Below are 144,179 nucleotides of genomic sequence, written 5' to 3' on the forward strand. Positions count from 1 at the left end.
TAACTCAGGATCAGTACAAGATAAGTAATGTATGTACACAGTGACTCCACCAGCAGAATAGTGAGTGCAGCTCTGGAGTATAATACAGGATGTAACTCAGGATCAGTACAGGATCAGTAATGTAATGTATGTACACAGTGATTCCACCAGCAGAATAGTGAGTGCAGCTCTGGAGTATAATACAGGATGTAACTCAGGATCAGTACAGGATAAGTAATGTAATGTATGTACACAGTGACTTCACCAGCAGAATAGTGAGTGCAGCTCTGGAGTATAATACAGGATGTAACTCAGGATCAGTACAGGATAAGTAATGTAATGTGTGTACACAGTGACTCCACCAGCAGAATAGTGAGTGCAGCTCTGGAGCACAATACAGGATGTAACTCAGGATCAGTACAGGATAAGTAATGTAATATATGTACACAGTGACTCCACCAGCAGAATAGTGAGTGCAGCTCTGGAGTACAATACAGGATGTAACTCAGGATCAGTACAGGATAAGTAATGTATGCACACAGTGACTCCACCAGCAGAATAGTGAGTGCAGCTCTGGAGTATAATACAGGATGTAACTCAGGATCAGTACAGGATCAGTAATGTAATGTATGTACACAGTGATTCCACCAACAGAATAGTGAGTGCAGCTCTGGAGTATAATACAGGATGTAACTCAGGATCAGTACAGGATAAGTAATGTAATGTATGTACACAGTGACTTCACCAGCAGAATAGTGAGTGCAGCTCTGGAGTATAATACAGGATGTAACTCAGGATCAGTACAGGATAAGTAATGTAATGTGTGTACACAGTGACTCCACCAGCAGAATAGTGAGTGCAGCTCTGGAGCACAATACAGGATGTAACTCAGGATCAGTACAGGATAAGTAATGTAATATATGTACACAGTGACTCCACCAGCAGAATAGTGAGTGCAGCTCTGGAGTACAATACAGGATGTAACTCAGGATCAGTACAGGATAAGTCATGTAATGTATGTACACAGTGACTGCAACAGCAGAATAGTGAGTGCAGCTCTGGAGTATAATACAGGATGTAACTCAGGATCAGTACAGGATAAGTAATGTAATGTATGTACACAGTGACTGCACCAGCAGAATAGTGAGTGCAGCTCTGGAGTATAATACAGGATGTAACTCAGGATCAGTACAGGATAAGTAATGTAATGTATGTACACAGTGACTGCACCAGCAGAATAGTGAGTGCAGCTCTGGAGTATAGTACAGGATGTAACTCAGTATCAGTAGGATAAGTAATGTAATGTATGAACACAGTGACTGCACCAGCAGAATAGTGAGTGCAGCTCTGGAGTATAATACAGGATGTAACTCAGGATCAGTACAGGATAAGTAATGTATGTACACAGTGACTCCACCAGCAGAATAGTGGGTGCAGCTCTGGAGTATAATACAGGATGTAACTCAGGATCAGTACAGGATAAGTAATGTAATGTATGTACACAGTGACTCCACCAGCAGAATAGTGAGTGCAGCTCTGGAGTATAATGCAGGATGCAACTCAGGATCAGTACAGGATAAGTAATGTAATGTATGTACACAGTGACTCCACCAGCAGAATAGTGAGTGCAGATCTGGTGTATAATACAGGATGTAACTCAGGATCAGTACAGGATAAGTAATGTAATGTATGTGCACAGTGACTCCACCAGCAGAACAGTGAGTGCAGCTGTGGAGTATAATACAGGATGTAACTCAGGATCAGTACAGGATAAGTAATGTAATGTGTGTACATAGTGACCCCACCGGCAGAATAGTGAGTGCAGCTCTGGAGTATAATACAGGATGTAACTCAGGATCAGTACAGGATAAGTAATGTAATGTATGTACACAGTGACTGCACCAGCAGAATAGTGAGTGCAGCTCTGGAGTATAGTACAGGATGTAACTCAGGATCAGTAGGATAAGTAATGTAATGTATGTACACAGTGACTGCACCAGCAGAATAGTGAGTGCAGCTCTGGAGTATAGTACAGGATGTAACTCAGGATCAGTAGGATAAGTAATGTAATGTATGTACACAGTGGCTGCACCAGCAGAATAGTGACTGCAGCTCTGGAGTATAATACAGGATGTAACTCAGGATCAGTACAAGATAAGTAATGTATGTACACAGTGACTCCACCAGCAGAATAGTGAGTGCAGCTCTGGAGTATAATACAGGATGTAACTCAGGATCAGTACAGGATCAGTAATGTAATGTATGTACACAGTGATTCCACCAGCAGAATAGTGAGTGCAGCTCTGGAGTATAATACAGGATGTAACTCAGGATCAGTACAGGATAAGTAATGTAATGTATGTACACAGTGACTTCACCAGCAGAATAGTGAGTGCAGCTCTGGAGTATAATACAGGATGTAACTCAGGATCAGTACAGGATAAGTAATGTAATGTGTGTACACAGTGACTCCACCAGCAGAATAGTGAGTGCAGCTCTGGAGCACAATACAGGATGTAACTCAGGATCAGTACTGGATAAGTAATGTAATATATGTACACAGTGACTCCACCAGCAGAATAGTGAGTGCAGCTCTGGAGTACAATACAGGATGTTACTCAGGATCAGTACAGGATAAGTAATGTATGTACACAGTGACTCCACCAGCAGAATAGTGAGTGCAGCTGTGGAGTATAATACAGGATGTAACTCAGGATCAGTACAGGATCAGTAATGTAATGTATGTACACAATGATTCCACCAGCAGAATAGTGAGTGCAGCTCTGGAGTATAATACAGGATGTAACTCAGGATCAGTACAGGATAAGTAATGTAATGTATGTACACAGTGACTTCACCAGCAGAATAGTGAGTGCAGCTCTGGAGTATAATACAGGATGTAACTCAGGATCAGTACAGGATAAGTAATGTAATGTGTGTACACAGTGACTCCACCAGCAGAATAGTGAGTGCAGCTCTGGAGCACAATACAGGATGTAACTCAGGATCAGTACAGGATAAGTAATGAAATATATGTACACAGTGACTCCACCAGCAGAATAGTGAGTGCAGCTCTGGAGTACAATACAGGATGTAACTCAGGATCAGTACAGGATAAGTCATGTAATGTATGTACACAGTGACTGCACCAGCAGAATAGTGAGTGCAGCTCTGGAGTATAATACAGGATGTAACTCAGGATCAGTACAGGATAAGTAATGTAATGTATGTACACAGTGACTCCACCAGCAGAATAGTGAGTGCAGCTCTGGAGTATAATGCAGGATGTAACTCAGGATCAGTACAGGATAAGTAATGTAATGTATGTAGACAGTGACTCCACCAGCAGAATAGTGAGTGCAGCTCTGGAGAATAATACAGGATATAACTCAGGATCAGTACAGGATAAGTAATATAATGTATGTACACAGTGACTGCACCAGCAGAATAATGAGTGCAGCTCTGGAGTATAATACAGGATATAACTCAGGATCAGTACAGGATAAGTAATGCAATGTATATACACAGTGACTGCACCAGCAGAATAGTGAGTGCAGCTCTGGAGTATAATATAGGATGTAACTCAGGATCAGTACAGGATAAGTAATGTAATGTATGTACACAGTGACTCCACCAGCAGAATAGTGAGTGCAGCTCTGGAGCACAATACAGGATGTAACTCAGGATCAGTACAGGATAAGTAATGAAATATATGTACACAGTGACTCCACCAGCAGAATAGTGAGTGCAGCTCTGGAGCACAATACAGGATGTAACTCAGGATCAGTACAGGATAAGTAATGAAATATATGTACACAGTGACTCCACCAGCAGAATAGTGAGTGCAGCTCTGGAGTACAATACAGGATGTAACTCAGGATCAGTACAGGATCAGTAATGTAATGTATGTACACAGTGATTCCACCAACAGAATAGTGAGTGCAGCTCTGGAGTATAATACAGGATGTAACTCAGGATCAGTACAGGATAAGTAATGTAATGTATGTACACAGTGACTTCACCAGCAGAATAGTGAGTGCAGCTCTGGAGTATAATACAGGATGTAACTCAGGATCAGTACAGGATAAGTAATGTAATGTGTGTACACAGTGACTCCACCAGCAGAATAGTGAGTGCAGCTCTGGAGCACAATACAGGATGTAACTCAGGATCAGTACAGGATAAGTAATGTAATATATGTACACAGTGACTCCACCAGCAGAATAGTGAGTGCAGCTCTGGAGTACAATACAGGATGTAACTCAGGATCAGTACAGGATAAGTCATGTAATGTATGTACACAGTGACTGCAACAGCAGAATAGTGAGTGCAGCTCTGGAGTATAATACAGGATGTAACTCAGGATCAGTACAGGATAAGTAATGTAATGTATGTACACAGTGACTGCACCAGCAGAATAGTGAGTGCAGCTCTGGAGTATAATACAGGATGTAACTCAGGATCAGTACAGGATAAGTAATGTAATGTATGTACACAGTGACTGCACCAGCAGAATAGTGAGTGCAGCTCTGGAGTATAGTACAGGATGTAACTCAGTATCAGTAGGATAAGTAATGTAATGTATGAACACAGTGACTGCACCAGCAGAATAGTGAGTGCAGCTCTGGAGTATAATACAGGATGTAACTCAGGATCAGTACAGGATAAGTAATGTATGTACACAGTGACTCCACCAGCAGAATAGTGGGTGCAGCTCTGGAGTATAATACAGGATGTAACTCAGGATCAGTACAGGATAAGTAATGTAATGTATGTACACAGTGACTCCACCAGCAGAATAGTGAGTGCAGCTCTGGAGTATAATGCAGGATGCAACTCAGGATCAGTACAGGATAAGTAATGTAATGTATGTACACAGTGACTCCACCAGCAGAATAGTGAGTGCAGATCTGGTGTATAATACAGGATGTAACTCAGGATCAGTACAGGATAAGTAATGTAATGTATGTGCACAGTGACTCCACCAGCAGAACAGTGAGTGCAGCTGTGGAGTATAATACAGGATGTAACTCAGGATCAGTACAGGATAAGTAATGTAATGTGTGTACATAGTGACCCCACCGGCAGAATAGTGAGTGCAGCTCTGGAGTATAATACAGGATGTAACTCAGGATCAGTACAGGATAAGTAATGTAATGTATGTACACAGTGACTGCACCAGCAGAATAGTGAGTGCAGCTCTGGAGTATAGTACAGGATGTAACTCAGGATCAGTAGGATAAGTAATGTAATGTATGTACACAGTGACTGCACCAGCAGAATAGTGAGTGCAGCTCTGGAGTATAGTACAGGATGTAACTCAGGATCAGTAGGATAAGTAATGTAATGTATGTACACAGTGGCTGCACCAGCAGAATAGTGACTGCAGCTCTGGAGTATAATACAGGATGTAACTCAGGATCAGTACAAGATAAGTAATGTATGTACACAGTGACTCCACCAGCAGAATAGTGAGTGCAGCTCTGGAGTATAATACAGGATGTAACTCAGGATCAGTACAGGATCAGTAATGTAATGTATGTACACAGTGATTCCACCAGCAGAATAGTGAGTGCAGCTCTGGAGTATAATACAGGATGTAACTCAGGATCAGTACAGGATAAGTAATGTAATGTATGTACACAGTGACTTCACCAGCAGAATAGTGAGTGCAGCTCTGGAGTATAATACAGGATGTAACTCAGGATCAGTACAGGATAAGTAATGTAATGTGTGTACACAGTGACTCCACCAGCAGAATAGTGAGTGCAGCTCTGGAGCACAATACAGGATGTAACTCAGGATCAGTACAGGATAAGTAATGTAATATATGTACACAGTGACTCCACCAGCAGAATAGTGAGTGCAGCTCTGGAGTACAATACAGGATGTAACTCAGGATCAGTACAGGATAAGTAATGTATGCACACAGTGACTCCACCAGCAGAATAGTGAGTGCAGCTCTGGAGTATAATACAGGATGTAACTCAGGATCAGTACAGGATCAGTAATGTAATGTATGTACACAGTGATTCCACCAACAGAATAGTGAGTGCAGCTCTGGAGTATAATACAGGATGTAACTCAGGATCAGTACAGGATAAGTAATGTAATGTATGTACACAGTGACTTCACCAGCAGAATAGTGAGTGCAGCTCTGGAGTATAATACAGGATGTAACTCAGGATCAGTACAGGATAAGTAATGTAATGTGTGTACACAGTGACTCCACCAGCAGAATAGTGAGTGCAGCTCTGGAGCACAATACAGGATGTAACTCAGGATCAGTACAGGATAAGTAATGTAATATATGTACACAGTGACTCCACCAGCAGAATAGTGAGTGCAGCTCTGGAGTACAATACAGGATGTAACTCAGGATCAGTACAGGATAAGTCATGTAATGTATGTACACAGTGACTGCAACAGCAGAATAGTGAGTGCAGCTCTGGAGTATAATACAGGATGTAACTCAGGATCAGTACAGGATAAGTAATGTAATGTATGTACACAGTGACTGCACCAGCAGAATAGTGAGTGCAGCTCTGGAGTATAATACAGGATGTAACTCAGGATCAGTACAGGATAAGTAATGTAATGTATGTACACAGTGACTGCACCAGCAGAATAGTGAGTGCAGCTCTGGAGTATAGTACAGGATGTAACTCAGTATCAGTAGGATAAGTAATGTAATGTATGAACACAGTGACTGCACCAGCAGAATAGTGAGTGCAGCTCTGGAGTATAATACAGGATGTAACTCAGGATCAGTACAGGATAAGTAATGTATGTACACAGTGACTCCACCAGCAGAATAGTGGGTGCAGCTCTGGAGTATAATACAGGATGTAACTCAGGATCAGTACAGGATAAGTAATGTAATGTATGTACACAGTGACTCCACCAGCAGAATAGTGAGTGCAGCTCTGGAGTATAATGCAGGATGCAACTCAGGATCAGTACAGGATAAGTAATGTAATGTATGTACACAGTGACTCCACCAGCAGAATAGTGAGTGCAGATCTGGTGTATAATACAGGATGTAACTCAGGATCAGTACAGGATAAGTAATGTAATGTATGTGCACAGTGACTCCACCAGCAGAACAGTGAGTGCAGCTGTGGAGTATAATACAGGATGTAACTCAGGATCAGTACAGGATAAGTAATGTAATGTGTGTACATAGTGACCCCACCGGCAGAATAGTGAGTGCAGCTCTGGAGTATAATACAGGATGTAACTCAGGATCAGTACAGGATAAGTAATGTAATGTATGTACACAGTGACTGCACCAGCAGAATAGTGAGTGCAGCTCTGGAGTATAGTACAGGATGTAACTCAGGATCAGTAGGATAAGTAATGTAATGTATGTACACAGTGACTGCACCAGCAGAATAGTGAGTGCAGCTCTGGAGTATAGTACAGGATGTAACTCAGGATCAGTAGGATAAGTAATGTAATGTATGTACACAGTGGCTGCACCAGCAGAATAGTGACTGCAGCTCTGGAGTATAATACAGGATGTAACTCAGGATCAGTACAAGATAAGTAATGTATGTACACAGTGACTCCACCAGCAGAATAGTGAGTGCAGCTCTGGAGTATAATACAGGATGTAACTCAGGATCAGTACAGGATCAGTAATGTAATGTATGTACACAGTGATTCCACCAGCAGAATAGTGAGTGCAGCTCTGGAGTATAATACAGGATGTAACTCAGGATCAGTACAGGATAAGTAATGTAATGTATGTACACAGTGACTTCACCAGCAGAATAGTGAGTGCAGCTCTGGAGTATAATACAGGATGTAACTCAGGATCAGTACAGGATAAGTAATGTAATGTGTGTACACAGTGACTCCACCAGCAGAATAGTGAGTGCAGCTCTGGAGCACAATACAGGATGTAACTCAGGATCAGTACTGGATAAGTAATGTAATATATGTACACAGTGACTCCACCAGCAGAATAGTGAGTGCAGCTCTGGAGTACAATACAGGATGTTACTCAGGATCAGTACAGGATAAGTAATGTATGTACACAGTGACTCCACCAGCAGAATAGTGAGTGCAGCTGTGGAGTATAATACAGGATGTAACTCAGGATCAGTACAGGATCAGTAATGTAATGTATGTACACAATGATTCCACCAGCAGAATAGTGAGTGCAGCTCTGGAGTATAATACAGGATGTAACTCAGGATCAGTACAGGATAAGTAATGTAATGTATGTACACAGTGACTTCACCAGCAGAATAGTGAGTGCAGCTCTGGAGTATAATACAGGATGTAACTCAGGATCAGTACAGGATAAGTAATGTAATGTGTGTACACAGTGACTCCACCAGCAGAATAGTGAGTGCAGCTCTGGAGCACAATACAGGATGTAACTCAGGATCAGTACAGGATAAGTAATGAAATATATGTACACAGTGACTCCACCAGCAGAATAGTGAGTGCAGCTCTGGAGTACAATACAGGATGTAACTCAGGATCAGTACAGGATAAGTCATGTAATGTATGTACACAGTGACTGCACCAGCAGAATAGTGAGTGCAGCTCTGGAGTATAATACAGGATGTAACTCAGGATCAGTACAGGATAAGTAATGTAATGTATGTACACAGTGACTCCACCAGCAGAATAGTGAGTGCAGCTCTGGAGTATAATGCAGGATGTAACTCAGGATCAGTACAGGATAAGTAATGTAATGTATGTAGACAGTGACTCCACCAGCAGAATAGTGAGTGCAGCTCTGGAGAATAATACAGGATATAACTCAGGATCAGTACAGGATAAGTAATATAATGTATGTACACAGTGACTGCACCAGCAGAATAATGAGTGCAGCTCTGGAGTATAATACAGGATATAACTCAGGATCAGTACAGGATAAGTAATGCAATGTATATACACAGTGACTGCACCAGCAGAATAGTGAGTGCAGCTCTGGAGTATAATATAGGATGTAACTCAGGATCAGTACAGGATAAGTAATGTAATGTATGTACACAGTGACTCCACCAGCAGAATAGTGAGTGCAGCTCTGGAGCACAATACAGGATGTAACTCAGGATCAGTACAGGATAAGTAATGAAATATATGTACACAGTGACTCCACCAGCAGAATAGTGAGTGCAGCTCTGGAGCACAATACAGGATGTAACTCAGGATCAGTACAGGATAAGTAATGAAATATATGTACACAGTGACTCCACCAGCAGAATAGTGAGTGCAGCTCTGGAGTACAATACAGGATGTAACTCAGGATCAGTACAGGATAAGTCATGTAATGTATGTACACAGTGACTGCACCAGCAGAATAGTGAGTGCAGCTCTGGAGTATAATACAGGATGTAACTCAGGATCAGTACAGGATAAGTAATGTAATGTATGTACACAGTGACTCCACCAGCAGAATAGTGAGTGCAGCTCTGGAGTATAATGCAGGATGTAACTCAGGATCAGTACAGGATAAGTAATGTAATGTATGTAGACAGTGACTCCACCAGCAGAATAGTGAGTGCAGCTCTGGAGAATAATACAGGATATAACTCAGGATCAGTACAGGATAAGTAATATAATGTATGTACACAGTGACTGCACCAGCAGAATAATGAGTGCAGCTCTGGAGTATAATACAGGATATAACTCAGGATCAGTACAGGATAAGTAATGCAATGTATATACACAGTGACTGCACCAGCAGAATAGTGAGTGCAGCTCTGGAGTATAATATAGGATGTAACTCAGGATCAGTACAGGATAAGTAATGCAATGTATATACACAGTGACTGCACCAGCAGAATAGTGAGTGCAGCTCTGGAGTATAATACAGGATGTAACTCAGTATCAGTACAGGATAAGTAATGTAATGTATGTAAACAGTGACTCCACCAGCAGAATAGTGAATGCAGCTCAGGAGTATAATACAGGATGTAACTCAGGATCAGTACAAGATAAGTAATGTAATGTATGTACACAGCGAGTGGCGGTTGTCTATCGCCTTCCAGGTCCCCCCCCGTCAATTCCTAGATCACTTTGCTGCCTGGCTTCCAAATTTTCTATCCTGCGACATCCCCACGATAATCATGGGAGATTTTAACATCCCAATTGGCGATCCTCTTTCCCCATCTGCCACGCATCTTTTATCACTAACCTCCTCCTTCGGCCTTTCACAGCTTGCTAATTCTCCTACACATGAAGACGGGAACACATTGGACCTGATCTTCTCCCGGCTTTGCTCAGTACGTGACTTTACTAACTCTCCCCTTCCACTCTCTGACCATAATCTTCTTTAATTCTCTGTCAAGAACTGCGACTCTACTCAAGACACTCCCACCGTCCACACTTATAGAAATGTACGTGCCATTAACACCCAGAAATTTATAAAAAGGTTGCAATCATTGGCCCCAATCTCCTCCCTCTCATGTCCCGACTCTGCATTGAAGCATTATAACAAAATAATGCTATGCGCCCTGGATGAAGCCGCACCTCCTACACAAAGAACAATTCGGCATAGATGGCGACAACCCTGGCACCCGCCTCAAACACGTCTTCTCCAGAGGTACTCCAGGTGCGCTGAACGGCTGTGGAGAAAATCTAATCTGCCCGAAGATTTCCTCCACTATAAATTTATGCTGAAAACATATAACTCTGCCCTTCACCTCTCCAAACAAACCTACTTTAACAACCTCATCATCTCACTTTCCAATAATCCTAAACGACTCTTTGACACGTTTCATTCTCTCCTCAATCAAACAACACAGGCCCCGACCACCGACCTCAGCGCTGACGATCTGGCCAATTATTTCAAAGAAAAAATTGACCATATCCGACAGGAAATTTTCTCCCAATCCCCAAATGTTATGCATGCTCTCCCCCGCCACATTGTATCCTGCTCACTTTCTGACTTCAAACCAGTCACAGAAGATGAAGTGATCAGGCTCCTTGCATCTTCTCGCCCTACCACCTGCACCAGTGACCCTATTCCCTCACATCTCCTTCAGTCCCTTGCTCCAGCTGTCACCACTCACCTAACTAAAATTTTCAACCTTTCCCTCTCATCTGGTATCTTTCCCTCTTCTTTTAAACATGCCAGAATACAACCATTACTTAAAAAAACATCCCTTGACCAGAACTGCACGGCCAACTACAGACCTGTTTCCAATCTTCCCTTTATCTCTAAACTCCTGGAACGTCTGGTCCATTCCCGTCTAATCCGCTATCTCTCAGACAACTCTCTTCTTGACCCTTTACAATCTGGTTTCCGCTCTTTACATTCTACTGAAACTGCCCTCACTAAAGTCTCTAATGATCTACTAACAGCTAAATCTAATGGTCACTACTCCCTGCTGATTCTCCTGGATCTCTCTGCAGCATTCGACACTGTGGATCACCAGCTCCTCCTCACTATGCTCCGCACTATTGGCCTCAAGGACACTGTTCTCTCCTGGTTCTCCTCCTATCTCTCTGACCGCTCCTTCTCTGTGTTTTTTGCCGGCTCCTCCTCCTCTCTCCTTCCCCTTACTGTCGGGGTTCCTCAAGGATCAGTCCTAGGCCCCCTTCTTTTCTCCTTATACACCGCTCCTATTGGACAAACAATCAGTAGATTCGGTTTTCAGTACCATCTCTATGCTGATGACACCCAATTATACACCTCTGCTCCGGACATCACCCCTGCATTACTACAAAAGACCAGTGATTGTCTTTCTGCCGTGTCTAACATTATGTCCTCCCTCTGCCTAAAACTGAATCTGTCAAAAACTGAACTACTCGTCTTTCCTCCCTCCACTAACCTACCTGTGCCTGATATTGCCATTTCTGTTTGTGGCTCAACCATTACTCCCCAGCAACAAGCCCGCTGTCTTGGGGTCATTTTTGATTCAGATCTTTCCTTCACTCCTCACATCAAATCACTCGCTCGTTCATGTCATTTACACCTCAAAAACATCTCAAGAATCAGGACTTTTCTCACCTTTGACTTGGCAAAAACTCTTACTGTAGCTCTTATTCATTCTCGTCTTGACTATTGCAACGCTCTACTAATCGGTCTCCCTCTTACTAAACTCTCAACTCTCCAATCCGTCTTTAACGCAGCAGCCAGGATCATATTCCTCGCCAACCGCTACACCGATGCCTCTTCCCTGTGCCAGTCATTGCATTGGTTACCCATCCAATATAGAGTTCATTTTAAACTTATCACACTTACCCACAAAGCGATCCATGCTTCAGTACCCCCCTACATCTCCTCCCTCGTCTCAGTCTACCACCCTACACGTGCCCTCCGTTCTGCAAATGACTTAAAACTAAAATCCTCCATAATCCGAACTTCCCACTCCCGTCTCCAAGATTTCTCGCGTGCTGCGCCAATTCTTTGGAATGCACTACCCAGGCAGTTAGATTAATTCACAATACCCACAGTTTCAAGCGAACCCTAAAAACACATTTCTTTAGACTGGCGTATCGCCTCAACACACTCTGTCCGTCCCAGTTTTTCCCCATATTAAAATCTTCTTCAACTTCAGGTTCATACCAACCATGCACTTAATAGCCTCTGTCAGGACGGTACACATACTGGCTGGCGACCAGTCCATGTATTATTATTTATCCTATTTAGTATATCAAGGCTGCATTATACAATATATGTACTTTTTACCTTTTGTATCTCCCCCATTTCCTCATAGACTGTAAGCTTGCGAGGAGGGCCCTCACTCCTTTCGATATGAGATATGCTTATTCTGTATTGTCTGTATATGTCCCCCCTAAAATTTGTAAAGTGCTGCGGAATATGTTGGCGCTATAAAAGGAAAAAACTATTATAACTACACAGCGACTGCACCAGCAGAATAGTGAGTGCAGCTCTGGAGTATAATACAGGCTGTAACTCAGGATCAGTACAGGATAAGTAATGTAATGTATGTACACAGTGACTCCACCAGCAGAAGAGTGAGTGCAGTTCTGGAGTATAATACAGGATGTAACTCAGGATCAGTACAGGATAAGTAATGTAATGTATGTACACATTGACTCCACCAGCAGAACAGTGATTGCAGCTCTGGAGTATAATACAGGATGTAACTCAGGATCAGTACAGGATAAGTAATGTAATGTATGTACACAGTGACTCCACCAGCAGAATAGTGAGTGCAGCTCTGGAGTATAATACAGGATGTAACTCAGGATCAGTACAGGATAAGTAATGTAATGTATGTACACATTGACTCCACCAGCAGAACAGTGAGTGCAGCTCTGGAGTATAATACAGGATGTAACTCAGGATCAGTACAGGATAAGTAATGTAATGTATGTACACAGTGACTGCACCAGCAGAATAGTGAGTGCAGGTCTGGAGTATAATGCAGGATATAACTCAGGATCAGTACAGTATAAGTAATGTAATGTATGTACACAGTGACTGCACCAGCAGAATAGTGAGTGCTGCTCTTTAGTATAATACAGGATGTAACTCAGGATCAGCACAGGATAAGTAATGTAATGTAGGTACACAGTGACTGCACAAGCAGAATAGTGAGTGCAGCTCTGGAGTATAATACAGGAAGTAACTCAGGATCAGTACAGGATAAGTAATGTAATGTATGTACACAGTGACTCCACCAGCAGCATACTGGGTGCAACTCTGATCAGCTGCTAGTCAGTGTGCTGATTACGGGTGTGCTGGCTGCAGATCCTGCTGTGAGCTCCTGATCTCTGAGAACCAACACCTCTCCACCTGGGGACCTGCTCTCTCTCTTTCCCGGAGGGAGAGCTGGTTTCTGGGATGAGTGAAGGAGCCAAGTCCCAGGCTTCTGCTTCCCGAACCAGGCCGGCGGGGGGCAGAAGAAACCAGCAACCGGCCTGCACATCAGAGGACTCGGGGGTGAGACGCTGCACCAGGAGTCGCAGCAATGTGGCTCCTACTCCTCCCGGGATTGTGGAGACCCCTAGAAGCCGCAAGGCTTCCAGCATGGAGGTAAAGCCTGACAGCGGCGTGCAAGATGGTGCTCCTTCCGGAGGAAAGCGGAGTGCTCACGGAGGTGAGGCCGACCTCCCTGAGGGGGGTTGGGCGCTGCAGGGACCCCGGGAGTCTGTGTCCACCTATGCCTCCCGGGTCATGATCCGCCTCCGTGAGTATGAAGATGCCAGTAAGCTCATCAGGAGGCTCCGGGAGGAGCTGTGCTACACAAGCGCCAAAGCTGCGGGGGCCTCCAAACAGTGCAAGGCTAAACTCCAGGCCGAGGTAAAGCGACTGACCAGCGAGATTCACCTGCTGGAACTGAGGAAAGCTGACATCAGGGAGCAGAGTGGTCATTTCAAAGAAAAACTAATAAATGAAGACCGCTTTAGAGAAATGGCTGATACCAGAGAGCAAAGGCATATGGGGCTGCAGCCTGAGAGCCAGGTGGATGATGAGAGTGATGATGACCAGCAGGAAGCCCCACCTGGCTGCCTGCAAAGTCACCCGCAGGCCACGTGCAGCGAGCTCCCTGCAGGACAGGCGTCAGTGACATCCGGTCGCAGTTCTGCCGGCTCTGGGGAGGACAGTGACAGCAGCGGCCAGGGAGGGGCGCTAATGGCGGAGATTAAGCTCCTGGAGTCCCCAGTGTGCCTCCAAAACTTCCATCTTGGTGACGATCTACCAGAAGAGGCACCTCGGGGCCACAAAAAGGCAAAGAAGACCAAGCCAAAGCTGCAGGAAGCGGTAAGATACGTATATGCCCCCCTCCCTGTACCCCCTGAGTCGGTGGCAGGCTCAGCTCGCTGTATAAGCCCCGTTGCCCAGCCCAGCCCGGGTTCTGCTGTGGATCCGGTGCAAAGGCGCGGGGAGATTACAGAGCGCGGTAGTGAGGCGCAGAGCTCCGTCTCTGCTTGTAGTAGTGGGGAAGTAGCAGGAGGTGCATCAGCCGAGAGGCTGGACAGTGAGGGCGGCCCGGCGTCGGGCGTTCCATCAGGCCACGATGCTGTGGTGCGCTCCTCAGTGGGAGGGGGGAGCAGCCCGGTGTCGGGGGCAGCTCCGGTAGCCTCGGCGCCTCTGAATGCTGTTGCCGCTGATCACTTAGTTGAGAAGCGACGGCAGTGTGAGGGGGCTGTCGGGGCTGAGCGTTCCGGTCCTCCCACGAAAGTGCTATTTTGTGTTGGCGTCGCTGGTCCGGAAGATCCTGATGCTAAAGATCAGCGGCGCCTAACAGCATCTAAAGATCAGCGGCACATTATTCCGAATGCCAAACAGCGGAAATTACCGACCAATGATGTGGAGGGCACACATAAGACCGGGGGTGAGGTCGCCTCCAGTTCTATGGAGGTGACTGAGCCCCTTGTGCCTGATGCAGAGGTCAAAATGTCATCCGCCATTGTTACTGGTCCAGCAGGAATGAATGTGGTGGTGGGGGTGAATGAGGCTAATTCATTGTCTAGTGGTGTGGTTGCTGGTTTGGTGAAGGGTGAGATGGAGGTGGGTAATGGTGTTGCTGTTCGGGCTGATATGGTCACTGGTCCGGTTGCCCCCCCGGGGGTGGCAACACCTGTCCAGAGTTATGCCAGTGTCACCTCCGGGGCAAATAGGGCATCCTCCTTGTCTCCGGGCTTTGGGGACGGCATGTTGCAACGGCGCCTTCTGGAGGCTCTAAAGAAGGGGGAGAGATCACTAATGGTAGAGGGTCGAGAGGTTGATCTATCCTTCTGGATAGAGAGGCATGGCCTCGGGGCCTTCCGAGAGCAAAAAGGGGGGGATACAGTGTGGTCCCTCCCAACAGCCGGGCCAGGCAGTGTGCGTAGGAATGTGGTCCGTCTTCGGTGGAGGGGCAGTGATGCATGTCCTCCAAGGTCTAAAGTTGTGGAGCTCCTGCTGAGGATGGGCTTCAAGGCGATTGACATCTACGCCTTGATACATCCCTATTCCACGCCTGAGTTTGATATCAGCTTTGTTCGGCCGGAGGGGCTTGAGCTCTTCTGGGCGAATTATGAGCTGGCAAAAAATGAGCCCGGCTGGCGAGACTTTGCCGTTCAGGCAGTGTCTCGCCAAAACCAGATCAAGAAAGTGACCGTGATGACTCGTAACGAGTCGCTTTCTTGCTATGACATCATGACGTGGCTTGGTCGGTATGGAGAGGTGGTGGAGATGCCAAAGAAAAACCGCGACGAGTTTGGTATCTGGTCAGGGGCCTGGACGTTTATGGTAAAACTTAAGCGTTCAGGTGGTACGGTTGCCCACATTCCATCGTCTGCCTTCCTGGGTAGGGATCGTATCCTGGTCTTCTACCAGGGGCAACCGAAGCTCTGTCACAGGTGCGGCGACCCCACACACTTCAGTGCAAACTGCACCGTGCAGAAATGCGCGTTGTGTGGGGGTGTCGGCCATCTTGCCGCCTCTTGTGTGGAGATTAGGTGCCACCTGTGTGGTGAGTTAGGTCACCCATTCAGCCGTTGTCCTCGCTCCTTTGCTAATGCAGTCGAGACCCCGGTGGGAGTAAGCCGTGAGGCCGATTCTGCTGGGGAGGGGACTAGCAGGGGTGGGGGAGCTGAGGGGCCAGGGAAGAAAAGCAATAAAAAGACGCCTGCCCAGCTGAGGCGTCTAGACAAGCGCAGACAGGAGAGGGAGCGGGGCGAGCCCCAGACTACCGGGGCAGCCCCTGTCCTGGATGCCAGTGTTGCTGCTGAGGCCCCGAGGGATGATGAGTTGGATGAGGAGGTCAGGAGGATCCACAGGGAGGAAACTGCCTCTGCTTCAGAATCCTCCCATTATGAAAGTATGGATGAGGATAATAAGCAGTGGCTAGAGAACAAGCGTAAGCTCGGCACCAAAAAGAAGAAAAAGAAGGGAGATAAAACATCTTCTCCCGCTCTGACCAAGGTACCTAAGGAAGGTAAAACTGACTCCCCTCTGGTTGGTCTTTCTAACCGGTTCCAAGCCCTTGATAACATCTCTTCCTCTGAGGAGGAGGCCGAGGGTGAGGTTCCGGCTTCAGCGGAGCTTACAGGGGGCGCCGAGTCTCCTTCTCCTGGGGATGCAGGGTCCTTGGGGGAAGGGACTGGCCCAGAGTCCGGAGACGAGGACGAGAAAAGAAGGAAAAATGTGGGAATGGACACCTCTGTGTCATTAAAGAGGGGGAAGGATTCCTCCTCTGAGGCAGAAGGTAAGGGGAGTGGGAAGAAGAAAGCCATCTAACTCAATCACCAATGATGGCGGTACCCACTCCGTTGACGCTGGCTTCCATTAATGTCGCCAGCATTAAGTCAAATATGGCTAGATTTGCGGCCTTTGATTTTCTCAGCCGGGTTGAAGCTGACATTTTCTTTTTGCAAGAGACCAGGCTGCCAAATATGGCAGAGGTGTTTATAGCTAAGAGGGAGTGGAGACTCGGGCCCTCCTATTGGTTTCTTGCGGCCGAGCCGTATAGCGGAGTGGCGGTCCTTTTTACCACACCAGTAGAATGCCGACGGGTTATTGAGTTAGAAATGGGGAGGTGCCTGATATTAGATGTCCTCATGAAGGGACAAGAGCTCCGGCTCATTAACATCTATGGTCCCCAATCTAAATGGGACCGGAAGTGTCTCTTTACGAGGATCAAGCCCTACCTTTTTACGAGTCGGCAGGTCGTCTTTGGAGGGGACTTCAACACTGTCACGAGGCCCCGGGATAGAGGAGGTTCCAGAGACAAGCTGACTTATGATAGCGTCGCCCTTAATAGTATAGCTAGTGAGGCTCGCCTGGTGGATGTCCACATCCGGCACACCCCAGGCCACGAGGGGTTCACCTATCATAGAGGTAACTGTAGGTCCAGGATAGACAGGTTTTATTTAAAGGAGGAAGCCATCTCTTCAGCAGTATCTGTTGTTGAGGTGGAGTTCTCCGATCACTGTATGATTTTGTTTTCCCTGAATGTTACAGAGACCCCCCGGATGGGAAGAGGCTTTTGGAGGCTCAATTCGTCTCTCTTGGAAGAAGCGGAGATTAGACAGTCCTTTGAGGATTTTCTTCAGAGCCAGGTACCCTTACTGGATCTTTGTAGTAGTAAGTCAGAGTGGTGGGAGATGTTCAAGAAAAGGGTGGCGAGATTCTTCCGCCAGCTCTCGAGCCTCAGGAGCCTGGACAGGTATCGCCTGTATCAGGGCCTGAGGAGGAAACTCGAGCATCTTGTCTCAACTGGAGGTAGCCGCGAGGAGATCTCCAGAGTGAAATCTTTGCTAATGAGGTGTCAGTATGATAGACACGCATCTTTGGTTTTTGAGAGGGATTACGGGAAGTACCGCTCGCCCGACCCTTACAGAAACTGCAAGATGTCAGTGAATAGTAAAGTTGTTACAGGACTGGTTGACACTGCGGGGTCCCTGAAAAGATCTAGATCGGGGATCCTGGAGGTCGTCAGATCCTTCTACTCGCACCTCTTGGGGAAGAGGGATCTGGATTGGGATGAGATGTCGGCTTTTCTGGCTGAAGCCGTCCCCGAACCAGGGGTAGACCCCTCTCTTGGCGTTTTGACAGAGATGATCAGGGAAGAGGAAGTTAAGTTGGCGATTGAAGGGCTTGCCCTGAAGAAATCTCCCGGTCCGGATGGCTTAACATCTGAATTCTATAAGACCTTTAAGGACGCCTTGGTTCCCCTCTTGACTGAGGTATTCAATGAGTGTCTTTCCTCGGGCACTCTGCCAAAGTCAATGAGGAGGTCTGCCCTGATCATCTTGTCAAAGGGTAAGGACCCATCTTGCATTGAGAATTGGCGTCCCATAGCGCTTCTCAATGCAGACAGGAAGGTTTTGGCAAAGGTGCTGTTTAATCGGCTGGTGAAATTTGCACCCCAGCTCCTTTCGGGGGCCCAGCATTGCTCTGTTCCGGGCCGCAGTACAATTAGTGCTGTGCTCTGTGTCCGAGAGGCGGTGGAGCAGGGTAGGGCTGGCCACTGGAAGGGGTACATGCTGTCATTGGACCAGGCAAAAGCGTTTGATCGGGTTAATCATGAGTACCTCTGGTCTGTCCTTCTGAGGTATGGCCTGCCGGGGGGGTTCGTTGATTGGCTTAAGACCTTGTACGCTGGGGCAGAGAGTTTCCCGCTTGTGAACGGTTGGATTGGCAGCTCTTTTGAGGTTGGGTGTGGTGTTCGCCAGGGTTGTCCCTTGAGCCCGCTACTGTACGCGTTTTCGATTGACCCACTTCTTAGGAGGGTGGAGCGTGGACCGTTAGCTGGGATCGGGATGGACCGGGCAGCACCGGAAGCCACTCTGAGAGTGGTGGCGTATGCCGATGACGTCACCGTTTTTGTTTCCTCTGATGGGGAGGCAGAATGGCTGATGTCAGAGGTAAATCGCTACTCGGAGGCATCCGGGTCTAAGATCAACCGGGATAAGTGTGAGAGTCTCTGGCTGGGAGGAGGAGATCCTGGTTTTGATCTCCCGGACACCCTTCCAGAACCCAAAGTCTCTGCAAAAGTTCTTGGCATCGAATTTGGCCAGGGGGATTACCCCAAACAAAATTGGGACAGCAGGCTAGAGATCGCCACTCAGAAGGTGAACCAATGGAAGGGTTGGTCTTTGACCCTAAGGGAAAGGGTAAACCTGATCAAAACTTACCTGCTCCCTTTGCTAATCTATCTGGGCAGTGTGTGCATCTTGCCAGAGCCTCTCTGGACTCGGGTCTACAGTTTGTTCTTTCAACTGTTATGGGGGAATAGACTGAACCTGGTCAAGAGGGAGGTTACTTACCGTACGAGGAGACTAGGAGGGTTGGGTATGGTCAACCCTGTGGTATTCCTTGTGAATACCTTCATTAAGATCAATATTGCAAACCTCTGGAAAGAGAGGGCTCCTCCGTGGGTATTCTCCTGTAAGGGATGGTTTCAGCCTTTCTTCCAGGAATGGGAGACAGGAGGGCAAGTGAAGGATCTCCGCACACCGCATGGACATCTCCCGGCTTACGCTACCGTGGTTCTGAAGGTAATTCGCCGGTGGGGTCTGGGAATGTGGGAGGTCAGGACTCTGCCAAGGAAGCTCCTTGACAAAAGGGTTCTGTTGACCCATTTTCAGAGGCCTCTGGCGCTCAGGGATTGCCCAAGTCGGGATCTTGGGGTGGGTCTGCATCTTTTGAATTCTATCAGTATCCCCTCGAAGGTTTGGGACTTGGCTTGGCGCTGCTTCCATGGGAAACTGTGTGTGAGGGACAATCTGAAGTGTAGGAGCTCTGAGGACAGGAACTGTCCTCGGGAGCATTGTGGTACCATGCTTGAAAGCATGGACCACTTCCTGCTTTGTTGTCCCTTTAACACAGAGGTGTACAACAGGGTGGGCGCCTCCATTGGCTGGCCCCGGCTGGCCGGTCTCTCTTATGCGGAATGGGCCTATGGAGCATTCGGGGACCTGGGTGGTCGGGACCGCTGCACCTTATTTCTAGTTAGCGCAGTGGTTAAGTATCACACGTGGAACGCACGGTGCTTAGTATCGACGCAGCGGAAAATCCTCCCAGTGGACGATGTGTTTAGGACCATACTCGGTGACCTGGTGAAGGTGTGTTCTCTGGAGTATGAGAGACTGGGTACACGGAGGGCCGCTCTCCTCTGGAGGGGCTTTTCTTTTAGTGTGCCCTAGTCTGGTCATCTCCTCTCCTGGTGGTGGGCTGCTGCTGACACCATAGATTTTTGTTTTTGATCAGTAGACAGTGATGTAGGGCTGCAGGTGCCGAACTTGGGCTTTGTCAGTTGTGGTTATTGTATTGTTTGTTTCTGTATATATTGTATATATGGGTTTGGATGGAGGTGTTAGGTTGGGTGGAGGGAAAAGGGGGGAGGTGGGTTCATCTTGTGGGACACTGGTTATTTGGGTGAAAAACTGGCACTGCCTGATCTGGCCTATGGACGTTGGACATGGACTGAGGCATGAGACGCAGGACCAGCTCTCAGGTCAGTGCCGGGGAGGGACTGGTGGGCTCGAGTGTGGGGGGTTTTGTTTTGTCTTGTATATATTTGTATAGTTAGCATTTATTTTATTTATTAAAAAAAAAAAAAAAATGTATATATTAGTTTGTATATAATTTGTCGGTTATTGTTTATTATATTGTTATTTTTTTGTTTGGTAACCGGACCAGATGTCATGGTGTAGGTAGTTATTATTGTGTATATACGTATAATATGTGTGTGAGGAGAGAGGGAGCGGCTGGACCAGTTCATTACATTGTTTATTTTCTGGTTATTAATTTTGTTATGTTTCTGTTATTATTATTGTTATGTTTTTCATTTTTATAAGAAAAGATCTACAGGAAGTAACTCAGGATCAGTATGACGCGCCCCTGGGCTTGTGTCGCGCTGCGTTGCGCACGCGGGAGCTTACCCGGAGCCGGATCTCTTGAGGGTTGTAGTCTCGTGGCGGTGATCCGGTCCGTGCCCAGGGAGTCAGACTAAGTGGCGCTGTATCAGCGGTAGATGATGGACGACTACGCCACCCGTTGAATGCAGCTATGGAGCTGCCGCTGCAGGGCAGACCGCTGAGGCCGGTGGAAGGATGGTGCAGCGTGGATGGTATAACCCCCAACGGGAGGGGTATGGCCTCAGGGCAGCCGACGTGGATGATGGGGGTAGCAGGAACCACTCAGAGACGATGCGGTGTAGTTCAGGGTCTTTACTGGTGACAAAGATAGACCCTCCCGGAGTACTGGCTAGCGATTGGGGCCTGGTCAGTCCTTGAGCAGATGGGATCTCCCCTGGCCAGGCGGAGTTGTAGGCCTCCCAAACTAACTGTACTCTTCTGGCTACCTTGCTAGAGGCGGGTAAAAGTAGCCCACGTCCCTGAGTGTGCCGTGTGGTGCTCACCCGTATGGCCGGTGACTCGGGGCCTTCTAGTAGCTTCCGCTCCACGACGGCGGTGCTGGTCCCATGCGTGTGACCGTGCCTTCGGGTTTCTTGGCCAGAGGACCTGGAATCCCCTGCCTGACGGATTCTGCTGCTGGGTAGGAGTTAGTCCCCACAGCCTCGGACTCCGGGTCCGGTAAGAAATCTTCTCAGTCAGGGCGAGCTCTGCAGCTGCCAGCCCCTGACTCCTTGTAACACTGCTCCCACAGAGCTCCTGATGTTCTGTTCCTATATTTGCTTCTTTTCTCTGTCTCTACTTCTTCTCTACTCACTAACCCTGCCTCAGCCCTAGGTTTATATAGGGGAAGTTCTTCCCCTCCCAGGACTGGGCAGGAGGTGTGGCATGCACAGGATCCCTGACCAAGAGACCTCCCACCTGCTCTCAGACATAACACTGCCGTTACTGTGGAAACCAGACCCCTGGGGTGCCACATTCCCCCCTAGTGAAATTTAGTACTCCGGGACTAAACATATTTTTAGAAAAACATAACAAGGTATAAACAATAATAATACAATAAGAAAAACACATAAAGATGGTTACGGCGTGTCCGCAACCGGGTGCAGTCTTTGAAGAAAAGCAAGGTGTCCATTTCACCAAAACAGGGAGACGTAACCAGGTAGGGGTCTGTCCTGCCCCGAGTCCTTAACAGTCTTTAGTCCATCCTGGGTTACGCTCCAACTATACACAAAGGATTCCCGGTAAATCCACCAAAGACTCCTATAAACAACTAGAAACACATAATTATACACAAGCAACAAGAAAAACAGGTAACCACAAATAAAACAATTTATACACTTCAAATCCTCCAACGTGCGGGTAACTGGCCTCTAGTGGCCCTAGTGGACCTACGGAGCTGACTGTCTGGTCCTGAACTACAGGGTGTAGGAGCTGTCAAGGGTAAACTGGGCAGCTGTCTACGGGCCCTTTGGCTCACTAGGGATATGGCAGGCTCACTGCAAGCAGAGGGTTGATCCTCCTGATCTGCTGGTGTGGGGTCTTCTGCCTCCTGGACCGGCTGTTCTTCCAGCTCTACCTGTTGCTCCGTAGGTGCTTGGGATGTTGGTTGGAGGAAGGTGAGTACGGGTACCACAACTGCACCATTGACTTGAGTCCAAGACCGAGGGAAGTCTCCGAGCACAGTACTAACCATATCTTCCCTTTCCTCTACGGGTCGATGGTCTTCTTGTTCCTCTTCAGGGTTCCGTAGCTGTTCAGGACACTTCTTCACGTGATCCCGGGATACAATGGCTGTGGTCTCCCCTCCGTCTTTACTGATGGTACAGACCTTCGGGTTCTCGTGGCTTGAGGGCAGTACTGTGTACGGGTCCTTCTCCCACTGGTCGTCCAACTTGTGGAGCCGTCTTTTCCTCTTCAAGACCTGCTCTCCGGGCACCAGGGGAACAGCGGGAGCATACTGGTTGTAAGTTTTCTCTTGTCTCTCCCTAGCCTGACAGAGACTTCGCTCCACGCTCTCCTGTACTTTCCGGTACTGCTGCTGCCTCTCTGTGTCCCAGTCTGCTTCTGGTGAAGTGTCCTCGGGTGTCAGGACTCCCATTTCCAGGTCAACAGGTAACTTACCAGGTCTCGCCCTCATTAGGTAAGCCGGGGTACAGTTGGTGGAACCTACCGGGATGTGGTTGTATAGGTCCACCAGATCGGGCAGCTTCTCAGGCCACAGACTGCGTTCTTCCAGGGGCAACGTTTTCAGAAGATCCATTACCACCTGGTTCATTTTCTCACAAAGTCCATTAGTTTGCGGATGATAGGGTGTCGTCCTTATCTTCCGGCAGCCATACAGATTGCAGAATTCCTGGAAGACCTCCGCTTCAAAGGCAGGTCCGTCAGCACTTGGTCCGGGTACCCGTGTGGACGGCAGAAGTGCTGCTGGAAGGCTCTAGCTGCTGTTTGAGCCGTTAAGTCCTTGACGGGGACGACAACCAAGAACCGGGAGTAATGATCCACGATGGTTAACGCGTAGACGTAGCCACTTCTGCTTGGGGTCAGTTTTACATGATCCAAGGCTACCAGTTCCAACGGCTGCCGGGTGACGATGGACTGCAGGGGAGTCTTCTGGCTGGCACGGTCCTTCCTCCTCAGGTTGCACGGGCCACAGTCTCTGCACCACCTCTCGATGGTTCCCCTCATGCCTACCCAATGGAACCGCCCGCGCAGCAGGAACTCCAGCTTCTTCCATCCGAAATGCCCAGCTCCATCGTGGTATGCCTCCATCACCATGGCTGCGTCTCGTCGTGGCACCACTACTTGCCAGATTAGTTCATGCGTCCGGGAGTTAACCATCCTGCGGCACAACTTCCCCTTGTAAAGGAACAGTCTACTCTTTTCTGCCCACAGTTGCTTGGCTTCCTCCGGAGCGTCTGGGTCAAGGCGAGCCTCTGGCCGAGTCAGCATCTCCTTCACCAGCCGGACGGCAGGGTCACTGTCTTGCGTTTCCGCCCAGTTGTAGTGAGGTAAGGGGTTAAGCGTAGCGCCTTGCTTACTCCTTACCCGATGGGAATACTGGATAGTCCCATGACGGTGAAACGCGGGGAGTTCGACTTCTTCCAGTCCCTCTGGATCTTCTCCTACGTCCGGTAGGTTTGGCATCCTGGACAGGGCGTCCGCGTTGGTATTGGAGCGTCCTGCCCGGTATTTGATGGTGAACTCGTAGTTGGACAGGCGGGCCATCCATCTCTGCTCTAGGGCACCGAGTCTTGCCGTGTCCAGGTGTGTCAACGGGTTGTTATCCGTGTACACGACGAACCGGGAAGAAGCGAGGTAGTGCTTAAAGCGTTCGGTGACTGCCCACACCACTGCCAGGAACTCTAGCTTAAATGAGCTGTAATTCTCAGGGTTTCTTTCGGTGGGTCGCAGTTTTCGGCTGGCGTAAGCGATTACTCGCTCTTTCCCCTGCTGGATCTGGGACAGCACGGCTCCTAGCCCGATGTTACTTGCGTCGGTGTAGAGGATAAAGGGCTGGCTGTAATCCGGGTACGCCAGGATTTCATCCCCCGTGAGGGCCATCTTCAGCTGGCGGAAGGACTCTTCTTCCAACTTCTCCCATCTGAAGGGCGGCTTCTGGTTCTTGGCCTTCCGGGACTGGCCTATCAGGAGGTCCTGCATAGGAGCTGCCTTTTTGGTGAAACCGGGGATGAACCTGCGGTAGTAGCCTACCAACCCGAGGAACTGCCGCACTTCCTTTACACTGGAGGGACTTGGCCATTCCTTAATTGCGGTGATCTTATCAGGGTCGGGAGCCACTCCGTCAGCGCTCACCACGTGTCCCAGGTACTGCACCTTTGGTTTCAGGAGGTGACACTTGGAGGGTTTCACCTTTAGGCCGTAGCTTGCCAGAGCTTCGAACACTTCCGCCAGGTGTTTCAGGTGGTCCTCATAAGTCTTAGAATATACGATGACATCGTCCAGGTACAACAGGACCGTCTCGAAGTTTCTGTGGCCCAGACAGCACTCCATTAATCGTTGGAAGGTTCCTGGTGCGTTGCAGAGTCCGAACGGCATACAGGTAAACTCGCTAAGTCCCATCGGGGTGGTGAATGCGGTCTTCTCCCGGTCCGCCTCTGCTACAGGAACCTGCCAGTACCCACTAGTGAGATCCAAGGTAGAGAAGAAGTTAGCAGATCTTAAAGCAGCCAAAGACTCCTCTATCCTTGGTAAGGGGTACGCATCCTTGTGTGTGATACGGTTGATTTTCCGGTAATCTACACACATCCTCATGGTGTTGTCTTTCTTTTTGACTAAGACTAGTGGATCTGCCCAGGGGCTACAGCTATCCCTGATCACCCCAGCCTCCTTCATGTCTCTAAGCATCCCCTTAGCGTGTTGGTAGTGTGCAGGGGGTACGGGTCGATACCTCTCTTTTATGGGAGGATGGTCTCCCGTGGGGATGTGGTGTTCTACCCCCTTGACTCGCCCGAAGTCTAACGGGTGTTTACTAAACACTCTCTCGTACTCTTGAACCACCCGATAGACTCCCTGTTTCTGGTGTGAGGGAGTGGAGTCAGTACCCAAATGTAGTTGCTGACACCAGTCCTCCATTGTTTTCTTAGAGCCGTTACCTTCCTCCGGGTGAGATGGAGGCAAGGGTTCCACAGATTGTATAGCATTTTGGTTAATGGTATATAATTTGGCTAGCGTGGCATACCGGGGCAGGTACACTTCCCTCTTCCCGATATTGATTATGCGAACGGGCACCCTCCCATGGCGTACATTAACCACCCCCCGTGCTGTCAAGATGGTGGGCCTACTGTCTGAGTAAACTGGTTCTACCATTGCCTGGTAATCTCTAACTCTCAGACCAATAGCTGCCCGGCACCAAATCATCATTTCACTTTTTGGGGGCATGGCAATAGGGAAAGGGTCACACATTCTCACGCTGCCAATCTCACCGCCGGAGAGTTCCACCTGTTGCCGTCGCATCAGTGCCCGGATCTCTTTTTGGAGCACTCGCTGCTCGCCGGAGCTGGCGTTCTTGGCAACCTGCTGTAAAAGGAAAATCACCTCTGCAAGACAATTTTCAATTACATTAGTTCCTAGAGTTATCTTTGGGTGACTCTCGTGTTTGTCAATGTCTACAATGATCAGTCCCTGTGCTGCCAGTTCAACTCTACCAATTTTAATGGTCACCTCTTTAAATCCGATCTGTGGCACGGGCTGACCATTGCTGGCGATGATGCTCAAGTCGTCGTCAGGGTAGCGGGTAATATCCGAGTCATTCCAGTACTGCTTGAAGAGCACGTACGGGATGGTGGTGACCTATGACCCGGTGTCCAGTAGGGCACTCATAGGAATGCCATCCAGTACCACAGGCAAGACTGGACGTCCTCCCACATATTTGTCGCGCCAGTTCGATGGGCCTGATGATCTTTTTCCTAGGGGTTGGCCCTCTACCCTAGGTTGTGCCAGTTTAAAGGACAGTACCTTGCCATATGTCCGGGTTGATTACAGCGGCGGCAGATGGGTCGTCCGTCCTCGTTGTATCGGTCGCTGGGTCTTCCTCTGGCCGGTGGGGTCCTCCTTGGTCGACGCCACGGGATGTCCTCCGGTCCGGATGCCAGCTGGATCTTCCCTGGAGTAGAAACCTGTAAAGACTGCACAGTTCGGGTTAGCGCAGCAACGCTTTTAGCTAGCTCTTGGACCTGATGGTGCAGGTCTGGAGCCGGGTCATTGCTCAAAGCCTGCGCATCAGCTCCCACAGGCCCTGCCGACAAGGGCGCCGCCTCCTGGTGGTAAGTAGTAGTGGGGCGTCTGTGGGTCACAACGCCACCTGGTGCCGGTTCTCGGAGCACCCGGATGGCTGTGTCCTTGAACTGTGCAAATCCCAGATGAGGGTCCTGTAAGGCCATTGCCCGCAACTGGGTTCGGTGGGCATTGCAATATAAACCCTCTATAAATTGTTCAGTCAGCAGCCTGTCCTCGTCTCCCACGCCGTCAGGGTCGGTCTGCTTAATGGCTCTCAGGGCTTCTTGTAGGTTTAATGCATAGTCCCTTATACTCTCATGTGCCCGCTGTTTGCACCCGTAGAATCTGAGCTTGATCTCGGCTGAGGTGCGGGTATCAAAGGTGTCCCTCAGCCGGGCCAGTATCCCTGCGACAGTCCTCCCCCCAGGTGGCCAGGACTTTACCTCCCTTTGGGCTGCCCCGGTTAATTGGGCCACCAGGATGCTCACTTTTTGCTCTTCTGTAAGGGGGTACACCTGGAAGAGGCTATCCAGCTTTTCTCTAAAGTCATGCAGGGTATGCGATTCCCCTGAGTACTGGGGTAGCCAGGCTGCCCCCGGGATATAGGGCATGGTGAAAGGCATGACCGCAACAGCGGTGGCGCTGGCGGGGGTTGAAGCGGTGAAGCTCTTCTCCGTATCAGACATCCTTCTCCCCCCTAGTGGACCGTGGCCTACCTTGCGATGATCCTCTTCCGTAGGCCGCGGCTCCGCAGTGGATCGTCAGGGTTGAGGACCTTCCATCGCGCTCCTGTGACGTCGGCGTCTGCTGGGCTCCTTCCAGGACCTTACGCAACGTCCGGACGTGAGGCGGGGCTTCAGTTCTCGCGCGCTTTCGGAGTCCACGCCCCTCTTCTTCCCGCGCGGCGTCCTCAAGATGGCGTCCAATGGCGGGAAACCTCCACGGATGGCGGGAAGAAGGCCGAAGATGGCGCCGGATGGCGGGAAAACTTCACCACTGGTAAGTTTGAACAGTCTTTTTCAGGCACGCAGTACCCGGTGGTTGCGGGCACGAAATCCTGCCGACTACGCCAAAAGTTGACGCGCCCCTGGGCCTGTGTCGCGCTGCGTTGCGCACGCGGGAGCATACCCGGAGCCGGATCTCTTGAGGGTTGTAGTCTCGTGGCGGTGATCCGGTCCGTGCCCAGGGAGTCAGACTAAGTGGCGCTGTATCAGCGGTAGATGATGGACGACTACGCCACCCGTTGAATGCAGCTATGGAGCTGCCGCTGCAGGGCAGACCGCTGAGGCCGGTGGAAGGATGGTGCAGCGTGGATGGTATAACCCCCAACGGGAGGGGTATGGCCTCAGGGCAGCCGACGTGGATGATGAGGGTAGCAGGAACCACTCAGAGACGATGCGGTGTAGTTCAGGGTCTTTACTGGTGACAAAGATAGACCCTCCCGGAGTACTGGCTAGCGATTGGGGCCTGGTCAGTCCTTGAGCAGATGGGATCTCCCCTGGCCAGGCGGAGTTGTAGGCCTCCCAAACTAACTGTACTCTTCTGGCTACCTTGCTAGAGGCGGGTAAAAGTAGCCCACGTCCCTGAGTGTGCCGTGTGGTGCTCACCCGTATGGCCGGTGACTCGGGGCCTTCTAGTAGCTTCCGCTCCACGACGGCAGTGCTGGTCCCATGCGTGTGACCGTGCCTTCGGGTTTCTTGGCCAGAGGACCTGGAATCCCCTGCCTGACGGATTCTGCTGCTGGGTAGGAGTTAGTCCCCACAACCTCGGACTCCGGGTCCGGTAAGAAATCTTCTCAGTCAGGGCGAGCTCTGCAGCTGCCAGCCCCTGACTCCTTGTAACACTGCTCCCACAGAGCTCCTGATGTTCTGTTCCTATATTTGCTTCTTTTCTCTGTCTCTACTTCTTCTCTACTCACTAACCCTGCCTCAGCCCTAGGTTTATATAGGGGAAGTTCTTCCCCTCCCAGGACTGGGCAGGAGGTGTGGCATGCACAGAATCCCTGACCAAGAGACCTCCCACCTGCTCTCAGACATAACACTGCCGTTACTGTGGAAACCAGACCCCTGGGGTGCCACAAGTACAGGATAAGTAATGTAATGTATGTACACAGTGACTCCACCAGCAGAATAGTGAGTGCAGCTCTGGAGTATAATACAGGATGTAACTCAGGATCAGTACAGGAAAAGTAATGTAATGTATGTACACAGTGACTGCACCAGCAGAATAGAGAGTGCAGCTCTGGAGTATAATACAGGATGTAACTCAGGATCAGTACAGGAAAAGTAATGTAATGTATGTACACAGTGACTGCACCAGCAGAATAGAGAGTGCAGCTCTGGAGTATAATACAGGATGTAACTCAGGATCAGTACAGGATAAGTAATGTAATGTATGTACACAGTGACTGCACCAGCAGACTAGTGAGTGCAGCTCTGGAGTATAATACAGGATGTAACTCAGGATCAGTACAGGATGAGTAATGTAATGTATGTACACAGTGACTCCACCAGCAGAATAGTGAGTGCAGCTCTGGAGTATAATATAGGATGTAACTCAGGATCAGTACAGGATAAGTAATGTAATGTATGTACACAGTGACTCCACCAGCAGAATAGTGAGTGCAGCTCTGGAGTATAATACAGGATATAACTCAGGATCAGTGCAGGATAAGTAATGTAATGTATGTACACAGTGACTCCACCAGCAGAATAGTGAGTGCAGCTCTGGAGTATAATACATGCTGTAACTGTGGATCAGTACAGGAAAAGTAATGTAATATATGTACACAGTGACTCCACCAGCAGAATAGTGAGTGCAAATCTGGAGTATAATACAGGATGCAACTCAGGATCAGTACAGGATAAGTAATGTAATGTATGTACACAGTGACTACACCAGCAGAATAGTGAGTGCAGCTCTGGAGTATAATACAGGATATAACTCAGGATCAGTGCAGGATAAGTAATGTAATGTATGTACACAGTGACTCCACCAGCAGAATAGTGAGTGCAGCTCTGCAGTATAATACAGGATGTAACTCAGGATCAGTACAGGGTAAGTAATGTAATGTATGTACACAGTGACTCCACCAGCAGAATAGTGAGTGCAGCTCTGGAGTATAATACAGGATGTAACTCAGGATCAGTACAGGATAAGTAATGTAATGTATGTACACAGTGACTCCACCGGCAGAATAGTGAGTGCAGCTCTGGAGTATAATAGAGGATGTAACTCAGGATCAGTACAGGATAAGTAATGTAATGTATGTACACAGTGACTCCACCAGCAGAATAGTGAGTGCAGCTCTGGAATATAATACAGGATGTAACTCAGGATCAGTACAGGATAAGTAATGTAATGTATGAACACAGTGACTCCACCAGCAGAATAGTGAGTGCAGCTCTGAAATATAATACAGGATGTAACTCAGGATCAGTACAGGATACGTAATGTAATGTATGTACACAGTGACTCCACCAGCAGAATAGTGAGTGCAGCTCTGGAGTATAATACAGGATATAACTCAGGATCAGTGCAGGATAAGTAATGTAATGTATGTACACAGTGACTCCACCAGCAGAATAGTGAGTGCAGCTCTGCAGTATAATACAGGATATAACTCAGGATCAGTGCAGGATAAGTAATGTAATGTATGTACACAGTGACTCCACCAGCAGAATAGTGAGTGCAGCTCTGGAGTATAATACATGCTGTAACTGTGGATCAGTACAGGATAAGTAATGTAATGTATGTACACAGTGACTGCACCAGGAGAATAGTGAGTGCAGCTCTGGAGTATAATACAGGGTGTAACTCAGGATCAGTACAGGATAAGTAATGTAATGTATGTACACAGTGACTGCACCAGCAGAATAGTGAGTGCAGCTCTGGAGTATAATACAGGATGTAACTCAGGATCAGTACAGGATCAGTAATGTAATGTATGTACACAGTGACTGCACTAGCAGAATAGTGAGTGCAGCGCTGGAGTATAATACAGGATGTAACTCAGGATCAGTACAGGATCAGTAATGTAATGTATGTACACAGTGACAGCACCAGCAGAATAGTGAGTGCAGCTCTGGAGTACAATACAGGATGTAACTCAGGATCAGTGCAGGGTAAGTAATGTAATGTATATACACAGTGACTGCACCAGCAGAATAGTGAGTGCAGCACTGGAGTATAATACAGGATATAACTCAGGATCAGTACAGGGTAAGTAATGTAATGTATGTACACAGTGACTGCACCAGCAGAATAGTGAGTGCAGCTCTGGAGTATAATACAGGATGTAACTCAGGATCAGTGCAGGGTAAGTAATGTAATGTATGTACACAGTGACTGCACCAGCAGAATAGTGAGTGCAGCACTGGAGTATAATACAGGATATAACTCAGGATCAGTACAGGGTAAGTAATGTAATGTATGTACACAGTGACTGCACCAGCAGAATAGTGAGTGCAGCTCTGGAGTATAATACAGGATGTAACTCAGGATCAGTGCAGGGTAAGTAATGTAATGTATGTACACAGTGACTCAACCAGCAGAATAGTGAGTGCAGCTCTGGGGTATAATACAGGATGTAACTCAGGATCAGTACAGGATAAGTAGTGTAATGTATGTACACAGTGACTGCACAAGCAGAATAGTGAGTGCAGCTCTGGAGTATAGTACAGGATATAACTCAGGATCAGTACAGGATAAGTAATGTAATGTATGTACATGGTGACTCCACCAGCAGAATAGTGAGTGCTGCTCTGGACTATAATACAGGATGTAACTCATGATCAGTACAGGATAAGTAATGTAATATATGTACACAGTGACTGCACCAGCAGAATAGTGAGTGCAGCTCTGGAGTATAATACATGCTGTAACTGTGGATTAGTACAGGATAAGTAATGTAATGTATGTACACAGTGACTCCACCAGCAGAATAGTGAGGGCAGCTCTGGAGTATAATACAGGATGTAACTCAGGATCAGTACAGGATAAGTAATGTAATGTATGTACACAGTGACTGCACCAGCAGAATAGTGAGTGCAGTTCTGGAGTATAAAACAGGATATAACTCAGGATCAGTATGTAGCACCCTGAGGACTCGGCTGCTACAGGGGTATTACACCTCAAGCCAGAGGTATGGTATTCCACTCCCGGGTAAGGATGGAGTGTGGAACTGAGCTAGTAGGCTGCATGCACTACATACATCCCATTTCCGGGGGACAGAACTACGGTACTCCCACCAGTATATGTGCAGGTACGACAGCGTCTGTCCCTGGCTGGAGTGGGAGGGGGGTGGAACATCCCAGTAGTGTAGGGGCAGATAGGGGGAGTAGTCTGGGTAAATGTAGGAGCTCATTGGGTGCTGGTCACCCGAGCTCACACATAGAGGGAGTATATAAGGTGGGCACCATCTTAGGACAGGGTCAGTCAGTCAGTCAGTGAGTCAGCAGTAACTCCAGGAGAGGAGAAGGAAGAGAGACCCAGAGGCGCAGGACGAGAGGGGACCCCAAGATCCCAGAATAAGGACAAAAGGGTGAAGGGTCGGCAAAAGGGTACCGGATCCCAAGCTGGCGGAGGCCAAAGCAAACCTTAGCCAGGAACCGGAGGTCGTGGGCAAGATTTGCCACGACCCTCACCAAATCCACCAGAATGGCACACCGAGCATAGGGTCAGGGAAGCCAGAGAAGGTTCAACCACCAAGAGACCCGAGGGAGCCGGACATAGGTGGATCCCTGGTGAGAACGGCAGAGAGAGAGAGAAGAAGGGAGCTCAGGACCATACTCAGGAATTGCCCGGGAGTTGACCGAGTCCCGCACCTGGTGGACGCAGCACGGCTTGGGTGGTCACTGCTGTACAGAGTGACCCGAGCAACACCAGTGAGTAAAAACCCTGAAACTGCATTTCATGCCTCTGAGTCTCCTTGCTGCACCTTCACAACCACCATCCTCCACGTCTGACCCCCTGAGGCTATACCCCTCCCGTTGGGGGTTATACTACCACAGCTGCACACACACCACCAGCCTCAGCGGACCATCCTGCAGCGGCGGCCTTTTGACCGCAAATCAACGGGTGGCGTAGTCGACACTAAGAACATCTGCAAGGACTGCCGCACACTGAGTTTGACACCCTGGGCACGGACCGGGTCACAGCCACTCGGAGACTACAACCCCCATCTGATCCGGCTCCGGGTATCCCTAACAACATGGCCCAGGGGGCGCGTCAAGTACAGGATAAGAAATGTAATGTATGTACACAGTGACTCCACCTGCAGAATAGTGAGTGCAGCTCTGGAATATAATAGAGGATATAACTCAGGATCAGTACAGGGTAAGTAATGTAATGTATGTACACAGTGACTCCACCAGCAGAATAGTGAGTGCAGCTCTGGAGTATAATATAGGATGTAACTCAGGATCAGTACAAGATAAGTAATGTAATGTATGTACACAGTGACTCCACGAGCAGAATAGTGATGGCAGCTCTGGAGTATGATATAGGATGTAACTCAGGATCAGTACAAGATAAGGAATGTAATGTATGTACACAGTGACTCCACCTGCAGAATAGTGAGTGCAGCTCTGGAGTATAATACAGGATGTAACTCAGGATCAGTACAGGGTAAGTAATGTAATGTATGTACACAGTGACTCCACCAGCAGAATAGTGAGTGCAGCTCTGGAGTATAATACAGGATGTAACTCAGGATCAGTACAGGGTAAGTAATGTAATGTATGTACACAGTGACTCCACCAGCAGAATAGTGAGTGCAGCTCTGGAATATAATACAGGATGTAACTCAGGATCAGTGCAGGATAAGTAATGTAATATATGTACACAGTGACTCCACCAGCAGAATAGTGAGTGCAGCTCTGGAGTATAATACATGCTGTAACTGTGGATCAGTACAGGATAAGTAATGTAATGTATGTACACAGTGACTGCACCAGGAGAATAGTGAGTGCAGCTCTGGAGTATAATACAGGGTGTAACTCAGGATCAGTACAGGATAAGTAATGTAATGTATGTACACAGTGACTGCACCAGCAGAATAGTGAGTGCAGCTCTGGAGTATAATACAGGATGTAACTCAGGATCAGTACAGGATCAGTAATGTAATGTATGTACACAGTGACTCCACCAGCAGAATAGTGAGTGCAGCTCTGGAGTATAATACAGGATGTAACTCAGGATCAGTACAGGATAAGTAATGTAATGTATGTACACAGTGACTGCCCTAGCAGAATAGTGAGTGCAGCTCTGGAGTACAATACAGGATGTAACTGAGGATCAGTGCAGGGTAAGTAATGTAATGTATGTACACAGTGACTGCACCAGCAGAATAGTGAGTGCAGCACTGGAGTATAATACAGGATATAACTCAGGATCAGTACAGGGTAAGTAATGTAATGTATGTACACAGTGACTGCACCAGCAGAATAGTGAGTGCAGCACTGGAGTATAATACAGGATATAACTCAGGATCAGTACAGGGTAAGTAATGTAATGTCTGTACACAGTGACTCAACCAGCAGAATAGTGAGTGCAGCTCTGGGGTATAATACAGGATGTAACTCAGGATCAGTACAGGATAAGTAATGTAATGTCTGTACACAGTGACTCCACCAGCAGCATACTGGGTGCAGCTCTGATCAGCTGCTAGTCAGTGTGGTGATTGCGGGTGTGGTGGCTGCAGATCCTGCTGTGAGCTCCTGATCTCTGAGAAACCAACACCTCTCCACCTGGGGACCTGCTTTCTCTCTTTCCCAGGGAGGGAGCGGGTTTCTGGGATGAGTGAAGGAGCCAAGTCCCAGGCTTCTGCTTCCCGAACCAGGCCTGCGGGGGGCAGAAGAAACCAGCAACCGGCCTGCACATCAGAGGACTCGGGGGTGAGACTCTCCACCAGGAGTCGTAGCAATGTGGCTCCTACTCCCCCCAGGATTGTGGAGACCCCTAGAAGCCGCAAGGCTTCCAGCATGGAGGAAAAACCTGACAGCGGCGTGCAAGATGGCGCTCCTTCCGGAGGAAAGCTGAGTGCTCACGGAGGTGAGGCCGACCTCCCTGAGGGGGGGTGGGTGCTGCAGGGACCCCGGGAGTCTGTGTCCACCTATGCCTCCCGGGTCATGATCCACCTCCGTGAGTATGAAGATGCCAGTAAGCTCATCAGGAGGCTTCGGGAGGAGCTGCGCTGCACAAGCGCAAAAGCTGCAGGGGCCTCCAAACCAAGAAAGTCCAAGCTCCAAGCCGAGTTAAAGCGACTGACCAGTGAAATTCAACTCCTGGAACTTAGGAAAGCCACCATCTTAGAGCAGAGTGGTCCTTTCAAAGAAAAACTTATAAATGAAGACCGCTTTAGAGAAATGGCTGATACCAGAGAGCAAAGGCAGATAGGGCTGCAGCCTGAGAGCCAGGTGGATGATGAGAGTGATGATGACCAGCAGGAAGCCCCACCTGGCAGCCTGCAAAGTCACCTGCAGGCCACGTGCAGCGAGCTCCCTGCAGGACAGGCGACAGTGACATCCGGTCGCAGTTCTGCTGGCTCTGGGGAGGACTGTGACAGCAGCGGCCAGGGAGGGGCGCTAATGGCAGAGATTAAGCTCCTGGAGTCCCCAGTGTGCCTCCAAAACTTCCATCTTGGTGACGATCTACCAGAAGAGGCACCTGGGGGCCACAAAAAGGCAAAGAAGACCAAGCCAAAGCTGCAGGAAGCGGTGAGATACATATATGCCCCCCTCCCTGTACCCCCTGAGTCGGTGGCAGGCTCAGCTCGCTGTATAAGCCCCCTTGCCCAGCCCAGCCCGGGTTCTGCTGTGGATCCGGTGCAAAGGCGCGGGGAGATTACAGAGCGCGGTAGTGAGGCGCAAAGTTCCGTCTCTGCTTGTAGTAGTGGGGACGTAGCAGGAGGTGCATCAGCCGAGAGGCTGGACAATGTGGGCAGCCCGGCGGCGGGCGTTCCGTCAGGCCACGATGCTGTGGTGCGCTCCTCAGTGGGAGGAGGGAGCAGCCCGGTGTCGGGGGCAGCTCCGGTAGCCTCGGCACCTCTGAATGCTGTTGCCGCTGATCACTTAGTTGAGAAGCGGCGGCAGTGTGAGGGGGCAGTTGGGGCTGAGCGTTCCGGTCCTCCCACGAAAGTGCTATTTTGTGTTGGCGTCACTGGTCCGGAAGATCCTGATGCTAAAGATCAGCGGCGCCTAACAGCATCTAAAGATCAGCGGCACATTATACCAAATGCCAAACAGCGGAAATTACCGACCGATGATGTGGAGGGCACACATAAGACCGGGGGTGAGGTCGACTCCAGTTCCATGGAGGTGACTGAGCCCCTTGTGCCTGATGCGGAGGTCAAAATGTCATCCGCCATTGTTACTGGTCCAGCAAGAATGAATGTGGTGGTGGGGGTGAATGAGGCTAATTCATTGTCTAGTGGTGTGGTTGCTGGTTTGGTGGAGGGTGAGATGGAGGTGGGTAATGGTGATACTGTTGGGGCTGATGTGGTCACTGGTCCGGTTGCCCCCCCGGGGGTGGTAACACCTGTCCAGAGTTATGCCAGTGTCACCTCCGGGGCAAATAGGGCATCCTCCTCGTCTCCGGGCTTTGGGGACGGCATGTTGCAACGGCGCCTTCTGGAAGCTCTAAAGAAGAGGGAGAGATCACTAATGGTAGAGGGTCGAGAGGTTGATCTATCCTTCTGGATAGAGAGGCATGGCCTCGGGGCCTTCCGAGAGCAAAAAGGGGAGGATACAGTGTGGTCCCTCGCAACAGCCGGGCCAGGCAGTGTGCATAGGAATGTGGTCCATCTTCGGTGGAGGGGCAGTGATGCATGTCCGCCTAGGTCTAAAGTTGTGGAGCTCCTGCTGAGGATGGGTTTCAAGGCGATTGACATCTACGCCTTGATACATCCCTATTCCACTCCTCAGTTTGATGTCAGCTTTGTTCGGCCGGAGGGGCTTGAGCTCTTCTGGGCGAATTATGAGTTGGCAAAAAATGAGCCCGGCTGGCGAGACTTTGCCGTTCAGGCAGTGTCTCGCCAAAACCAGATCAAGAAAGTGACCGTGATGACTTGTAACGAGTCGCTTTCTTGCTATGACATCATGACGTGGCTTGGTCGGTATGGAGAGGTGGTGGAGATGCCAAAGAAAAACTGCGACGAGTTTGGTATCTGGTCAGGGGCTTGGACGTTTATGGTAAAACTTAAGCGTTCAGGTGGTACGGTTGCCCACATTCCATCGTCTGCCTTCCTGGGTAGGGATCGTATCCTGGTCTTCTACCAGGGGCAACCGAAGCTCTGTCACAGGTGCGGCGACACCACACACTTCAGTGCAAACTGCACCGTGCAGAAATGCACGTTGTGTGGGGGTGTCGGCCATCTTGCCGCCTCTTGTGTGGAGATTAGGTGCCACCTGTGTGGTGAGTTAGGTCACCCATTCAGCCGTTGTCCTCGCTCCTTTGCTAATGCAGTCGAGACCCCGGTGGGAGTAAGCCGTGAGGCCGATTCTGCTGGGGAGGGGACTAGCAGGGGTGGGGGAGCTGAGGGGCCAGGGAAGAAAAGCAATAAAAAGACGCCTGCCCAGCTGAGGCGTCTAGACCAGGGTTCCCCAACTCCAGTCCTCAAGGCCCACCAACAAGACATGTTTTCAGGATTTCCTTACTGTTACACAGGTGATGGAATTATCGCCTGAGCAATAGTAAGGAAATCCTGAAAACATGGCCTGTTGGTGGGCCTTGAGGACTGGAGTTGGGGTACCCTGGTCTAGACAAGCGCAGATAGGAGAGGGAGCGGGGCGAGCCCCAGACTACCGGGGCAGCCCCTCTGCTGGATGCCAGTCTTGCTGCTGAGGCCCCGAGGGATGATGAGTTGGATGAGGAGGTCAGGAGGATCCACAGGGAGGAAACTGCCTCTGCCTCAGAATCCTCCCATTATGAAAGTATGGATGAGGATAATAAGCGGTGGCTAGAGAACAAGCGTAAGCTTGGCACCAAAAAGAAGAAAAAGAAGGGAGATAAAACATCTTCTCCCGCTCTGACCAAGGTACCTAAGGAAGGTAAAACCGACTCCCCTCTGGTTGGTCTTTCTAACCGGTTCCATGCCCTTGATAACATCTCTTCCTCTGAGGAGGAGGCTGAGGGTGAGGTTCCGGCTTCAGCGGAGCTTACAGGGGGCGCCGAGTCTCCTTCTCCTGGGGATGCAGGGTCCTTGGGGGGAGGGACTGGCCCAGAGTCCGGAGACGAGGACGAAAAAGAAGGAAAAATGTGGGAATGGACACCTCTGTGTCATTAAAGAGGGGGAAGGATTCCTCCTCTGAGGCAGAGGATAAGGGGAGTGGGAAGAAGAAAGCCATCTAACTCAATCACCAATGATGGCGGTACCCACTCCGTTGACGCTGGCGTCCATTAATGTCGCCAGCATTAAGTCAAATATGGCTAGATTTGCGGCCTTTGATTTTCTCAGCCGGGTTGAAGCTGACATTTTCTTTTTGCAAGAGACCAGGCTGCCAAATATGGCAGAGGTGTTTATATCTAAGAGGGAGTGGAGACACGGGCCCTCCTATTGGTCTCTTGTGGCCGAGCCGTATAGCGGAGTGGCGGTCCTTTTTACCGCACCGGTAGAATGCCGACGGGTTATTGAGTTAGAAATGGGGAGGTGCCTGATATTAGATGTCCTCATGAAGGGACAAGAGCTCCGGCTCATTAACATCTATGGTCCCCAATCTAAGTGGGACCGGAAGTGTCTCTTTACGAGGATCAAGCCCTACCTTTTTACGAGTCGGCAGGTCGTCTTTGGAGGGGACTTCAACACTGTCACGAGGCCCCGGGATAGAGGAGGTTCCAGAGACAAGCTGACTTATGATAGCGTCGCCCTTAATAGTATAGCTAGTGAGGCTCGCCTGGTGGATGTCCACATCCGGCACACCCCAGGCCACGAGGGGTTCACCTATCATAGAGGTAACTGTAGGTCCAGGATAGACAGGTTTTATTTAAAGGAGGAAGCCGTCTCTTCAGCAGTATCTGTTGTTGAGGTGGAGTTCTCCGATCACTGTATGATTTTGTTTTCCCTGAATGTTACAGAGACCCCCCGGATGGGAAGAGGCTTTTGGAGGCTCAATTCGTCTCTCTTGGAAGAAGCGGAGATAAGACAGTCCTTTGAGGATTTTCTTCAGAGCCAGGTACCCTTACTGGATCTTTGTAGTAGTAAGTCAGAGTGGTGGGAGATGTTCAAGAAAAGGGTGGCGAGATTCTTCCGCCAGCTCTCGAGCCTCAGGAGCCTGGACAGGTATCGCCTGTATCAGGGCCTGAGGAGGAAACTCGAGCATCTTGTCTCAACTGGAGGAAGCCGCGAGGAGATCTCCAGAGTGAAATCTTTGCTAATGAGGTGTCAGTATGATAGACACGCATCTTTGGTTTTTGAGAGGGATTACGGGAAGTACCGCTCGCCCGACCCTTACAGAAACTGCAAGATGTCAGTGAATAGTAAAGTCGTTACAGGACTGGTTGACAATGCGGGGTCCCTGAAAAGATCCAGATCAGGGATCTTGGAGGTCGTCAGATCCTTCTACTCGCACCTCTTGGGGAAGAGGGATCTGGATTGGGATGAGATGTCGGCTTTTCTGGCTGAAGCCGTCCCCGAACCAGGGGTAGACCCCTCTCTTGGCGTTTTGACAGAGATGATCAGGGAAGAGGAAGTTAAGTTGGCGATTGAAGGGCTTGCCCTGAAGAAATCTCCCGGTCCAGATGGCTTAACATCTGAATTCTATAAGACCTTTAAGGACGCCTTGGTTCCCCTCTTGACTGAGGTATTCAATAAGTGTCTTTCCTCGGGCACTCTGCCAAAGTCAATGAGGAGGTCTGCCCTGCTCATCTTGTCAAAGGGTAAGGACCCATCTTGCATTGAGAATTGGCGTCCCATAGCGCTTCTCAATGCAGACAGGAAGGTTTTGGCAAATGGTGCTGTTTAATCGGCTGGTGAAATTTGCACCCCAGCTCCTTTCGGGGGCCCAGCATTGCTCTGTTCCGGGCCGCAGTACAATTAGTGCTGTACTCTGTGTCCGAGAGGCGGTGGAGCAGGGTAGGGCTGGTCACTGGAAGGGGTACATGCTGTCATTGGACCAGGCAAAAGCGTTTGATCAGGTTAATCATGAGTACCTCTGGTCTGTCCTTCTGAGGTATGGCCTGCCGGGGGGGGTTCGTTGATTGGCTTAAGACATTGTACGCTGGGGCAGAGAGTTTCCCGCTTGTGAACGGTTGGATTGGCAGCTCTTTTGAGGTTGGGTGTGGTGTTCGCCAGGGTTGTCCCTTGAGCCCGCTACTGTACGTGTTTGCGATTGACCCACTTCTTAGGAGGGTGGAGCGTGGACCGTTGGCTGGGATCGGGATGGACCGGGCAGCACCGGAAGCCACTCTGAGAGTGGTGGCGTATGCCGATGACGTCACCGTTTTTGTTTCCTCTGATGGGGAGGCAGAATGGCTGATGTCAGAGGTAAATCGCTACTCGGAGGCATCCGGGTCTAAGATCAACCGGGATAAGTGTGAGAGTCTCTGGCTGGGAGGAGGAGATCCTGGTTTTGATCTCCCGGACACCCTTCCAGAACCCAAAGTCTCTGCAAAAGTTCTTGGCATCGAATTTGGCCAGGGGGATTACCCCAAACAAAATTGGGACAGCAGGCTAGAGATCGCCACTCAGAAGGTGAACCAATGGAAGGGTTGGTCTTTGACCCTAAGGGAAAGGGTAAACCTGATCAAAACTTACCTGCTCCCTTTGCTGATCTATCTGGGCAGTGTGTGCATCTTGCCGGAGCCTCTCTGGACTCGGGTCTACAGTTTGTTCTTCCAACTGTTATGGGGGATTAGACTGAACCTGGTCAAGAGGGAGGTTACTTACCGTACGAGGAGACTAGGAGGGTTGGGTATGGTCAACCCTGTGGTATTCCTTGTGAATACCTTCATTAAGATCAATATTGCAGACCTCTGGAAAGAGAGGGCTCCTCCATGGGTATTCTCCTGTAAGGTATGGTTTCAGCCTTTCTTCCAGGAATGGGAGACAGGAGGGCAAGTGAAGGATCTCCGCACACCGCATGGACATCTCCCGGCTTACGCTACCGTGGTTCTGAAGGTAATTCGCCGGTGGGGTCTGGGAATGTGGGAGGTCAGGAATCTGCCAAGGAAGCTCCTTGACAAAAGGGTTCTGTTGACCCATTTTCAGAGGCCTCTGGCGCTCAGAGATTGCCCAAGTCGGGATCTTGGGGTGGGTCTGCATCTTTTGAATTCTATCAGGATCCCCTCGAAGATTTGGGACTTGTCTTGGCGCTGCTTCCATGGGAAACTGTGTGTGAGGGACAATCTGAAGTGTAGGAGCTCTGAGGACAGGAACTGTCCTCGGGAGCATTGTGGTACCATGCTTGAAAGCATGGACCACTTCCTGCTTCATTGTCCCTTTAACACAGAGGTGTACAACAGGGTGGGCACCTCCATTGGCTGGCCCCGGCTGGCCGGTCTCTCTTATGCGGAATGGGCCTATGGAGCATTCGGGGACCTGGGTGGTCGGGACCGCTGCACCTTATTTCTAGTTAGCGCAGTGGTTAGGTATCACACGTGGAACGCACGGTGCTTAGTATCGACGCAGCGGAAAATCCTCCCAGTGGACGATGTGTTTAGGACCATACTCAGTGACCTGGTGAAGGTGCGTTCTCTGGAGTATGAGAGACTGGGTACACGGAGGGGCTTTTCTTTTAGTGTGCCCTAGTCTGGTCATCTCCTCTCCTGGTGGTGGGCTGCTGCTGACACCATAGATTTTTGTTTTTGATCAGTAGACAGTGATGTAGGGCTGCAGGCACCGAACTTGGGCGTTTTCAGTTGTGGTTATTGTATTGTTTGTTATTCTATTGTTTGTTTCTGTATATATTGTATATATGGATTTGGGTGTAGGTGTTAGGTTGGGTGGAGGGAAAAGGGGGGAGGTGGGTTCATCTTGTGGGACACTGATTATTTGGGTGAAAAACTGGCACTGCCTGATCTGGCCTATGGATGTTGGACATGGACTGAGGCATGAGGCGCAGGACCAGCTCTCAGGTCAGTGCCGGGGAGGGACTGGTGGGCTCGAGTGTGGGGTGTTTTGTTTTGTCTTGTACATATTTGTATAGTTAGTATTTATTTTATTTAAAAAAAAAAAGAATGTATATATTAGTTTGTATATAATTTGTCGGTTATTATTTATTATATTATTATTTGTTTGGTAACCGGACCAGATGTCATGGTGTAGGTAGTTATTATTGTGTATATATGTATAATATGTGTGTGAGGAGAGAGGGAGCGGCTGGACCAGTTCATTACATTGTTTATTTTCTGGTTATTAATTTCCTTATGTTTCTGTTATTATTATTGTTATGTTTTTCATTTTTATAATAAAAGATCTACAGGATGTAACTCAGGATCAGTACAGGATAAGTAATGTAATGTATGTACACAGTGACTGCACCAGCAGAATAGTGAGTGCAGCTCTGGAGTATAATACAGGATGTAACTCAGGATCAGTACAGGATAAGTAATGTAATGTATATACACAGTGACTGCACCAGCAGAATAGTGAGTGCAGCTCTGGAGTATAATACAGGATGTAACTGAGGATCAGTACAGGATAAGTAATGTAATGTATGTACACAGTGACTCCACCAGCAGAATAGTGAGTGCAGCTCTGGAGTATAATACAGGATGTAACTCAGGATCAGTACAGGATAAGTAATGTAATGTATGTACACAGTGACTGCACCAGCAGAATAGTGAGTGCAGCTCTGGAGTATAATACAGGATGTAACTCAGGATCAGTACAGGATAAGTAATGTAATGTATGTACACAGTGACTGCACCAGCAGAATAGTGAGTGCAGCTCTGGAGTATAATACAGGATGTAACTGAGGATCAGTACAGGATAAGTAATGTAATGTATGTACACAGTGACTCCACCAGCAGAATAGTGAGTGCAGCTCTGGAGTATAATACAGGATGTAACTCAGGATCAGTACAGGATAAGTAATGTAATGTATGTACACGGTGACTGCACCAGCAGAATAGTGAGTGCAGCTCTGGAGTATAATACAGGATGTAACTCCGGATCAGTACAGGGTAAGTAATGTAATGTATGTACACGGTGACTCCACCAGCAGAATAGTGAGTGCAGCTCTGGAGTATAATACAGGATGTAACTCAGGATCAGTACAGGATAAGTAATGTAATGTATGTACACAGTGACTCCACCAGCAGAATAGTGAGTGCAGCTCTGGAGTATAATACAGGATGTAACTCAGGATCAGTACAGGATAAGTAATGTAATGTATGTACACAGTGACTCCACCAGCAGAATAGTGAGTGCAGCTCTGGAGTATAATACAGGATGTAACTCAGGATCAGTACAGGATACATTACATTACTTATGTACACAGTGACTCCACCAGCAGAACAGTGAGTGCAGCTCTGGAGTATAATACAGGATGTAACTCAGGATCAGTACAGGATAAGTAATGCAATGTATGTACACGGTGACACAGATTTCCGTATTTGCAATCCTGGTAACTCGGTTGGCTGTGAGTAATTCTGGATGCTGCGGCTCAGGTAGGACAGTTGGGTGCGTCTACCTTATGTCAGATGCTGTGATCAGTCATTGGGTGTATAGGGATGGTCTGGCCTTCTGCATTCCTAATGAGAAAGTCAGGAAGGCGTCCAGGAAAGGGAGGGATTGTTGTCAGCACACAGAATACTGGACTGTAAGGCACTGGACCCTGCTAGCCCATCGTCTGCACAGGAGGCCAGAAGGTAGGCACCTGGGAGAACAAGACTTTTTGGGAAGTGGGATCCAGAATATAAAGTAGAGTACATGGCATTGATCTAGGATACATGATGTGTAACTACTACTGGCTGATGTAGAACTACAAGCCCCATTATGCTCTGTTTGCTTGATGTAATTGCTGAGACTTATAGTACTGAGCGGTCGGCATGTTGCCACATTCTAGTGTGGAAAGGGCATGCTGGTAATTTTACTTCTAAAATCTCGAGCTGCCCGACCTATCCTTGTTTGGCAGGCTGCGACTTCACATTTTGTAAGAACATATGGCGAGACATTCTAGCACTTGTGGTTCTACAGCTGATAAGACAGCGGAACTCGATGCATGTTTGTAGCTGATGTTTAATCCTCTAAATATTTTTACATTATTATGGAAGTCTGAGGCTGAGCTGCGTCTTAGATCTGTAGCTGCCAGCAAAAATGCCATGTCTTATCATTTTCACCCAAGTGCACCATCTGATGGCATGGTGTGCACAGACACTTACAGGACTGCACCCTCTCACTGTCACCTAACTGCACAGCGCACTGTAGCTTTAAGAAGAAACTGCTGAATTCCTCTGTGCTGCCACCTGAGGCTACAGTAATATTCCACAGCCTCCAGCATAGAGGATTGCAGCTCTCCATCCCTGTTGTATGTGCTGCAGATGGGTACAAGGAAGCGTATCACACACCAGGGACTTAGATACTCCAACCCAGCACATATCACACCCGGGGGGCTTTGATACAGTGGCTTGGCAGACAGTATCACACACCAGGGACTTAGATACTCCAACCCAGCACATATCACACCCGGGGGGCTTTGATACAGTGGCTTGGCAGACAGTATCACACACCAGGGACTTAGATACTCCAACCCAGCACATATCACACTCGGGGGGCTTTGATACAGCGGCTCGGCAGACAGTATCACACATGGTAGGCTTAGATACACAACTCAGCAGACAGTATCACACATGGTAGGCTTAGATACACAACTCAGCAGACAGTATCACACATGGTAGGCTTAGATACACAGCTCAGCAGACAGTATCACACTGATAAACTTACATACAGGAGCACAATAAAAAATATCACACATGATAAGCTTCAATACACAAATTAGCAGACAGTATGACACATAATAGGCTTACATGCAGCACAATATCAGATATTAGATACACAACTCAGTAGGCAGTATAATATATTGTCGGATTAGATACAGCAGCTCATCAGGCTGTATCACAGATGATATGCTTAGCTACAGCAGACAATATGATACATAGGCTAAGATACACAGCTAAGCATACAGAATCAGGCATGATGGGCTTAGATACCGCAGCTCCACAGCACAGTATCCCTCATGATAGGCTGAGATAAATACTCAGCAGATAGTATCCCACATGATGGGATTAGATACACAGCTAAGGAAACGTTATCACATGATAGGCTGAGATACTTGGCGTTTCCCACATGATGGGCTTAGATACAGCAGTCCGGCAGACAGACATGATTGTGTGATACAGTGTATCTATCGCTGTCATTAGAATCAATAAGAATCTGAAACATTTTCGTTTGGAAAAGTAGAAATTCTTGGAATGTTCTTGAATATCGAGGACATCAGGCATGTGACTGATGCACACAATGTAATAATGTGGCCGCCGGGAGGGGCTGTTCCATTAACTTCACCCAGTAAAGGCATTATTAATAGAGCAGTGAGGGTAATAAATGTAGGGGTGACAGCGGAAGGGAGGACACTAGGGAGGGCACTGGGGACAGCACCTGGAGGTGCAGGTAGAGCACTGGGGACAGTATTGGGGGTGCAGGGAGAGCACTGGAGACAGCACTCGGGGGTGCAGGGAGGAGACTGGGGATAGCACTGGAGGGGTGCAGGGAGGACACTGGGGATAGCACTGGGGATTGCATGGAGGAGACTAGGGATAGCACTGGGGGGTGCAGGGAGGACGCTGGGGATAGCACTGGGGGGTGCAATGAGGACACTGGAGACAGCACCCGGGGGTGCAGGGAGGACACTGGGAATAGCACTGGGGATTGCATGGAGGAGACTAGGGATAGCACTGGGGGGTGCAGGGAGGACACTGGGGATAGCACTTGGGGGTGCTGGGAGGACACTGGAGACAGCACCCGGGGGTGCAGGGAAGACACTGGGAATAGCACTGGGGATTGCATGGAGGAGACTAGGGATAGCACTGGGGGGTGCAGGGAGGACACTGGGGATAGCACTTGGGGGTGCATTGAGGACACTGGGGATAGCACTGGGGGGTGCAGGGAGGACACTGGAGACAGCACCCGGGGGTGCAGGGAGAGCACTGGAGACAGCACCGGTGCAGGGAGGAGACTGGGGATAGCACTGGGGGGTGCTGGGAGGACACTGGAGACAGCACCCGGGGGTGCAGGGAGGACACTGGGAATAGCACTGGGGATTGCATGGAGGAGACTAGGGATAGCACTGGGGGGTGCAGGGAGGACACTGGGGATAGCACTTGGGGGTGCATTGAGGACACTGGGGATAGCACTGGGGGGTGCAGGGAGGACACTGGAGACAGCACCCGGGGGTGCAGGGAGAGCACTGGAGACAGCACCGGTGCAGGGAGGACACTGGGGATAGCACTGGGCATTGCATGGAGGAGACTAGGGATAGCACTGGGGGGTGCAGGGAGGACACTGGGAATAGCACTGGGGATTGCATGGAGGAGACTAGGGATAGCACTGGGGGGTGCAGGGAGGACACTGGGGATAGCACTTGGGGGTGCTGGGAGGACACTGGAGACAGCACCCGGGGGTGCAGGGAAGACACTGGGAATAGCACTGGGGATTGCATGGAGGAGACTAGGGATAGCACTGGGGGGTGCAGGGAGGACACTGGGGATAGCACTTGGGGGTGCATTGAGGGCACTGGGGATAGCACTGGGGGGTGCAGGGAGGACACTGGAGACAGCACCCGGGGGTGCAGGGAGAGCACTGGAGACAGCACCGGTGCAGGGAGGAGACTGGGGATAGCACTGGGGGGTGCTGGGAGGACACTGGAGACAGCACCCGGGGGTGCAGGGAGGACACTGGGAATAGCACTGGGGATTGCATGGAGGAGACTAGGGATAGCACTGGGGGGTGCAGGGAGGACACTGGGGATAGCACTTGGGGGTGCATTGAGGACACTGGGGATAGCACTGGGGGGTGCAGGGAGGACACTGGAGACAGCACCCGGGGGTGCAGGGAGAGCACTGGAGACAGCACCGGTGCAGGGAGGACACTGGGGATAGCACTGGGCATTGCATGGAGGAGACTAGGGATAGCACTGGGGGGTGCAGGGAGGACACTGGGGATAGCACTTGGGGGTGCATTGAGGACACTGGGGATAGCACTGGGGGGTGCAGGGAGGACACTGGAGACAGCACCCGGGGGTGCAGGGAGAGCACTGGAGACAGCACCGGTGCAGGGAGGAGACTGGGGATAGCACTGGGGGGTGCTGGGAGGACACTGGAGACAGCACCCGGGGGTGCAGGGAGGACACTGGGAATAGCACTGGGGATTGCATGGAGGAGACTAGGGATAGCACTGGGGGGTGCAGGGAGGACACTGGGGATAGCACTTGGGGGTGCATTGAGGACACTGGGGATAGCACTGGGGGGTGCAGGGAGGACACTGGATACAGCACCCGGGGGTGCAGGGAGAGCACTGGAGACAGCACCGGTGCAGGGAGAACACTGGGGATAGCACTGGGCATTGCATGGAGGAGACTAGGGATAGCACTGGGGGATGCAGGGAGGACACTGGGGATAGCACTGGGGGGTGCAATGAGGACACTGGGGATAGCACTGTGGGGTGCAGGGAGGACACTAGGGCTGCAGGGAGGACACTGGGGATAGCACTGGGGGGTGCAGGGAGGACACTGGGGATAGCACTGGGGGGTGCAGGGAGGACACGGGATAGCACTGGGGGGTGCAGGGAGGACACGGGATAGCACTGGGGGGTGCAGGGAGGACACTGGGGGTGCAGAAAGGACACTGGGGATAGCACTGGGGGGTGCAGGGAGGACACTGGGGGTGCAGGGAGGACACTGGGGATAGCACTGGGGGTGCAGGAAGGACACTGGGGGTGCAGGGAGGACACTGGGGATAGCACTGGGGGTGCAGGAAGGACACTGGGGATAGCACTGGGGGTGCAGGGAGGACACTGGGGATAGCACTGGGGGTGCAGGGAGGACACTGGGGGTGCAGGGAGGACACTGGGGATAGCACTGGGGGTGCAGGAAGGACACTGGGGATAGCACTGGGGGTGCAGGGAGGACACTGGGGATAGCATTGGGGGGTGCAGGGAGGACACTGGGGGTGCAGGGAGGACACTGGGGATAGCACTGGGGGGTGCAGGGAGAGCATTGGGGTATTATGACATGTGCTTTCTGCAGGAATGTCCTTTCCTCCTGAGATTCCTTGCTGTGTGCCTGGACTTGCCTGCTGCTGCCTCTTGCACCTGTGATGTCAGTGGGGTGTGATTTCCTCTCCCCCATCTCTGACGGTTAATGATTAAGAGACTGACAATGGAATGTGTTTAAAACCAGTAGGAGCTGCACCCAGCACCAACAGCCGCACCGTGACACCCAATGTCACCACCAAGGGTCCAGGGACCGAGGCTCGCAATGTAGTCACAGACCCCCTGAAACTACAAGAAATACTCAGCGGACCGTGGGCTGAGGTAAGAAAAGCACCTGAACTTGTGTGCTGGGATCTTACAGGCCAGTCCAGTCATAGGCATCTGTGCACATTGTGTAAGTTCTGCAACTTTCTAACATACTTTGCATTTCAATTTGTCACCATTTTCAGGATCTGCTCTTGCGGTCAGTGAATGGGGACTTTTTTGTTTACATTTTGAGGCTAAAAAATGTAAGACCTGTCGCCAGATCAAAAGTGTCCAGTTAATTGTATCTGTTCCCATGAGTATTCTGTCCTTTTCTTTCTTTAAATCCACCATACGGTTCCAGAGATATGGGCCTTTTCATTTAGTGGTCATTTTATAAGGGGGTGTGGTTAATATGGTAATTATGCAACGTGGCCTAAAGACATGCCCCAGAGGATCCTGGAGCCACGCCCTCTTGAATGGGCTGTTTCTCACATCTGAGAGTTTGCTACAAGAGCATCCTGTCTAGACAATCTTTTGTTCAGCCTGGACTACAGACTGATACATTGCAACAGTCAAGACCAGTTACAGTTGTAACAAACCCTCAGCTGTGAGAAGAAGTAGGTCTTGTGATGAAAGCCGGCCGGTGGGTGCAGCTCTCTGGCGCCCCCTTACCTCTCAGGTCAGTCAAGGTACTGCACCTAGAGAAAGTAGTGCCAGGTAGCTGCAACCAGCGCAGGGAACACGGTAGTGTGTTATCCCTTCAACGTCACTACACAGCACAACTCGCTAGCGCCCTCTTAGCCTCAGGTCAGTCAAGGAACTGCACCTAGGATAAGCGGTCGCCAGGGAGACTGTCCTGTAACCTACTGGGTATCGGGGCCCTCTGTAGTGAGGGCGGTATATATATCTTCCTTGGCCGCGCCAGGAATATATATATCTGAACCTCCGACCGTCACTACCAGCCTTCCCCAATCCCCAGTTGGTATGCTGCCACCAGTCCCTATTTTAGATATACGCCCAGTCCGTGAATGGGCCTATATCGGGTCAGGAACCAACCCTGGGTAGCGTTTTGGCTTGAGCCGAGCTCACACGGACGTGCGTTCGTTATGCAGAATAAAAGGCAGGCCCACAATTACTTGAGGTAATTGATTATAATAATACACTAGATACACGATATACAACTAAATATACACAGGTATAAGGTCAGGCTAAACTATACAACAATGGAATACAACACACAGAATCACCACAGCATATCAGTTACCGGTTTCTTGATTTTCTTGTGACGCAGGGAGAGGATTCTGCGATCGCAGGCACGGTTCTTTGTTACAGGCTGAGGCCTACCACCGCATGGTCAAACTGCTCCTCCCCTTGGTGGCCTCAGCTGGTGCTCAGATGTTCAGCACACCACTCTTGGGTCAAGACTGACTTATCTCTTGTCTGTCCTGCTATCTTACCTGCCCTGTCCCGCCCACTGCTGGTGAGGTCAGCTGACTCAGTCTCCACCCTCAGGTCTAACTTCGATCAGAAGCCCAAATTCTAAGGAACCCAATAACTTCTTCTGGGATGGTCTCAGGATACCCACAGGGGTTCCCACGGATTCGGGCCGCCGTAACCGACCTTTTGATATCAATTATGATACCCTACGGTCCTCAGGAATGGCTCCGCGCTATATCTTGGCTTCCAGAGCACGTACAAACGTCTACCGCGGAGGCTTGTGTGCGCAATGGCTCCGGGACGCCGTGATATTTTTTATTGGCCCATCCCATGCAACATGCGTGTACTTTTCATGTTTCTATATCTTATGCCTCCATGCTTGTGACAGACAAAGAAACTAGTCCTATGGGACAAATGGTCAGGTACAGATAGACGAAGCACCCCCCCCCTGCTGGCTGTGTTTCCTCTCGAAGTCTTTGAAGCTCCTAGCATTCAAGTGTTAAGTAGGCTTCTTATCTTACAGGAGCCTGGATGGGGGGAAACTATCTAGTTGACGTTTTAACAGAAGGTCCCAAGGGTGGGGGCTGCTGAAGTGTGGCCATCCCTGGATATGATTTATCATTACCAAGATGGCGGCTACAGGTTCATCACACCTCCCCCTATACGAGGGCGCGAGGGGGTAGCACATTCCTGTGTTCCCCCGTGCGTCCTTCTGCACCCTCCCCTTGCCGGGATAACCCGTCAGCGTTACCGTGGTCACGGCCTCTTCTGTGGCGAATGGAGAAGTGGTACTGCTGGAGAGCGAGGCTCCAGCGTAGCAACCTGCCATTCGACCCAGAGACCGTGTGTAACCAGCTGAGGGGGTTGTGGTCCGTCTCCACGGTGAAATGGCTCCCGTACAAGTAGGGCTGCAGACGCTGCAGGGCCCATACAATTGCCAGGCATTCTTTTTCCACCGTGGAGTAAGCCACCTCCCGGGGCAGTAGCTTCCTGCTCAGGTACAAGACAGGATGTTCCTGGCCTGTCGTGTTGACCTGACTTAGCACAGCACCGAGGCCAAAGTCACTGGCGTCGGTCTGTACCACAAACGGCCGGTCGAAGTCGGCAGCTTGCAGTACAGGGGAGCTACTTAGGGCGGCTTTGAGTGCCCCGAAAGCTGTCTCGCAGGCGACTGTCCAGTCGACTGCGACGGGCAGCTTCTTCTTGGTGAGGTCCGTCAGGGGCTTGGCCAGGGTGCTATAGTGTGGGACGAACCTCCTATAGTACCCGGCGGTCCCCAAGAAGGACATCACCTGCTTTTTGGTCCTAGGAGTGGGCCAGGATGCGATGGCATCCACTTTCCCAGGTTCTGGCTTCAGAACCCCCCCGCCTACCCGGTGACCCAGGTAGAGGACCTCACTCATGCCCAGCTGGCACTTTTCCGGCTTGATGGTCAAGCCTGCCCGGTGGATCCGACCGAGCACCTGCCGCAGGTGCTCTAGGTGATCCTCCCAAGTGGGACTGAAGACTGCAATATCGTCCAAGTACGCAGCCGCGTACCCTTCAAGTCCCTCAAGCAGCGTATTGACCATCCGCTGAAAAGTGGCAGGGGCATTCTTCATGCCGAATGGCATCACTGTGGACTCGTACAGTCCAAAAGGGGTGATAAAGGCAGAGCGTTCCCTTGCCGCGGGGGTCAGAGGAATCTGCCAGTACCCCCGGCTCAGATCCATGATGGTCAGGTACTTAGCCCCGGCCATCCGATCGAGCAGGTCATCGATGCGTGGTATGGGGAACGCATCGGTGGCCGTTACAGCGTTGAGCCCCCGGTAGTCCACGCAGAACCGTGTAGTTCGGTCCTTCTTTGGTACGAGGACTACAGGCGAGGCCCACGCGCTGCTGGATGCCTGGATCACCCCCAGCTTCAGCATCTCGTCTATCTCTTGGCGCATGTTTCCCTGCACCTCGAAAGAGACCCGATATGCTGAACGCCGGATCGGCGGGTGATCGCCAGTGTCCACGTCGTGGACAGCCATCTCAGTCCTTCCGGGCAGGCTGCTGAACAGCCCCCGGAAGGGGTGCAGGGTGGTCCCCAGCTGGGACCGTTGGTCCTCCGTGAGCTGGTGGCCAACCCCCACATCCTCGATGGACCCACCCGCCTTGGCTTGGGTGAGCAGATCCAGGAGGGTTTCTACCTCTCCTTCCTCGGGAAGGTTGCACACTGGGTGGGCAGTCGCTTCCCGCTCATGATGAGCCTTCATCATGTTCACGTGGAAGGCCTTCCTCCTTCCACGGGCGTGATCCAGGGTGACCAGATAGGTGACGGCATTGAGTTTCTGGTGCACGAAGTAGGGACCTTCCCAGGCTGCCTGAAGCTTGTTCTGTGGTACGGGGACCAGTACCCACACCTTTTGACCCACCTGGTAGGTCCTCTCACAAGCATTCTGGTCGTACCACCGCTTCTGGTCGGCCTGGGCCTGGGCCATATTGTCCTGCACCAGCTTTGCCAAGGCCATCATCCTGTCCCGGTGGCGCACGACATACTCGATGACCGACACCTCGGGGGTGGCCAAATCCCCTTCCCATGCTTCCTTCACCAGAGCCAGGGGGCCCCGTACCCGTCGCCCGTACAGGAGCTCAAAGGGGGAGAACCCCGTTGAGGCCTGCGGAACCTCCCGGTAAGCAAATAGGAGGTGTGGGAGGTAACGCTCCCAGTCTCTCCCGTGGGAGTCGACCAACATCTTAAGCATCTGCTTTAAGGTGCCATTGAACCGCTCACACAGGCCATTAGTCTGTGGGTGATACGGGCTGGCCACCAGATGTTGCACCTGCATTTGCTTACAGAGGGACTCCATCAGCCGCGACATGAACTGGGTCCCTCGGTCGGTGAGCATTTCTTGGGGGAAACCCACTCTGGAGAAGATCTCCAGTAAGGCGGTAGCCACCTTGTCGGCCCGAATGGACGACAAAGCTACCGCTTCCGGGTACCGGGTGGCATAGTCCACTACCGTGAGTATGAAGCATTTCCCGGAGTGGCTGGGAGTGGACAGAGGTCCAATAAGATCCACAGCGACCCTCGAGAAAGGCTCTTCGATGATTGGCAGAGTTACCAGTGGGGCTTTGGGGCGCGGCCCCGCCTTCCCCACCCTCTGACAGGTGTCACACGAACGGCAGTAGGCACCCACCGCGGCTCCCATCCCAGGCCAGTAGAAATGCTGAGCTATCCTGGCCTTGGTTTTAGCGATCCCTAGGTGTCCGGCCATCGGAATCTCGTGTGCGATCCGCAACAATTCCGCCCTGAACGGATAGGGTACCACTAACTGTCGGTCCCTGGGCCACGCCTCCGGTGAACCCTGCTGGACCGTTACCCGGTACAGCCGTCCCTGGTCCCAGACCACACGCTCGCAGTCTGACTCCATGGGAGGCTGTGCCGCCTGTTCCTTGAGAGCTTTCAGGCTGTCGTCTGCTTCCAACGCAGCCTGAAATTCCTGACTTGATGTGGCCAGAATCGACGAAACTGCCACATCCTCCGTCAGCCCCTCCGGGCATGTCACCTGGCCGCTGTCTGACCCGGCAGACACTTGGTCAGAAGTGGGGAAGCCGTCGGACCTCTGCAAGGCTCCTTGGGCTCCGGCGCTCCCACTCCTGGTGACAGCGGCTATGACCGCTGTGACCGTGGGTAGTGCCTGCTTCCCCTCTGTTTCTGCCCAAGCCGCCCGATCAGGCAGGCTTCCTAGGCCTTTGGACATCTCGGATGTGGGGAACTCCTGCCCTGGGGTCTTACCTGGCGGCTCCTCTCTTGGGACACCCCCACCTCCCATGGCCTGTTCCTCCCCCTGCAGTGGGCCTATACTCAGCAGCCTGGATACCCCTGGGAGCCCTACACTGCCGGTAGCTGCCCCCCTCTCCATCCCTGAGCTTCCCTCTACAGAATCCTGCCCGCCCCCTCCCTCACCGGAGGACAAGAGGTCACGGCACGCCGGCTGAGCACCTCTGCGGGCATCCCCACACTCCCCACCTGCTTTCACTAACCCTGTTTGTGTTGTGTCTGTGCAGGTGTTACCCTCAGGTTTCACTCCCTCCTCCTCAGCAGGACACACACTACATACAACATGGTTGGCATTAGCAGCAGACAAATCAATACACGCTTGGGGGGCCGAACTTGGGGGTTCAGAGGGTACATACTGCGATACTAGACGCCCCAAGTCGGTCCCTAATAAAACATTTGCGGGAATATTTGGCGTTACTCCCACCTCCCGCATCCCCCTTCCGGCACCCCAGTCCAAATACACCATGGCAACGGGAAGTGCCGGCTCCACGCCTCCAACCCCGGAGACGGAAAGAGTCTTTCCTGGTACCAAGTCCTGGGGGGACACCACCTCAGGCCGTACCAGTGTTCGTTCAGCGCCCGTGTCCCGCAGTCCCATGACCGCAGAACGGCCTATGGTGACGGGTTGGATGTTGTCCAGGGACCTACCACCACCCCCTCCCACACACAAAACATTGGGCGCTCTCTGGGACTGGGATGGGGTCTTTTGGCGCTGGGGACACTCAGCCCTAAAGTGTCCTGGTTTGTTGCATAGATGACAACGTCTTACGTCTGGTCCTTGCCTGGAGAGGGCAACAGGGGGATACACCCCTTGTGTTCTAGGGGCCGGGGAAACAGGGGCATGACTGGGCTTACCCCCTCTCCAGGTGCTGCTGGCAGACTTCTTCAGCTCAGGCGCCCTGTTATTGGCATACTCGTCTGCCAGGGCGGCTGTAGCAGAAGCCCCTGTTGGTTTTCGGTCACGGAGGAACTGTCGGAGGTCCTCTGGGCAGTTCCACAAGACCTGCTCCGTGACGAACAGTTCCTGGACCTCCTGGCGGGTAGTAAGCGCTAGACCCGAGGTCCAGTGCTCTGCGGCTCTCAACAGCGCCCGCATATGATCGGTCCAGGTGTCCTTGGGGCCACGCAGCAGGCTCCGGAACTTCTGGCGGTACGACTCGGGAGTGAGGTTGTACTGCCGGATCAGGGCCCGCTTGATGCAGTCGTAGTTCTGTACCTCCCCGGCAGGTAAGTCCCCCAAGGCATCCAGGGACTTACCCCTCAAACGGGGGGTCAGGTATCTGGCCCACTGATCCCGGGCCAGATGGTGCTGAAGACAGGTCCGTTCAAATGCCACCAGAAAGGAGTCCAGGTCCCCATCCTTCTCCAGTAGAGGGAAGTCCTCAGCTCGGACTTTGGACGACTTGGTCTCCTGATGGGTTGGTTGCTCTAGCGGAAGCCCCCGCTGGGCCAGGTCCAGTTGGTGCTGGCGCTCCGCAGCTCGCTCTGCACGCTCCGCAGCCTCCCGGCGCTCTGCAGCTTCACGCTCCGCAGCCTCCCGGCGCTCTGCAGCTTCGCGCTCCTCCTCCGCTGCCTTCTCTGATGCTGCCAGGAGGGTTTTGTAGACGGCATCGCCATGAGACTGGAGACTTGCCATAGCCGCTTGTAAAAGGGCTTGTGATCTGGACAGGCTGGGCTGGGTAGGTGGTGGGCAGCCCACTGCGGGACCGTATACTGGGGACTGGCTCCCTGAGGTGCCCGGGCTGGACTCCTCCTCGCCATGAGTAACAATGTCCTCCCCTCCTGCCACACGGACCGTAGCATTAGCCTCCTGCAGGGTCTTGCTCCTGGTGCCGTCTGCCATCTTGGTAACCGACACCGCTGCAACCCTGAGTTTGCACACACCTTGTTATACTTTTAGCCTGACCGTCTAATGTTGGGCTGACCTTAAGACTCCAGCAGTGGAAGTTACCACTGGCAGTCTTTAGTGCCTGGGAGTAGGGGTCCCACAACACTATTATTCTGCAATCCCACCGCTCTGCCACCAATGTGATGAAAGCCGGCCGGTGGGTGCAGCTCTCTGGCGCCCCCTTACCTCTCAGGTCAGTCAAGGTACTGCACCTAGAGAAAGTAGTGCCAGGTAGCTGCAACCAGCGCAGGGAACACGGTAGTGTGTTATCCCTTCAACGTCACTACACAGCACAACTCGCTAGCGCCCTCTTAGCCTCAGGTCAGTCAAGGAACTGCACCTAGGATAAGCGGTCGCCAGGGAGACTGTCCTGTAACCTACTGGGTATCGGGGCCCTCTGTAGTGAGGGCGGTATATATATCTTCCTTGGCCGCGCCAGGAATATATATATCTGAACCTCCGACCGTCACTACCAGCCTTCCCCAATCCCCAGTTGGTATGCTGCCACCAGTCCCTATTTTAGATATACGCCCAGTCCGTGAATGGGCCTATATCGGGTCAGGAACCAACCCTGGGTAGCGTTTTGGCTTGAGCCGAGCTCACACGGACGTGCGTTCGTTATGCAGAATAAAAGGCAGGCCCACAATTACTTGAGGTAATTGATTATAATAATACACTAGATACACGATATACAACTAAATATACACAGGTATAAGGTCAGGCTAAACTATACAACAATGGAATACAACACACAGAATCACCACAGCATATCAGTTACCGGTTTCTTGATTTTCTTGTGACGCAGGGAGAGGATTCTGCAATCGCAGGCACGGTTCTTTGTTACAGGCTGAGGCCTACCACCGCATGGTCAAACTGCTCCTCCCCTTGGTGGCCTCAGCTGGTGCTCAGATGTTCAGCACACCACTCTTGGGTCAAGACTGACTTATCTCTTGTCTGTCCTGCTATCTTACCTGCCCTGTCCCGCCCACTGCTGGTGAGGTCAGCTGACTCAGTCTCCACCCTCAGGTCTAACTTCGATCAGAAGCCCAAATTCTAAGGAACCCAATAACTTCTTCTGGGATGGTCTCAGGATACCCACAGGGGTTCCCACGGATTCGGGCCGCCGTAACCGACCTTTTGATATCAATTATGATACCCTACGGTCCTCAGGAATGGCTCCGCGCTATATCTTGGCTTCCAGAGCACGTACAAACGTCTACCGCGGAGGCTTGTGTGCGCAATGGCTCCGGGACGCCGTGATATTTTTTATTGGCCCATCCCATGCAACATGCGTGTACTTTTCATGTTTCTATATCTTATGCCTCCATGCTTGTGACAGACAAAGAAACTAGTCCTATGGGACAAATGGTCAGGTACAGATAGACGAAGCACCCCCCCCTGCTGGCTGTGTTTCCTCTCGAAGTCTTTGAAGCTCCTAGCATTCAAGTGTTAAGTAGGCTTCTTATCTTACAGGAGCCTGGATGGGGGGAAACTATCTAGTTGACGTTTTAACAGAAGGTCCCAAGGGTGGGGGCTGCTGAAGTGTGGCCATCCCTGGATATGATTTATCATTACCAAGATGGCGGCTACAGGTTCATCACAGGTCTAGATTGGGTTTTCAGCTTCCTGTTGTTCAAAAGGGTCCAACCTTCATGACCTCTTTCTGATCAGCAAAATAAGGGTAGATTGAGCTGCCCTATCAGACAGCATGATAATGTATTAGCAATGAACAGGACCCCTCACTCTGCAGATTGATGGGGGCTCTAGCCGTCGGGTCCCCACCAATTCTAATTTTTAGGATGTAGCATGAGTGTTCAAGTTCTAAGAAAACCCTTCCAAGTATGTAAAATATGTCAGGGATTAGATAGTTAAACCTCAGTCTTGCAGATCTGTACAGATTAGATTAGAAAACTGGAATTTCCACATTCCTCCTGCAAGACATAGAGGGAACAAACAAGGATCTATAAGGGAAAGAACCAGAAGGCAGAGGTTAAGAGACCAGATATTAAAGGTCCAAATATTCTGCACAGCCATACTAATAAAATTCTCACTGCCCACAGTCACCACTAGAGGGAGCTTAGTGTATACAGTTTATCTATTAAGATCAATGGAACATGAAACTCCTTAGCTCCCTCTGGTGGTGGCAGTTAAAATTCCATCATATTACCCTGGCTATACAAGGTATTTGGAGCTCCAGATCCGTAAAACTCGACTTCCTCAGTTATATATATTATAGAATTATCGGCGCAGGGTATTGGACGTTAATGGGTTAGTTGTGTCCGTATGTAACCCCCTAACTATCCCAACTCCAAGGAGATAATTCCATTCTTATAAAGAGCCAAAGGGATGGGCTGCACAAAAACAAGGCTTGGTTTTTTGTAAAAACGTGCAAGTAGCCAAATCTATCGAGTCATGCTGTGCTCAGAATAGGGAAAGAACACTGCTGCTTCATTTACTAACGGTATATTGTCTTACAAAGAAAGATGCCGTCTTCAACAGAAGCTTTTAAGAAAGAGCTAGAAGAGGAGCTGAAGCTCAGCAGTGAAGACCTGCGGAGTCATGCCTGGTACCACGGACCTCTCTCCAGACAGGTGAGAACATGGCATCATGCAATAGTGGTATAACTTTGGTTGTAGTTCCAGTGTTTGATATGGACATTGTATTTCATCAGTATCATTTGGCACTACAGGCCAGTATTATAGGATCTTTCATTTTTGGCAATGTATGGCACAATTTAGGCACTGTATGTTGGTAGCATAAGTTGTTGTAATATGGTGCTGTATAGCGGTATTATCGGGCATCATATATCACTACATGGCACTATTAATTGGGAACTGTATTGTTAATAGCTCAAAGTGGGCACCTAGTTCTCACATAGATCTTGCTTTTTTTTTGTCCAAAGAATGGCACGTGCAGTTTGATGAATTTTGCGTAAAATCAAAGATACTTTTTTTGCCTCTTTTTACCTTCTTTGGATATTTTTAGAACAAAAAGACGCCTGATCCTTTAAAATGTCTCACATTATTCTTAAACAGCGCAAACATAAAATTAGATGGATTTTGTACTCCGCTAGGTTACTGGACTGCAGTTGCACAAAGATGTTGCAACATTTGGGAAAAAATTACAAATGATGAATTAAGGTAAAGAAAATCATGCCCAAAATGCCAAATACAATGAAGAAAGACAAAACCAAGTAAAGTTAACTTAAAGGGAATCTGTCAGCATGTTTTTCTATGTAATTTGAGAGCAGCATAATGTAGGGGCAGAGACCCTGATTCTAGCAATGTATAACTTACTAGGCTGTGTTTTGATGTTTCAATACAATCAGTGTTTTATCAGCAGGAGATTATCACTGCAGGACTAGATGTCTCGTGCCTCCTAGTCCAACCCCACCACTGATTAGCAGTCAATAGACAGTGTAATCAAAAAGCAGCCAATCAGAGGTGTGGGCGGGGTTATACACAGCTCAGCATTCCGAGCTCTGCTAGATCTGTAGCGGAGACAACTATGATTCTATCACAACTGTAACTGTAAACTAAGTGATACATCAATGGAATCAGGGGCTCTGCTCCTACATTATGCTGCTGTCAGATTACACCCTGCTGACAGAGTCCTTTTAAAAAGCGCAAATTAAGTAATAAATAAGATGCAAATAAAAAAGTCACTTATATTTTTTTAGGCTCAAAGACAATGATGAATCAGGACACGTAGGGCTTGACTCCTGATTGGCTTTTTTTATTGTTTTGTTTTCATTTAAGTACTTTTCATCTTTGTCTTGTGGTATTCGCTGATATTTTTTGCGCCAAAATATTTAAATGGCTGCACGCGGTAAATGAATTTTGTGTAAAATCTAAAAAAAAATACTCTTAAATACTCTTTAATTATGTCTTGAACCTTTTTTTGGAGGGGATTTTTTGGTTATAGTTGCACAGTTCGCTAAAATTTGCTGAAAAAAAAAACTGGAGTATATTTAGGCAAAAAAGTTATGATTTTTTTTTTAAAGTTGCAATTGATAAGTCAGCCAAAAACATCTGGAAAGCACAAACCCCATACACAATGAAGAACGTAAAAAAACAACAACAGGCGAACATATATAAAATATTATTTTAATTTGCGACTTTTTAAAAGCCTAAGTAACAAATAAAAAAACACAAAAAATTAGACAAAATAAGGTGCAAATGCAATAATGGATCTGGCCCGTAATGTTTTGCCAAGAGGACCTGATCTTGATGAGATCCTGCTTTCAAGTATGCAACAAAAGCAAACCATGTTGTAGTCAGAAACTAAAAACAGGAAAATTGTGAATGCAGCTTTGGATGTGAGTGGAGCATAATTAACTTTGAAGGTGGGGTACTCGTAGATAGTACCTGGTAGAAAGTTTCAACTTGAGATTGTTCCTTTTGCCCACAGGAGGCAGAGAGACTTCTGCAGACAGATGGAGACTTCCTAATCCGTGACTCGCTCTCCTCCCCTGGAGACTATGTACTGAGTTGTGTCAGCTCCAGGCAGGTCCTCCACTTTAAGATCATCGCCGTCACCCTGCGTCCACGCCAGGGCATCTCCCGGGTTCTTTACCAGCTGGAGCAAGACCAATTCAACAACATCCCTGCTCTTGTTCGCTCCTATGTTGGCGATAAGAGGACAGTGTCCGAGTCTTCGAGAGCAGTTATCGAGAACCCCCTCAACAGGACCGTGCCGATCAGTGTGCTGAGGGGGAGGCAAGAGTCCCAGAGGGCAAATAAAGAAAACAGGAGAAGCCTTCATCTGAGCGACAGCAGCTTGCTACGGTAAAAATCTTTATATCATGAAATATGCCCTTCCAACATTCTGTAGTTGTCCTGTTCCACCCTGCAGGATCTCTGAAAATGTTCAGAAACCCCCTCAGGCACCAAAAAAGTCTAAGACAATGAGGAAGGGAGAGGAAGGGGATGCTGCTGCAGTTTCTCACTCTCTTTATGAAATGGGAGGAGCGAAAATGGAAAGCCGTATGATTGGTTCATCTGAACACAGAATTAGCATAACTCCAGGAAGGACCCGCCCTGCTCAGAAGAGAGAAAGAATATGCAGGCCAAAGTATTAAAAAAATTCTTTGCATCTCTATTCACCAGGAATAAAGACAGATTTGGAAGCCAACCTGGGAATCTCGATGTGCTCAAGGAAATACCCTTACAAAGTGCTCAGTCTGACAGCAACCTGCTCTCAGGTAACGTTTGGGAAAAGATGAACAATTGTGGCCTTGGTATAATAGTTGTCCTTAAGAGGGTTGTTGTATATTAGAAAAATGTAAAAAAAAAAATAGCATAACTTTTGTTCGCAGGTTCTGTGTGGTATTGTGGCTTTGATCCATCAGTTAAATGGCGCTGAGCGGCAATACAAGACACAACCCATGGACAGTTGTAGAACTGTTTTTAGAAGAAAGTAGTTCTCTTAATGCTTCTGATTGGCTGAAAGAACATTTTTTTCTTCTTCTTTGTCCTACTCATGTCTCAAAACTGTTTTAATTTCAGCCATTTCTGCTGAAACTTCAGGGTCTCCAGAAGAACCTTTACCCATTCCCCTCTCACCGATGTTCCGCACGGGCAGTGACCCAGTCCTAAGAGCCAAAACCCAACCTGTCGTTCCCTTAGACTATGACGGAAACAGTGCTTTGAGAGGATCTGACAGCCAGCTACACTCCAAGGCTCCCCCTAAACCCATAAGAGCCCCTTCTGTGCTTCTTCCTGACCCCCCTGAAGGATCAGACACGTACTGTGAATTGGTCCCCCGTGCTCCCATAACCAAGAGATATGTAGACACTTTAAAAGCAGAGGAGAAATGGAGGAATCGAGCTCGCGCCACTGAGACTACTTTTGGTTTCCTGGATGCTGAAAAGTCACCAGAAGCGATTTCCTCTGGACGGGTCGGTCTCTGCCACCTCAGTTCTTCAGAGATGGACAATTCAAAAATAATCTACTCCGAGTTGGACAAATCCAAAGTAGTCCAAACTGATAAATTGAGAACACTCCTTTCAGAATCTATAGATCATTCCAAAGTATTACATTTCAGCCCGGAAAATCTTAAAATATCCAATTTTAGAATGTCTTATTCCAAGGTGAATCAACCTATATTAGAGATTGCCGAAGAAGGGGATGAATTTGTGCGACCACAAATACAGACCACAACCTCATTCCAACCAAGAACCTTCCAGTCTATTCTACTTTCTCCAGACAATAAACCTTTGGAACCGAACGCCTTACGCAAGCTCAAGGAGATAGTCAGCCAACGAGATTGCAAAGAGAGTGCTCTTCATATCCTACGAGAAGACTGCCAGGTAGGTAGAGCGTACTCTTCATTGGCCAATAACCACATCCTAACTCAGGGGTCTCAAACTCGGCTGGGTATATGGGCCGCACATGGAAAAAGTTTGAATTTGGGGGGGCCACGTTCTTTGCAGGTCAAAGTGACATTTTTAGTGATACCATTATTTTTGTATATACCGTCTGAACATTTTTGCTGTGTTTATTTTATTTATAGATTGGGTCGATAATAAACGTGCACTTTTTTGTGTTTACTTTTACTATATATATAAAACTGCATTTTTAGTGGCAAAATATTTTTTCATGCTTTATTTTTAATTTATTTTTTTTTTAAATTTTTACTATTTCGGTTCCTCCAATTGGTCACATACAGTAATATTGTTTTACAATTAGCACCATGTAGTAATTCTGGCAAATATCCTGGTCCTCATTTTGTAGTAATGTACCCCATCCTGGTGGTCCCCATCTTGTAGTAATGTGCCCATCCCGGTCCCCATCTTGTAGTAATGTGCCCCATCCTGGTGGTCCCTATCTTGTAGTAATGTGCCCCATCCTGGTGGTCCCCATCTTGTAGTAATGTGCCCCATCCCGTTCCCCATCTTGTAATAATGTGCCCATCCTGGTGGTCCTTATCTTGTAGTAATGTGCCCCATCCTGGTGGTCCCTATCTTGTAGTAATGTGCCCCATCCTGGTGGTCCCCATCTTGTAGTAAGGTGCCCCATCATGGTGGTCCCTATCTTGTAGTAATGTGCCCCATCCTCGTCCCCATCTTGTAGTAATGTGCCCCATCATGGTGGTCCCTATCTTGTAGTAATGTGCCCATCCTGGTGGTCCCCATCTTGTAGTAATGTGCCCATCCTGGTGGTCCCCATCTTGTAGTAATGTGCCCCATCCTGGTGGTCCCCATCTTGTAGTAATGTGCCCCATCCTGGTGGTCCCCATCTTGTAGTAATGTGCCCCATCCTGGTGGTCCTTATCTTGTAGTAATGTGCCCCATCCTGGTGGTCCCCATCTTGTAGTAATGTGCCCCATCCTGGTGGTCCCCATCTTGTAGTAATGTGTCCCATCCTGGTTCTCGTCTTGGAGTAATGTGTCCCATCCCGGTCCCCTTATTGTAGGTATGTCCCCTGCGCTGTTTTTCACACACACACATAAAAGAGAAAAAAAAAAATTATTCTCACCTGTCCTCCATTCCCTCGGCGTCCTTTGTGCACATGTGGCCCGCAGGCACAGACCCCTTGACGATCCCGACCTGGTCCAGAAGGAGCCGCCGACAGCAGCATTGTATTGCCGCGCAGAGACAGTCTTCCAGCACAGTATTACCAATGCCAGCCGCCGGCCAATCAGAGGCCAGCAGCTGACATCTGCGCATGGCAGTGACATTATACGCCGCTGCGCCGGCACACAAATGTCAGCTGCTAACTTCTGATTGGCCGGCGGCTGGCATTGGTAATACTGTGCTGGAAGACTGTCTCTGCGCAGTGCGCGGCAATGCAGCGCTGCTCCTGGACTAGGTCGGGATCATCAAGGGGTCTGTGCCTGCGGGCCACATAAAGCAGCCTCAGGAGCCGCATGCGGCCCGAGGGCCGCGTGTTTGAGACCTCTGTCCTAACTAGTGGGATGCCGTCATGATAGTGGCTTCGTGCTTCTTGACTGACTACGTAATTGGTGGAGGCCCCAGGTCGTTGAACCTTCTAATACAATTTAAAGGGTTATTCGCACAATATCAATCACAGCTCAGTGGCTTAATATTCTAAAAACACATATAGAATTCCTGATTGGAAAATTATAAACCCATATTTAGGGTGGGAGGAAAGGAAAGAATTATATTTAGATATATTAATTAATTAAAAAACCTAATTAATAAGTATTGCCATACCTCTGTCCCCTCCTGTAAGCTCTGCCCCTGTTGCCAATAGCGGGTCACAGTGAAGATCACAGTGAACATGGGTGGCTCAGATAATGTGAGTCCTGCACAGGAGCCAGGGAGCCTGGAGAAGAAGCAGGTGCTTGTGGGAAATGTAGTTTATGCTGGTCACATGGGTAGCACTGAAGGACCACCTTCTTCACACTGAGCATAGAGACGCAGTAATGGAGAAGTTGGAGCCATAAAGAGGAGTAGGAACCTAGTCAATGAGTATCTGATATCATGGCTGGTTTATTTTAGTGAGGTTATTCGACTACAAGGAGTTTGAAAGAAAAAAAAAAAAATTGGAATAACCCTATAAATGATAACATAGAAGACATTTAAAAGGTGGAACTCCCCTTTAACATGATCTTACTCTCTTGCAGGAGATTCATATCTGGGGAGTTACCAAAGAACAACAGAAGATTATGGGTGTTCAGTCGGGTTTGGAGCTAATATTACTGCCCTATGGACAACAGCTAAGAAAGGATCTTCTGGAGAGGCCAGTATCTTACAAGACCATGACCTTATTCCTTCCCTTATTTTTAAGCTTACTGAAAGAGTAACTTTCATTTTAATTTTTATTTGATAAATCAATAGTACACGTGAAAATAAGCAACTTTGTAATATATCTTATCAGATAAATTTGCTTCTTTCTCTACCAGAACTGATGATTTATTCTCAAAATTCTCAATTCACAGGTAAAATCTGTATAGGGTGAAGACAGAATTTCCCATTAGTGAGATAGGAAATGGCCTTTACTACTGATAAGATTATATGTAGACAGGAGGAGGAGGGAGGAGTTAGAGACAGAGCTCCTCCCTCCTCTCCTGTCTACATGGCAGTTACTACTGATAAGATTCTATGTAGACAGGAGAGGAGGAGGAGGGAGGAGTTAGAGACAGAGCTCCTCCCTCCTCCTCTCCTGTCTACATGGCAGTTACTACTGATAAGATTCTATGTAGACAGGAGAGGAGGAGAGGGGGAGGAGTTAGAGACAGAGCTCCTCCCTCCTCCTCTCCTGTCTACATGGCAGTTATTACTGATAAGATTCTATGTAGACAGGAGAGAGGAGGAGGGAGGAGTTAGAGACAGCTCCTCCCTCTTCCTCCTCTCCTGTCTACATGGCAGTTACTACTGATAAGATTCTATGTAGACAGAAGTGAGGAGGAGGGAGGAGTTAGAGACAGAGCTCCTCCCTCCTTCTCTCCTGTCTACATGGCAGTTATTACTGATAAGATTCTATGTAGACAAGAGTGAGGAGGGAGGAGTTAGAGACAGAGCTCCTCCCTCCTCCTCCTCTCCTGTCTACATAGAATCTTATCAGTAGTAACTGTAATCTCCTATCTCACTAATGTAACAATCTGCATTCACTGAAAACAGATTTTACCCATAAATTGAGAATTTTGAGAATGAATGATCAGTTCTGGCAGAGAAAGAAGTAGATTTCTCTGATACGATATATTACCAAGTTGCTTATTTTCATGTGTACCGTACATTTTTTAAATAAAAAATTAAAATGACAGTTCCTCTTTAAATACAGGTTGCGTAGGATTAAAAACATGGCAGGTTTCTTCTAGGAACAATGCCACAATTCACTTGTCCATGGGTTGTGTGTGGTACTGCCTCTCAGCATCAGTCAATGGAGATCAGTTTTCTTACCAGACCGTACCTCTGAACAAGTGTGGTGTGGTGCTGTTTTAGAAAAAAAAATCTGCAAATTCTTTAGGAAGTGACAATCAGTAGTTTATAGATTAGGAACAGTGTAGCCGATTCATCAAAGCTTTTACGCCTAAATGCTTTCAAAAGTTACAGCTTTTATGCATAACACGGAGTTGTGCAGAAATCTACGACTTTTGGCATTTTTGTGCCAATTTGGATCAGTTCCGCTGAAATAAGCAGAGCTGGGGAGGAACTGGTCAGGATCGAGCTTGGCCATACCATACACGCTTTTCTGATTCATGAGAAGTGGCTTTGTTTTGTTGTTTTACACAAATCTTACTCCGGTCCCTGACTGGAGTAGCATTTCTGGTGCGGTGCATGGAGGGGCACGCCATTCAGAAGAGGCACCTAATTCATTAAGTGGCATTCGTCTGTTAAAGGATTTGGCACCTTCTACTCCATGATGGCTGGAATAGGGCGAGCGTGTGCTACACCAGTCTTGATGAATTGGCCACTATGTTTTTAGTGATACTTAGCAACTCTGTACAGTGTCATGAATAACTTAGCTGGAACAGACTGGATTTTTCCTGCCAAGACGTCTTCTAAAACACTTCTCGGTGTAACCAGGGTGACATAACACCCAGAAGAGAAATTAAGTAGATTGTTTCCATAAGAGGTTTGGAACGCAGGTGCTTCTCTAGCACACTCACTGCCTATTAATAATTATTTATCTCATTAATATACAGGTGCATCTCACTAAATTAGAATATCATCAAAAAGTTAATTTATTTCAGTTCTTCAATACAAAAAGTGAAACTCATATATTATATAGAGTCATTACAAACAGAGTGATCTATTTCAAATGTTTATTTCTGTTAATGTTGATGATTATGGCTTACAGCCAATGAAAACACAAAAGTCATTATCTCAGTAAATTAGAATACTTTATAACAACAGCTTGAAAAATGTTTTTAAACATTGGTAGGGGCTCCTTTTGCATCAATTACTGCATCAATGCGGCGTGGCATGGAGGCGATCAGCCTGTGGCACTGCTGAGGTGTTATGGAAGCCCAGGTTGCTTTGATAGCAGCCTTCAGCTCGTCTGCATTGTTGGGTCTGGTGTCTCTCATCTTCCTCTTGACAATACCCCATAGATTCTCTATAATAGATTCTCTATGGGGTTAAGGTCAGGCGAGTTTTCTGGCCAATCAAGCTCAGTGATACTGTTGTGTGTAAACCACAGATTGGTACTTTTGGCAGTGTGGACAGGTGCCAAGTCCTGCTGGAGAATGACATTTCCATCTCCAAAAAGCTTGTCGGCAGAGGGAAGCATGAAGTGCTCTAAAATCTCCTGGTAGACGGCTGCACTGAATTTGGTCTTGATAAAACACAGTGGACCTACCAGCAGATGACATGGCTCCCCAAACCATCACTGATTGTGGAAACTTCACACTAGACCTCAAGCAGCTTGGATTGTGGCCTCTCCACTCTTCCTCCAGACTCTGGGACCTTGTGGAGTGTGTCAATGACTGCCTTCTGGACATCTGTCAAGTCAGCAGTCTTCCCCATGATTGTGGAACCTACTGAAACAGACCTTTTAAATGCTTAGGAAGCCTTTGCAGATGTTTTTTGTTAATTATTTCAATTTACTGAGATAATGACTTTCGTTTTTTCATTGGCTTTAAGCCATAATCATCAACATTAACAGAAATTAACACATGAAATAGATCACTCTGTTTGTATTGACTCTATATAATATATGAGTTTCACTTTTTGCATTGAAGAATTAAAATAAATTAACTTAATGATGATATTCTAATTTAGTGAGATGCACCTGTACATTAGTATGAATGACATTACAGTGCTGCACTCACTATTCTGCTGGTGGAGTCACTGTGTACATACATTACATTACTAATCCTGTACTGATCCTGAGTTACATTCTGTATTATACTCCAGAGCTGCACTCACTCACTATTCTGCTGGTGAAGTCACTATGTACATACATTACATTACTGATCCTGTACTGATCCTGAGTTATATCCTGTATTATACTCCAGAGCTGCACTCACTATTCTGCTGGTGGAGTCACTGTGTACATACAGTACAGACCAAAAGTTTGGACACACCTTCTCATTTAAAGATTTTTCTGTATTTTCATGACTATGAAAATTGTACATTCACACCGAAGGCATCAAAACTATGAATTAACACATGTGGAATTATATACTTAACAAAAAAGTGTGAAACAACTGAAAATATGTCTTATATTCTAGGTTCTTCAAAGTAGCCACCTTTTGCTTTGATGACTGCTTTGCACATTCTTGGCATTCTCTTGATGAGCTTCAAGAGGTAGTCACCAGAAATGGTCTTCCAACAATCTTGAAGGAGTGCCCAGAGATGCTTAGCACTTGTTGGCCCTTTTGCCTTCACTCTGCGGTCCAGCTCACCCCAAACCATCTCGATTGGGTTCAGGTCTGGTGACTGTGGAGGCCAGGTCATCTGGCGTAGCACCCCATCACTCTCCCTCTTGGTCAAATAGCCCTTACACAGCCTGTAGGTGTGCTTGGGATCATTGTCCTGTTGAAAACTAAATAAAGGTCCAACTAAACGCAAACCGGATGGAATAGCATGCCACTGCAAGATGCTGTGGTAGCCATGCTGGTTCAGTATGCCTTCAGTTTTGAATAAATCCCCAACAGTGTCACCTGCAAAGCACCCCCACACCATCACACCTCCTCCTCCATGCTTCACGGTGGGAACCAGGCATGTAGAGTCCATCCGTTCACCTTTTCTGCGTCGCACAAAGACACGGTGCTTGGAACCAAAGATCTCAAATTTGGACTCATCAGACCAAAACACAGATTTCCACTGGTCTAATGTCCATTCCTTGTGTTCTTTAGCCCAAACAAGTCTCTTCTGCTTGTTGCCTGTCCTTAGCAGTGGTTTCCTAGCAGCTATTTTATCATGAAGGCCTGCTGCACAAAGTCTCCTCTCAACAGTTGTTGAAGAGATGTGTCTGCTGCTAGAACTCTGTGTGGCATTGACCTGGTTTCTAATCTGAGCTGCTGTTAACCTGCGATTTCTGAGGCTGGTGACTCGGATAAGCTTATCCTCAGAAGCAGAGGTGACTCTTGGTCTTCCTTTCCTGGGGCGGTCCTCATGTGAGCCAGTTTCTTTGTAGCGCTTGATGGTTTTTGCAACTGCACTTGAGGACACTTTCAAAGTTTTCCCAATTTTTCGGACTGACTAACCTTCATTTCTTAAAGTAATGATGACCACTCATTTTTCTTTACTTAGCTGTTTTTTTCTTGCCATAATACAAATTCTAACAGTCTATTCAGTAGGACTATCAGCTGTGTATCCACCAGACTTCTGCACAACACAACTGATGGACCCAACCCCATTTATAAGGCAAGAAATCCCACTTATTAAACCTGACAGGGCACACCTGTGAAGTGAAAACCATTTCCGGTGACTACCTCTTGAAGCTCATCAAGAGAATGCCAAGAGTGTGCAAAGCAGTCATCAAAGCAAAAGGTGGCTACTTTGAAGAACCTAGAATATAAGAAATATTTTCAGTTGTTTCACACTTTTTTTGTTAAGTACAGTCATATGAAAAAGTTTGGGCACCCCTATTAATCTTAAGCTTAATGTTTTATAAAAATTCGTGTTTTTGCAACAGCTATTTCAGTTTGATATATGTAATAACTGTTGGACACAGTAATGTTTCTGCCTTGAAATGAGGTTCATTGTACTAACAGAAAATGTGCAATCTGCATTCAAACAAAATTTGACAGGTGCATAAGTATGGGCACCCTTATCATTTTTTTGTTTTAAATACTCCTGCCTACTTTTTACTGACTTACTAAAGCACTTTTTTTGGTTTTGTAACCTCATTGAGCTTTGAACTTTATAGCCAGGTGTATGCAATCATGAGAAAAGCTACTTAAAGTGGCCACTTGCAAGTTGTTCTCCTGTTTGAATCTCCTCTGAAGAGTGGCATCATGGGCTCCTCAAAACAACTGTCAAATTATCTGAAAACAAAGATTATTCAACATAGTTGTTCAGGGGAAGGATACAAAAAGCTGTCTCAGAGATTTAACCTGTCAGTTTCCACTGTGAGGAACATAGTAAGGAAATGGAAGAACATAGGGACAGTTCTTGTTAAGGCCAGAAGTGGCAGGCCAAGAAAAACATCAGAAAGGTAGAGAAGAAGAATGGTGAGATCAGTCAAGGACAATCCTCAGACCACCTCCAGAGAGCTGCAGCATCAACTTGCTGCAGATGGTGTCACTGTGCATCGGTCAACTATACAACGCAGAAGGAGAAGCTGTATGGGAGAGTGATGCGAAAGAAGCCGTTTCTGCAAGCACACCACAAACAGAGTCGGCTGAGGTATGCAAAAGCACATTTGAAGAAGCCTATTTCTTTTTGGAAGAAGGTCCTGTGGACTGATGAAACCAAGATTGAGTTATTTGGTCATACAAAAAGGCGTTATGCATGGTGGCAAAAAAACACAGCATTCCAAGAAAAACACTTGCTACCCACAGTAAAATTTGGTGGAGGTTCCATCATGCTTTGGGGCTGTGTGGTCAATGCCGGCACTGGGAATCTTGTTAAAGTTGAGGGACGCATGGATTCCACTCAGTATCAGCAGATTCTTGGCAATAGTGTTCAAGAATCAGTGATAAAGTTGAAGTTACGCAGTGGATGGATCTTTCAGCAATACAATGATCCAAAACACCGCTCCAAATCTACTCAGGCATTCATGCAGAGGAACAATTACAATGTTCTGGAATGGCCATCCCAGTCCCCAGACCTGAATATCATTGAACATCTGTGGGATCATTTGAAGAGGCTGTCCATGCTCGGCAACCATCAAACTTAACTGAACTGGAATTGTTTTGTAAAGAGGAATGGTCAAAAATACCTTCATCCAGGAGCCAGGAAATCATTAAAAGCTACAGGAAGCGACTAGAGGCTGTTATTTTTGCAAAAGGAGGATCTACTAAATATTAATGTCACTTTTCCGGTGAGGTGCCCATACTTATGCACCTGTCAAATTTTGTTTGAATGCAGATTGCACATTTTCTGTTAGTACAATAAACCTCATTTCAAGGCAGAAACATTACTGTGTCCAACAGTTATTACATATATCAAACTGAAATAGCTGCTGCAAAAACACCAATTTTTATAAAACATTAAGCTTAAGATTAATAGGGGTGCCCAAACTTTTTCATATGACTGTATATAATTCCACATGTGTTAATTCATAGTTTTGATGCCTTCAGTGTGAATGTACAATTTTAAAAGTCATGAAAATACAGAAAAATCTTTCTGTGAGAAGGTGTCCAAACTTTTGGTCTGTACTGTACATTACATTACTTATCCTGTGCTGATCCTGAGTTACATCCTGTATTATACTCCAGAGCTGCACTCACTATTCTGCTGGTGCAGTCACTGTGTACATACATTACATTACTTATCCTGTACTGATCCTGAGTTACAACTTGTATTATAATCCAGAGCTGCGCTCACTATTCTGCTGGTGGAGTCACTGTGTACATACATTACATTACTTATCCTGTACTGATCCTGAGTTACAACCTGTATTATACTCCAGAGCTGCGCTCACTATTCTGCTGGTGGAGTCACTGTGTACATACATTACATTACATATCCTGTACTGATCCTGAGTTATGTCTTGTATTATACTCCAGAGCTGCACTCACTATTCTGCTGGTGCAGTCACTGTGTACATACATTACATTACTTATCCTGTACTGATCCTGAGTTACATCCTGTATTATATTCCAGAGCTGCACTCACTATTCTGCTGGTGGAGTCACTGTTTACATACAATGCATTACTTATCCTGTACTGTTCCTAAGCTACATTCTGCATTATACTTCAGAGCTGTGCTCACTATTCTGCTGGTGGAGTCACTGTGTGCATACAGTTCAAATCAGAAGTTTACATACACTATATAAAAAGACACATTCATGTTTTTCTCAATATCTGACATGAAATCAGAATAAACCTTTCCCGTTTTAGGTCAATTAGGATTACCATCATTTTTAAGATTTGCCAAATGCCTGAATAATGAGAGAGAGAATGTTTTGAGGCATTTTTATTACTTACTGCAAAGTCAAAAGTTTACATACATTAAGATTACTATGCCTTTAAACAATTCTGGACTGCCCATATGATTATGTCTTGTGTTTGGAAGCTTCTGATGTTTTTTTTGGCAACATCTGAGTTAATTTGAGACACACCTGTGGATGTATTTTAATGCACACTTGAAACATACTGCTTCTTTGTGTAGCATTATGGGAAAGTCTAAAGAAATCAGACAAGATATCAGGAAGAGAATTGTGGACTTGCACAAGTCTGGCTCATCCTTGGGTACAATTTCAAGATTACCTGAAGGTGCCTCATTCATCTGTACAAACAATTATATGCAAGTACAAACAAGATGGGAATGTCCAGCCATCATAGCGCTCAGGAAGGAGACGGGTTCTGTGTCCCAGAGATGAATGTGCTTTGGTCCGACATGTGCATATCAACCCAAGGACAAAAGCAAAACACCTTGTGAAGATGATGGCAGAAGCTGGTAAGATTGTGTCAATATCCACAGTGAAAGGAGTACTGTATCAACATGAGCTGAAAGGCCTCTCTGCCAGGAAGAAGCCATTACTCCAAAACAAACAAAAAAAAGCCAGATTAATGTTTGCAAATGCACACAGGAACAAAGACCTTAATTTTTTGGAGACATGTCCTTTGGTCTGATGAAACTAAAACTGAACTTTTTGGGCATAATGACCATCGTTATGTTTGGAGGAAAAAGGGAGAAGCTTGGAAACCTAAGAACACCATCCCAACTGTGAAACACGGGGGTGGCAGCATCATGTTGTGGGGTAGTTTTGCTGCGGGAGGGACTGGTGCACTTCACAAAATAGATGGCATCATGAGAATAGAAGATTATGTGGCAATACTGTAGCAACATCTCAAGACATCAGCCAAGAAGTTAAAGCTTGGGCGGAAATGGGTCTTCCAAATGGACAATGACCAGAATCATACTGCCAAAATTGTAACAAAGTGGTTTAAGGATAACAAAGTCAATGTTTTGGAGTGGCCATCACAAAGCCCTGATCTCAATCCTATTGAAAATTTATATGCAAAGCTGAAAAGGCAGGTGTGAGCAAGGTGACCTACAAACCTGGATCAGTTACACCAGTTTTGTCAGGAGGAATGGGCCCAAATTCCACCCACTATTGTGAGAAGCTTGTGGAAGGATATCCCAAACGTTTGACCCAAGTCATTCAGTTTAAGGTCAATGGTACCAAATACTAATGAAATGTATGTAAACTTTTGACTTTGCAGCAAGTAATAAAAATGCCTTAAAACATTCTCTCTCTCTCCTTATTCTGGCATTTGGCAAATATTAAAAATGATGGTAATCCTAATTTACCTAAAACGAGAAAGGTTTATTCTGATTTCATGTCAGATATTGAGAAAAACATGCATATGTGTCTTTTTATATAGTGTATGTAAACTTCTGGTTTCAACTGTAGATTACATTACTTATCCTGTTCTGATCCTGAGTTATATCCTGTATTATACTCCAGAGCTGCACTCACTATTCTGCTGGTGGAGTCACTGTGTACATACATTACATTTCTTATCCTGTACTGATCACTGATCCTGAGTTATATCCTGTATTATACTCCAGAGCTGCACTCACTATTCTGCTGGCGGAGTCACTGTGTACATACATTACATTACTCATCCTATACTGATCCTGAGTTATATCTTGTATTATACTCCAGAGCTGCACTCACTATTCTGCTGGTGGAATCACTGTCTACATACATTACATTACTTATCCTGTACTGATCCTGAGTTACATCCTGTATTATACTCCAGAGCTGCACTCACTATTGTACTGGTGGAATCACTGTGTACATGGGTTGTATTACATACAAAATAGAAAAAAAAAACGGCTCTCATGAACAAGCAATCTTCTTTATTCACATGGATATAATACAGAAGTCATATAATAAAACTTCATGTTAGGTTAGCACTACCATCGCGCTAATGTCGGTATCTACGCGTTTCAGGTGTAGTAATACCCTTAGTCATGACTTATTATATGTCCTCTGTGTCATATCCATGTCAATAAGGAAGATTGCTTGTTCGTCAGAGCCGGATATTTTTCTATTTTGTCTATACTCATGTGTCATCACACGGCACCGAACAACACAGGAATAAGTAACAGTGATCTGGAACACTTTCTCTTTCTTTGTTATATTAGATATCCTGTGTAGATAGTGAGTTACAGTTCTGGAGTGAGTGCAGCTCTGGAGCATAATACATTATGTAACTCAGGATCAGTACAGGATAAGTAATGTAATATATGTACACAGTGACTCCACCAGCAGAATAGTGAGTGCAGCTCTGGAGTATAATACAGGATGTAACTCAGGATCAGTACAGGATAAGTAATGTAATGTATGTACACAGTGACTGCACCAGCAGAATAGTGAGTGCAGCTCTGGAGTATAATACAGGATGTAACTCAGGATCAGTACAGGATAAGTAATGTAATGTATGTACACACTGACTCCACCAGCAGAATAGTGAGTGCAGCTCTGGAGTATAATACAGGATGTAACTCAGGATCAGTACAGGATAAGTCATGTAATGTATGTACACAGTGACTCCACCAGCAGAATAGTGAGTGCAGCTCTGGAGTATAATACGGGATGTAACTCAGGATCAGTACAGGATAAGTAATGTAATGTACAGTTATATGAAAAAGTTTGGGCACCCCTATTAATCTTAAGCTTAATGTTTTATAAAAATTGGTGTTTTTGCAACAGCTATTTCAGTTTGATATATGTAATAATTGTTGGACACAGTAATGTTTCTGCCTTGAAACGAGGTTTATTGTACTAACAGAAAATGTGCAATCTGCATTCAAACAAAATTTGACAGGTGCATAAGTATGGGCACCCTTATCATTTTCTTGTTTTAAATACTCCTACCTACTTTTTACTGACTTAAAAGCACTTTTTTTGGTTTTGTAACCTCATTGAGCTTTGAACTTCATAGCCAGGTGTATGCAATCATGAGAAAAGCTACTTAAAGTGGCCACTTGCAAGTTGTTCTCCTGTTTGAATCTCCTCTGAAGAGTGGCATCATGGGCTCCTCAAAACAACTGTCAAATGATCTGAAAACAAAGATTATTCAACACTAGATGGTGGCCTGATTCTAACGCATCGGGTATTCTAGCATATGTCTCCCGACCCTCCTTTATAATGCCCCATGCAGGATGTCACATCCCCCGCATATAATACCCCATGCAGGATGTCACATCCCCCGCATATAATACCCCATGCAGGAAGTCACATCCCCCGCATATAATGCCCCATGCAGGATGTCACATCCCCCGCATATAATGCCCCGTGCAGGAAGTCACATCCTCCGTATATAATACCCCATGCAGGAAGTCACATCCCCCTTATATAATGCCCCATGCAGGATGTCACCTCTCCCCCATATAATGCCCCATGCAGGATGTCACATCCCCCGCATATAATGCCCCGTGCAGGAAGTCACATCCTCCGTATATAATACCCCATGCAGGAAGTCACATCCCCCTTATATAATGCCCCATGCAGGATGTCACCTCTCCCCCATATAATGCCCCATGTAGGATGTGACCTCTCCCCCCATATAATGGCCCATGCAGGATGTGACCTCTCCCCCCATATAATGCCCCATGCAGGATGTCACCTCTCCCCCATATAATGCCCCATGTAGGATGTCACCTCTCCCCCCCATATAATGCCCCATGTAGGATGTGACCTCTCCCCCCATATAATGGCCCATGCAGGATGTGACCTCTCCCCCCATATAATGCCCCATGCAGGATGTCACCTCTCCCCCCCATATAATGCCCCATGCAGGATGTCACCACCCCCCCATATAATGCCCCATGTAGGATGTCACCTCTCCCCCCCATATAATGCCCCATGCAGGATGTGACCTCTCCCCCCATATAATGCCCCATGTAGGATGTCACCTCTCCCCCATATACACTGTGTTCCAAATTATTATGCAAATAATATTTTCTCAGATTTTCCCAAATTACCTATATGAATTGCAGTCATTGTAATTTTCCAGTCAAATAACTATTAGAGTACAATTGAAAGGTTTTTGTACAAACTGCCTATGATAACAGTATATTTTTAAAAAAATAAAAAACTCAAACTGCACTCAAAATGCATGTTCCAAATTATTATGCACAGCAGAGTTTTCAACCTTTTCATTTTAATAAAGAACAAAAAAATGGTCATTTTTGAAATTATAAGCATTAGCAGGTTATTACAAACTGAAATCAAACAGTTTTCAACTCAAAACTTTATTCTAGGTGATGTTACATTTGCACATAGGACTTGTTCGAAAGGAGCTTCTGAACTCTCTCGTCCATTGAATTTGTCAGGTTTTGGATGGTTTCTGCTTCAATTGTTCATATAGGTAATTTGGGAAAATCTGAGAAAATATTATTTGCATAATAATTTGGAACACCGTGTAATGCCCCATGTAGGATGTCACCTCCCCCCCCCCATATAATGCCCCATGTAGGATGTCACCTCTCCCCCCCATATAATGCCCCATGTAGGATGTCACCTCTCCCCCCCCATATAATGCCCCATGCAGGAAGTCATATCCCCTGTATATCCATCCCCCCATAGTGCCCCATGCAGGTCCCCTATGGCCCCATACAAAAAAAAAAAAATCCAATACTCACCTCCCTTCTCAGCTGCTTCTCTGGACTCCAGTGTAGTCGGCATGTTGACGCTGTGCGCTGTGACCGGTCAGGAGAGAGCGCGGTGTAAAGACGTCACCGCGCCCCCTGACCTGAGACGTCACAGAGCATCAGCGGAAGACACAGGAGCTGCTGCGGAGGCACGGGGAGGGGTAAGTATGACGCCGGTGCCGGGGTCCTGATCGAGCGGAGGGAGGGACGGGAGGAGAGGGGAGGGACAGGAGGAGAGGAGAGGGGAGAGGAGGGGTAAGTATGACGCCGGGTGCCGGGGTCCTGATCGAGTGGGGGGAGGGACGGGAGGAGAGGAGAGAGGAGAGGAGAGGAGGGGAGAGGAGGGGAGGGGTAAGTATGGTGCTGGGGTCCTGATCGAGCGGGGGGAGGGACGGGAGGAGAGGGGAGGGGAGAGGAGGGGAGAGGAGGGGAGAGGAGGGAGGGGCGTCACACTTGTCCTCGGGAGATAAGCGGCTGTAGCCACTGATCTTCCGACGATAGCCGCATGTAGGTCAGCGGCGCCTGTGGTCGGGGGACTTATGCTGCGAGTAGCCGGCTGCATTGCCGCTGACCTCCGTGCCGCACATGAGCCGCTAACGGCCGCCATGTTTTTCAGAAATGCCGCATCGCTGATTGGCCGCGGCCGGACCAATCAGCGACCCGGGATTTCCAAGACAGACAGACGGGATAAGACAATTATATAGTAGATAGTTATTCAGGGGAAGGATACAAAAAGCTGTCTCAGAGATTTAACCTGTCAGTTTCCACTGTGAGGAACATAGTAAGGAAATGGAAGAACACAGGGACAGTTCTTGTTAAGGCCAGAAGTGGCAGGCCAAGAAAAACATCAGAAAGGCAGAGAAGAAGAATGATGAGATCAGTCAAGGACAATCCTCAGACCACCTCTAGAGAGCTGCAGCATCAATTTGCTGCAGATGGTGTCACTGTGCATCGGTCAACTATACAACGCACTTTGCACAAGGAGAAGCTGTATGGGAGAGTGATGCGAAAGAAGCCGTTTCTGCAAGCACGCCACAGAGTCGGCTGAGGTATGCAAAAGCACATTTGGAGAAGCCAATTTCTTTATGGAAGAAGGTCCTGTGGACTGATGAAACCAAGATTGAGTTGTTTGGTCATACAAAAAGGCGTTATGCATGGCGGCAAAAATACACAGCATTCCAAGAAAAACACTTGCTACCCACAGTAAAATTTGGTGGAGGTTCCATCATGCTTTGGGGCTGTGTGGCCAATGCCGGCACCGGGAATCTTGTTAAAGTTGAGGGACGCATGGATTCCACTCAGTATCAGCAGATTCTTGACAATAATGTTCAAGAATCAGTGATAAAGTTGAAGTTACGCAGGGGATGGATCTTTCAGCAAGACAATGATCCAAAACACCGCTCCAAATCTACTCAGGCATTCATACAGAGGAACAATTACAATGTTCTGGAATGGCCATCCCAGTCCCCAGACCTGAATATCATTGAACACCTGCGGGATCATTTGAAGAGGGCTGTCCATGCTCGGCGACCATCAAACTTAACTGGAATTGTTTTGTAAAGAAGAATGGTCAAAAATACCTTCATCCAGGAGCCAGGAAATCATTAAAAGCTACAGGAAGCAACTAGAGGCTGTTATTTTTGCAAAAGGAGGATCTACTAAATATTAATGTCACTTTTCTGGTGAGGTGCCCATACTTATGCACCTGTCAAATTTTGTTTGAATGCAGATTGCACATTTTCTGTTAGTACAATAAACCTCATTTCAAGGCAGAAACATTACTGTGTCCAACAGTTATTACATATATCAAACTGAAATAGCTGTTGCAAAAACACCAATTTTTATAAAACATTAAGCTTAAGATTAATAGGGGTGCCCAAACTTTTTCATATAACTGTATGTACACAGTGACTGCACCAGCAGAATAGTGAGTGCAGCTCTGGAGTATAATACAGGATATAACGCAGGATCAGTACAGGATAAGTAATGTAATGTATGTACACAGTGACTCCACCAGCAGAATAGTGAGTGCAGCTCTGGAGTATAATACAGGATGTAACTCAGGACCAGTACAGGATAAGTAATGTAATGTGTGTACATAGTGACTCCACCAACAGAATAGTGAGTGCAGCTCTGGAGTATAATACAGAATGTAACTCAGGATTAATACAGGATGATTAATGTAATGTAAGTACACAGTGACTCCATCAGCAGACTAGTGAGTGCAGCTCTGAAGTATAATACAGGATGTAACTCAGGATCAGTACAGGACAAGTAATGTATGTACACAGTGACTGCACCAGCAGAATAATGAGTGCAGCTCTGGAGTATAATACAGAATGTAACTCAGGATCAGTACAGAATAAGTAATGTAATGTATGTACACAATGACTGCACCAGCAGAATAGTGAGTGCAGCTCTGGAGTATAATATAGAATGTAAAGGAGAATAAGTAATGTAATATATGTACACATTAACTCCATCAGCGGAATAACAAGTACAGCTCTGGAGTAAAATTAATGTTTTAACAAAAGTACAGTACATACCTCTTTATGAAGATTTCTTCTAACTCCAATTCATGTACATATAAATTTAACTTTTCTCCTCCTGTCCAGACATCACTTGCTCTCGCTGGGTATAACTGTGGATATACTGGGCTGCACTGGTGCCGTCACAGAACGAGCGCACACGTTACACCGGATCATTTGCTTGGCATCTGAGCTGAAGGACTTTGCAGGGGATCTCTTTGCTTTTTCGGCTGTCATGAAGGCATTGATGGTGCCACAGGTAAGAGGTGGGGTAGAAGAAGGAAGAGGGAGGGGTAACCAGATCACCTAAGCAGAATCTTCCAGTGTGACAAATTTATTTAAAGATTTGAAAAAAATGTTTGCAGCAAAATATTACTACACATGAACAGGATGTAATGTAAGGAAAAGACACTAACATGTCTAATTTAGACTAGCACCAAATTTATAATGTCGTGTCAGCAATTTTGCTAAATTTCACAGAAATGTTTGCTTTTCAGTTATTTTAAAAAGCTACATTAGGGGCAATGCTAAAAAAAACCTCAATAGCTACGCCACTATGGATTTGTGTTATGTATTGTTAAAGTTCCAAATATTGCAGTATATGAATAATGGCGATGCGGTGACTTGTGTCATATGTAATCTGCAATGTGCAGTACCAGTTTATTCTCCTGTTCAGATCTCTGGTTAACGCTAAATTGTTCTCTTCAGGTTGCTCGTCTAGAACAAACATGGCAGATGCTACGTCAAACGCACACAGACAGTGCCATCACCTTCCATAAGCACCTCAAACCAGCCCTTAGAGACTTGGATGAATGTGAGTAAAATACAGTTATATTGTTTTAAATAGAATATTACTATTATAATACTTCCCACTACGTACAAGAATATATCTACTACTAGATGGTGGCCCGATTCTAATGCATCGGGTATTCTAGAATATGTATGCGGCCGACCGGGCGCCACTAAGCAGCGAAGCTGTGTTTAAATGGGTTGTGCACTACTTTAAATTAACCCCCCAATGTATCCCCCCGGGGCCCCTAATGAATTTTGTAATTACGTCATGTTGTCAATACTGCTTGTGACAACATCGCTGACCACGCGGCAAGTGTGAAGGGAGGACCAGGGAGCGAGGCCGCACGGTGGCCTGCGTGTTTCAAATCCGGCGCCAATTCGTGGCCAGGCTGCGCCAGTCGCTGATTGGTCGCGGCCAGCTGGCCTCGACCAATCAGAAAGGCTGTGTTTTAAATTTCGCGCCAATATCGCTGATTGGTCGCGGCCGGGCGGGTGCGACCAATCAGTGAAGCGTGTTTCAAATCCGGCACCAATTCGCGGCCGGATTGCGCTCGTTGCTGATTGGTGGCGGCCGTCGGACAGCAATGTTTTAAATTTCGCGCCAATATCGCTGATTGGATGCGGCCGCGACCAATCAGCGAACCAAGTTAGTGAGGACCGGGGAGGACCTCCATGCGGCTACCGTCGGGAGATCAGCAGCTAGGGCCGCTGATCTCCCGACGGCAAGTGTGAAGGGAGGACCGGGGAGCGGCACCGCCTAGGCCGCCGGTCGGAGTACTTCTGCTGCATCGCCGCTGACCTCCATGCGGCAGATGAGCCGCTAACAGCCGCCATGTTGTTCTGAAATCCTGCGTCGCTGATTGGCCGCAGCCGGACCAATCAGCGACGCGGGATTTCCTGGACGGACAGACAGACGGGATAAGCCGATTATATAGTAGATAATACTGCCCCCTATATACAAGAATATAACTACTATAATACTGCCCCCTATGTACAAGAATATAACTACTATAATACTGCCCCCTATGTACAAGAATATAACTACTATAATACTGCCCCTATGTACAAGAGTATAACTACTATAATACTGCCCCTATGTACAAGAATATAACTACTATAATACTGCCCCCTATGTACAAGAATATGACTACTATAATACTGTCTCCTATGTACAAGAATATATCTACTATAATACTGTCCCCTATGTACCAGAATATAACTACTATAATACTGTCCCCTATATACAAGAATATAACTACAATAATACTGTCCCCTGTGTACAAGAATGTAACTACTATAATACTGTCCCCTATGTACAATAATATAACTACTATAATACTGCCTCCTATGTACAAGAATATAACTACTATAATACTGTACCTTATGTACAAGAATATAACTACTATAATACTGTCCCCTATGTACAAGAATATAACTACTATAATACTGATCATATGTACAAGAATATACCTACTATAATACTGCCTCCTATGTACAAGAATATACCTACTATAATACTGCCTCCTATGTACAATAATATAACTACTATAATACTGCCTCCTATGTACAATAATATAACTACTATAATACTGTCCCCTATGTACAAGAATATAACTACTATTATACTGTTACCTATGTACAAGAATATAACTACTATAATACTGCTCGCTATGTACAAGAATATAACTACTATAAAACTGTCCCCTATGTACAAGAATATAACTACTATAATACTGCCTCCTATGTACAAGAATATAACTACTATAATACTGTCCCCTATGTACAAGAATATAGCTACTATAATACTGCCTCCTATGTACAAGAATATAACTACTATAATACTGTTACCTATGTACAAGAATATAACTACTATAATACTGCTCCCTATGTACAAGAATATAACTACTATAATACTGTCCCCTATGTACAAGAATATAACTACTATAATACCGATCATATGTACAAGAATATAACTACTATAATACTGCTCCTATGTACAATAATATAACTACTATAATACTGCCCCTATGTACAATAATAGAACTACTATAATACTGTCTCCTATGTACAAGAATATAACTACTATAATACTGTTACCTATGTACAAGAATATAATTACTATAATACAGCTCCTATGTACAAGAATATAACTGCTATAATACTGCCCCCCATGTACAAGAATATAACTACTATAATACAGCTCCTATGTAAACGAATATAACTACTATAATACTGTTACCTGTGTACAAGAATATAACTACTATAATACTGTCCCCTATGTACAAGAATATAACTACTATAATACTGTCCCCTATGTACAATATAACTACTATAATACTGCTCCTATGTACATTATAACTACTATAATACTGCCCCCTATGTACAATAATATAACTACTATAATACTGTCTCCTATGTACAAGAATATAACTATTATAATACTGTCCCCTATGTACAAGAATATAACTACTATAATACTGCCTCCTATGTACAAGAATATAACTACTATAATCCTGCCTCCTATGTACAAGAATATAACTACTGTAATACTGCTGCTATGTACAAGAATATAACTACTATAATACTGCCCCCTATGTACAAGAATATAACTACTATAATGCTGCCTCCTATGTACAAGAATATAACTACTATAATCCTGCCTCCTATGTACAAGAATATAACTACTATAATCCTGCCCCCTATGTACAAGAATATAACTACTATAATGCTGCCTCCTATGTACAAGAATATAACTACTATAATACTGCCTCCTATGTACAAGAATATAACTACTATAATCCTGCCTCCTATGTACAAGAATATAACTACTATAACACTGCCCCCTATGTACAAGAATATAACTACTATAATCCTGCCCCCTATGTACAAGAATATAACTACTATAATGCTGCCTCCTATGTACAAGAATATAACTACTATAATACTGCCTCCTATGTACAAGAATATAACTACTATAATCCTGCCTCCTATGTACAAGAATATAACTACTGTAATACTGCTGCTATGTACAAGAATATAACTACTATAATACTGCCCCCTATGTACAAGAATATAACTACTATAATACTGCCCCCTATGTACTAGAATATAACTACTATAATACTGCCCCCATGTACAGGAATATAACTACTTTAATAATGTTCTCTATATAGAAAATAAATTTCACTTTTATTGGCTAGGTTTGATACACACACGAGTAATCAGCCTGATACCACTGACCTGTGTTCCTATAACTAGTTTTATTGACCAGTGTTGAGTTCTAACACTTTTTTCATACTTTGTCTCTCACCCACCAGGCCTCACCGAGCCATCACCCAACAACATTGTAGTTCCACACATTTTGCCGGTACTTAAAGCTTTGGAAGGAGAAGATGATTGGGGAGGTGCAGTGGACGATAGCTGTGGACGTCTGCTCCGCATACTGCAAGCTGCCCGATCATACGCTGCCAATGCTGAGCTTTACCAAAACAACGCTGAGTGCAAACTCAAAGGTAGGAGACAGTGATAGACACCAAGGCTATTAGATTGGTCTGAGTAAAAAGGCAAGACTAATGGTGGATGTAATTTTAGAGAAATAACTGGGATACTCCGAGACACCACCTACCCAGTTGGACCACCGCAAGGATATAGTCAAGACAGTTTTCATACCTTGTTTCCTTAAAAAAAATCAGTTATAATAAAAACCTATATGGATGGTAAAATAAGTAAATGAGCGGCAGGAATTAGGTGGCATGATATAAGATATATTAAGGTGGTCGTATGTTCTTCCAGGGTTCATACCTCAACCAGAACTGAAAGAAGCCTTCAAGACTGAATTTTCCTTGAGGCTGTTTTGGGGAAATAAGGGCTCGATGGCTGACCAGACTGAGAGGTATAAGAAGTTTGACCAAATCTTGAATGTTCTATCCCAAAAGCTGGAGCCTGAGACTCAAAGGAGTAGGTTGGCTAGCTCTGTCTATGGATCGGCCTACTAGACGTATGACCCCCAAACAGTAAGAGGTCCACCAAGCCTTCGTCAATAACCATCATCAGTATATTCTGCAAGATCTACAATGAGAAATATAGGTGCCATGTATGTACTAAACTCATTATAACAGGTCAAACCACAAAGTATGGCCAACAAATAGGATACCGAGGTTCTGGACCGCAACCGAGGACAACACGCCATAGAATAGGAAGCCACTGTGAATACTGTAAAGACAAGCAAACGTCCACTGTATGTGCCTACAAAATAGTATATGCAATCAAAAAGAAACTTGCTACCACCCTCTAAGACATTGTTTATCAACCTGTGGCTCTCTAGCTGTTGCAAAATTACAACTTAAATGATGCCTTGGCAGCCATGAGATGATAGGCCAAGATGGTAGTTGTAGTTTTGCAATAGCTGAAGAGCCACCAGGTCAGGAACATTGATCTAAGTCCTAAGTGTCGTGGAAAATGTGTATGTCGTAAGCACAGAATGATTGTTCAAACCAAACACAGGTTCTTGGTGCACTCTAGACATGGCCAAACAGTTCAATGCACCTTTCCACCTACTTGTTTTCCATCTCCGCCCTTCCCTGGCGCTATAAAGAAGAGCTGTCAATCAAAATAGCGGGGTTGGGACAGAGATATAAGCAAAACAAATACTGTAGATGGGAAGGGGCACTTAAATGTTTGGTACCGAGAAGGGGGGAACCAAGTGTCTCTGCTGACAGAGTCATTAATGGGGTTTCAACTGACAGAGGAGCTGTGTCATAAGCACACATATCTCCATGAGATGAGGAGAAGGGTTGTGACATTAGAAGAAATAAATATTCTCTTTGGAGGACTGAGAATGGAGAAAAAGTCCTTTGTTCTCAGTCAGCGAAGGAGAAGATTTATTTCTTCTGATGTCACAGCCCTTCTCCTTGGGTTATGAAGGTATGAGCTTACAATACACCTCCTCTGTCAGTTGAGGCACATGTCTCGGGAGCGCTATTTCTACACACTGTACCCTGTCTTGACACTTTACTAGGATGGACTGCCATTTGAATTATGGGGCTGGGGGCCATTTTTTTACATTTTTGGAGAGCCCCTTTAATTAGTCCATGCACATGAGATATTGGCCAGATATTCGCTCAGCAGACAACTCTCTCTCCCAGCTTGCCCATACCCATGAGCACTTGGCTTGGCCAAGCTTTCATGTATTTTTCAATGGCGAAGTAGGAAAAGACACCTACCAGACACAGCTGCTAAGGCCGGGTTCAGGCGAGCGTATGAAAAATCATAAGATTTTCATCCATATTGACATCCTTCTGGCATCTGTATTTCTAGATTGACAGTTTCAAATATACAAGATCAAATACAGTTTCCATTGTTCATAATAGCGATATATCCTTAAAAACACTGCATATGATCGTATTTTTTTTTTTTTTTGCGCATGGATGGATGGATGGATGGATGGATGAGTCTCATCCAAATAATGGAAGAGAATAGTGCAAGCTGCGACAGGTTTCAGTCCTTGTGAAAAAACTGGACAGCCCTTTTGAATTAGATTGGCCATTGTACTGATCTTTCCACGGAGAGCACAAGTTCGCAAAATACACTCATCTGATCGAGCCCCTAAAGCTGCAGGAAAAACTAGCTGCTAACAAACACTAAAGAGGTCGAGCAGCTATGAAGGTGCCAAATCCTGTCCGTTTTCCGAATTCTGGCATGGCAGTATGAAGGTATCCTAAGGCACATCTGACCATTTTAATCCTGTTATGACAGTGAAACATTGGAATTCCTTTCATAACATTGTTCATGGTAAGACACAAAGGAAAGGCTATGTGCACATGGGAGTCTTTTTTGGAGCACACTGAAAGGAAAATCAAGTTTTTTAAGGAGTTTTGAGATTTGGAGGAGGATTTTAAGAGTTTACGCTCCAGTTTCTGCTCCAAAAACTCTTAAAAAACTCTGTGTACACATAGCCTAATATGGACTTTCAAAAAAAAAAACCTGCAGTAAAATTTGAAAAGGGTTTACACAGAGTTTTTTGCTCCAAAAATCCATATGAATAAAATGCTTCAAATACTCTTTGAATAAGTTTCATATTCCTTGCAGTGTGAATACACCCCTATAGTGCCCATGGTGATGTTTTTTTTAATTTTTTTTTTCCACTTGGAAAAACATGTTTCTGCTTAAAAAAAAACTGCCGCCATTTTTTTAGCACTCTATTTTCAGTGTTGCCAAAGTAAAAATCGCCAGTGTTTTCTTTACCTCTTTACGGACATCAAAAAACTTCTGTAAAACGCAGAAAAAAATGTGCAAAAAAATGCTAAAGAAACAACTAAAAGTCTTAACAAAAAATCTTCAGGTTTGCAAAACTGAAGAGAAAAGGAGAGTTTCCTTAAGTTCCTTCGGCTTGCAAAAACAGTCGTTTTTAACAGCAGAGAGGGATTCAGTGTGAACGCACCCTAAGGCTATGTGCACACAAACTGTTTTCCAGGCGGATTCCACCAAGAATGTAAACTTTTAGCACATTTTCTATGCATAAAATACGTTTTTTGATGCGTTCTTTAGCGAGTTTGTTTTTTGGGGGTTTTTTGTTAGCAGAAACCTACAAACAAAGCACCTTATTGTTTAGAATTAAAAGTGCATCAATAATCATGGAGAAACTCTTAAAAAAAAAAACACATCAAGACTGGGAATCTGCATCAAAGACGTGATCCATCATTTCTCTCGCTGCATGAACAGCATCAGGAATTTCCCATTGAAATCAATAGGAAGAATTTTCAGATATTTGTAGCGGATTTCCATGCAAATTTTGAAGCGTCTTCAAAATCCATTTTAAAAAAAACTGTGTGAACACACCCTTAGGCTATGTTCCCACGATGAATTTTTTATGCTACACATTTTTGAAAAAAATGCAAGTAACCTATTTTTTTTAGTGGGTGCATAAAATCTGCAATATCAAAAACTCACCAAAAGCTCAACGTGGGAACATAACATAATAGAGATTTTGTGGGGGATTTTTTTGGCCTCCCATGACTGTTAGATGATCCAGAACCTACTACGCACAGGTTATGCAGGATTAAAAGGAAATTTTCTGTCTGTTTATCTCCATTGAGCTTCCATTCTATAAATCACCAGATCAGCACTTTACGCCGTAGTCGTTGACAATTCTTATGACTTTTTCTACTGAAGTTTTGCCTATTTTACAATTTGTGATAACGGTATTAAAGCTTATTTTTACACAAAAATTACGGTTTTCCTTTATTTTTATGGTGTAATTGAGTTCATGAAAAATCTTGGATGTTAATATTTTGTCAGTGATTTGTTCCTGTTCACAGACTGCAAGCAGAGATCTTGTAAATGTTGAGAAACTGATGTATACAGTCATGGCCAAAAGTGTTGGCACCCTTGAAATTGTTCCAGAAGATGAAGTATTTCTCCCAGAAAATTATTGCAATTACACATGTTTTGTTATACACACACATTTATTTCCTTTGTGTGTATTGGAACACAAAAAAAAAAAACAGAAAAAAAGAGGAAAATTGGACATAGTTTTACACAAAACCATAAAATGGGCCAGATGAGATTGTTGGCACCATTCCAAATTGTGGGTAAACAACTTTGTTTCAAGCAGGTGATGCTCGTTTAAACTCGCCTGTGGCCAGTAACTGGTGTGGCCAGTATGAAAATCACACCTGTAACCAGATAAAAAGGGGAGAAGTTGACTCAATCTTTGCACTGTGTGTGCGCCACACTAAGCATGGAGAACAGAAAGAGAAGAGAACTATTTGAGGACTTGAGAACCAATATTGTTGAAAAATATCAACAGTCTTGCGGTTACAAGTCCATCTCCAGAGATATTGTGTTAATTTCTCCACAAAGGAAATAAACATGTGTATAACAAAACATGTGTAATTGCAATAATTTTCTGGGAGAAATATTTCATTTTCTGGAATAATTTCAAGGGCCATGACTGTATTTGAGAGGTACAAAACTTTTATGGTGCAGTGATTACGGTAAGTTCACATCTTCATTAGACAGGAATGGTCCTTCGGGGAGTGGTTTTTCAGATAGTGTGACCCATTAAAAGCAATCACCTGATTGGTCACTAGAGGAAACAGCACTTCCATTTTTTTTCTGTCTGCTTTATTAGAATGGATCAGCATACTGATAGCTCCCTAAACCACCGTATGAGGGGTTTTTTTTTGTGGGACGAGTTGTACTTTGACACCATTTTAATTCCAAGTGGGATGAAATGCTGTAAAAAAAAAAAATATATAAAAATGTAATTCTGCCATTTTTTATGCTGTTCATTGTGCGGGTAAAAATCACTTGGAAACATGATTGTCCAGGTAAGTACAATTCCTGCACTAGCAAACTTGCATCAGTTTGTTTTTTTTTTCTATTTAAGTGATGAAAAAAAAATTTGTTTTGTTTTCTTGCTTTGTGTCACCCCTTTTTCAAGACCTGCAAAGTTTTCATTATTCCACCAATAGAGCTGACAGGTTTTTTTTTTGTTTGTTTTTATGGGGTGAGCGCTTTGATACAAATTTGGGGTATATACATAGTTTTGAATGCTTTTTATTGCATTTTTTTTTTTTTAAAGGAAAATGACATGACAAAAAGACGGATTTTGGCAAGACCTTACCTGTAAAATCCTTTTCAGCGAAGGAAGGAAGGGAGACACAGTCATTACTAGTGGGTAGGCGGAGCCCACATAGGATAGAACACCTCAGATTAAAAAAGAGTGTTGTCCGGCCCCTCCAGCTTGGGCTCCTGCTACTCCAGCTCTCCAGTCCGTACACAAGCTAAGGAAGAGCAAATATCACCAGCGGAGCAACATAACCCCTTCTGAAGAACTTCAGAGAAAAAACAAGAGACAGGTTATGCATATAACAGAAAAACCACACAGTCCCAGGTACTACTCACTGGACCTGACCACTGCGATGAGCTGGCAATGCTGGAACAGAGCCTTAGCGCGCCGACCTCAGCCCAGATAATCGCTATCAGAGAAGGGTCACGCTGCATCTGAAAACACAACAACACACTTCTGCCATGGGAGGGAGCTGTGTCTCCCTTCCTTCCTTCGCTGAAAAGGATTTTACAGGTAAGGTCTTACCAAAATCCGTCTTTCAGCAGCAGATGGAAGGAAGGGAGACACAGTCATTACTAGTGGGACATCCCAAAGCAGTCCAAAAATTAAGGGTGGGAAAAAACCAGAGGCAGAATCCCAACAACCTAGAAAAATGCGCAACTAGCGCTAAATACAAGTTAACGATAACTTAAACTACAGCCGCCTGCAGGACCCTACGTCCTAAGGCTGCATCAGCGGAAGCACTGACGTCCACCTTATCAAACTTTGTAAAAGTGTGGACGGAGCGCCAGGTAGCCGCCCGGCAGAGTTGAGCTGCCGAGGCCCCTTGATGAAAAGCCCACGATGAACCCACAGCTCTCGTGGAGTGAGCTCGAATCTTAATTGGACAAGATTCGCCCTTGAGTCGGTAAGCCTCTAAAATGGCCGACCGAATCCATCGAGCTATAGTGTCCTTGGAAGCTCGTTGACCACGCCGACGACCTGCTGGAATCACAAACAGAGAGTCCGATTTCCGAAAACCTTGAGTAATAGACAAATAGAACTTCAAAGCCCGCACTAAATCCAATGAGTGCAAGTCCCGTTCCTTCGCATTCCTCGGTTCCGGACAGAGCGAGGGCAACACAATATCCTGGTTAACATGAAACTGTGACACCACCTTAGGTAGAAAGTCGCCCCATGTGCGAAGCACCACGCGATTCGGGAGAAACTCCAGAAAAGGAGGCGAGCAAGAAAGAGCCGCCAGTTCAGAAACCCTTCTCAAAGAGGTGACTGCCACTAAAAAGGCAACCTTCCAAGAAAGCAAAGAAAGGCTAACGGAGTCCATAGGCTCAAAAGGCCCATGTTGAAGAGCCTCCAAGACCAGATTGAGCTGCCAAGGGGACACAAGCGCCTTCCGCGGCGGAAACTGACGGGTTACCCCGCGAAAAAAGGAACGAACGTCCCTACGCGAGGCGATAGCCTTCCGAAACAGCAAGGACAAAGCAGAAACCTGACCCCTCAGAGTGCTAACTGCCAAACCCTTGTCCAGGCCATACTGCAAAAAGGCCAACAAATTGGGAATGGAAAAAATCCTCGGGTTCCTTGAAGAACCCGAACACCATGAAAAGAAGGCCTCCCAAGTCTTGTGATAGATCCTAGTAGTGGCAGGACCCCTGGCAGCTCGCAGAGTGGCAATGACTTCGGCTGAAAAACCTTGACGAGTCAAGATTTCGGTCTCAAGAGCCACGCCGTCAAACGCAGAGACTTCAGGTCCGGATGACGAACAGGCCCTTGGGTTAACAGGTCCGGGTGAAGAGGGAGAGGAAGTGGAGGCGCAGCCAGAAGCGACACCAGCGTCGAGAACCACGTCCTCCTTGGCCAGTCTGGGGCTACTAACATAGCCGGGACTCTTTCCAGTCTGATCCGACGCAACACCAGAGGAAGTAAGGATATCGGCGGGAACACATAGATTAGCTCGAATTGGTCCCACGGAGCCACCAGAGCATCCACCGCCACAGCCTTCGGGTCCTTGTACCTGGACATGAACGTCGGTAACTTGGTGTTGAACCTTGAGGCCATCAAATCCACTTGAGGAGTTCCCCAACGGGAGCACAGCTGTGCAAAAATTTCTGGGTGAAGACTCCATTCTCCGGGATCCACCTTCTCGCGACTGAGGAAGTCCGCCGTGATATTCTGAACTCCTGGAATGTGAATCGCAGAGATGGCTGGCACCTTGGCCTCGGCCCATACCAGGATCCGAGACACTTCCATCATGAGCCTGGAGCTCCTCGTTCCACCTTGATGGTTGATATACGCGACCGCCGTCGCGTTGTCTGTCTGCACTCGGACTGGCAGACCGTTTAAAGGGACCGTCCAGTGTTGGAGGCAAAGGAAAATCGCCCTCAATTCCAGGATGTTGATCGGCAGGACAGACTCTTCCGACGACCATACTCCCTGAATCCAGAGATCGTTCCAGACACCCCCCCAGCCTGATAGGCTGGCATCGGTGGTTATGACCGACCACCTCGGAAGGAGGAAGGACTTCCCCAGGGATAACGCTTCCGGACGTAACCACCATTCTAGAGACTCTCGCACCCTGTGAGAGATGATGACACTGCGATCCAGCGAAGCCTGTGATCGATCCCAACGGTTCAGAATGAGCATTTGGAGAGTCCTGGAATGAAATTGGGCAAACGGAAGTGCCTCCATTGACGCCACCATCAAACCCAAAAGGCACATACACCTTCGAAGGGACATTGCTGTCGAAGACTTCATAACCTGTACATGTCGAAGAAGACTTGCTTGCTTGTCTGGAGGCAGGGACACCACTGCTCGTACCGTGTCGAAATGCATCCCCAAAAACAGGATTGACTGCGACGGTTCCAGAGACGACTTCTTCCAATTGACCAGCCACCCGAAGTCCTCCAGGAGCTGAAGGGATAGATTGCGAGCCGTCACCGTCTCCTCCTTTGAGGACGCCACAATCAAAAGGTCGTCCAGGTAGGGAAGAACCGTAACCCCCCTGTCTTCGAAGGATCGCCATGAGAGGTGCCAGAATTTTTGTAAAAACTCTGGGCGCCGAGGCCAACCCGAATGGTAGGGCCACAAACTGGAAATGGTCCTGACCTATGGCAAAACGAAGGAAGCGTTGGTGGGCCCTTCCGACGGGAACATGCAAATAAGCGTCGCGAATGTCGATTGACGCCAAAAAGTCGTTCTGCGACAGGGCCGCCACAACCGAGCGAAGCGACTCCATGCGGAATTTCCGGGTGGGACATGCCGATTCAATCTTTTGAGATCCAGAATGGGGCGAAATTTGTCCTCCTTTTTGGGGACCACAAAGAGGTTTGAATAAAACCCTCTTCCCCGGTCCTCCGGCGGAACCAGTACCACCACACCCTTCTGCAGAAGGGAATCGACCTCCTGCCGTAGAGCGGCAACTAGCTCGGGCTCTGACGGAATGCGAGATCGGCAAAATCTGTCCGGGGGTAAAGAAAGAAACTCTATGAAGTAGCCTGCTGACACAACCCGCGTCACCCAGGCGTCCGAAACGCGGGACGCCCAAGTCGATTCGAATTGGAGCAGGCGACCCCCCACTCGAGAGCCCTCGAGTGAAAACCTGGCGTCAGTCCGCCTTAGCGGGCTTTTTGTCAGCTTCCCGCTTGTCTTGACGGAAGCTCTGTTTCCAGGGAGTGCGGGATTTCTGAGAAGCCTTTTTTCCTGAAAAAGAGGGACGACCCGATCCCCAAGAGGGCTGACCGGACCGTCCCCTGGACCGAAAGGGCCGCCGACTACTACCGGCACTAGGCCTGCCCGACGCAGAAGCCACAGTTCTTCGCTGTGGTAAGGCCGCTTCTTTTGCCTTTGCCTTGACAATCAGCTCCGTGAGGTCAGATCCAAATAACTGACCACCCTTGTAAGCTAAAGATAGCAAACCTTGCTTGGAAACCGCGTCCCCGGTCCACTGTCTGAGCCACAGTGCTCTTCTGACTGTGACCGCCGAGGATTGCGCCCTGGACAGCAGTGACGCGGTATCCAAACCTGCATCACTGCCATATCGGGCCGCATCCTCCAACAACTTGAAAAGCCCATCTACCTCGGATAGCGGGGATCCATCCTGCCACGCCGTCCGTAGACGGTCCAACCAGCTTAGGGAAGCTTTACAAGCACACATGGATCCTAGCACCGCTCTGAATCCATGACCCGTGGCCTCGTAGATGAATTTCGCCGCCATCTCCGTTTTTCTGTCCAGCGGATCCTGCAGACTCGCCTTCCCTTTAACAGGCAGTAATGAGGATTTGCTAAGCTGGGATAAAGGGACATCCACTTCAGGAGAAGGAATCCAATTATCAATCAACTCCGTGGAACACGGATACAGAGCCTCAAAAAACCGTGTCCCCTGAAAACGTTTATCTGGACACAGGCGTTCCTTCTCCACTGCCCCATTAAGCTCATCCAGAGATGGTAATGCCAAGCGCGACCTATGCGACTCCTGAAACATCCGGGCCGACTTACCAGGACGTCTAGTTACCTCCTCCGGAAACTGTAACGCCTCCCTCATGGCTCCAATAAAAGCCTCTGCACGGCCCAAAAAAGAGGCAGAGTGCCCCTGCCGATCCTCCTTATCCGAATCGGACATCTCCCCATCTGAGCTTGAAGGGGAACCCTCCATAACAGAGATCTCAGAGTCGCTGCGCGGGGAGGGCAGTACCGGCCTGTGGCGCTTCCTGCCGTGAGAGGATCTAGCTGACACCCAATAACCTAGAAGGTCAGACAGGCCATCAATAGAACGAGTGAGGGCCTCCATTTTGACCACTGCCCCATCACCGAAACCCCCGACCGCTGCGCTTGACGCCGTCGAGGACTCCTGCGTGTCAGACACGCGAGACTGATCCTGTAGCGGACCTGGGAGACGGTCCGCACCTCCTGGACCCTGATCTGACATGCCCTCACACAGTATATGGCAGGTTAAACCTGTCAGTAAGTAGGACAGTGTGGTTTCTTAAAAGAAAGCTGAAGGGTTAAAGCTCTTAAAGAGAGAGCTACCCCAGCTGACCCCCAATTAAGGGATAACCGCCTAATAAGGGGTTAATGTCGCAGACTCCCCACAACCTCTGTGAAATGAAAAGGATGTGCGAGCCCCAGACAAAAAAAGGAACCTCTATATGAGGTAATAGCTGCAGGACAGCACAGTCTGCCACCTTATTGTGCCTCAGAAAGGTGCCCTGCGCTGAGGGGGTGAGGGGTTAAGCTTCTGCCCTGACAGGCAGAAGCGACTCACCCAGCTGGCCACGGTGCAGTGTTCCTTCGGTCTGTCGGGAGGAGGAGAGTGAGGAGCCCGATGGAAGCCGTTCAGTAATGGCCGCCGCGCTGTGAGGAGAGAGAAGCCGGAAGAGGAGGGGCAGGAGAAAGCGCGCGCTCAGAGCGCTTCCTGCCCGGGAAGGCGCGAAGCCACGCCCCCCGCCGGCTCCAAAAAAGCACGCGCGACTCCTCTGCTCCTGCCCCGCTTCCATGTCCTGCAGGCATCCACCTGCGGACAAAAAAAACACAAGTCACCACCTGAATACATGTAGCAGCAGCCGCTGAAGCACTCAAAACACATTAACATGCTGAGTACTCACCCAGCTGAGCGCCACAGGGACCCCCAGGGATTTGTGGCGCTGTGCCCAAGCTTCCCCCCAGGGCGGAGAACGCAGTGACCCCAGATGCGCGGTTTGAGTCCCCGCCAGGGAAGCATCCCTCATCCCCCGGGGCCGGCAGGGTTCTGCAGGGACCTCTCTCAAAGGGTAATGCAGATCCGCCAAGGGAGGGGTGGGGGTCCAGCAGCGCTGAGACCCCTGAGACCTCAAGACCACGGGGGTCCAAGTCTCTGTCCGATAAAAATAAAAAAAATTTCTGAGGAGCTGCTTCCAGCAGCGACCATCCTCTGTGACCTCAAATTTTAGACTGGAGAGCTGGAGTAGGAGGAGCCCAAGCTGGAGGGGCCGGACAACACTTTTTTAATCTGAGGTGTTCTATCCTGTGTGGGCTCCACCTACCCACTAGTAATGACTGTGTCTCCCTTCCTTCCATCTGCTGCTGAAAAACTTGTGTTTACTGCACAAGTTATTTTATATTTTGATAGATTGGACTTTAAAGGATATGACGATACAAAATGTTTAATTCTTTTCACCATTCTTAATGGTAGGAAAGGGGAGGAAATTAAAAAAATTACAAAAATTTAAAATTTAGAATGTTTGGATCCCTCATAGTATTGCCACATATAGCAAAAATGAGGTTTCCCATGAAGTTCAGCCTGTGGTCGAGCTTCACAGGAGTACACAGATGGCAGTGATGGGGCCATTAGCAGGCCACCAGCAGCCATGATAATCGATCAGTACCCTGCAATTGTGTTGTGGTGGTGGTGGTGGTGGTGGGGGGCAATGGAATCCAACGTGATTACACACTGGCTGTCTCTCCATTTCAATGCCACTGTCTGAAATTGAGAGAGTATACAACTTATACAGCAAGTATTTGTTTTTTTTTTTACCAAGAAGACTTTTATCAAGGGATAAAAGTTGTGACATATCCATCATTTGAGGCTGACTCCTTGTGCAATCCACTTTAAAACATATAGCATAAAAGGGCTTCAGAAATATAAATTTAAAAGCCACATCAGATTTTAAAACTTCATAAACCATCATAGGTTTTATAGGTAAAAAACAGATCGCACTCTGATGTGAAGAACTGGCATCTGAATAAGCTTAGATTTGTCTTGAAAGCCACCTTGAATTTTTCCACTTCATAAAATCTGTGTGAACATATCTGAACAAGCTCCTAACAATTGTGAAGGCAGCTCTGGCAGTGACCGGAGTACAAACCGTGATGCAACAAGATCAGTAGAAATAAAGTGGTCTCTTAACCCCAAAGATGATGCTCGGAAGTGAAGAAGTAATGGTGTGATGTAATCCTTGTGACTTGCTAAACAAGGTTCCTTTGTGTGTAGGACTTGTGATCTGTGCCAGGGTACACATCTGCTGTCACAAGCATGGCAGGGCTGTAAAACAACATTGTGGCCGGCGGGCAGCTGAAGAGGAATGCACACTTGTGTCAGGAATTGAAAGGGGATCTCTGATACTCAGGCTGCAGGAAGAAGAGACAGAATAAGGGATCCATATGTCACAATCAGGCTGTGATCTCTTTGTCAGTAACCATCACTGCGTCAAGGGAAAAAAATATATATATAAATGCATATACAGTGCAAAGCAGATGGGTAGTACTTGTGTCAATGGGCCACAAGTGGAGCACACTGCCTCCGTGTCTTCTCCCTATAGTGCATCCTAGTGACATGGTGTCCAGGTAAGTGATGCACCTGAAAGCCCACAGAAGAAAACAGGAGTCATCAATGTCTACCACATGGGTCAGAAAGGGTTCTCTGCCCAGCCTGCAGCTGCACATCCCCATGCAAGAGCTGCAACGCTCTGCACCTGCTGAGAATCAATCAACTGTTATAGCATCATGGGAGTTTAATATAGTCACCTTACAAGAACTGTAATTTTTTTTTTTTATTATATTGCCAACACAGGACAAGAAGGTTTATTTTAAATAGATTACAATTGTTATATAATGTATTTGGAAAAAAAAAACAAAACCATGGAACAAATGCTAACTTTGATCAATTTGTATTCCATGTCTGAGCAGGTAAACACTTTTTTGGTTATACTTTTTAGGGCATTTGCCTTCCAGCATAATCAGGCCATTGATGGTTCAAACAGTTATAGTTATGAACATGAAATTAAAACATTTTATTTAAAAAAGTTATGCCCATTTTTTTGACATGTTAGAGATATCTATATAATAAATAATATAGTTAAGATCAATAAAAAGAAGATACCTGCACTTCATTGCAGTGCAGACTGTAATCCTATTATGGCAGACACAAGGCCAATCATTAGGTTCCTACTTGCTAAAACATCTGCACCCCACAATCATTTTTTGGGGGAAATTTTGGCCGCTGTGACAGATGTAACCCTTTAGTAACCATGTGTTTGAGTGAAGCCAAGATACCAGACAAGGCAGATTTTCTATAAAAATGGGGCACTTCTGATCTGTCCCCAGTCAAAGGGATACTGCTGCATTTCAGGCAGGACAAATGCCAAGACAAGCGCCTAATAACCGACGTGTTATTCGGCAACTGCACCACCTGGCATGCAGAAGAGACCGATTGAATTGGAGTGGTGCTGCAGAACCCCTTTACGGAGGAAGGCTAGCAGTATTCAAAAGGGAGTGTGGAGGCTCATGACATTGATGACCAGTCCTCAGGATAGGTCATCACTGTTTGATATTTGGAGGGGGGGGTCTTACACTTGGCAGCCCCCACGATTAGCTCATCTGCAGTACCTGACAACAGTCGCTAAACAATAGAGTTGTGCCATTTCAGTAAGTGAGCCGCTAACAGCTGATGTGTGGAGGTGTTGAAACCCCACCAAAATGATAATTATGACGAATTCTAAGGTCATCAATATCATTAGCCCAGAGAACTACTTTACATCCAATTTCAAGGTTCAGGAATAAAAAGACACAGTAGGAGCAATGTTCACTCTTGAAATACAGAAGTTTTATTTAGAAATGGCTTAAAGTAGAAAAACTTGAGAAAGTAGAACGAACAGAGGGACAAAAAATAAATGGTACTAAAATTAAGAGAAATTGAAAGAAAAAAAAAAAATAATAAGACAAACATACTAAGAATTAAAGTCTTAAAAAAGGCCACAAGAGATTTAGAAAGTGTAGCACTGCAATGTCGGTGATGGCTTGCTACCAAGACAACACGGGCTCGATTCTTTCTAGTTTTTTTCATGCATTACACATTACCTTTTTATCTTATCCAATAGTTTGTAAACAGAAATAACCAAACCATCCTTTCCCTCCCCCCGGAGTGAACAACCCAGTGATCTGGGAGGATACAGCAGATACATACAAGACATTGAGATATTAAATAATAATACGTTGGCAAAATAAAGTTATACAATTTAAAAAAAAAAAAAAGTGACAAGGGGGATATATAGAGGGGAGGCTTTAGAAAATCCCAAAAAGCATCACCAAGCCTCGGTAAAAATTTCAACTCATTTTATTCTGGATATATATATATTTAATTTATTTCTAAACTTGCATTACCCTCAGGGGCTGCCAAAGGGGTCTGCATGCAACGATGCCATCTGACAGAAAGCAACAAGATGCAAGAGGTAGAGGCAGCCGCACAAACCCATTCCTCTCAGCATCTAAGAGTGGGAGCAGTACGCCGGTGGGGGAGCTCTCCTACTACTTTTTGCAAGCATGAAACGATTAAGAAGAATGCGTGCCAGCTTCACAACGAGCTCGGGGACTCGCTAGTGGTGCGCTCAGTAGGCTGGGTTGTAGATTCTTAGGCTTCGATATGAAAGCACGTGTAAACTTCTTAAGGCATTTTTCGTCTCCTAGTCGCTAGATTTGATCTCACTAATGAATATAAGGTTTTGTTACACGATTTTTTCCCCCCGTTCTCCCCACTGCACGCTTCAATTTAGCAACAATTAAAACATTCTTTTTCAGCAACATCTCAACCTTCTCCAGTCCTCAAAACATTCCCGTAAGAACGTTAACAAATAAAGAACACAATACATTAATACTTTTCTTCGCTACAAAATGAGACATCTCCAAGGTCAAACCACTGTAAAATGAGTGAAACTTTGGCAAAGTACACTTTCAAAAAGTGAGGTGCTGAGCCAGCCCTCTAAGAATGTAAGGGATATTTTACAGTTAAGCACATGATTTGGGAGAGAAACAAAAAAAAAAAAATATATGATTTCGAAAATGACTGCGTGGTAGGAGAGCGTGGCTAATATTCTTCTTGGTCTTCGGGGGGCGCATCTTCATCTGGTATGACAAAGCCCTCCTGAAAAAAAAAAAAAAAAAAAAAGAAAGTGCTCAGGAAAAGAGTTACCCTCTGTTTCCCTTTACAAAAATTAGACTATAAATTACTGGTTGATGTTAATAAAGGGTTGTTTTTAAGTGACCTCTGCTCAACCACACTGGGTAGCTTACTTCCTAGAGCAGTCGGACCCCCACCTACTAGACTTGGGTGACTAATTGCATATATGGATGGCATTTCTTAGCAACCTATAAAAGAAAGTAATTTGTCCATTACCCATAAACTCTGAAGGTACAAGACAAACTCACGTCTGTGGCATAAAGGATCTCTATGATCTTCCGCAGCACGGGGTCACTCTCGCCTTCGTTCTCTTGACAGATCAGTTCAATATTTCTTAGCTTGCCGAAATAAAAGTCTCTTTCTTTCTCTAAGTCTTCAACTGTGATTTTCAGGACATTTATCTGAAAAATGAAACTTCTCATAATACTGTGCATTAAAAAAAATAAATCTTAATATGAGAGATTCCCTTTAAGGGGCTTTGTCAGTAGGATCAACCCCCCTAAGCAGTCTATATGGGCATGTAGGTCATACGAAGCTGAATAAAATGATACATTTTAATATCTGATGTCCTATTCCAGAAATCCTCATTTTTCTTCATATGTAGATTAAATGTTAAGATCTATGGGTAGGACATAGATCTCCCCTAGAAAGTGCCTCCAGAGCAGGGGAACATTACCAGTGTGAGACACGTAGACGAGGAGAGCCGACTGTTCTTACATGTCTCACACTGGTAACTTACCATTTCATTTATAATAAGCTCTGGAGGCAGATTCTCAGGGAGAACCATGTCTGGCCCATAGATCTTAACAGCTCATTTACATATTAAGAAAAACATGGATTTCTCTGGAATAAGACATCAGATCGCAGATATCAAGGTATCATTTTATTAAAATATCCTATTACCTACATGCCCTTATAGACTGCTAAGGAGGGTTGATTCTACAGACATATTCCCTTTAAAGTTCCCCTCTGTTACATACATGATCTTCGCTGCATTTTATTATACAAGCCCTCTCAATATGCATGTCCAGAGGAGAACCGCTTTGATTTGATACTTCCATTTCACTCAATGGCTTCTCATCATGCAAAGGAGACAGTCTAGTAATGGAAGCAACAGGGGACAAGCAAGTATCCAACAAAAACTGACACCAGTTAGCTACCTGTTGAACTAGCTCTGCAGACTCCTCTTCACCATTGCCCACAGGTCCGGGCCTCCTGCCAACTGCCGGAGCAGGTTTGTTGGTTACTGCAGTCCTCTGGGCTGTGACGGCCCTCTGTGGAGCTGAGAGAAAAAACAATAATAATCATAGCAAACACTGCAGCTCAAGAGAGCACTCCGCTCTGCAAAACCATAACCCAGGGCCTATCCTGACACCACCAAAAATATGTGCACCCCACTCCCCAACACCGGTATGTACCAATTCTGGCCATTTTCTTTAGCACGTCTGTCTTGGTTGGCTTTGCATCAGCAGACTCATCTGGAAGAGGTACAGTATTCACCAGCATCAGACACTTCCAAAGTGATAAAGGCAAAAACAAACACCCAACAAAGATGGAGCACAATTCTCTAGTATTTTTTCACGTCCAGGTGTGAATGGCAGATTTTGCTCTTTTGGGTGTAGGATTTCTTTAGTCCCTTTAGCCCTGCTATCACAGTGTAGTCAATCACTGTGGTGGCAGGGGGAAGGTTAAGTTAAAGTTCTCTAGGAGTCTTGGCTGCATTTCATTTACTCATGAAATTACTGAAACAAATTCCGTGGAATAGTAGACTATATATCCCCTCTCTGTCTTCTCCATGATCAAGAGAAGTGATGGATCTACACGACATTGTGCTGGAGTATTGTCTGAGAAGCTGCAGTGACTTTTCTGCCACTGCTGGCTAAGATCTGGGCATACAGATCAACATGTGGAAATATGAAAGTCTTGGATAAAACTAGACAACTATGGATGCCCTATTCTAGAAATAGTGACATAGCCCTCTAAAGCCTGACCATGGAATAGCAGCTCAGTCGTATTGCAGTGAGTGAGGCGGAGTGGCAATACTACACAACCTCTGGACAGATGTGGCAGTTATTGGAATCAAGCAATATTGGATACTTCTGAACAATCCCTTTCAGAAAAGATTCTCTCAAGATCATTACCTCATCATAGGATAGATAAATGTATGATTTATCAACCTTGAGACCTCCATTACTGTATACTGCAGGTCCCAAAGTCCCCTTGTGAAGAGAGCAGCAATGTGCATGGTGGATCACCGCTTCAGTCACATGGGAAACATAAGACCAATTCTTATGGTTGATCACAGCGGCTGGTCCCCCACTGATTGGACAGGGGGAAAATGTACAACGGAAAGGAGATAAATAACTCTGGTGGTATTAACCCATTAAGGAGGAAAGCTTACTCCTCTTCTCTACAAATCACACATCACCACTTGTTTTCTTGACCCAATTCCATCTCCTCTCCACCCTGCTTATTCCAGCCCTAACCCATCACATCAATCTATCATCCCTTGACCAAACCTCTACATCTAGCCCTCATTTGCCTCCAAACTTCTTGAACACCATGTCCACCTCTCATCTAACTTCGACAACCTACAATCTGGCTACCGTCCCCACCACTCCACTGAAACTGCCCTAACCAAGAAAGCAGGGCTGTGCAGTCGGTAAGCCAAACCTCCGACTCCAACTCAGACTCCTCAATTTCCATGACACCCTCATACATGGCTCATGTTTAAGTGATAAATTTACTGTAGCACAGATTCATCTCAGCTAAAAGTCTAGACCTTTAGATCAGGAATAGGACAGACATCTATAGGACATTTCATAACTTTCCCAAATTCTTATGAAAAAATATTCCCCACAAACTGCATTGAACTACTGTACCCAATTTATTATATATTTTAGGAGTTGGAGTCGGTCCATTTTATACCGAATCCACAGCCCTGTAAGAAAGCCAGACAATTCTCTATATTCCTCTTTCTTGATCTGTTCTCTGCCTTCGACACAGTCGACCATTTGCTCCTTCTACAGATCCCCTCTTACCTTGGCATTAAAGAATTTGCCCTCTTCTGGATCTCCTCATAACCCTCTCTCTGTCGGAGTCCCTCAAAGCTCTGTCTTGGGACCCCTAATCTTCTCCATCTATACCTTTGGCCAGGGACAACTCAAAGTCGCACGGCTTCCAGTATCATCTATACACTGACAACACTCAGATCTACCCCTCTGCTGTGCAGAATCCCAGAGTGTATCAGCCATATCCTCCTTCTCATCACGCTTCCTAAAACTCAATGTGCAGAAAACCAAACTCATCATCTTTCCTTTATCTCGCCTAACCCCAACTACCACACCCATCACTATATAATGCCCTTCTCCTGTACAGAAGTCCACTGCCTCGGAGTAACCCTCAACTCCACTACAAACCGCACATCCCCGCTCTTAGCACCACCTGCAGCCTCCAACTAAAAAAACATTTCCAGAATTCATGCTTTCCTCAACCTACTAAAAGGTTGATGCATGTCCTCATCTCCTGCAATATCCTCCTGTGGCCTCCCAACAAACATTCTCGCACCTCTCCAGTTCATTCTTAACTCTGCTGCTTGATTAATCCACTTCTCCCCTCTGCAAATTTCTACATTGGCTCCCAATTTCCCAACGGACACAGTTTTTAAACTACAAATTGACTTATAAAGCCGTCCAAAATCTGTCTCCTCCATACACCTCTAAATTAATCTCCCAATATAATTTCACACAATCTATGGTCTACTGCCCCACATCCTGTAGACTAAGACCAGAAGAGCAGGGGGTGCTACTGCCACTTAAAATCTAGTTGTTACGTATTGCCACCATAAAAATTAAGAGGCTGACGTGTGGTATTGTGCCCCTGAATACCCCACTGAAGTAAATGGAGCAGCAATATCACACACAACCTGTGACATACGTGGCACATTTTTTGGGAGGAAACAAGTAGGGTTTTTCACATACAGAACCAACGCTAACTCCATAGGAGGATGGGGTCTTATCCTTGTTGCAGCTCCAGATTGCCACCTACCGATCTAACAAGTTTCAGTCACGGTTTGTTATACTTGACAACCCCTTTCAGATGTGTGACCAACATGTACATCACATGTCGGGTGAAGACGTAAAAGCAGCAAAGCCAGCTCCAATGCCACATGCAAAGTTATGGGAATTTTTGTGCCATCATTCAGTCTCTACACAAGGTATGGGGACTGCTTCTTCAAAGGGGCATTTCAATTGAGTAGCGAACAAGAGAGCAAGTAATGCCCAGTCTCCCAATTGGTGGGGTTACCCCCTCTCCCATAAGATTGATAAGCTATAACTATGTGGAAAACAAGTCAAAGATTTTGTGGCCGTTGGAAGTACTACAATCTGACCATATGCAAAGCTTGCACCCCATCTCTAAAAACAAAATAAGTTCTGTATTTTAGGGACTCCAGAGGTGCAGAACCATATAGTTCAGTACAAAAGAAAGTCCAGGTGTCTGAGATATAATACATACACCAAAAAGCAGCCATATTATAGCGGAATAAAAATCACCAAAAGCATTAAAAAGCAGAGTGGCTAATTGCCAGTACCGGAGTTTGTGGTTCCCATTGGCCTCTTGGGCTTGTTCATGACTGGAGTGGGGAGGACGGGGGCAGGGGCAGATTCTTGTCCTTGTCTAGCAGCAACGGGGTCGTAGTCTTTCCCATCGTAATTTGCGTCGAAGAACTTCTTAAACCACTGTACAAACTCAAAGTTATCCTGGAACTTCCCCTTCACCAGCTTGTCCACTGGAATTATCTACAAAGAGGTTATTCAATCACTGGCTGGAACATTTATGCGAGAATGAAACATCTAATCAATATATGCTCGGCCCTTATTCACGTTTTAATACTAGAGGTTAGATCCATCCTGATTTGGGTACACCTTGACGCTGGTGGGTTGGCTTTTACACTTTTTTCTCCATCATCAAGAATGGTGTTTACCTAGTACCCCATGTTATTTATATGAGGTACTGTTTTTACTTACATCAGGGTATATGTTTATTTTGTTTCTGTCTAATCAATAGAAGAAAAAGACGTGGTCACTGACAAGTCACCATCCATTAGGACTTCAAGAACAACAATACATTGCCCCATGATGGATCCCCTACACAGAGCAAATTTCAGATGAGCACAAGTTCTTTTATAAGACTGGCGTTCAGCACGAATACTATTCTTTCCAATGAAGCCATTAGGCTGCTGTGAGAAGTCTCTTGATTGGCATACCCCTTTAAACAGCATCCAATCTTCTGACTTCGCACTGCTATGAAGGTGGGCGCCAGTTTGCATTAAATCTTATGACAGAAGTGGGACGCTGTTTCTAGATCACAGCAGAAGCCCCTGTATGGTGGGACGCGCTACCTAGAGAATGGACATTAATCGGACTGCACTGGCAAGTTTATTTATGTCTTATATCACCAATATGGGGATTAAGAGCATGGGAACATTAACCCTTTATTAGTTGCATCTGCTAAGGACTGGGGAATCCTGTGCCTGTTCCATGCTGGCCATACTCTGGGCACCACGTCAGGATCACAGCTCGCAGGCAATGTAGCAATGACACAATGGTGGCAGGTCAGCGCTGGTTGTATGATGTCTGCCCAATATGCCACACATAAGGTCACGTTGTACTCACTTTGTCCACGCCCATCTTCTTGAAGCCGGCTTGTAGCACTTTGAAGTTCTGGATGTACTCGTGTTCAAGTTTGGCTTGAAATTTCACTTTCTTTAATGTGACTGATCCGGGAAACAACATGTCCATAAACTGACAATATACGCTACCTGCCAGGAGAAAGTAGGACAAGCATTAATAGCTGCACATCCAGACTCCGCACCGCTCCCACAGGTCAGACACCCGAGCCAAGGTGCCAGCCACTCGTCGTGTGATGCTCTTTAGCCAGTCACATAAGGAACAAGACTTACAGTGTGTGCTTAATGTATGCGGATGCCCCCCCTTTACAGTCTCAGAAAAAGTGACAATGTTTTTTCATGATACATTCTACTTTATGACAGAGTTAACTTTAGGTTGATATTTTTCATTTGTGAAAATTTTCAAACTTTTAAAATGTTTACACCCATAAATCAGATTGTTATATCGCACAAAATTAATGAACAACATTTCCCAGACGTCTACATCTGCATCATTTTTTAAACTTTTTCTTCGGAAGTTAGAAGGTTTAACAGTTAATCAGCAATTTATCCAACAAAATGTACAATTTTTTTGTGACAATAGCACGTTTTAGATGACTTTGGGGGGCCTATATGACATAAAATACCCAAAAGTGACACCATTCTAAAAACTGCACCTCTCAAAGTGCTCAAAACCACATTCAAGAAGTTTATTAACCCTTCAGGTGCTTCACAGGAATTAAAGCAATATGGAAGGAAAAAAAAACATGTTGTTATTTTTGTCCCCAGAAAAATGTTACTTTAGCACCCCCCCCCCCCCCCTTATTCTTCGGGTCAGTAAGATTACAGCAATATCACATAGATAATTTTTATATCACTTTTCCGCTTATGGCGGCTTATTTTTTGCAGGGCATTATGTCGATTTCAGTGAAGTTGCCGTCGCAGGTGCTGAAGCCTGCGCTGAAGAAACAAGAAGCCAATGCCCATAGAAGGGTGGAAAAGTAATGTGGAATATCGCAATTGCAGGCGCAGTACAACCACTAGACGTCCCAAGGCACCGACTGGCAAAAGGTACGCAAATGAAGACCGGAAGAGGCGTTTTCATTAAGGGACCACACGCCCCAGAGCCTGGAAGAACGCATTAACAAACGATTAAAAGATACATTTATGCACAACAAGACAGCAGATGTGAGGCATACAAGTATGACTATTTTAAATATTCTAGAACCTGTATGCCCATATTAATAGGTTAGGTACTTCCAAGGGGGTGACAGACTTCCTTTAAACACACACACACACACTGTATGGGACTTCAACTTTTATTACTCTGATCGCTAGTCTCATGCAGTGCAATACACATGTATTGCAGTGCATGAAGACTGTCAGAATGCCTGTTAGACCCCGCTTCTGGCTGAGTAACAGGCCACCATAGCTGGCAGACCTAGAGGTCATCATGTGACCTCCGGCTGCCATGTCAACCCTCGGCTCCCCCTGTGATCACGTCGTGGGGGTGCCAGAGCACAGAGAAGGAACCCTCTCCTTCAAACTTCTAAATGCTTGCAGGACTCTGGGGGACCCGAGCGCTGCAAGACCTCCGACCGTAGAGAATAGTCTGCGCTGCACATAGCCCAGCAAGCACGAATGTTTATTTAGCATCGGTGGTCGTAAAGGGGTTAATGTGCTGGGGGTTTCTAGTGATGTTTAGAGGACCTGTACCAGAATTATTCCATGGCAGGAGGGGGTTCCAATTTGTGCAATGCTTTCCTCTTTTGATAGTCTCCTTTTTCTAATTTAATAACACTGTTGATTTTGCTTAAGAATTCAGCTACCGTGGGGAAAAGGGTGGGTTTCTCTGATCTCACCAGTGGAGAGCCAATAACTTATGGGCCCGAAATAGGATGTGAGAAATGCCAGCTTCAACAGGGAAGTCCGTGTCAGGCTATCAAACCAGGGCTGTGGAGTCTGTATAAAATGGACCGACTCCAACTCCTAAAATATATAATAAATTGGGTACAGTAGTTCAATGCAGTTTGTGGAGAATATTTTTTCATTAGAATTTGGGAAAGTTATGAAATGTCCTATAGATGTCTGTCCTATTCCTGATCTAAGGGTCTAGACTTTTAGCCGAGATGAATCTGTGCTACAGTAAATTTATCACTAAAACATGAGCCATGTATGAGGGAGTCGAAGTCGTGGAAGTTGAGGAGTTGGAGGTTTGGCTTACCGACTCCACAGCCCTGCATCAAACACCCCCAAAATACACATCTGGGGAGTCGCATGGGGCTAGCCAGCATTTACTCTAAGGGATAATATGCATGAGGTCTACATCGGAGCTTTGCCACCCGGGACAGTGGACTCGACATATATGAAGCTGACACTCGAATAGCGAGTCTACTAGAGGTTAAGAAAAGAATTTCCCACCACTTCAGAGATATCCCTCATATCTGATTACCACTCACTTCACAATTAATGTTTTTAGCATCTAGAAAAAATTTGATTGTCTGTAAATTATACAGTGCCTACAAGTAGTATTCAACCCCCTGCAGATTTAGCTGGTTTGATAAGATGCAAATAAGTTAGAGCCTTCAAACTGCAAACGAGAGTAGGTTTTATGAACAGAAGCATAAATCTTACAAACCAAAAAGTTATGTTGCTCAGTTGAATTTTATTAAATTTTAAACATAAAAGTGTGGATCAATTATTATACAACCCCTATGTTTAATATTTTGTGGAATAACCCTTGTTTGCAATTACAGCTAATAATCGTCTTTTATAAGACCTGATCAGGCCGGCACAGGTCTGTGGAGTTATCTTGGCCCACTCCTCCATGCAGATCTTCTCCAAGTTATCTAGGTTCTTTGGGTGTCTCATGTGGACTTTATTCTTGAGCTCCTTCCACAAGTTTTCAATTGGGTTAAGGTCAGGAGACTGACTAGGCCACTCCAACACCTTGTCTTTTTCCCTCTTGAACCAGGCCTTGGTTTTCTTGGCTGTGTGCTTTGGGTCGTTGTCTTGTTGGAAGATGAAATTACGACCCATCTTAAGATCCTTGATGGAGGAGCGGAGGTTCTTGCCCAAAATCTCCAGGTAGGCCGTGCTATCCATCTTCCCATGGATGCAGACCAGATGGCCAGGCCCCTTGGCTGAGAAACAGCCCCACAGCATGATGCTGCCACCACCATGCTTGACTGTAGGGATGGTATTCTTGGGGTCGTATGCAGTGCCATCCAGTCTCCAAACGTCACGTGTGTGGTTGGCACCAAAGATTTCGATCTTGGTCTCATCAGACCATAGAACCTTGAACCAGTCTGTCTCAGAGTCCTCCAAGTGATCATGAGCAAACTGTAGACGAGCCTTGACATGACGCTTTGAAAGTAAAGGTACCATACAGGCTCGTCTGGAACGGAGACCATTGCGGTGGAGTACGTTACTTATGGTATTGACTGAAACCAATGTCCCCACTGCCATGAGATCTTCCCGGAGCTCCTTCCTTGTTGTCCTTGGGTTAGCCTTGACTCTTCGGACAAGCCTGGCCTCGGCACGGGAGGACACTTTCAAAGGCTGTCCAGGCCGTGGAAGGCCAACAGTAGTTCCATAAGCCTTCTACTTACGGATGATGCTCCCAACAGTGGAGACAGGTAGGGCCAACTCCTTGGAAAGGGTTTTGTACCCCTTGCCAGCCTTGTGACCCTCCACGATCTTGTCTCTGATGGCCTTGGAATGCTCCTTTGTCTTTCCCATGTTGACCATGTCTGAGTGCTGTTCACAAGTTTGGGGAGGGTCTTAAATAGTTAGAAAAGGCTGGCAAAAGAGATCTTTAATCCACACATTTGAAGCTCATTATTCTTGGTGCCTGAACTACTTCTTAATACTTTAGGGGGACCAAACAGAATTCTTGTGGTTTGAGGGGTTGAATAATAAATGACACTCTGAATTAACTTTTTACGTTTTTTAAAAAAAAAAAAAAAAATTTGCTGCAGTGCATTTCCCACTTCCAGGCTGATCTACAGTACAAATGTCACAATGCCAAGTTAATTCCGCATGTGTCAACCAGCTAAATCTGCAGGGGGTTGAATACTACTTGTAGGCACTGTATTAGCCCTTCCGCTACATTATTTCTATAAGGGAATAATCCTCTACCGTCATTCTATTCTAGTCAGAATGTCCAAGCTGCATCTATTGATAAGATGTTTTAAAGGGGTAATTTAAAAACTCCAGTTGCAGTTGTTCACGTCTCCGTGAAATAAGTGCAGTCAGGCAGCCACTTCCATCCTCTCAACTACTATAAATTTAGTCTGGTGTAACCCCTCTTTACCAAAATCGGATAATCTAAATGTAGTGCAAGCAATGCCTTTCCCCTGTGACAGGTTCCCTTTTAAAAAGAAAAAAAAAAAAAAAAAAAAAAGGAAACCCATCATGTAATTCATGCTGCCCAGACCACAGGCAGAATAAATCATATGTTGGTTGTATGATTGCCGCTAGGTATATTTTCCCCAGAAATGCTCTGGTATTTTAGAGAAAATCTAATTAGAAGATCAAGCAGGGGACCATAGCTAGAGACCAGACTAGTCTGGCACCATCCCTAGCTGGATTCTCCTGCAGTGTTACAGGCAATTGACAGGTCATTCCCTCATGTGTACATAGAAAGACCTGTCAATCACCTCTAGCAGCGCAGCGCTGGGAAGAGTCAGTCAAGGTAGAGTCAAACTAGCCTAGTCTCCAGCTATGGTCCTCAGCTGGATATTCTAATTATATTTTCTCTGAAATGCTGAAACATTTCAGAGAAATACACCTGACTGCAATCAGGATCTGATTCATGCTGCCCGACATTTGGCCAGCATGAATCAGATGACCGGTTCCCTTCTCTTTTGGGACTATAAAACTGATGCCAAATCATTAATGTAGACCATACGTGTCAAACCCTAGCTCACGGGCCAAATCCGGCCCTCAGGGTGATTTGGCCTGCGACGCCACATGGAGGACTATGTGGAGCCCATTAAAGTGTATGAAAGGCTGTATGGGGATCACAGTTGGGGCATCATACTGTGTTGGGGGGGGGGGGGGGGGGGTGACCATACTTTGCCAGAGGAGTTGAGGGAAGGGTGGGGGGTACAGTAGGGTCATCATACCGAGCGTGTGGAAGGTACTGTGGAGGAATTCATTCTGGGGGTATCACACTGTTAGGGGCGCACTTATGTTAGCATCATACTTTATGAGGACAATGAAAGGGCAATCTAGGGGCTTCGATAGGAGGAAAATTACTTTGTAAGGGCTGAAAAGTTGTGAGACATGCTCTTCTGTGACCAAACCAAATATTAACTTTTTTATAGGGGGGGGGCAATTAGAACTTCTGCTATGGGACGCAATGATTTCTTTGACCGCCCCTGCCCTCAAGGAAATACACAACGGTAATGTGGTCTGTCTCTTAAGTTTAATTAAAGTGTACTTTGTTTGTGGGACAACCCCTTTAAGTTTGTTACCGTACTAAATAAGTAAACTTACAATTGTACACTTTTTTTGTAATAAATAATCAAAGTTGGCCGGCGACTTTGTCAAAGTTTTTAATTTTGGCCCTCTGTATTTGAGTTTGACATCCCTGATGTAGACAATGAATATCACATCGTTTGGGGGTCTGAATTCCAGCACTCCCACTGAGCACTGCAGTTTACTGAAGGGGATGTGGTGCTTCAGCAAGAGATGAATCCCCTTCATTGTCTACCATGCAAAGCCTTGTACAAAATATTACAGCGCAGTCCCACAAACACCAGTTTTGGAGTCCTTTAATCCTTTTATGACTGCCTATACACGAGTTGTTTTTTTTTTTTCCTTTTCCTACTTTGGCTGTAGAGGGACTGTTCCTCAGCATCGGAAAAGCCCAGTCAGGCATCCAGTGGTGAGAAGAGAAACAATGCTTACCACTGCTGCCTTCCGTATTTCGGAATGAACAGAGCCAAGGGACAGACCCAACCGTTATGGCAATGTAAGTCAGTCCCACTGACCATGAATGGTCCGTACCATCCAAGCTGTGCACTGGGTCAGTAGAGATCTTTTTTGTTTAGCTTAAGAGTGTTGGGATTTATTAAACATTCTTTGTTGGAGAGAGACCATCTATTGGGACAGTGAATATGTCTAACTGTATATCTTTCTGGGACAATGGATTATAGTTAAAATGGATTTTCTGGTCTAAGGCTACAAGTCTGCAGTAACTGACTGCAGACTTGTGAATCCTCACAACACAAGAACTAAGGATTTGAGCAGCACTTGCGCGTGACCACAAGTATGTGATTTGCATACATGCGGTCACGTGCTAACTACTTGGTCCGACCTCACTCAATGCAAGTGTACTGAGCAAGGCCGGATACAGTCTAGCACAAAATTTGGCCAGAAGTATGCAAATTGCATACTTGCGGTTAAATGACTGCTTACTACTAGAAAATCCTCATAGCACACAATGTGAGGATTCACAAGTCTGCAGTCAGATTGAATGCAGACTTGTAGCTTAAGAGCAGACAACCCTTTAAGTAATTATGCGAGTTGGGATTTATTGCACTTTCCCATTCTTCTCTTTTTTCTGAGACAGTCGAGTTCTCTTTGGGCCAGTTTATAATAATGGATATTCCTTTAACTTTGGACTTTTTATAATTGTCTGGAATTTTTTCTGGTCCCATTACGCTGTCCTATATATTTATATATTCATGACGGCGGTAATCCTCATTTATTCACATATGGGTTTTCATATGGCCAGGTAGAGTATACATTAGGGCCATTTAGGATTAGCCTACGCTGCGTGGGGGTGCCATATCGTTACATTTAGTGTGCCAACCTCCGCAGTAAGGTAGGGACTTCTAGGGTTGTGCAAGGATAGTGAAATCACAATATCTCCCCAGCCTTCCTTTACTATTTACAAAGTATTTAAGCTTTAATTGTTAACAATAATATTTGTTTTTCTTGCATGTTAAAACCATCTGATTCACCAGATGGTATATATCCATTTGAATAATTTAGTGTGTTTTTTTATTTTTTTTTTATTTAATTTATTTTTTTTTAAGTATTTTTAAAAAGGTTATCCACTATCTTTACATTGATGACCTATCCTTAGGATAGGTCTACAATGTCTGATCGGCCGAGGTCCAGCACCCCCACCAATCAAGTGTCAGCGGCAGCGACCACCGGAAGTACTCACTTGCTAACCTGCTCTACTTGTAGTGGCTGCCACAGGGTACTACACGTCCACCTCCTATTGATTTGAATAGGAGGAGAATATGTAGTACCAAGCCCCGACAACTACAAGTAGACCGAGTAGCTCAGCAAGTGAGCCCTTTCGGCCAGCGGCCACTGCCGCCGACACCGATGGCAGCTAATCGGCGGGGGTGTCGGACCCTGGCTGATCGGGTTTTGTTTTCCTTGGTTTATTATATATTGGCCCCTGCATACAATTTTTTGTTGGTTTTGAAATCAGTAATCGGACCCTCCGAGATCAGTAAGTTATGTAGCCTATGGATAAAGTTGTTATTGAAGGCCAGCCCTTTTAAAGGGCTACACGCCGAAAGGCCACTCCATTTTGGAAGTGTCGGATCATCAGATACATCTAGAAACCTTCCCTATAAAGGAGGCAAATATACCCAGCAAGTTCAGACCAGCAAATCATTTTTTTATTGTTGCGTAATCTGGGAGTGACGGCGCTGGAGTCATGTGGGCAATACAGGGGAAACGTCTGGAGTTCTTAGACCCCACACACACACACCTCACTCTACAGCTGAAGCTAGGACTGGATCCAAACATGAGACAAAGCCTTTGATTATACTCCTGGCTCCAAGGCGGCAGTGTATGACCTCGTCCTATAGAGTCAAGGGACAACTGCAACTCAATGTACTCCTAATAACCAAGGAGGGGGTCCTTCATAAGCTGAGGCATTCAGACAGGTCTCCCAGCGTACAGCAACTATTGCAGGGGAAATCTATGCATACATGGTATATAAAAAGCGCAGCAGCACTCCATTATGGCCAAGATACATAAAGACAAAACCATTTGATTTAAACTGTGTTATTACTCAATGAGCTTTACTTACAAAAAAACGGAGGTTCTTAGCGCATAAATTGGCCAATTCATGTGTGCCCATCAACAGCTGCAAGGTGACCTCCCATCTGATGGGTACTACTATATCTTTTTACATATGCATACATGGTAGCTATATGAAGGGCTGCGCACATACTGCTCAGATCTGATGAGGCCCCCTGTCCTAGCTACTTTAGTGAATAAATGACTCTTATTTACAATGACACATCTTCACCAAGAGCAAAGTGGTGCATTGATGATTTTGATCGGCGCAAAAAGTAAAGGCAATGAGATCTGAGGTGCCCTTTGTTAGTTGCCTCACTGCAGGGACTTGTGTAGCCCTGTGTAATCTATTCATAGACCCATGGAGCTACCCGGCTGTACAGCATGGAAGAACCAGACCCAGGAGACCACACCAGAGAAAAGCAGATCTGAATGTGGAGGTTTACTACCATTCAACCATAACGAGAAGTGAAGAAAAGGATATTTTACCCACTGGAACCATTCACTAGGAAGCCTCCCGGGTAATTCTGTACCCTCCCCTATATAGCGGCTCATACACATCTCGGCCATTGCTAGGTACCAGCAGTATGGAGAGTCCTGGTTACCATGCACTGATGCTTGTTGGGGGGTATTCCACCCCACACGTCATAAAAGCAAACAAAACATCCAACTTTAGCACAAAAAGAACCGAAAGGTCTGGTGCCAAATGCTCAAAACTGAACCCATCCTAAAACTTGCGCGTACACACACACACACACACTTATGGTCAATGTTGCACAACAATGAAATTATTTGTTCCTGGATCTTAGGAAAGACAAGCTGCCACTATAGCTGCAAAACTATTAAATTCAAAAACAAAGGCCAGCGACCAAGGGTCTCTAAAGGTAGACACAATGGCCTCTGTTCCATGGCAACAGCACAGAAGCCAAACTGGAGAGGGCAACAAAGCTGTACCATAGATGGTCTATACAGTGGAGCCACTCACAGCCCATCTAACCCAGCAACTGAAAACAACCCAAGACATCAGGCACCGTGGCACATTTCCAGGAACATAGTGGTTGCCAGGCTTTGGGGATTTGCCATGTCCTGACTTGTGGAAACCAAATCAAAAGTTTTATAGAAAGAAGAAAAAAAAAAAAGCCTCAACATCTGGGCATAAATGCAGTTAAACTTTTGATCTACAGTGATTTGTTAAAAGGGGAGAGGGAATGAATACATACATCACATTGACTTACCTGAACCCAAATATGCTCAGTACTGCTGCCCAAATAACCCCACTGGTTTTGTGGTGACCTGCTATGGCGGGTCACCGCTGCAGCCAATTGATCGCAGGTACTAAGGCAACAATACCAAGTGGGGGGTCCAATAGTTGGGAGTGTAAATATACTTTTTTTTTTTATTGTATTTACTGACCAATACAGACCCATTAATGAGTTACTGATGGCTCAAAATGTATAATGTGGCTATGGTGGCATTTTAGTAATTGATACTGCTGTAGTACCTGAAACCCCCCCAGTCCAATTGAACCAAACACAAACCACCACATGGTCCTTTGGTGAAGTAAGTACAATTCAGTAGTGATGGGGTATAAGGGGGGGACGGGGTACAACAGGTCAGCCATCACCACACTCATGGCAACGTAGTGATATAAAAGGAGTTTGTGGTCCAGCTCCATGGTGGATCTCCCCCGCAAGCCCGTTTCACAACAGCAGTAGGCAGCAATCCTTACAATCATCGTTCACACCACTGACATCAATCTTCCCCAAGAGAAGACGAGGGCTTCTACTGATTATTATGACCTCCCTACAGGGACTGTTCAGAAGAAACACAAGGCCAAAGGTGGGTAGCCTTTTAAAGCTTTAGCACCCCTCCCACAAACAAAAATCTGGTGTTCTTCTTACCTGAACACAGATGTTCTATCTTGGTCAGGTTGAGCTGCTGAGACTCATTGATCCAGGCAAGCATGTCATGACGACTTAGATTGTCACTTGTTACTGACGTGGAATAAACATTGACAGCCATTGTTCTGGAGGGAGAAAGGTGGAGATCAGGAATCAAAATGCAGTAATCATGTGCCCGCTCTTGCACCCCTGACTACAGATCACTACATTCCCCAGTCTCCTCAAGACTATAACCACCACCGTCACAGGAAGAAAGAGAAACCCTGACCAGATACTGCTCATTATTCTTCCTCTTTTTTTTTTTAGGCCGGTTTCAGAAGGTCATAACATCCAGGCACAATTTTGTTGTACTACAGTGGTCTAAAGTTTGGGTCTTGCAAACAATACAGATACTAAAACATGGCCATTACAGCCATCTAAAACCAGACTGTGTGTCTTAGAGGGAACCTGTCACTAGATTCATGCTGCCCAAACCACAGCCGGCATAAATCAGGGTCTGGCTGCACAACAACATTAAGAGCTGTCCCATAAGCATCTTCTGACTACAGATAAGTGTAGGATTGCTGGGACCCCCACTAATATCGTGAGGAGCACTGGGTCATGCATGTGCTTCACTTCTGACCTCACACTGGAGACATCATACCCCCTCCCCCCCACCTCCACATCAGTCAGATCCACAGCGATCATATGACATGTCATGGTTATGCATGCTGCTTATCAGACAACACCTTTTATGATAGAGTCGTCGAACCCAGGCTCCCCATCTCACAAAAGTTGGAAGACGAACAGTCATGTTGAATTTCTCCCCACCCTTTACTTTGTTCTAGTGCACACATGGGATAGATCTGTCAATCAACTAGAACAATGTGGGCAGAAGCCAGCCATGGGTGGCACCAAACCAGGCAAGTTATTCCTATAGTCCCCGACTAGCTCCATAATAAGAGATATACACATGATTACTGGGGATCTGACTGATAATGAGAACAGGAGTCCTGAAGGCTCCAGTGAGTTCAGAAGTAGTGTACATGTATGACCTGAGCTCCATTCATGGTATCAGTTGGGATCCCTGATCCTGTAGACAGAAGCTCCTTATGGGACAACCCTTTTAGATTTATGGCCAGCTTTACCCAATTCCTCAGCACTGGTGAGGTGGGCAGCATCTTGTCTCCCACCCAGTTCTGACTTCCTGTACGTATTATGGAGAGCAGTGATGGACTAGTGCACCACAGATTAGGAGACCTGCAGATATATGGCAGACCATTCAGCAAAAACTGAGCCGCTCATCCCAGAAGAGGGGCACACAAACATGGGCAAGCTTCAGGACCGGGGTTTAATCCAACAATGCAGTAAACTCCCTTCAATAAAACAATATGGATTATCAGAATGTGACAGTATATAAGACTGCAATGTAAGGCTAGAAAAGCTTCAGGACCTGGAACCCAACATGCCACCACAAGGTCATAATCGCAGGAATTTCTGCTTCCTGTCTTGTGAAATTAAACATTAACCTAGATTTATCAGATGCCGAATTAAAGGACTCTAGGAAATACAAATTCAGCCAAGATGGCGACAGATCCGTCTCATGTTCTTCTTGGTGATCTGAATATTGCTGTCTGCAGTGAGATTCTTGCTGACTAAACTGTCAGAACCCATTCTAAAGTGAGGGGTCACTCATCCATCACAGCGCTATTAATGGAAGAAACGATAACAGGGTGGAGAGAGAATAAAGGGCAGATAATGGGCAATGTACCGGGAGGTGAGGGGGTAGTAGGGAGCAGATAATGGGCAACATACGGGGAAGAGGTGATGGGGTAATAAGGGGAATAATGGGTGATGTACAGAGAGGAGGTAATAGGGGCAGATAATAAGGAGTTTGTCCAGGTTTCCTCCTACACTCCAAAGACATACTGATAGGGAATGCAGATTGTGAGCCCCAATGGGGACAGTGATGATGATGTGTGTAAAGCGCTGTGGAATTAATGGCGCTATATCAGTGAGTAAAATAATGGGCAAGAAGGTGAGGGTGTAATAGGGGCAGATTATGGGTAATGTACAGTGAGGAGGTGACAGCATGGCAGATAATGAGAAATGTACATGGAGAAGGTAATAGTAGCAGATAATAGGCGACGTGGTAAAAGGGGCAGACAACAGGCGATGTATGGGGAGGAGGTTGGGGGTAACAGGGGCAGACAATGGGTAATGTACATGGGAGGAGGTGAGGGGGTGACCGGGGAGTGGGAGATAATGGGTGATGTACAGGAAGGTGAGGGGTAGTAGGGGACAGATAACAGGCAATGTACAGGGAGATGGTGAGTGTAATAGGGAGCACCTAATAGGCGATGTACGGGAAGGAGGAGAGGGGACAATAGGTGGCAGATACGGGGCAACGTACCAGAAGGTGAGGGGATAATAGGGGGCAGATAACGGGCAACGTACAGGGAGAAAGGGAGGGGGTGACGGTGGTGACAGATAACAGGCGACGATAATGGGCAATGTACAGGGAGATGGTGATGGGTTATATGGGGCAGATAGTGGGCAATGTACAGGGAGATGGTGATGGGTTATATGGGGCAGATAGTGGGCAATGTACAGGGAGATGGTGATGGGTTATATGGGGCAGATAGTGGGCAATGTACAGGGAGATGGTGATGGGTTATATGGGGCAGATAGTGGGCAATGTACAGGGAGATGGTGATGGGTTATATGGGGCAGATAGTGGGCAATGTACAGGGAGATGGTGAGGGGCAATATGGGGCAGTGTACGGGGAGGAGGGGAGGGGAACTATGGGGTACATGATGGGTGACGTATAGGTGGTGTACTCGGGGCAGATAACGGGTGCTGTGAGGCCAGTAGGGGGCGCGCAGTGGCCGCGGGAAGGACGTGCCGGTCTCCGAACACATCACTGTGAGGTGCCGGAAATCTCAGCTACGTCTTCGGTAGTCTCCGGGGGGACATCGTATGAAGAACGCCTGGCCAGACCAGCAGCACGCCGCCCCTACCGTCCACACCCAGGCCTTCCTTCCCTCTCTCCCGCCGCTGCCGTTACCTTGTACTGTGTCGTTCAAACCGGCCTCACCCGTGCTGATGTCACACGCCTGTAGAAAAACGTGCCGTGCGGAGTGACATCACCTCATGAATAATTTATACGTCGGACAGTTGCTAGGTGACGCTTTGTCTGGAGCGGAGAAAAACCACACCCAAGCATCACGTGACAAGAGTGAGAGGAAGCTAATTCAGCACTCCAGACGTCATTTCCCCTGTCCCGGCCACCGTAGCCATTTTCCTAAAGATTCACCTTGTCATATAATGGTATGATAGGCTAAACAAAGATGGCGCTGCTGGTGCTTACCGCTGAGAGAGGTAGAGACACTTTCGTCATTAGTGGTGTGTTCCTCTATCGGCAGCGGGTGCCGGGCTGGATGTGACGGTTGGCAGGCAGATTCCGGCGGACACTACCGCATTGTCAGGCTGCTGGGCGGGGCCGTGCGTACTGCAGAGTAACGCCCTCCTCCTGTGTCATACTGCAGAGCTGCACGGACAGGTGACGGCCACTGGGGGCAGCAGAGCGGCTGTTACCTCACAAGGAGCTGCGCCCTGTGCACACGGGGAGGACGTGCGGCCGGAAAGTTATCAGTACGTCCGGTTATGTCACCACGTGAGGCGTGGAGAAACTCCCGTGTCTGTGGCTCCACATTGGGAATGCTAATATCCACACATTTATGTCTGACCCCACACAATATCCTGCCTTGTCCTACCCGAGCTGTGGTAGGTTCATTCCCTCCTTCTTCCTGGAGCTATTACAGGTTTTTTATATTATTTCTCCCCTTCCCCATATGAGGGCTTGTTTTTTTGCGGGACGAGTTGTAGTTAGTGATGGGCGAACCCTATGACTGTTCGGGTTCAGACAAACGCCGAATAGTTTATTAAAAGTTTGGGCATCAGAACAGCCCCCGGACACGGACCACATGAATGGGGGACCTGAACATCGGGTGTTTGCCATGCTGTCATGTCCCACGCAGTAATCCAAGTCTGGGGTAAATATTCATGCCGGTCATTGAAGCTGCATTCCCAGTGGCGCCACCAGCTGGTCGCTGCAGGTGATTGCCCCGGCAGGGAACGATATGACGTCACCGCTAGTGACCTCAGTTGTTTTCAGCCAGGATGGTCGCTTCTTGGCACCGTCCATGTTGAAAACTATCCCAGACTTGGATTTCGGCATGGGACAGAACTTCAGCCAGGTGAGGGATATTGTTTTTATTTTTGTGGGAACCGCAGCTCTAATCGGCAGTAATGATCTTACCGCCAATCAGAGGCAGTATTTGCCGCGCTGTCATGCACATGGCTGCGTGGCAAACACCCGATGTTCGGGTCCCCCATTCCCACGCTGTCATCTGACAATGTGGGAACTACAGCGCTCTGACCGGTGGTATTAATCTTACCACCGATCAGAGCCACTGAGGTTTCTCGCGTTGTCATGCAGATGACAGCGTGAGGAACACCCGGTGTTCGTGGTGCTGAACCTGAACAGTAACACGGACTTCCTGGTGAAGTCCGTGTTCGGGGTCTGTGCCCAAAGAGTAGGTGTTCAGTACGGATCCCGAACTTTACTGTTCGGGTTCACCCATCTCTAGTTGTAGTTATTAATGCCGCCATAATGTACCGGAAATAGTGGTGAAATAAGCGCGATTACACCATTGTTTGTGGTTTGTCTTCACGGCTCTCATCGTACGGTGAAAATGACCTGAGCGCATGATTGTCCATGTCGGCGTGGATACAGCGTTCCGCAGCGGGCGGCGGGCTGTCGTCTCTATTAGTAGCATTATGGGGAGCACACGACACTTTGATCATTTTTTTAACACTTTTTTTTAAAGGCTGTGTAGATACTGAAAAACAGGAATTTTGGCACTTTTTTTCCTTATAGTGTTTACCTTTTATGGGTTCAAGAAGCACTCACACTAAATATTTTCTCCCCCTATCTTTCCTATATTCATCACACAGGTTCCATCGTTTGCTTTTTTCGGACCTGCTATTAATTAACATTGTTTTTCGGGTTGTGCTGGCAGTATATTATGTTTTGACCTTCATCTTTATTTGGTTGTTTATCTTATTTTTATTGCTTTATATTGCCTGTTCCACCCTGACAATTATTACACTATAGACTAGGTATATGTACATTCTATTTATTATTGGCATCCTGTGTTATTTGTGCAGATTATAGCTCCATTATGGGCTTGTCTGGATAGTGTCTTATAGCCACAGGGCTATTTTAAGTGTTTTTAATTGAACATTTTCTTGGCTTATATTTCAATAAACATCTATTATTTATAGGTGATCCCTTTCTATTGGCATGCTTCTTTTTCTTTTTGGTTTATTTATGACAGGGGTGGGGAACCTCCGTCCTGGGGGCCGTAAACCATGTCCTTTTGTCCGGCCCAAGGGCAGATTCCCGGGGATCACAGTGCTCAGACCAGGGATTGCAAGGCTCGGGCCAGAAAAAATGCTGGCTGACCATCCCTTTAATTGCTCTTCACACTGCGTCCATGCGCACGCAGCGTTCACTACTTGTCACTGCTGCACTCTGCAGCCTCTGGCTAAGCCTGTCGCGCTGGGCTCTGTGGTCCTTCTAGAGCACGTCTGCTCCACTCTGCAGCTTGGCGCCAAATCTCCCTGTGCCTTGGCGCGCTGGACTTTTATATCCAGGAAATCCTTCCTGGGGGTCACCTGATCAGGTCTGGCCTCTGAATTTGCTCCCCCTTCAATTCTTCTAGTGTGTCAGGGTATTAATGTCAGGAAAATGTTCTTCCATATTTGCCTGACATAGATATTCACCTCCCCTCCCTTATTCCCCTCACTACTTGTCAATACCAAGCTGTCACTTTGGCTCAGCACAAAGCCCCAATTAACACAGTCATGAGTAAGGCCCTACACAAACAAATGCTAGCCAAGAAGTGTTATAACTTTGTTAAGAAGCAATCATCTTGTCCTGGAAAGACGCAGGGGTCAATTAATGGCAGGATTACAATAATAACTGGGAAAGCGTGCTTCCCAAGCTTCAAAGAGAGTTTAACAGAAATTTCCAGACGCTCCGACTTCGAAACTAAATATGAAATATTGTAAGGTCCATGTGTTCGACAATAACGGGACCTATATTTTTGGAGGTAAAATCAACGAGGAAATGATAGAGATATTTTTTCGGCCGCTGAAAAACGCTACATACAGCTGTAGTGCAAAAACACCAGAATAGCAGACTGCAACTATGCGATGTGTGGTCTCTAACTGAAGATGAAATCCTAAGGGGAAAAAATGGCGTAGTTTGCAAGCTTCTGCGATCAACGAGTGAAGAGTTATCCCAGGAGTTAGCATTTTTAATAAAAATGTACAGGTTGGAGACCGGCCCACATGATGTCACCAGAAGGGGCGTGTGGGTTAATCTCCCCTTAGGTATAAGAGAACCCCTGGACATTAGAGGAGCACTCATTGCCAGGGGGGTATAAAGATTATAAGCAACGGGTCCTGTTCGATAACAGCATAATCAAACTGGAGAGCCCCCTCTCCACCTATATTGAATCGTCTCTGCAATCGCATAGTGTAAGTTTTTCTTCTTTTATCCTGTTTATTTTATGTAACTGCTTATGCATTTTTAATGTCTCCTTTGTAACATCCTTGTATATATTTTTCCTAAACACTGCCTCCCTTTTGGATTAAATATAAAATGTTTTGTCCTGTAATCGTTCCCTTCCCCGAAGCCATACACACTACCAAAACGCAGGCGTCTGGCCAGGCCTGTATTATATTTCAAACTCGGCCGGTGGTGGCAGAGAATAATAATAATAATTGGGCTATCGTTAAGCTGACAGTGACGGTACGGAGGGTGTAAACACGGATTCCAGGCTTTGGAACCCAGAGGTGTGACGCCGTACTCTCACTGGCCGCTTGCCGATATCCATGTAGCGAGTAGTCTGGATTGCGTGCTCGTGATTCCGGACGAAATACTGACAGTGTGACGGCACGGTGAGATATTTCGTGATCTCCCTAGTGTTGTTGCTCTGTTGTGATCCCTGACAAATTGGTGGCAAGTGGTGGGATATTACAGAACATCAGTGGCTGGATTGAGCAATCATTCCTGTCACTGAAAACTTGCACGGTTCTTGCGAGAATTCTGTGCAGAGTTTTAAGAAATCAGACTCAGTGTTTTAATATTTTTTTCATCTGGGACATTACTATACGTCAACACAACTATCTAGATATAGTATAATATATTTATAATGGATTATTCATTAATCTTAAATACAAAACCCACCCAGATAAACAATGAACAACCACAAAATCATTTTAAAATTATTCATTTAATAAATTGATATTAAAAATACATACATATATAAATCAAAAGACATAATTATAGAAAAACAGACTCAGGGATAATAAATACCCAATAATTCATTTGCTGTGGGGCATAGATCAGTAAAAAGAAGAATATAAAGGGCATATCCAGACTATGTGTTAAAGTGCATAGTGCAATAAATAAATATAGCAGTAAATCAAAAATATAAATAAATTAAATCACAAATTAGAGTGCTAAATTAAATGTGACCAAGTGAACATATAGGGAGGAATAAATACCATATAAATAACATATAGCCTACCTATTAGGTGGTGGCGCCTAGCTATATGGTATTTATATGGTATTTATTCCTCCATATGTGTTCACTTAGTCATATTTAATGCATTTAATTTAGCACTCTAATTTATATACACTGTGTACATAATTATTAAGCAAGTTGTATGTTAGAGGATTATTTTTATTATTGATCAACAACTATGTTCTCAATCAACCCAAAAGACTCATAAATATCCAAGCTTAATATTTTTGGAAGTTGGAGTGGGTTTTTTTTAGATTTGGCTATCTTAGGAGGGTATCTGTTTGTGCAGGTAACTATTACTGTGCAGAATTATTAGGCAATTTAATAAAAACCTAATATAATCCCATCTCACTTGTTTATTTTCACCAGGTAAACCAATATCAGGGCACAAAATTTAGAAATAAACATTTCTGACATGCAAAAACAAAAACCAAAAAAATGAGTGATCAATATAGCCACCTTTCTTTATGATGACACTCAACAGCCTTCCATCCATAGATTCTGTCAGTTGCTTGATCTGTTTTCGATCAACATTGCGTGCAGCAGCCACCACAGCCTCCCAGACACTGTTCTGAGACGTGTACTGTTTTCCCTCCCTGTAGATCTCACATTTTATGATGGACCACAGGTTCTCTATGGGTTCAGATCAGGTGAACAAGGGGGCCATGTCATTATTTTTTCTTCTTTTAGACCTTTACTGGCCAGACACGCTGTGGATTAGTTGGATGCATGTGATGGAGCATTGTCCTGCATGAAAATCATGTTTTTCTTGAACGATACTGACTTCTTCCTGTACCACTGCTTGAAGAAGTTGTCTTCCAGAAACTGGCAGTAGGTCTGGGAGTTGAGCTTCACTCCATCCTCAACCCGAAAAGGTCCCACAAGTTCATCTTTGATGATACCAGCCCATACCAGTACCCCACCTCCACCTTGCTGGCGTCTGAGTCGGAGTGGAGCTCTCTGCCCTTTACTGATCCATTCTCTGGCCCATCCATCTGGCCCATCAAGAGTCACTCTCATTTCATCAGTCCATAAAACCTTTGAAAAATCAGTCTTAAGATATTTCTTGTCCCATTCTTGACGTTTTATCTTATGTTTCTTATTCAAAGGTGGTCGTTTTTCAGCCTTCCTTACCTTGGCCATGTCCCTAAGTATCGCACACCTTGTGCTTTTTGATACTCCATTAACGTTGCAGCTCTGAAATATGGCAAAACTGGTGGCGAATGGCATATTGGCAGCTTCACGCATGATTTTCCTCAATTCATGGGCAGTTATTTTGCGCCTTTTTTGGCCAACACGCTTCTTGCGACCCTGTTGGCTATTTGCCATGAAACGCTTGATTGTTTGATGATAACGCTTCAAAAGTTTGGAAATTTCAAGACTGCTGCATCCCTCTGCAAGACATCTCACAATTTAGGACTTTTTAGAGCCCGTCAAATCACTCTTCTGACCCATTTTGCCAAAGGAAAGGAAGTTGCCTAATAATTAAGCACACCTTATATAGGGTGTTGATGTCATTAGTCAACACCCCTCCACATTACAGAGATGCACATCACCAGATTTACTTAATTGGTAGTTGGCTCTCAAGCCTATGCAGCTTGGAGTAGGACACAATGTATAAAAAGTATCATGTGATCAAAATACTCATTTGCCTAATAATTCTGCACACAGTGTATATCCACTGTGATTTAATTTATTTATTTTTTGATTTACTGCTATATTTATTTATTGCACTATGCACTTTAACACATAGTCTGGATTTGCCCTTTATATTCTTCTTTTTACTGATCTATGCCCCACAGCTAATGAATTATTGGGTATTTATTATATATCCCTGAGTCTGTTTTTCTATAATTATGTCTTTTGATTTATACATGCATGTATTTTTAATATAAATTTATTAAATGAATAATTTTAAAATGATTTTGTGGGTGTTCATTGTTTATCTGAGTGGGTTTTACATTACTATACGTGTAACGGTTGCATCCCCTCCATTCTCTTGTTTTTCTGTCCTATCTTTTATTTGGCAATGATGGCTACACCGTGGAGAGCCCTGGTATCACCAGAAGGCGAAGGCCTCTATCATTGCCCTCTGTGAGCTGGGACAGATTGACCCCATGGGCAAAACCAAGGCTCAAATGATTGCTGAACTGTTGCAAGGTGCCGCAGAGCCAGTCCTACAGCAGTGCCCTGATGATGGGGGGCCAGCCAAGGCCCAGATGGCGCTGTTTGCAGGGGTCCCACCTGTGATTGCCAGCCATACCCGCAGCCAGGGTCGTGTGGACCCCTACCTGCAGATGGCCCTGGAGCAGCTCCCCGCAGACGATCGTGACGGACGACTGCAGCTGATCCTGAAGTTCCAGGAGCAAGCAGAGCAACAGGCCACAGCTGACCGACCGGAGCGAGCAGAGCAACGAGAGGCTGCTGAGCTGCAGCGACAGTACCATCTGGAGCTGGTCAGAATCCTGCTGCAGACCTCCACCATACAGACCCGTGAGTCCAACAGCACCAACAGCTTTAAACCCCGTCCTGAGCATTTCCCTGTAATGGAAAAGGATGGGGACTTGGACACATTTCTGCAAGGCTTTTAAAAGGCCTGCAGGAAGTATCAGCTGCCCACGAACCAGTGGGCAAGGTACTTAACTCCAGGGCTCAATGGGAAAGCTCTGGAGGTGTTAGCTTCTCTCCCTCGAGAACAAGATGGAGACAAATGAGGCCGTCAAGCAGGCCCTGATAAGAAAGTACCAGCTGACTCCGGAGGTTTACCGAAAAAAGTTCAGAGCCCTCCAACGTGTACCCCATGATAGCTACAGTTTTTGGTGGATGGGCTCAGAACCAACTTTGAGCAGTGGATCCGAGGACTGTCAGTTACCACATTCGAAGACCTGAAGGATCTGATGGTGAAGGACCAGTTTCTTCATCTTTGTCCTGTGGAGGTGAGACAGTTTGTGTTTGACCGGGAGCCGAAGGAAGCCACCAAAGCAGCCCAGATCGCAGATGCCTATGAGGCCAATCGCACACCAGAGGTGTGGAAGCCGCAGCCAGCTGGAAAGGGGGTAAGTCTACAACCAACCCCAGTGTTCCAGCCAGCCGGCCCTCAGCGGGTTCTGCCCTATCTTCCAGCACCTGGACTTCATTTGACTCCCGTAAGTGCTATACTTGTGACCACACGGGTCACATCAGCCTTGTCTGCCCGGAGAGGCAGAAGATGAACACCACACCTGAGGCCCCAGGGCCTACTGCAGCCATTCTTTTTGTGGGTGGGACGGTTGGCCGGGCCCGGGAGAACTTACAACCCTTTACCGTGGGCAACACTGTCACTGTCGGCCTTAAGGACAGTGGCGCAGAACGCACCTTCACCCGCCATGAGTTTGTGTTACCAGAGGAATTCATTCCTTGGAAGACCCTGACAGTCACCGGGTTTGGGGGTGTTCGTCGTTCCATACCGATGGCCCGAGTTTTCCTGGACTGGGGTGCAGGGAGGGGGTTAAGAGAAGTGGGGGTGTCGGAGAATCTCTCCACTAATGTGCTATTGGGAACTGATCTGGTACGGCTGGTTGCCCGATACATTCCTGACAACCCTCCCAGATCTGATATGTCATATAATGCCACTATCAAAAATGTCAATGCGATGAATAATAAAAGTGTGTGTTGTGGTAAAGGGGAACTCAGCCACCTCACCCCGCGGGGTGATGCTGCTGAGGATCCCCTAAAGCGAGCCAGCGGACTCCAAGAAGCAGGTCATCCCGTGCAGGTGACCAGTGTCACGCCAGATAGTGGCATGGTCAATGGCAGCGGCCCCATGACTAGCACGGCTCCAGAGGTGATGAGGAAGGATGGGGAGAAACACGGGGATCATAGGGAAAGTGGTCCCGTGCCGCCGACCAGTGTCACGATGGACTGTGACATGGCCGGTCGTAGCTGCCCCATAGCTAGCCCGGCCCCCTAGGTAGCCATGAGGAGTGGAAGGGTAGGCCCCACAACCAGGCAAGGTAGGAGGAAGGTGTGTCCCCCCTGTCTGTCAGGAGTATGGGAGGAAGGTAACCATAGCCTGTCAGAGGTGTGGGGAAAATGTATCACAAACCGATCAGGGTGATCGGAAAGCTGAAACCCCAGTCAATCAGGTTGGTGGGCAAGTTGGGTCCGCGGCTTGTCGGATCAACAGGGAGGGTTGGCCAGGAGGTGAGCTTAAGAGTTGACTTGTAAGTCAGCCCCCACGCCACCTCAAAGATGGGGAGATGTCAGGGAAATATTAATGTCAGAAAAATGTTCTTCCATATTTGCCTGACAGATATTCACCCCCTCCCTTAATCCCCTGACCAGTTGTCAGTACCAAGCTGTCCCTTTTACTCAGCACAAAGCCCCAATTAACACAGTCATGAGTAAGGCCCTACAGAAACAAATGCCAGCCAAGAAGTATTATAACTTCGTTAAGTAGCAAGCATCTTGTCCTGGAAAGACGCAGGGGCAATTAGTGGCAGGATTACAATCATTTGTGTGTAACTGGGAAAGCGTGCTTCCCAAGCTTCAAAGAGAGTTTAACAGAAATTTCCAGATGCTCCGACTCCGAAACTAAATATGAAATATTGTAAGGTCCATGCGTCCGACAATAACGGGACCTATATTTTTGGAGGTAAAATCAACGAGGGAATGATAGAGATATTTTTTCGACTGCTGAAAAACGCTACATAGAGCTGTAGCGCAAAAACACCAGAATAGCAGACTGCAACTATGCGATGTGTGGTCTCTAACTGAAGATAAAATCATAAGGGAAAAAATAGCGTAGTTTGCAAACTTCTGCGATCAACGAGCGATGAGTTATCACAGGAGTTAGCATTTTTAATAAAAATGTACAGTCTCGAGACCGGCCCACATGATGTCACCAGAAGGGGCGTGTGGGTAAATCTCCCCTTAGGTATAAAAGAACCCATGGACATTAGAGGAGCACTCATTGCCAGGGGGGTATAAGGATTATAAGCAACGGGTCCTGTTCGATAAGACCGTAATCAAACTGGAGAGCCCCTCCTCCACCTATATTGAATTGTCTCCGCGATCGTATAGTGTAAGTTTTTCTTCTTTTATCCTGTTTATTTTATGTAACTGCTAATGTATTTTTAATGTCTCCTTTGTAACATCCTTGTATATATTTTTCCTAAACACTGCCTCCCTTTTGGATTAAATATAAAATTTAATAGGTCTGTTTCTTTTGTCTTGTAATCGTTCCCATCCCCGAAGCCATACCTGCTACCAAAACGCAAGCGTCCGGCCAGGCCTGTATTTTATTTCAAACTCGGCCGGTGGTGACAGAGAATAATAATAATTGGGCAATCGTGAAGCTGACAGTGACGGTATGGAGGGCGTAAACACGAATTCCAGGCTTTGGAACCCAGAGGTGTGACGCCATACTCTCACTGGTCACTTGCCGATATCCACATAGCGAGTAGTCTGCATTGCGTGCTTGCGATTCTGGACGAAATACTGTCAACGTGACAGCACGGTGAGATATCGCGTGATCTCCCCGGTGTCGTCGCTCTGTGGTGATCCCTGACATAGTGTAACTTGGTTCCGCTTTATTTCGCCTGTCCAGCAGATGACAGTCTTTCCTCATCTCTGGCACATCCTGCAAGAATCCTCCTGATGGCTCGTTGCTCTCTACTACATGTACGTGACCCAGCCCCTTCGGTGATGTATATGACCCCAGGGTCTCCTGTGATGTATATGCCCCTACGTCTTTTGTAATGTATATATGAACCAACATCTCCTGTGCTGTATATACCCCACCCCCGCGTCTCCTGTATAATGTATATGCTCCTGCTCCAGTGTCTCCTATGTGATATATATATATACAGCAGTCACAGTGTCTCCAATGTGATGTATACACAGCAGTCTCGGTGACTCCTATGTGATGTATACACAGCAGTCTCGGTGACACCTATGTGATGTATACAGAGCAGTCTCGGTGACACCTATGTGATGTATATACAGCAGTCTCGGTGACACCTATGTGATGTATATACAGCTGTCTTGGTGTCTCATGTTATGTATATACAGCAGTCTCGGTGTCTCCTATGTGATGTATATACAACAGTCCCGGTGTCTCCTATTTGATGTATATACAGCAATCCTGGTGTCTATACAAATACTTGCCTTTCCCTGGGGGTTGGCAACCCACGCTACGCCACTGGAGCTAGATACACTCTTGTTTTAAAATAAACACCTTGGCCAGTGAATGGCCATTTTTCAGTGTGTTAAGGATGAATTTAAGAAGCAGAAACCAGTGTACTGGAAAGGAACCTGCTGGGTATCATTAAGATTAAAAACACCAACCGCGTTCACTTAAAGGGAACCTGATAGGAGATTTATACTGCTTGACCCACAGGAAGACCAACTGGGAATTATAGGCCTGATGTACCACAGCTTTTACATCAGAGTTCTGGCTTAAAAAGCTTTCAAAAGTTGCTACTCAAAATTTTGAGACTTGTCGTTTTCATGCCATTTCCGCCAAGCTCCAACAAAATGGGTAGACTGGGTCAAATACTGCCACAAATCTTACTCCATTTCGAGACTGGAGTAAGATTGATTATGAGGCACACACTGAGACACACGCCACCTTTAAGACGCGCCTGATTAATCAAGAGCATCTAATTCCAGAGCGCCCACTCATCAGGACTGGCGGTCTTGATGAATCGGAGCCTCTGACAAGTCTGAGGAAGGTTCCTGGTGGCATCTCACTATCCTGCTCCTGATGACTGAGCGGTCTGTACCTGTGCACACACGTGGGGAGAGATTTAATCAGTCTAGGGGACCTCCCTTAGATTATTCAGCGGAGACCACAGTCTCCAGGCGGATTTTCATCGTGTTTCTTGTGAAATGTCACAGCGTTTCAGAGTAATCTATCTGCCAGCAGTGTCCCCAGGAGGCTGCGGAGGATGAGGCCCACTTCTTGCTGAGATGCCCCAAATACTCCACAGTGAGGGACACTCACTTCATGAGACTATCTGATCTCCTCCCAGACTTCACTTCCATGGAGGAGGAAGAGAAACTGCCTATACTACTGGGGGAAGAGGAAAATGCAGCGGCCATAGCAGCACAATATGTCAGTGCCTGCCACAGACTAAGAGGCGCCTGATATGTCATGGACCCTGATACCCCACCCTGAATGTGTCCCTATCCCCATCCCCCATTATTTTACCACTTGCTTTGGCAATGCTAACATGTACTTAGTCCTGCCAATAAAGCCCATTTGATTTGATTTGATTTGATTATACACGACTGTAATAATGCATCAGCGTCAGACTCATGATGCCTATGGTTCAGGCAGTGTGATTCAGATGACAGGTTTCTTTAATAACTTACTGTTTTTAATGAAATCAAAATAAAATGCTGGATTTTAAATTACAGATGTCAGCAGGACTGTGGAATTTTTTTTATAATCGAGGATGACATTCCTTATGTGCACAATCACTTCACATAGTCTACTGGAAAGGGAAATCGCTGCTCCTCCACTCCAATTACATTTTCAGTGGCTATCTCCAACCAATCCCCCCAGACTTTGATATTAGAAGACCAGGTAGAAAGAGCCAGAGATGACCTGATGAGTGGGAATAGTGGAGATCCTTGAAATAAGTATTGTACTGCAGACATTCACAAGTTCAGATGAGAAAAAGAACAGATTTATCAGCATCACACCACTACTCAACAGGAGCAACAAAGGAAAAAGCTAAAGTCTAGGTGGTGCAATAGGAGCTGATGCATAAGTGCAAGGGGCAGAAATACCCATAAGTAGCCAGGGGTGGTGTCCATGTAGCCTCCGTGTTATACGGCTGTCTGACTGCGCCCTAATAGTGTTACAATGCTGTCCGGATGACTCACTGAAAGTGCAGCTATCATTAGAAAATTAACTTTATTCCTCCTGGGAGCTGCTGGCTTTCAGTAATAGAGACATGCCAGCAAAGCTACAGTCACCACTCAATACACAGTGAGCGGTGGCTGCAAGCACTCCATGGCACTTTGATTGACAGCTTGCTATGCACAGATGCAGATATAACCCTATATCTGCAGGTTAATAACATTTGAGAACATGACAAGTTCCCTTTAATGCTTTCTAGATGTCTGGGACCTACCTATCTGTGCCATGTATGGATGCAGTCATTCTGGCCATGTGTGCAGAGTCTCATCTGTTCCTTTAATGTATTGAGAGTATATAATTGCTTAATCTTGGCATTAACTGTCGCTCACTTTCCATCCACAATAGCACATTTGTCATCTTGGAATTGTACAGTGAGTCCTTTAGCCGTCACATATTTTATAGATAACAGTTTTCCTTCTAGACTGGCAACATACAGCACGTCTTTTACTGTTATGGCTAAATTCTGTCCATTTTTACTGGGGCACATGATATCTCCATGTATTTTCTGGATTTATTCTGCTTCCATTAGCTAAACAGGTAATCATATAAAGGCTCAAGAAATATTTTTAAAGCTATCATGAGGCCTCCTAAGGCTTTAAATAACAAAGGTGAGTTTATTCCTAGCCGTCATGCCATGGAAAGGAAATTACCAGGTACAATATCAACAAAAACATGGTAAACTGGAATGCACGTCATGTATAATACACATAATGATCAGCTAATATCAGCTGCCCACCCCAGGTAGCCTGAACAGAAAGTATAAAAAAAATAAGTGATTAGTCAACATTAGAAATTATTACAGTTACCACTGTAGGGATTCACACTATCGGAGAGTGGAATAATGTATAAATCCACTGGTCGCACAGTACCGAAAACAAAACAATAAACATAAAATCCCTAGCCTTGTCCAGGCACTCTCTAAACAACACAGACCCTGGCTATTCATACACGGCTGAGCTAGCTCCAGCTCAGTCACACAACACAGCTATGGTCCATAGCAACCAGTGATACTTACAGTTTGGTGCACACGGTCTGTGTAGTCTCTTCTCGGAGAGATTCTGGCCTGTTTCTCTCCAGCTCCAACAGAATCCATTCTGCTCGGCTTCCCCAGCTAACTGGCTAGTTAACACATGGCCTGGTTCTAGTTATAGCTATCTAGGTGCATCTAATCAGGCCCTGTAGTGCTAGGATTTAACCCTAGTCTACCTGGCTTTCCTACATCACCTATAAACCATCCAAAGGAAGGAAGTATAATATACAAAGTATAAAGTAAAATTAAGAGCAAAAAGGGGTATTGTCACCCCGCTGATGTCCACTAGAAATACGACTGACTACTCGTCATGACTTATTAGACAACCCAACAGGGAGGTAAGAGAAAAACCGGAGCCCAACTAGATTCCACCCAAGAGGAAATAATCTGGTCAATAACTTGGCTTGACTAGCAACCACAATACTAATTCAGCATGGAATATTTTAGGTTTGCCTTATGTAGGAGTTTCTATTAGTTTGTAATGCAATGTTCAGGAAGACTGTTGGTGTTATCCAGATGCAGGCAGCCTTGTTACAATGAATATTTTATTTTAGAATTTCCTTTGGCAATCTACAAATTTGCTGGTATTTTGCACCAAGCTATTTGGAATTTATGTACCAAGTTTTTTGGAGAGAGTTTCGAAAACTATGGAGATTGAAGCAACAGGAAAAACAAAACAACCCAAGGTTTAGCTTTCCTCACATGACAAAACAGCTCGAGAGCTTGTGCCTCCATGCCCACCCCACATCAAATGCTCTAAAAGATTGGTACTTTATCATCTGACCTCCTCCCTCGCTACAGGGGTTTAATCATCCTAGAATAAAGATGGCTGATTAACCCCTTTCTCTACTTCGTGTGCTGGAATGCTTTTCTATGTTTATATTACTTGAGCTAACAATCTCAGTGCTACACATCTTCCCTCCAGTACTTTGCCAGTGACTATGTCACATATCCCCTCCCCCCTGCCAAAAGCCGTAGGTTTTGGCACCTTCAGTCACTAAACAGAGAAGTCTAAACAGGGCATCTGCGTTACCGTGCAGCTTCCCAGTCCAGTGTTCCACATGAAAGTTGAAGTCCTGTAGCCCTGAGTTTCAACTCTTGTAACGCCATCTCTGCTTCAAGAGACCATTTGGCCATCACCATCTTCGTGCCCTGAAGAAGCTCGGTTACGGGTGCGGCTATCATGGCGAAATTCGGGATATACCGCTTATAGTATCCATTCCAGGAAATGCCCGAACCTGTTCCTTGGAGATCGGTTTTGGTCAATTTGGTACTACTTTTACCTTATTAACTTGCAGCTTTACTTTGTTTCTTCCGACTATGTAGCCCAGGTATTTTCCCTTCTTTTTCCCGATGACACACATCTTTGGGTTTATGGTAAACTCTACTTTACTCAGCACATCCAGCACGGCCTGGACCTTCTGCAGATGACTTCCCCAATCCGGGCTGAATATCACAATATCATCGAGGTAAGCTGTGGCATACTTTTTGTGAGGGGCTAAGATCCGGTCCATGGCCCTCCAGAATGTAGCTGGGGCTCCTTGCAGCCCGAATAGAACTCTGGTATACTGGAAGCAACCGTCAGGTGTATAAGAGGCTGTCTTCTCATTTGCACTTTGAAAGAGAAGGATTTGGCAGTAACCTTTCGTTAGGTCCAGGATGCTGATGTATCTGGCTGACCTTAGCTTCTCTATGAGATCATCAATGCGGGGCATTGGATACACATCACAATTCAACATCACATTTAGTTTCCTGTTGTTGTTGCAGACACGCGACTCTCTTCTAGGCATCCGCACATGTGATTCTGTCCGGATTTCATCTTCAACCACATGCGTACGTCCTGGCAACTCAGACAACAGGTCTCCATTCCGCTGAAGCAGTTCTCGGCACTGCTGTTTCTGGGCCGGTGACAGTGTCTCTGCCACGGTGACACCCTTAGTGTCCTCTTCTGGTCTGTCCAGCCAACATGGAGGTTCAACAGGGCCCCTCTGTTGCCCTGCCGTGATGGATATCGGCATGAGAGGATTTTGGAAGTGAAAGGTGGCAGCGATTAACTGGCAGTTGGGACAGTACTTGCAATATCTTAGGATTTCTCTGTGACATCTGGGCCAATAGAACCTCTGCATGACTCGTTCTTGAGTTTTGTCCGCCCCTACATGAATGGGCTCTGTCTAACACCCTTTGTCTATAGGGTCCTGGTACCAACAAATGCTCCACTATCTCCTCCCTCACCTTAGTAACCCGGTACAATTAGTCCCCACTCAACATGAAATAGGGAAACTTTGTGTTAGCCCCCGACTCCTGTGCTATGCCATTTATGACTATTACCTTATTGAACTCTTCTTTTAGAGATAGGTCCCTATGTTAGGTGGACCTAAATTTTCCTCTGGTCACCCCTATCTCAGGAATGTCAGCCTCAGGGGATACTACTTGTTACGGATCCGGGTGGTGGAACCTCTGTCCTGTGATACAAGGAGGGACCAGAGGGGCGTAACTAAGTGCCTACCCCGACCGACCCTGGCCACATGGCTGCTTAGTCGATTCTGTGAATCAAGGAGGGACCGGGAAGGTGAACCAGGTGCCACTCTGGGACCGACCTTGTGTGAGAGCAGGCTACTCTCACGGGACTGATGGGTGAAGCTGATAGGCTCAGCAGATGAGCACGGCTGGTAGACAGGCAGGTGATGCGGGTAGACAAGCAGGTGGGCACGGCTGCTAGACAGGCAGGCGGGCACGGCTGATAGACAGGAAGGTGGGCACTGGAACCTGAGGGCTGGAGAGAGTGTTAGCACACAAACAACAACCTTGCACAGGCACCTCCATTTTGGAGGAGGTGCCTTATATAAGGGCAGTCCTCCGGCCATTGGCCGGGGACTCTTTAGGACGGCGCGCGTGGCTCCTTTAAGAGGGAGGGAGCACGCGCGCGCCCTACGTACAGTGCCCGGGGAACTGTGTGTGGTGCGCGCACCCCGGGCAGATGCAGCAGAGGAGCCGGAGGATGCCGGACAGGGATCGGCGTCTCTGCCCGGCAGGAGGCAGAGACACCGACGCTACAGTACCCCCCCCTTTACGCCCCCTCTTCTTTAAGCCCGCAAGAAATTTTTCTAGAAGACGAGGAGCATGAATGTTCTCCCTGGGCTCCAAAGACCTCTCCTCAGGACCAAACCCCTTCCAATCCACAAGAAAGAAAGTCTTTCCTCTTACCCTCTTGATGGCCAAAGTGTTCTCTACCTCAAAGACATCCTCAGCGGAGACTGGAGCTGGAGTGCTACCTGGATCGTCAGAGAAAGGATTAAGGACAACAGGCTTGAGGAGAGACACATGAAAGGAATTGGGAATCCGTAAGGAGGCAGGGAGTTTCAGCTTGATTAATTTGTTTCAGAATCTTGAAAGGACCGATGAACCGCGGGCCCAACTTGTATGATGGTATCTTGAGACGGACATATTTGGAGGAAAGCCAGACCTTTTCTCCCGGACTAAATAGAGGCGGATCCAGACGTCTCTTATCAGCATGCTTCTTCATCCGCTCAGAGGACTGAAGAAGCGGAGATCTAGTGTCTTCCCAAATCACCGAAAAGTCACTGATGAGAGACTCCGCCGCAGGATTGTCCACTGAAGAGACGGAAAACGGAATTCGGGTGTGTTGACCGTAAACCATAAAAAACGGAGACTTAGCAGAGGACTCACTCACATGGTTGTTATAAGAAAACTCGGCCCAAGGCAGAAGTTCTACCCAATTTCTATAGTGAGAGTTGACAAAGTGCCGAAGAAAACTGGTAAGGATCTGATTAATACGTTCCACCTGAACACTGGACTGAAGATGATAGGCTGAAGAAAAGTCCAAAGTGACATCCAGCAGCTTGCACGTGGCTCTCCAGAAGCGAGAAGTGAACTGAACTCCTCTGTCCGAGACAATGTGGAGGGGTAAGCCGTGGAGACAAAAGATGTAAGGGATGAAGTCCTTAGCCAGCACAGGTGCAGACGGAAGACCAGGCAAAGGAATGAAGTGAGCCATCTTGGAGAAGTGGTCAGCTCTGCTTGTTCGCCGCACCTGCGGTTTTGCTCCGCTCTGCTTGTTCACCGCACCTGCGGTTTTGCTCTGCTCTGTTTGCTCTGCTCTGTTTGCTCACCGCTCCGGCGGTTCTGCACTGCTTGTTCACCGCATCTGCGGTTTCGCTCTGCTCTGCTGTTCACCGCACCTGCGGCTCCGTTCCTGTGTCCCAGTCTGTACTGGTCCCTATCCTGCCTGCGTTCGTACCTGCCAGTGCCCACCTGCCTGCATACCAGCTGTGCCTGTCAATATCAATCTGTCTGCATACCAGCCGTGCCTACCAGTGCCCACCTGTCAATATGCCAGTCTAACCTGCCTGTTCCTGCATTTCCCGGTGTGGGTCAACAGCTGTGACCGGGGTCTGACCTGGAGTAGCACCTGGTCCCTCTGCTCGGTTCCTCCCTGGTTCACGGAGTCGACTGAGCCGCCGTGCGACCTTGTCGGACCGAGTTGATACTTAGTGACGCCCCTCCAGGCACTCCTCGGTTCATGGTACAGTGGGATCACTAATCACGCTCACGCCAGTCAGTCCGGGCGCGAGCATAACACCCCGGTGACCTCACGGCACCACTGCTGCATGGGAATTTTCTCAGCTGATGAACTCCAGTGACCTCACTCCCGGCAGCTCAGCGCTATACACTGCAGGAGTGATTATGCTCCTGTCAGTGTATCGCCGGCTGCTGAATAGAGCGGTCACATCTAACGATGTGGCTGTTCTATTCATGAGATCTACGTGGGAAACTCGGAACTACGGCGGATAGATGAGGATTATGGTGGTTTACCATTTTTTCTTTATTACAGGTGACATGGGCATCGATGATTAGTCGTTAAAGTGAGTATATGGTGTTTTTTTATTTTTTTTTACAAGGGACGAGGGCACCGGGAACTAGGCGTAGGTGAGTATAATGTGTTTTTTATTTGAATATTTATTATTTTAACTTTTTTTTTTTACTTTCAGCACAGGCGCCACTGACGAGATAAATTAATGCTCCTATCCAGCGGCGCCTGCGCTCACTATTTACAATGACAGCAGGTGCCAGGTGATGGGGGTAGTAGTCTCACCAGCCGGCGCCTGTCACCCGTGGTAAGCTTTTTACCACGGGTGACAGTCACAGCTGCGGGACCACGCTGACATCTGATAGTGTAATCCCGCAGTGCTCTGACCTGCGGTAATGATGACCACCGATCAGAGCTGTCACGCACATGACAGAGCGGGAAACACCTGAACCCGGACCATAACATGTAGTGATGAGCGAGCAAGCTCGCTACTGCTCGGTGCTCGCCCAAGCATCTCACTGCTCGAGATGCTCGGCGCTCGCCGAGTATTTCCAGGGTTGCTCGGCGGGAGCTCGGGTCCCCTCCCTGCATGCTTGGCGCTCTTTACAGAGCCAATGAACATGCAGGGATTGCCTGCCACTCACTGTACTGCCGCAGCCATGTTGGTTGTGGCATTACAGTGATTGGCTGGCCGCACAGCGTCATCAGGTCTATATCAGACTTGGCGCCGCTGTGCTCGTCACAGTCACTCCAGAATCAGACAGTGTAGGGAGAGGTGCTGCTGAGCTAGGGAGAGATTTGCTTGTTTATTAGGTAGTGTAGGTAGAACAGAAGTATATTACACATATCCATCTCAACAAACAGTCCTTCTGAGGACTAATCCATCTGCAGAGATATCAGGCAGGCAGTGTATATAGGCAGGCAGTGTATATAGCAGACTGCAGTGCATATAGCACAAGAGGCTCCATTCCAGTTCTGTCTGCTGCTGCTGTTAGACATTTCTAGACATAGGCCCAGGTCTCAGGGGCCAGGAATATTTTTTTGGGGGATCTTAATCTTCATTAATTGCTTAAAAAGCAATCCAGAGAACACCATTTTTCTGTGCCATTTGCTTGTTGGCACTGCAGAATACAGCCAGGTCCTTTCCATGTTACAGCGCTAAAACTCCAGCTATTTAAAACTGTGGTTTGTCCGTCACATAGACCACATATAATTGCGCTGAAAATATTGCCATTTCTGACCTCCATTGAAATTTTTTTCAGTGTGTCAGTGAAGCTATTGACACCAGTTTGCTGTTAAAAATAGTTACCTACAGGTCAGGTATTTAAAACTGTGTTTTCTCCGTCACGCGGATCACATGTATGTTTTCAGAAAATACTGCCATTTCTGGCCTCCATTAAAAGTTTGTTTCAGTGTGTCAGCGAAGTTTTTGACACCGGTTTGCTGTTCAAAATAGTTACCTACAGGCAAGGAATCTAAAACTGTGTTTTTTCTGTCACACGGATCACATATACGTTTTCAGAAAATACTGCCATTTCTGGCCTCCATTAAAAATTAGTTTCAGTGTGTCAGTGAAACTACTGAAACCAGTTTGCTGTTCAAAATAGTTACCTACAGGCCAGCTATTTAAAACTGTGGTTTGTCCGTCACACGGATCACATATAAGTTCGCTCCAAATTCAGCCATTTGTAGTGAGCGTAGAAGATATTGTCCTCCATTTAAAATGGGCAAGGCACGTGGCAAGGGACGGGGAACTGGATGTTATGGTGATGGTGTATGCAGAGGCCGAAGCCGTGGGCAAGGTGAAATTGTGCCACAACAAACACCCACATCTTCTCGCTCGACCTTCCTGTCCCAATTAATAGGGGACTGCAGAACACCACTATTGAACACAGAGCAGTGTGAAAAGGTTATTGATTGGATAGCAGATAATGCTTTCTGCCACCACCACCACCGCCCTGTCTTCCACACGGTCAAGTCTCAGTAGCCGTGAGTTTGGACTGCATATTCCTCACCCTGAACCTCCTTCCTCCCACCATGCCGAGTGCTCAGAGACAACTGATCCCACACTTGGACACTCCGAAGAGCTGTTCACTTTTCCATTTATAGATTCGCCCGGTCCACTTGAAGCGGGCAAGAGGAGATCGCATGTAGCGATGCCCAAATATTTGAGCAGTCACGGTCATACGAAGGCGATGGTGGGAAAGTGTCACAAGAGGTGGACAATGATGAGACACAATTGCCAGAAAGTCAGGAGGACCAGGGTACGGAAGTGGAAGACGAGGTGATGGATGATATCGTAACTGACCCAACCTGGCAGGAGGACATGCAGAGTGAGGACAGCGGCACACAGGGGGAGGGAGGCAGAGCACCCCAACAGGCAGGAAGAAGCAGTGTGGTGGCCGCAGACAGAAGGCGGGCAACCGTTCCCCGTAACACCAACACGACGGAAGTTACCAGTACAGCTGTTAGGTCTTCCCGAATCTGGTTGTTTTTTAAAGACTCTGCCGATTACACCAAAAAGGCCATTTGCACCACCTGCCAGGCCAGCATCAACAGGGGTAGCAAAACTACCAGCCTGTACACTACCAGCCTGATCAGGCACATGGCAGCAAAGCACCCGACTTTGTGGGCCAAACCCCAGGGTCCAGTAACAGTGTCTGCGGGTGGCACCACTGCTTCTTACGCTGTTGTGTATGCAAGCCAATCCCATCCATGGTGCATGCAAAGATGCCTCATGCTCTGCACCTGTCGTTGCACACTCTCAGGAAGCAGCATCAGGAAGCACGTCCTTGTCCCAGCGCAGCGCTCAGTTGTCCATACCCAAGTCCTTGGAACGCAAGCGAAAATACGCAGCCAACGCCCCACAGGCCACACTACTAAATTCCCACATTTCGCAACTGCTTGCGCTCGAAATGTTGCCTTTTAGGCTCATGGAGAAGGAAGCATTCCGCAACCTGATGGCGGCAGCCATCCCTCGGTACTCGGTCCCCAGCCGTCACTATTTACCCCGGTGTGTCGTCCCCGCATTACACAAGAACGTGTCCCAAAACAGCCATGCCCTCAACAACGCAGTTACCGGGAAAGTCCACCTAACCACAGACACATGGACAAGAGCTTGTGGGCAGGGACTGTACATCTCGCTGACGGCACACTGGTTTAACATAGTGGAAGCCGGGACCCAGTCGGACCTTGGGATGGAACACATCCTCCCGATGCCAAGGATTGCGGGCCCTAGGTCAATCAGGGTTGCCCCCACAGTCTACAGCTCCTGCACCTCATCCTCCTCTTCAGCCTCCATCTCCGAAATGACCACATCAGTCACAAGCTGGAAGCACTGCCTCGGCCAAGCAGCAACAGGCTGTGCTGAAGCTAATGTGCTTAGGTGACAAACCGCAGAATGCTGAAGAGATGTGACAATGGCCGGAACGTGGTGGCGGCTCTGAGGCGAGGCGAGCTCACACACGTACTATGCCTGGTCCATGTGCTTAACCTCATGGTCTAGCGGTTTCTCAAATCCTACCCGATGCTGCCTGATCTGCTTGTTAAAGTACGCCACCTGTGTGCTCATTTTAGAAAGTCACCTACAGCTTCCGCCGCCCTTGCCATGTTTCATCAGCGTTTGCAGCTTCCGGCTCACAGACTGGTGTGTGATGTCCCCACGCGTTGGAACTCTACACTACAGATGTTGGGAAGGATTTGTGAGCAGAAGAGGGCAGTTGTTGAGTACCAGCATCAACAAGGCCGTCGGTATTCAGTTCAGACTCCACACATAAGACCTCAGGAGTGGACATGGATGTCAGACATATGTACCATCCTCCAAAACTGTGAGGACTCCACCAAGATGGTGAGCGGCGATGACGCCATAATTAGCGTCACCATCCCGCTTGTCTGTCTTCTAAAACGCTCTCTGCTCACAATCAAAGAGGATGCATTGCAGGCGGAGCACAATAATATGGAGCAAGGAGCCATACAGGGTGATTACACACAGCCCAGCCTCATCTCATCCCAACGTGGATTCGGTGACAATGAAGAAGAGGAGGAGGAGGAAGAACAGGGGCTACTTTCATGCGCTATAGACGGTACTACCTGCACAACTGTCTTACCGTCTGTTCAGCGTGGATGGCCTGAGGACAGAGAGGAGGAAGAGGAGAGCATGGTCAGTCGTCCTTTTGGTGAGGACACGGAAGGCTTACCTGTTAGCAGTCTGGCACGCATGGCCGAGTTTATGTTACGCTGCCTTTCCCGTGCCCCTCGCGTTCTCAAAATTTTGGGTGACAGTCATTACTGGTTGGAGAAACCTACGCTACAAGGAGAACTTTATATCTCTTATTCCTCAGGCGGACAGGTCTACAAAAATGGGGCAGTACCAGAAGGCCCTTGCTTCGGAACTATTAAAAAAATTGCCATCTGAAAACGCTGGCGGCAGAGGTCACAGTTCGTTGGACAACCAAGGAATACAGGCGAGAGAGACACAACACCAATCCAACAGAGGCAGAGAAACACTGTCAAAGTTCTGGGAGAATTTTCCCACCCCCCCCCCCATCGCACAGGCCTTTAGGCGTGAGGTACTCTCACAAGGAGTGCAAAGTTTGGGAAGATGCTGAGGGAGTACCTTGCCGACCGTCCCAACGTCCTCCGTGATTCCGCTGTGCCTTATAATTATTGGGTATCCAAGCTGGATACGTGGATTGAACTATCTCTCTACGCCTTGGAGGTCCTGGCCTGCCCTGCCGCTAACGTTTTATCAGAGCGGATTTTTAGTGCCGCTGGTGGAATTATAACTGATAAGCACATCCGTCTGTCAACTGAAAATGCTGACAGGCTGACTCTTATAAAACTGAACAAGGGCTGGATTGGGCCAGACTTCTCAACACCACCGAATGATAGCAGCGTAACATAAACTCAAATCCAGTGTCTTTTTTTGGGAGGTGTATTCCCATTCACCTTTTCACACCCACACATGGGTATAAGCTTCCTGATTTTGGCTATTTGCTCTCGTCCTCCTCCTTCTCCTCATCCTTCACCACCATATCACCAGGGTGACCGTGGTCCGTGATGCAACACCCACATAATTTTTTAACCCTTTCGCAACCTTGGGATTTTTCGTTTTTGTTTTTTGCTCCCCTTGTTCCCAGAGCCATAGCGTTTTTATTTTTTGGTCAATATGGCCATGTGAGGGCTTATTTTTTGCGGGACGAGTTGTACTTATCAACGCCATTACTAGTTTTACCATAACGTGTGCGGGAAAAAAATTACAAGTGCGGTAAAATTGCAAAAAAAGTGCAATACCACAGTTGTTTTTTATTTAGTTTTTTTACCACGTTCACTGAATGCTTAAACTGACCGACCATTATTATTCTCCAGGTCGTTACAAGTTCGTAGACACCAAACATGTATAGGTTCTTTTTTAATTAAGTGGTGAAAAAAAAATCCAACATTTGATAAAAAAAAAAGTATATAGCGCCATTTTCTAAGACACGTAGCGTCTCTATTTGTCAGGATCTGGGGCTGGGTGAGGGCTTATTTTTTGCGCGCCGGGCTGACATTTTTATTGATAACATTTTGGGGTAGATCCGATGTTTTGATCGCCCGTTATTGCATTTTATTGCAATTTTGCAGCGACCAAAAAACGTAATTCTGGCGTTTAGATTTTTTTTCTCGTTACGCCGTTTACCGATTGGATTAATTCTTTTTTTATATTGATAGATCGGGCGATTCTGAACGCGGTGATACCAAATATGTCTATGTAGGTTTTTTTTTATTATTATTTTATTTTGAATGGGGCGAAAGGGGGGTGATTTAAACTTTTATATTTTTTTAATTTTTTTTATATTTTTAAAACCTTTTTTTTTTCACTTTTTGTTTGCTTCTATAGTCTCCATAGGAGACTAGAAGCAACAACTGTCCGATCGCCTCTGCTACATACAGGGGATCAGCAGATCCCCTGTATGCAGCAGAAATGGTCCTGTGCTATGAGCGCCGACAACCGCAGGCGTCTGCTGCAGACCCTGAGTTGTAATGCCCACCCATCGGTGACCCGCATCACGTGACGGGGGTCGCCGATGGGTGGGGCTTAGGACGCGCTTCCCGGAAGCGCGCGTTAAATGCCGCTGTCGGAGATTGACAGCGGCATTTAACATGTTAACAGCCGCGGGTGGATCGCGATTCCACCCGCGGCTGTTGCGGGTACATGTCAGCTGTAATAATCAGCTGACATGTGCTCGGTTCAGTGTGGGCTCACCGCCGGAGCCCTCACTGAACCGGGGGATTACAGCCCGTGCGTACTAATACGTCACAGACTGTAAAGGGGTTAAAGGGTGTTTATGATGCCCGTAAAAAAAATTTTTTATACAGTATGTTCATGTATACCCCCCAGGGGTATTTATTTGTCAGCCCATACACTTAGTGCAAGGGCATTACAAGTATAGGAGACCCGCTCCTTTCTAATGGGAACATTTTTTTTATGAGGCCCTCCTCCACATCTCTTCCAAGGGGCAGTGGAGTGCCTCCCAATTTTTGGCAGCCCTTGCATTCACGGCATAGGCCAACACTATGGGAGACCCACTTACTAATAATGGGAACATTTTTTCATGAGGCCCTCTACGTCTCTTCCAAGGGGCATTGGAGTGCCTCCAAATTTTTGGCAACACTTGCATTCACTGCATAGGCAAAACACAATGGGAAACCCACTTCCTAATAATGGGAACATTGTTTTCAGGAGGCCCTCTAACCTCCACATCTCTTCCAAGGGGCATTGGAGTGCCTCCAAATTTTTGGCAACCCTTGCATTCACTGCATAGGCAAATACAATGGGAAACCCACTTCCTAATAATGGGAACATTGTTTTCAGGAGGCCCTCCTCTAAGTCTCTTCAAAGGGGCATTGGGGTGCGTCCAAATTTTCAAAGGGGTATTGGCGTGCGTCCAAATTTTGGGCAGCCCTGCCACTCACTGCATACGCAAAAACAGTATAGGAGACCCACTCTTTAGTAATGGGAACAACAAAGCCTAGCCAGCTGATGGCTCTCTAAGAATAGAGAGGGCCGACTGCTGGCCCTTTAAGAACAGTAAAGGCCGCCTGATGGCCCTATAAAAATAGGCTTGGTGACTTTCAGAGTCCCTCCTTCATAAATGAAACAGGATGTGTCTGATCATGTCTCACACACCACATGGCCAGATAAGGTTGTAAAATGTTAAAATGACATTTCCCGGTGAATGAATTTGTCACAGTTGAAAGCAATGCAAAAGTGCAAAAACACATCAAAAACGCTACGTGTGAACATAGCCCAAGGTGTGGAGGAGTATTTTTGTTTTTGGTTATTTATTTTGCCTTATATACAAGTCATTACCCTGGAAAGGATGTTCTTTAACATATTTCCCAGGAAAATCCATTTTGGTTTCGTTTTAGTATGTTTTATTGTGAGTCCGTAAAAGTGGCGTAATACCTCTGACAACGTTGTTGACAGCAGTGTCTTCCCCACGCTGTTCCCATGCCATTTGAGCACTGTTTCCATCGATTTGGGCAATTTTTAGGCCCTCTGCAGACCGCCGGGGGGAGCCGCCTGAAAAATGCTTGAGTTTCCCATAGACTTACATTGGGCTCGTTGCTCGGGTCGAGCACCTGAGTATTCCAATGTGCTCGACCCGAGCATTTTAGTGCTCGCCCATCACTTGTAACATGGACTTCCTGAGGTAGTCCGTGTTTGGGGTCCGTGCCCGAACAGTAGGTATTCGGTACGGACCCCAAACTTTACTGTTCGGGTTCGCCCATCTGTAGTTCTAAGCTCTTCTAATGTTGCAAGGAGGATATGGCCAAGTGGACCCAATTTGGCAAGATCCAGATTCCTGCTTACCCCTTAGGTGGATTAACAATTGTCCAGAGTCATTAGTGGGGTAAAAATAGGATCGCCTGGTGTAAATAGTATAATGCGCCCAAAATAAAATTCTAGTATAAGGCGGATTATAGAAAGAGTATGGAGATGTTGTTACTCACCTGTCCTGGCTTTATCACCAGCTCCTTCTTTTCCTCCGTGGTCATAACAATCACCAAAAAAATTGGACATCTTCGTGGACGCAGAAGTCAGGAATAAGTCTTCCAAATCATCAATAACAGAATAAATAATTATATTGCCATCAGTCTAAAAACATAACGCGTTTTGAAGCTACCGGCTTTTTTTTTTTTACATGACAAGATTGCATACATGTAAAGCACGACACCTATTTCGAGCCCGATGTTTCTGTATATAAGAGTTGGTCTTGGACAGCTGTTATATACACAAACTTTGGTCTTGAAGTACACAAAGACGACCTACTCAATGAAACATAACTGTGAAAACTATTAAACACTATCACAATTAACAAAGTTATATTTATATCAATACAACATTGATAGTAACAAGCCTAGATGGAATGAAGGACTTATTACGGAGTGTCAAGATGGAAAGCTCGAACATGGGACTGCTGCTCAACACAAAGAAGACAAAGATATTGACTACTGTCAGGTTATGCCCGGGACACATTTGAGTTGGACGGCGAAGAACTGGAAGTTGTAAAGGACTTCAACCTACTCGGATCAATGATAACTCAAGATGCAGAGATGACACCGGAAGTCAATAGGAGAATAGTTATGGGCAAATCAACAATGAAGTCACTGGACAAGGTGTTCAAATCGAGGAACATTTCACTGGGGCAAAGACACGGCTCCTTTGGTCTTTCCTGTGGTAACATACGGATGCGAAACCGGAACGATAAAGAAACAAGACAGAAGAAGAATCAACGCCTTCGAAATGTGGTGCTGGAGAAGGATGTTATCAATACCATGGATGGCAAGAAGAACAAACAAATCAATTTTGGAACAAATCAAGCCAGACATGTCACTGGAAGCAAGGATCACCAAGTTACGACTTGTCTACTTTGGACAGAGCAATCACTGGAGAAGGACATCATGGTCGGAAGAATAGAAGGGACAAGGCGAAGAGGAATTCCAGCAACCCGATGGCTTGATACTATCACGATAACGGCGGAGAAGACCCTGGTGGACCTATC

The 144,179-nt window shown here is 46.8% G+C and overlaps 2 protein-coding genes across 5 annotated transcripts; one reads left to right on the forward strand and one right to left on the reverse strand.

Moving 5' to 3' along the window:
- Positions 1 to 43,599: 43,599 nt before the first annotated feature.
- Positions 43,600 to 86,826, forward strand: LOC141272261 (breast cancer anti-estrogen resistance protein 3 homolog). 3 transcript variants are annotated; one of them, XM_073682784.1, is made up of 11 exons: positions 43,600 to 43,812; positions 48,396 to 48,529; positions 58,071 to 58,178; positions 59,998 to 60,374; positions 60,696 to 60,790; positions 61,095 to 61,897; positions 64,177 to 64,292; positions 78,896 to 79,067; positions 79,517 to 79,622; positions 82,918 to 83,112; positions 83,393 to 86,826. In XM_073682784.1, the coding sequence occupies exons 1-11, from the start codon at positions 43,638 to 43,640 to the stop codon at positions 83,593 to 83,595; spliced, it is 2,484 nt and encodes an 827-aa protein (XP_073538885.1). In that variant the 5' UTR covers positions 43,600 to 43,637; the 3' UTR covers positions 83,596 to 86,826. The 3 variants fall into 3 exon arrangements, with proteins under 3 accessions (XP_073538885.1, XP_073538886.1, XP_073538887.1); XM_073682785.1 differs by having other exon boundaries at positions 48,399 to 48,529; XM_073682786.1 differs by lacking the exon at positions 43,600 to 43,812 and having other exon boundaries at positions 48,390 to 48,529; positions 58,067 to 58,178.
- Positions 86,827 to 96,725: 9,899 nt separating this feature from the next.
- MAPRE1 (microtubule associated protein RP/EB family member 1) lies at positions 96,726 to 116,924 on the reverse strand. Of its 2 annotated transcripts, none has more exons than XM_073682787.1 (7): positions 116,772 to 116,924; positions 113,725 to 113,849; positions 103,773 to 103,918; positions 102,689 to 102,896; positions 99,258 to 99,379; positions 98,346 to 98,498; positions 96,726 to 98,061 (listed from the first exon to the last, which is right to left on the reverse strand). In XM_073682787.1, exons 2-7 carry the CDS (start codon positions 113,843 to 113,845, stop codon positions 98,005 to 98,007), a joined length of 807 nt encoding a protein of 268 aa, XP_073538888.1. In that variant the 5' UTR covers positions 113,846 to 113,849; positions 116,772 to 116,924; the 3' UTR covers positions 96,726 to 98,004. The 2 variants fall into 2 exon arrangements, with proteins under 2 accessions (XP_073538888.1, XP_073538889.1); XM_073682788.1 differs by having other exon boundaries at positions 116,725 to 116,812.
- Positions 116,925 to 144,179: the final 27,255 nt, after the last annotated feature.

This window comes from Phyllobates terribilis, unplaced genomic scaffold (genome assembly GCF_046119375.1).
Source record: "Phyllobates terribilis strain yellow unplaced genomic scaffold, ASM4611937v1 Scaffold_5__5_contigs__length_657084704, whole genome shotgun sequence".
NCBI classification, from domain to species: Eukaryota; Metazoa; Chordata; class Amphibia; order Anura; family Dendrobatidae; genus Phyllobates; species Phyllobates terribilis.

What these genes read in the sequence shown, in the direction of transcription:
- LOC141272261 (XM_073682784.1), top strand. Translation starts at nt 43,638, where the DNA reads ATGTCAGATGCTGTGATCAGTCATTGGGTGTATAGGGATGGTCTGGCC. An exon ending in TCCTACGAGAAGACTGCCAG is followed by an intron (nt 61,898 to 64,176) that starts GTAGGTAGAGCG and finishes ACTCTCTTGCAG; the next exon opens with GAGATTCATATCTGGGGAGT. An exon ending in CCTTAGAGACTTGGATGAAT is followed by an intron (nt 79,623 to 82,917) that starts GTGAGTAAAATA and finishes CTCACCCACCAG; the next exon opens with GCCTCACCGAGCCATCACCC.
- MAPRE1 (XM_073682787.1), bottom strand. Translation starts at nt 113,845, where the DNA reads ATGGCTGTCAATGTTTATTCCACGTCAGTAACAAGTGACAATCTAAGT. An exon ending in AGAAGATGGGCGTGGACAAA is followed by an intron (nt 102,897 to 103,772) that starts GTGAGTACAACG and finishes ACCTCTTTGTAG; the next exon opens with ATAATTCCAGTGGACAAGCT. An exon ending in AATGGGAACCACAAACTCCG is followed by an intron (nt 99,380 to 102,688) that starts GTACTGGCAATT and finishes TTTTTCTCTCAG; the next exon opens with CTCCACAGAGGGCCGTCACA.